The sequence below is a fragment of the Rhinolophus sinicus genome, chromosome 14, assembly GCF_057876585.1.
Source record: "Rhinolophus sinicus isolate RSI-liver-muscle chromosome 14, RSI-T2T, whole genome shotgun sequence".
NCBI lineage: Eukaryota > Metazoa > Chordata > Mammalia > Chiroptera > Rhinolophidae > Rhinolophus > Rhinolophus sinicus.
The window spans coordinates 77,610,155-77,754,333 of record NC_142514.1 but is presented as its reverse complement, the minus strand read 5'-3'; the positions used below and the strand labels follow the sequence as shown (position 1 = coordinate 77,754,333).

The 144,179-nt window shown below is 38.2% G+C and overlaps 1 protein-coding gene and 2 pseudogenes across 4 annotated transcripts; 2 read left to right on the top strand and 1 right to left on the bottom strand.

Annotated features, from left to right (window-relative positions):
• Positions 1 to 40,918: 40,918 nt before the first annotated feature.
• Positions 40,919 to 44,582, top strand: LOC148755734 (large ribosomal subunit protein eL28 pseudogene; annotated as a pseudogene).
• A 10,974-nt stretch (positions 44,583 to 55,556) lies between these two features.
• LOC148755733 (nuclear pore complex protein Nup153-like) lies at positions 55,557 to 141,329 on the bottom strand. Of its 4 annotated transcripts, XM_088791356.1 has the most exons (18): positions 141,162 to 141,329; positions 132,400 to 132,625; positions 121,396 to 121,638; positions 115,267 to 115,272; positions 100,579 to 100,712; positions 100,370 to 100,498; positions 90,985 to 91,131; positions 90,707 to 90,763; positions 88,548 to 88,701; positions 85,775 to 85,814; positions 85,382 to 85,508; positions 75,341 to 75,475; positions 74,628 to 74,708; positions 73,517 to 73,604; positions 62,617 to 63,228; positions 59,571 to 59,867; positions 58,620 to 58,886; positions 55,557 to 55,995 (listed from the first exon to the last, which is right to left on the bottom strand). In XM_088791356.1, the coding sequence occupies exons 1-18, from the start codon at positions 141,273 to 141,275 to the stop codon at positions 55,913 to 55,915; spliced, it is 2,940 nt and encodes a 979-aa protein (XP_088647482.1). In that variant the 5' UTR covers positions 141,276 to 141,329; the 3' UTR covers positions 55,557 to 55,912. The 4 variants fall into 4 exon arrangements, with proteins under 4 accessions (XP_088647482.1, XP_088647479.1, XP_088647480.1 ...); XM_088791353.1 differs by lacking the exons at positions 88,548 to 88,701; positions 115,267 to 115,272; positions 121,396 to 121,638; positions 132,400 to 132,625; positions 141,162 to 141,329 and adding an exon at positions 101,071 to 102,917 and having other exon boundaries at positions 85,775 to 85,821; positions 91,033 to 91,131; XM_088791354.1 differs by lacking the exons at positions 74,628 to 74,708; positions 88,548 to 88,701; positions 115,267 to 115,272; ... (1 more) ...; positions 132,400 to 132,625; positions 141,162 to 141,329 and adding an exon at positions 101,071 to 102,917 and having other exon boundaries at positions 85,775 to 85,821; positions 91,033 to 91,131.
• LOC109456747 (transcription factor BTF3 pseudogene) lies at positions 92,557 to 93,276 on the top strand (annotated as a pseudogene).
• Positions 141,330 to 144,179: the final 2,850 nt, after the last annotated feature.

Below are 144,179 nucleotides of genomic sequence, written 5' to 3'. Positions count from 1 at the left end.
GCCAGCGCCCCCTCCTGTTCCTCCGGCCCCCGAGGCCATGGCGGAGCCTCGGCTCCTTCCCGCTACGGGGCGGGGAAAGCAGAGGCGGCCTCTTTAAAGACCCTCATCCCCCGCCCACCCCAACCCAAAAGTCCGTCTGCGCTGCCCACACGGGGGCACAGACCCACAGGTACCGCGAAGTTGCGAGCACCGAGGTGACAAAACGCGTGCTGGCAGCAGAGAAGGAGGTGGGCGCTACAGGGGCCGAGGAGCGGGCTCCGCTCCCGCAGCCCCTCGCGCACCACCTCCCCTGCGTGTCGCACGGTATCTACGATAAGCTCCGCAGAGCACAGCGAGAGCGGATGCACACGCTCGCTGCCTAACTCGACCGCCGGTCACGGGGATTCTCCCGTCGCCCTAGTCGAGCTGCCGCAGTTAAAGCCGCCGCCGCTACCGCCTAACCCTCCACTATGCGCACAACGCCCACCCGGGCGACGTCACCATCCACGCAGTCACCGCCTTTGTTCGCGTCTATTGCCGCTGCTAAGGACGCTGCCGTGGTCGCCAGGCAGAACGCTGTCACTTCTTTTTAAGTCATATAACATCTTGACCTTACCTAACCCTAAACATTTTTATAAAGTTATTCTTCCCATAAAGTGATGCCCTAGAAAGAAAAGGCTATGTTATTGCTAGGAGAAAAAGTGTGTCCACATACCTGTAAACAGATGTAACAATACTGATAATAATGTACTTTGGAAATTAACTCTTAAACACAGTCCTATACTGAACTATCCTGTAAAAGATGCCCCAAACCACTTTACTCTCCCATAGTCACAATGACAAATGAAAATATGAATGACCAAATACTATTGATCTCACACTAGTAAAGTCAATGATAATTTGTTCATGTTGTCTTCAACTGTATTAGTAGCTGTCATAGTTAATTTAGATATTACACTGCTGCTATCCACGCCAACTCCCATTCTGTAAAATTCAAATAAGTTTTGGGCTCATTTCCCCTCTCGACTTTTCCCTGGCAGTCTATATAAGACACTCCTCTGTCCAGGAAAGGTTACACCTAATTCTTGATCACTTCAGAAAGGCTACTGTGATTTTTCTGAAAACACTTAAATACCATGTTTAGATACATCTTTCATATTAAGCTACCTTTAGCTACTATTTCATGGGTTGCAGTGCCGGCTCTGCTACTTGCTCTAAATACTCATTTAAGCATCGTTTCATGTATCACACACCTTGTTCTACATATCACAGATGCCGCCCCCCAGTATTGGTCAGTCTGGAACTTCTGACACTCACCACAGCCCTGCCGCTTTCTGCAGATGTCCAGTCCTCCCTTCCAGAGGCTTGCTGCTCTGTGACATGTCACCAGACACAACACGGAGGGGATGGACCGATGGAAGCACAAGTGGAACCCTGGCTCTGCCACTCTCTCCCAGTCACTAAGCTCTCTACTCCAGTTTTCCATTCACAGACACTTAATAACAATAGTATCTATGGCGTCTGTTGCAGAAAGGATGAAATGAGATAATAAATATCAAATGTTGGGAACAGTGCATATTACACAGTAAATCCTCAATGAATGTTGGCAGTTACTATTATTAAGCTGCAGGAACATGGGTTATACAGGTGTGGAAAATCAGAAGGCAAGCTAATGGCAAGTTAGTAAAGACAAACAACTGATGTTTTAAAATCCGAATTAGACGGTCTGTATTCTAACACACACACACACACACACACACACACACACACACACACACACGGTTTGTACCAAGTAAATACAATACAGTACACAGTGGACATAAATTACAGGTTTTCTGTTTTTAAACAGACAATGGTAACCTACTACAGTCAACTCACTACACACAAAATCATGAACAGCAGCTTCACATTAAAATCTCCTTATCCTACTCATTTACTGATGCTAACCATTAAGGAAAAAAGGTCCAGCAGGCTACATGCATGCTCTCACTCTCACAACACATTTATTGCTGTACATCCAGACCCACTGCACAGGCATCTCTGGATTAGGTACATAAAGTTCCTCTGTAGAAATTTCTGCACATGTGATCCCACAATGTCTCCATTACTGGGAGAACTTTACAAATGAAGAGACGGGCAGGAGGATCATCTGTATTCAATCAACTCCTGCAAATACAGTGAAGTGGGCACCTGTGAACAACTCTCTCCATCTCTTCAGCATTTTCCGGAATTCAGTCAGCTAGCAACAGTAAAACCACACCACTGTGAAACCTATCAATGCCAAACAAACCCACAAAGAGACAAAACTCCACACCCCCTCCACACCCTAAGCCAAGTCTTGGTATGTCTTGTGTTTTTACAGTAATACTGCTCTCCCCACTCTACCTGCCTCTTGGATTGAACCAAGGTGCCAGAAACACTAGAGGCAGAGCCCCAATCACTGTCAAGGGTTATAATACAATGTCAAGCCAGCAGGTGGCGGGCCAGGTGGAAAAAATCAAAGAACATAGTTGGGAGATTTTTCAGTGTGCTTAGGAAACAGGACAGAATGGCAGCACTGGCCTGGTGGCCAATGGGAGTGTGAAACCAAACTTGCAGTCAAAGTATATATACACATAAAACACGAGTGGACAGCAAAATCGTTCAGTCCTATGTAGGATCTCTGGTTACACAGAGCAGCATTCTATAACCTCTTCTGCAAAGAAGGATTTGCAACCTCATTCTCAGGCAATAAAAGCATTTGTGTTTGCTCCTGCAACATGCACATGAGATCGCCCAAGTTGCTCTGCAATAAAGTCTATTACCTTATGTTTCTCTACAAATCACTTTTCTCTACATTTTAGTGTGTAGTCTTACCTGTCTCCTAAGAGACATGTTATACACACATTTCATATACATAATATTCTTTTTTTCCCTTTTTTTAATTAAAGTTTATTGGGGTCACAATTGTTAGTAAACTTACATAGATTTCAGGTGTACAATTCTGTATTACATCATCTATTAAACACATTGTGAGTTCACCTCCCAGAGTCACTTCTCCTTGCATCACCATATATTTGATCCCCCTTACCCTCGTCTCCCACCCCCCACCCGCCTTACACTCTGGTAACCACTAAACTACTGTCTGTGTCTATGAGTTTTTGTTTCTCATTTGTTTGTCTTGTTCCTGTGTTGTTTTCAGTTTTCTTTTGTTTTGTTTTTATTTTTTAAATTTATTGGGGTGACAATTGCTAGTAAAATTACACAGATTTCAGGTGTACAATTGTGTATTACATCATCTATAAATCCCATTGTGTGTTCACCACCTAGAGTCAGTTCTCCTTCCATCACCATAAATTTGATCCCCCTTACCGTCATCTCCCACCCCCCACCCCCCTTACCCTCTGGTAACCACTAAACTATTGTCCGTGTCTATGAGTTTTTGTTTCTCATTTGTTTGTCTTGTTCTTTTGTTGTTTTGGTTTATATACCACATATCAGTGAAATCACATGGTTTTCTGCTTTTTCTGTCTGACTTATTTCGCTCAGCATTACTCTCTCAAGATGCATCCATGTTGTCACAAATGTTCCTATATCACCTTTTCTTACCGCCGAGTAGTATTCCATTGTGTATATATACCACAACTTCTTTATCCATTCATCTATCGAAGGACATTTTGGTTGTTTCATGTCTTGGCCACCGTAAACAAAGCTGCAATGAACATTGGAGCACATGTGTCTTTATGTATAAAAGTTTTCAGATTTTTTGGGTAGATACCCAGGAGAGGGATTGCTGGGTCATATGGCAATTCTATTCGTAATTTTTTGAGGAACCTCCACACTGCCTTTCATAATGGCTGCACCAATGTGCATTCCCACCAACAGTGTATGAGGGTTCCTTTTTCTCCACAGCCTCTCCAACACTTGTTATATTTGTCTTGTTGATGATACCCATTCTGACTGGGGTGAGGTGATATCTCATTGTGGTTTTGATTTGCATTTCTCTGATGATTAGTGATGTTGAGCATTTTTTCATATGTCTATTTGCCATTTGTATGTCCTCTTTGGAGAAATGTCTCTTCAAGTCCTCTGCCCATTTTTCAATTGGGTTGTTTGTTTTTTTGTTGTTGAGTTGCATGTGTTCCTTGTATATTCTGGATATTAGCCCCTTGTCGGAAGCACTATTTGCAAAAATCTTCTCCCATTCAGTTGGTGGCCTCTTTATTTTGTCGATGGTTTCTTTTGCTGTGTAGAAGCTTTTAAGTTTCATATAGTCCCATTCGTTTATTTTAGCTTTTACTTCCATTGCCTTTGGAGTCAAATTCGTAAGATACTATTTGAACCCAAGGTCCATAAATTTAGTACCTATGTTTTCTTCTATGCAGTTTATTGTGTCAGGTCTTATGCTTAAGTCTTTGATCAATTTTGAATTAACTTTGGTACATGGTGACAAATAGCAGTCCAGTTTCATTCTTTTGCACGTGGCTATCCAATTCTCCCAGCACCATTTATTGAAGAGGCTGTCTTTGCTCCATTGTATGTTTTTAGCTCCTTTGTCAAAAATTATGTGTCCATATTTATGTGGTTTTATTTCTGGGTTGTCAATTCTATTCCATTGGTCTATGTGTCTGTTTTTCTGCCAATACCATGCTGTTTTGATTATTGTAGCCCTGCAGTACAAGCCAAAGTCAGGAAGTGTGATACCTCCATTATTGTTCTTTTTTCTTAAGATTGCTTTGGCTATTCGGGGTCTTTTGTGGTTCCAAACAAATCTGATGATTTTTTGTTCTATTTCTTTAAAATATGCCATTGGGATTTTGATGGGGATTGCATTGAATCTGTATATTGCTTTGGGTAATATGGCCATTTTAACTATGTTGATTCTTCCAATCCATGAGCATGGAATGTCTTTCCATTTCTTTGTGTCTTCTTCAATTTCTTTCAAAAATGTCTTCTAGTTTTCAGCATATAGGTCTTTCACATCCTTGGTTAAGTTTATTCTTTATGCTGCAATTGCAAAAGGAATTGTTTTTTGTATTTCTTTTTCTGAGATTTCATTGTTAGTATATAGGAAAGCAATGGACTTTTGTACGTTGATTTTGTAGCCAGCAACTTTACTGTATTCGTTGATTGTTTCTAATAGCTTTTTGGTGGAGTCTTTAGGGTTTTCTATATATAGCATCATGTCATCTGCAAAGAGTGATAATTTAACTTCTTCATTCCCAATGTGGGTGCCTTTTACTTCTTTCTCTTGCCTGATTGCTCTGGCAAGGACTTCCAACACTATGTTGAAAAGCAGAGGCGATAGGGGACAGCCCTGTCGTGTTCCCGAACGTAGAGCAAAGGATGTCAGTTTTTCACCATTAATTATGAGATTAGCAGAGGGCTTGTCATATATGGCCTTTATTATGTTAAGGTATTTTCCTTCTATACCCATTTTATTAAGTGTTTTAATCATAAATGGATGTTGTATCTTGTCAAATGCTTTTTCTGCATCAATTGATATAATCATATGATTTTTGTCCTTTATTTTGTTTATGTGATGTATCACATTGATGGATTTGCATATGTTGAACCATCCTTGGGCCCCGGGGGTGAACCCCACTTGGTCGTGATGAATAATCTTTTTAATGCATTGTTGTATTCGATTTGCTAGAATTTTATTTCGGATTTTTGCATCTGTATTCATCAGAGATATTGGTCTGTAGTTTTCTTTTTTTGTGCTGTCCTTACCAGGTTTGGGTATCAGGGTAACGATGGCCTCATAAAATGAGTTAGGGAGTACTGTCTCTTCTTCAATTTTTTGGAAGAGTTTCAGCAGGATTGGTATTAGATCCTCTTTGAAGGGTTTGGTAGAATTCACTAGTGAAGCCATCTGGTTCCGGACTTTTGCTTTTGGGAAGGTTTTGGATGACTGATTCAATTTCATTACTGGTGATCGGTCTGTTTAGACTTTCCAGTTCTTCACGGTTCAGCCTTGGAAGGCTATATGTTTCTAAGAACGTGTCCATTTCTTCTAGGTTATTGAATTTGGTGGCATATCGTCCTTCATAGTATTCTTGGATGATCCTTTGTATTTCTGTAGTGTCCGTGATAACTTCCCCTTTTTCATTTCGGATTTTGTTAATCAGTGTCTTCTCTCTTTTTATCTTAGTGAGTCTAGCCAAGGGTTTGTCAATTTTCTTAAGCTTTTCAAAGAACCAGCTCTTTGTCACATTAATTTTTTCTATTGTCTTTTTGTTCTCTATTTCATTTTGTTCTGCTCTGATTTTTGTTATTTCCTTTCTTCTGCTGACCTTGGGTTTCACTTGTTCTTCTTTTTCTAGTTCTTTAAGGTGTAACATGAGGCTATTTATTTGGGAGTATTCTTGTTTCTTGAGGTAGGCCTGTAATGAGGTAAATTTCCCTCTTAAAACTGCTTTTGCTGTATCCCAAAAATTTTGTTAGGATGTATTTTCATTCTTATTTGTTTCTATGTATCTTTTGATCTCTCCTCTAACTTCTTCTTTGACCCAGTCATTCTTTAAAAGTATGTTGTTTAATCTCCATGTATTTGTGTTTTTTCCTGCTTTCTTTTTGCCGTTGATATCCAATTTCAAAGCCTTGTGACCAGAGAATATGCTTGGTATGATTTGAATCTTCTTAAATTTGCTGAGGCTGATTTTATGACCCAATATATGGTCTATCCTTGAGAATGTTCCATGTACACTAGAAAACAATGTATAGTCTGATGTTTTAGGATGAAATGCTCTATAAATGTCAATTATGTCCATTTCATCTAATGTGTCATTTAGGGCTGCTATTTCGTTATTTATTTTCTGTTTGGATGATCTATACATAGCTGTCAATAATGTATTTAAGTCCCCAAGCATAATTATGTTTTGGTCAATTTCTCCCTTTAGTTCTGTTAGTAGTTGCTTGGTATATTTCGGTGCTCCCTGATTGGGGGCATTAATATTGTTGACTGTTATGTTCTTGTTGTATAGTCCCCTTCACCATTATGAAATGTCCATCTTTGTCTCTTGTTATCTTTTTCACCTTGAAGTCTGTTTCATCTGATATCATTATGGCTACACCTGGTTTTCTCTGGGTACCACTTGCTTGAAATGTCAATTTCCACCCTTTCACTTTGAGTCTCTGCTTGTCCTTTTAGCTGAGATGTGTCTCTTGGAGACAACATATGGTTGGGTTTAATTTTTTGATGCAATCTGCTACTCTGTGCCTTTTTATTGGTGAGTTCAGTCCATTTACATTTAGGGTGATTATTGATATGTGAGTATATCCTGTCATTCTATCTTTAGTTTTCTGGTCAGTCTATGTCTCCATTATTTCTTTGCCTTTTTGTTGTTGTCTATTTTTTCTATGTGGTGGTATTCTATGATGGCTCCCTCTGTTTCTTCTTTTACTACAGTATATATTTCAGTTCTGGATTTTTTTTGAGTGCTTACCCTTAAGTTTATGTAAAAGAAAATTTGATATTTAGAGTATTCCATTTTCTTCAGCATGCTTACATTCTCCATTCCCGTATTCCGGTTCAGGCCTTTACTCTCTCCTTTTTTATGTTTTGGTTGCCACAAATTGTCCCTGTTGATGGTGGTCAAATAGCGTCTTTTAGTATTTCTTGTAGTGCAGGTCGTGTATTAGAGAATTCCCTCAGCTTCTGTATGTCTGGAAAGGTCTTTATTCCTCCTTCATATCTAAAGGATATCTCTGCTGGATATATTATTCTTGGCTCATAATTTCTCTCTTTCAATAGTTTGAATATTTGGTTCCACTCCCTCCTGGCTTGTAGAGTTTCTGCTGAAAAATCTGATGATAATCTAATGGGCTTTCCTTTTTAAGTTACCGTCTTCTTTTCTCTGGCTTCTTTAGGATTCTTTCTTTGTCGTTGATTTTAGACAGCTTCAATACAATGTGCCTTGGAGAAGGCCTGTTGGGATTGAGGTAATTAGGTGTTCTGTTTGCTTCTTGGATTCGAGGGTCCAATTCTGTCCACAAGTTTGGGAAGTTCTCATCAACGATTTGTTTGAATATATTCTCTGTTCCCTTCTCTCTTTCTTCTCCTTCTGGTATGCCCTTATTCTTATATTGCTCTTTCTGATGGAGTCAGAAAGTTCTTGTAGAGTTCTTTCATTTCTTTGAAGTCTCAAGTCTCTTTCTTCTTCCATCTGTGTAATTTCCAGGTTGCTATCTTCAATGTCACTGATTCTTTCCTCCATCTGATCAACTCTATTACCTAAGCTGGTTATGTCATTCTTAATTTCTTCTATTGAGTCCTTATTCTCCAGAAATTCTATTTGGTTCTCTTTTAAAATTTCAATCTCTTTCGTAAAATGCTCATGCTGTTCTTTGATTGTGTTTCTGAGTTCATTTAACTGCCTATTTGTGTTTTCTTGCATCTCATTGAGTTTTTTCAGAACTGCAATCTTGAATTCTCTGTCATTTAAGTCACATAATTCTGTATATTTAATGCCTTTTCTGGAGATTTTTCACTTTCTTTCTGAGCTATCTTGTGGCCTTGTTTTTTCATGGCAATTACTGATTTACTATTTCTTCCTAGACATCTATAGGAGTGGCTTCTGCAACAGGTTGATATGAAGCGGTCTTTCTTTTGTTTTCCAGTACTTCTTGGTAGAATGTTTTATTTTTTTCTCCAACTTCAGCTTATTTTTCTTCTCCCACATGGTAGTGCTATGTTTTCTCAGCACTATTCCAGCTTCTCACACAATGGGGGGGGGGGGGATTCCCTGGGAGACGGGCTTCTCCTCTGTTAATAGTTCATCTAGGTCACAGGGCGCAGTGTCCCAGTGGGTATGTGGAGAGCTTTTGATGTTCCAAAGCTCTTCCAGCTCCTGATTCAGAACCCGAATGTTTCTGCAGTTCTGTTTACTCCTGCAGGGATCCGCCCAGATAGGTGGGGTCAGGCACCAGGTGAGTTGTGAGAGGTGGCCCAGAGCAATGGCGGCAACCACCACCACAGCCGGTCTTGCTTCCACAGCTCCCTCCCCTGTGCCGGAACTAGTTCAGCTGCGAATCTGTGTCTGCGGTCCACAGTTCTCAGAGCAGGAAATATTCTGTTCTTTTGATCTGACACTGCTACTGTTCCGCTTCTAGCATGGGTAGGTGGGGGCGGGGCGAGCTCTGGGAGGGTAGGGAGGGGGCGGCTAGTCTCAGTGCCTAAGACTCCGTTCTCTGCTCGGCAGTGAGGGCTTAAACCGCCGTTTTCAGACTTTTTCCTTCAGTCTTTTCTCCGAGGTCTCTGCTGTGAGCGTTGGGTTCAGCCATATTATATGCTGCCCCCTCAGCCCTATAGGCCATAAGCGGAGCCCTAGCAGTCCGAGTTCTTCCCTCTCCCACAGCTGCGGTAGTTCCGGGAAGCAGCGAGCTCGGAATACTGAGCTAGGTCTGAGTCCTCTGCCCACGCGGGTCCGTGTCCGCACTTCTCCCTTTCCTGCTCCTCCGCTCGCGCGATTCTCCCACCTGTAGGTGATTTCAGTAGTGGGCCTCTTCGTCTTGCCTGTCTGCTGTGCAGAGAGTCCTTTGTGGAGTTTTTGTTGTTCGATTCGTTGTAAATTCCAGGGGAGCTTTACCGAGGTTCACCTCACGCCGCCATTTTTCCTCCACTTGTTTCCATAATATTCTTTATAAAATAACAAATTAGTGTATCACCTCGAGATTCTACAGTAAGAACATATTAAAATTGTACAAGGATAACTTTGTTTGAATCTGTGGTGATTTCTGCACAGTGGGGTGTGTAGTAAGTTCAAACAAAATGCCTCTTTCTTAATCCAGGATTTTCAGTTCTCTAGCATTCAGAAAAAAGCAGAAACTGTCGACTCACCCAGGTGACAATGCACTTTTCACTTTTCTACTAACTGCCCAGGAGGGGAAAGGAGGTGGCCCACTAAGCCCATGGCATCTCCACACTGGTCTGAGGTCCCGCTAGGCCACAGCATGCTTCAAAGATGAGTGTTATGTTTGTCTCAAAACAACCTGGCCCAAAGTGGCTGGGTGCTGGGGATGGAGTGCTGGCTGCCTTTCACAGAGGGGTTGAATTCCTGCTCCCCTGGAATGCAGAGGCCAGTGAGTTCAAGCTCCTATCCCCACAGCCCCTCCCCACCCATAGGGATCACCCTCAGAATGACTGTGGGGACCCCACCCTGGGGCTCTTCCTAAAGGGACTCACAAATTCTGCTTGAAGATCAGTGCAGAGGAAGGTAAAGCTTTTTAAACAAATGGGTGCTTGGTTTGTAAGAACAGTTATGAGTAAGGATGACCTTATCCTCCACCGAGCTGCTTCCTAGTTCAGTCAGCTCTTTGTTTTGCTAATGCTGGCACTCCCACCCCCTTCCACAGCTGTCCTTGGGGTGCTGGACCGAAATAGTGACCCTCAATTTAAGGGAAGAAATGGTGGCACTCAGGAGCAGAGGTCTCAGAAGTGGGTAATCTCTTCTTTATATATAGAATTCACTATTTTCCTTAGGGATATCAGCAAAATTCCACTTTGTTCCAATTTGAAAAAATAAACATGATAATGAAACAACCTGTATTCCTTCAACGTGAAGATGGTGAATGAGGCAAATGCTATGACTACCGTATTCCAGGATCACACTAAAATTAGAAATAAATTATGCAATAATCAACATCAAGTACAATCTGAAGATTACCTGAACAGAACCCCATAATTAAGGATACAAAGAAGAGGCCACATTGAGACCTATAGAAGGGGCAGAGACTTGAAACTGGTAGACCCTAAACTCATATATAGTGTCAGAAATCCAGTTAGAGACACCTCACTGGAGAAGGTCGCCCCAGAAGAGGAAGAGGTCCCACCTCACGACTGGTTCCCCAGCCAATGGGTGCTGTGGCAAGAAGAGTTCCCACAAAATCTGGAAGTGAAATCAACCAGGATTCTGTTGGCCCATCCCAATGAGATGGTAGCCAGCTAGAACCTAGATGTCATCTTAAAGGACTGGTGCACAGACTCACTCACTTGGTCTCCAGTGGAGGGGTGACAACTTGAGAGGCACCACAGATATATGGGGTAAGAGTAAGGTGAGTGGCTTCTGAGCGAGAGCTGGAGCTACAGCAATTATTATGATTGTGTGGTACCTGCCTCACGTGTAGCCTACTGGAGGCCATCATTTGTTCTACGCTGAAGTCTCCATCAAAGGACCAAATCTCAGACAGCAATGAAAGAATAGAATCTCTGCTCCACCTAATAAGTGTTGCATCATGGAGGACACTCTCAACACCGCCCCCACTCCCAACCTGGCCTGCACACGTAAGGAGACTCTCTCAAAGCATGAGCATTATGAGTAGCCAGCAGGTGTCAATGGGCCTTGGGGGCCTTGGGCCTTTTGCTTAGCTGTTCCAGGCCTTCTACTGGTGGCAGCCAGCCTCGGTTCATAGGGAAGCCACACCTACATATTCCAGTACAGGCCAACCACATATAGCTTTGTGAATCCTACTAGGAAACTGCAAGCCAGTAACAGGAAAGGCTGAAATTGCCCTACACAGGAACCCAACCGAGAGACACCACAAACAACATGCCCTGAGGCTAGCCTCAAACCACACCAGAACACTACCTGGTTAGCCCAACAGGTGGCACCCGATAAGGGGAGGTATCAACAGACACAGAGCCCATAGCAATGAATTCCCTTCTCAGGGATCAACTACCAAACAGCAGTTCATTCACTGTGGTCATAGGCAATTCTCATAGTCAGTCAGCCTCGGAGTCAATTCTACCTTGAACCACCAAACACAATCCAAGCTAACCTACAACAGGAGAACACACTCAACGGAAACTCCTAGAACACACACACACACACACACACACACACACACACACACACACACACTGGTAATCAGTGAGATTAAGCCATGGAACCACACAGGACACATACAACATAGGCCATCAAGAAAAGACTGAGAGAGAGTAGATCTACCTAATACACAAAAGCAAACACAGAGAGGCAGCCAGAATGAGGAAACAAAGAAACATGTCCCAAATAAAAGAACAGGAGAAACCTCCAGAGATAGAACTAAATGAAATGGGCGAAACCAACCAACCAGAGCAGAGTTTAAACCACTTGTCATAAAAAAATTAAGGAAGGTAGTGGAAATTTCAACAAAGCTGTAGTAAGCATAAAGACGACCACATAAAGCATAAAAAAAACCCGCTCAGAAATAAAATACAAAAAATACAAAAAGTGACTACACTAGGAGGAATCAAGAGCATATCAGATGAAGCAGAGGATTGAATCAGCAATGTAGAAGACAAGGAAGTAGAAAATACCCAATCGGAACAACAACATCAAAACAAAGATGTTTTAAGGGACCTGTGAGATAACATCAAGTGGAACAACATTCACATCTTAGGTGTACCAGGTAGGAAAAAAGGGGAACAAGGGACTGAGAACCTATTTGAAGAAATAATGTTTAAAACCTTACCTAACCTGGTAAAGGAAATTGACATACTAGCTCAGGAAGTGCAGAGAGCTCCAAAAAAGATGATCCCCAAATCCAGACACATTATAATGAAAAAGGCAAAGCTTAAAGACAAACAACAACTCAAAAAGCATTAAGAGAAAGACAACTACTTACTCACCAGGGAGCTACCAATTGTTATGAGCTGCTTTCTCAACAGAAAATTTGCAGGCCAGAAGAGAGCACAAGTAAATATTCAAAGTAATGGAAAACCAGGGCCTACAACAAGACTGCTCCACACAGCAAGACCACCATTTAAAATTTAAGAAGAGATAGAGAGCTTACCAGAGGAGAAAAAGGTAAAGGAATTCATTACCACCAAGCCAGTCTGTAAAAAATGTTAAAAGGACATCTTTAAGCAGAAGAAAGACGAAAAAACAAAAACAAATGAAGATTAAAAAGAAAAAAAATGATTCATAAAATGGCCGTAAAGATGTACCTACAATAATCACTTTGAATGTAAATGGATCAAATGCTCCAATGAAAAGAAGACATGAGTTAGCTGAATGCATAAGCAAATAGGACTCAGGAGACAACCAAGAAGACGCAGTACGTAAACACTGTGCTTACCCTCTCTCACAAGTGCATGAAAATTACAACTAATCTACAAAACAACTGTTACTGAAAATCACCTACAATCAACCTGAACTAAAGTTTTTCAACTCAGGACGCACAGAAGAAGCCACCTCCACACTGGCAGGCAGGGCACAGATGCGGAATGGGCTGGTCCCACACCAAAATGTGACTACTAAAAATCAGGAGGGATATTTCAGCTTTGGAGTACACCCCCACCTCCCAGAGGAGCAAGAGGTCTCGGCTGCATTCCGGTCCAGGGTTCCAGTGCCAGGGAGAGAAGTCTCCATAAATTCTGGTGATGAAAACCAGCGGCGATTGTGACTGAGATTAAGGGTGGCTGCACTGCAAGGAACTCCTCTTAAAGGGACTGTGCAGAGGTTTACCCACCAACAGAATCACTGGCTCTGAGCTCCAGTGCTGGGGCAGCAGCTGAAAAGGCAGCAGGGACATGTATTGGGGAACTGAGTTGTCTATCATGGTACAGGGGCTGGAGAGGCAGCTTTCTCCTGGACGGGCGAGCTAGCAGAGGCCATTGTTTCTTTGCTGAGCCCTCCTCCTTCCCCACATGCTTATGCAGGCAGCCACCATTTTTAGTGTCCCTTGTTCATTCACCCCACCTTTGCCATTTAAGACCTGGCCCCAACTAACTTTCGGAAATACCCAGGCCTCTTCCCGTGGCTTTCTCCTGTAGACCACCTGCTTTGGCTCAAGCTGCAGACTTTCCTAGGCTCTCTCAAAGGTTCGTGGAATCCAGACAAGCAGCATCTGGGTTAAGCATGTCCTCTACCTCTGGCTAAGCAGCCTTAAGCGTGGCACCAGCAGTAGCCAGCCTTGGTTCAAGGCTTGGCCTCTCCAGGTGCTTCCAACCATAGCACAGGTGTCAGCCATCTGTGGATATCCTTGTGGTTCGTGATGGGTTGCCCTAGGTGGGACACTGGTCGTGGCTGATTTGACCTACATCGGACCCCTCCAAAGTGGTCCTGGGGCTGTCGCCCCCAGTGGACAACTTCAAAACAAGCTGGAGAATCACCCCCCACGTCCTAGAATGACACACCCAAGGGGCGGATTGGGTAAACGCCACAGTCCTGCTGAGGCAGATCCTGCTTTGTGGGATCATCCCATGCACAACAACTCTTCCACTGTAGTCAAGGCCAGTCCTGACAAACAGTGAGCCAAAAGGTCAGTCCCTCCCATTGATATACAATTATCAACCAAGGCTCAACTACAAAAGGAGGGCACACACAACCCACACAAGGCACACACCTGGAATACATGGCTCAGTGACCAGAAACACTGTGCTACTGAAACCCATAGCACACCTACTACATAAGGCCACTCTACTAAGACCGGAAGACATAGCAGCCCGACCTAATACATAGAAACAAACACAGGGAGGCAGCCAAAGCAGGGAGACAAAGAAACATGTCCCAAATAAAATACAGAAGAAAGCTCCATAAAAAGAACTAAGCAAAATGGAGATAAGCGATCTATCAGATGCACAGTTCCAAACACTGGTTATAAGAATGTCCAGTGATCTCAGGGAGATCTTTAACAGAGTGATACGAAGCATAAGAATGGAGGTGGAAACCATGAAAAAGAATGAGTCAGACATAAAGGATACAATAACAGAAGTGAAGGATATATTACAGGGAAGCAACGGTAGATTAGATGAAACAGAGGATCCAAACAGTGTCATAGAACATAAGATAGCAGAAAACACCTAACCAGAAGACAAAAAGGAAAAAAGAATCGCCCCCCCCAAAAAAAAAATGAGAAGAATTTAAGGAAACTTGGGGACAATATCAAGTGTACCAACATTCGCATTATAGCAGTACCAGAAGGAGAAGACCGAGAGCAAGGAATTGAAAACCTATTTGAAGAAATAATGACAGAAAACTTCCCTAACCTTGTGAAGGAAATACACGTAACACCGCAGAAAGCACAGAGAGTGCCAAACAAGAGACCCAAAGAGGTCAACACTAAGACACATCATAATTAAAATGCCAAAGGTCAAATATCAAGAGAGAATCATAAAAGCAGCAAGAGAAAAGCAGTTAGTTACCTATACGGAAGCCACCATAAGACAGGCAGTTGATTTCTCAACAGAAAGTTTGCAGGCAAGAAGGGAATGGCAGGAAATATTGCAAGTGATGAAAAGCAACGACCTCCAACCAAGATTACTCTACCCAGCAAAGCTATCATTTAGAATTGAAGGACAGATAAGGAGCGTCCCAAACAAGGAAAAGCTGAAGGAGCTCATCACCACCAAACCAGTAATACAAGGACTCTTAGAGGGACTTCTTGAAGATGGGAGAGGGGTTAAGGATGGGTAAAAAGGGAAGGGATTAAGAAGTACAAATTGGTTGTTACACAGTAGTCATGGGGATGTGCGGTATAGCATAAGGAACATAGTAAATAATATTGTAATAACTATGTGCGGTGCCAGATAGCTACACCATCTATCAGGCTAATAGATGGAAATGGGGCTAGGGGCAGGGTGAAAAAGGGAAAGGTATTAAGAAATACAAATTGGTAGTTAATACAGTATGGGGAATATAATCACCAATGTTGTAAAGATCATGTAAGGTGCACTTCATAGACTGTGTCCAATACACTATACACCTGAAGCTGAAGTAGAATAATATTGAATGTCAACTATAATTAAATATATAGGTATATGCAGTCATGGGATGTGCAGTACAACACAGAGAAAATAGTCAATGCTATTGTAACAGTTATAGAAGATCTCAGAGGGGTAGTAGATTGGGAGGGTAGATTATCACTTTATGAGGGGTTTAAAATTAATCTAATATGCTGGTTTGTACACCTGAAACTAATAAAAATGATCAATTGTTTTTTGAAAAAAACAACCGGACCCGTACATATGCTGTCTGAAACAGACTCATATCAGATAGAAAGACACTAAGACTGAAAGCAAAGGGATGGAAAAAGATATTTCATGCAAATGAAAATGGAAGAAAAGCTGGGGTAAGGATATTTATATCCGACAAAATAAACTTTAAAACAAAGCTATAATGGGAGAAAAAGAAGGACATTATATAATAATAAAACAATCAAGCCAATAAGAGGACATCACCCTAGTAACATTCATGCACCACACACAGGAGCACCTAAAGAGATAAAACAAATATCGAATGAATAAAGGCAGAGACCCACAGTAACCCCATCAAAGTAGCACACGTTAACACCCCACTGACACTAATCGACAGATCTTCCAGACTGGAAATCGACCAGGAAACAATGGCTTTCAATGACACACTAGACCAGATGAATTTAATTGATATTTTTAGAGCATTTCCCCCAAAAGCACCATAATATACATTCCTTTCAGGTGCACATGGAACATTTACCAAAATAGTCCACATTAGGCCACAAAACAATTCTCAATAAATTTAAGAACACTGAACTCATATCAAGTGTATTATTCCCTAACCACAAAAGTATGACACTACCGCAGTTACAAGAAAAAAATGAAAAACACACAAACACATGGAGGCTACATAACATGCTACTAAACAACGAATGGGTCAACAATGATATCAACGAAGGAATCCAAAGACCTTGAGACAAACGAAAATGAAAACAATGACTCAGCAAAAGCAGCCCTAAGAGGAAAATTCATAGCAATGCAGGCCTGTCTCAAAAAATAAGAAAACTTTCAAATAAACAGTCTAACTTTACACCTAAGACAACTGGAAAAGGAAGAGCAAATAAAGTCCAAAGTGAGTAGAAGGAAGGAAATAATGAAGACCAGATAAGAAAAAACGAAATAGAGACTAAAAACCATGACAAAAAATCAATGAAACAAAGAACTGTGTTTTCTTTTGTGTGTGTTTTTGAGAGATAAACAAAATTAACAAGCTTTTAACCACATTAATCAAGAAAAAAGAGAGAGGATCTAAATATGAAATCAGAAATGAAAGAGGAGAAGTGACAACAGACAATACAGAAATACAAAAAAAAAAAAAAAAATCAGAAAATACTACGAGCAACTAAGGGCCAACAGAGCGGATAATCTGGAAAAGTGGATAAATTCCTACCAGCATACAATCTTCCAAGGCTGCATCAAGAAACAAAATATCTGAACAGGCAGATTACTACCAGTGAAATTCAATCAGTAATCAACGAGCTCCGAACAAACAAAGTCCTGGACCAAATGCCTTCACAGGTGAATTTTGCCAAACATTCAAAAAACAATTAACAACTATTGTCCTCCAACTATTTCAAAAATTCCAAGAGTTGAAAAGTCTCCCTGGCTCATGTTCTGAGGCTACCATTACCTGGAATCCAAAACCAGACACAGATATCACAAAAAAAAAAAAACAACAACAACCAGAAAAGTAAAGGCTGATATCCCTAATGAAGATAGATGCCAAAATCCTCAATAAGGTGTTAGCAAACCAAGTTCAGCTGTATGTTAAAAGGATCCCAAACCACGATCAAGTCAGTTTCATTCCAGCAATGCAAGTTTGGTTCAATATCCTCAAATCAATTAACATTATTCAGCACATACAGGGAGTCAAAAATAAAAATCATATGGTCATATCCACAGATGAACAAAAAACATTTGACAAAATTGAGCATCTATTTATGATAAAAACTCTCGGCAAACATGGAATAGAGGGACCATTTCTCAGTATCAGAAAGTCCAGATATGGCTAACCCACAGCTAACATCATACTCAATTGGGTAAAGGTCAAAGCATTCTCCTTAAGACCAGGAACAGGACAAGGAAGCCCATTTTCACCCTTTTATCCAACATGGTACTGAAAGTCCTAGCCAGAGCAGGCAGACAAGAGAAACAAATAAAGGGCATCTAAACAAGAAAGCATGAAGTAAAACTGTCATTATTTGCAGATGAAATGATACTATATAGAGAGAACACCAAAGATTCCACAAAACAATTATTAGAATGGATTAATGAATTCAGCACAGTAATAGGATACAAAATTAACCTTCAGAAATCGGTTATATTTTTATACACCAATAACAAATCACGAGAAAGAGGAATTTAGAAAAACATCCCATTTATAATAGCATTCTAAAAATATAAAATACTTAGGAATAAATTTAACCAAGGAAGTAAAAAACTGTACTAAGAAAATTATGAGATACTGAAGAGAGAAATTAAAGAGGATGCAAATAAATGGAAACAACTGCCATGCTCATGGATAGAAAGAAATAATATAGTTAATATGTCCATACTACCCAAAGCAATCTATAGATTTAATGCAATCCTATCAAAACACCAAAACTCCACATTTTTCACTTAACTAAAACAAATAATCCTAAAATGTATATGGAACCATAAAAAACCACAAATGGACTTGACAATCCTCAGAAAGAATAAAGCTGGAGGTATCATGCAACCGAATATCAAATAATACTACAAGGCCACAGTAATCAAAACAGAATGGTTCTGGCATTAAAATGGCATACGAGTAAGGATCAATGAAACAGAATAGAGAGTCCAGAAATAAACCCATGCTGATATGGTCATTTAATCTATGACGAAGGAAGCAAGAATTTACACTGGGGTAAAGACAGTCTATTTAATAAATGGTGCTGGGAAATCTGGACCGATACATGCAAAAAAATGCAAATGGATCACCATTGTAAACTGTATACAAACAATAAATTCAAAATGGATTAAAGACTTAAGGGTAAGACCCGAAACCATAAAACTCCTAGAAAGAAATATAGGAACTAAACTCCCACACATTACCCTTAGTAATATTTTTGCTAACATTATCTACTCAGGCAGAGGAAACAAAGGAAAGAAAATGGCACAACATCAAACTAAAAATGTTTTGTAAAGCACAGGAACCCATCAAAAAACAAAAAGACATATATATATATATGGTCTACAATTAAGTTTGTGAACTTGTTACAATGATGCTGCTAACCTTTTTTAATATCAGAGAGATTATTCATTATGAATTTGTACCAACTTGACAAACACTTATCCAAATTTACTATTTGGAAGTGCTGACAAGGCTTCATGCAAAAGACGACCTGAACTTTTGCCCACAATGCTTGCATCACGACAATGCACCAACTCACAGGGCATTGTCTGTGAGGCTGTTTTTAGCCAGTAAACAAACAACTGTATTGGAATACCCTCCCTACTCACCTGATCTGCCCCCCAGTGACTTCTTTCTTTACCTGAAGATAAAGGAAATATTGAAAGGAAGATATTTTGATGATGTTCAGGAAATCAAGGGTAATACGATGACAGCTCTGATGGCCATTCCAGATAAAGAGTTCCAAAATTGCTTTGAAGAGTGGACTAGGCGTTAGTGTCAGTACATAGCTTCCCAAAGAGAATACTTCGCAGGTGACCATAATGATATTCAGCAATGAGGTATGTATATCTTTCTATTGTATGATTTCGCGAATGCAATTGTTAGAATTCGTGTAGTCAGGGGATGTAAAGTACAGCATTGGGAATATAGTAAATGGTATTGTAACAGCTATATATGATGTTAGAAGGATAGTAAACTGGGGGGTGGGGAGTTCATCACTTTGTGAGTGCTGAAAATGTCTAACTATTACATCACTTTGAACATCTGAAGCTAATAAAAAATAGAAAGAAATACACTTTATATGTGAATAAGTGAAAAAGAAAGCCATCGTACAGAATGGGAGAAGATATTTGCCAATGGTACACGTGATAATGGGTTAATATCCAAAATTTACTAAGAAACTCATACAACTCAACATCAAAATACAAAGAATCTTATTAAAAAATTGGTGAAAGATGTGAGGAGACATTTCTACAAAGTGGGCATACAGGTGGCCAATAGACATATTAGAAGATGTTCAACGTCACTAATGATCAGTGAAATGCAAATAAAACTACAGTGAGATACTGCCAGACTCCTGTCAGAATCATTATCATCAATAAATGAACAAACAACAAGTATTGGCGAGGATATGGACAAAATGGAATCCTCGTGCACTGTGGGTGAAATAGCAATTTGGTGCAACCTTAAAGAAAACAGAATTCAGGTTCCTCAAAAAATTAAAATCAGAACTACCTTATGATCCAGCAATTCCATTCCTGGGTATTATCCAAAGAAACTCAAAATACTAATTTGAAAAAATATGTGCACCCCTATGTTTCCTGCAATGCTATTCACAGTAGCCAACATATGGAAACAACCAAAATGCCTATCAATAGACACCTGGATAGAGAAATTGTGTTACTTTTATACAATGGAGTATTACTCTACCATAAAAAATTATGAAATCTTACCATGTGAAACAACATGGATGGTCCTAGAGCATATTATGCTATGTGAAGTAAGTCAGACTGAGAAAGGTAAATACCATTTGATCTTGCTTATATGTGGACTCTAAAGAACAGTATAAACAAACCAAACAAAACAAAACAGAAACAGTCTCACAGATACAGAGAACAAACTGATGGTTGCTAGAGGAAAGGATGGGTGAGAAAGGTGAAGGGATTAGGAAATACAAATGGGTGGTCACAAAATAGTCATGAGGGTGTGAATTACAGTGTGGGGAATATAGTCCATACTGTAAAAACTACATATGGTGTCAGATAGGTACTAAACTTATCGGTGGGAAAACTTCTTAAATTAAATAAATGTCTAGCCACTGTGCTCTAGCCCTGAAACTGATAGAAAATAATATTGTGTGTGTGTGTGTGTGTGTGTGTATATATATATATATATATATATATATATATATATATATATACACATATATATATATATACGTACATGGGATGTAAAGCACAGTATAGGGAATATAGTCAATGGTATTGTCATAGCTATGTACGATGTCAGATGGCAGTAGACTAGTTGGGGTTATCACTTTTTGAGGTGTGTTAAGGTCTAATCGTTATGGTGTTTTACACACCTGAAACTAATAAAAAAAGAACTATAGCTATGGGTAAAAGCAGGCTAAAAAGTATAGAATGTTTTGAATGTTTACATATAAAGAGTAATGACTGCTGCTAAGGATGAGTGATTTTTACTTACTGCTTTTACTTTCCATATTTTCCAAACTTTCCAAAACCAATATATTCTTTCACTTGAAAGAAGAAATGGATATTTTGAGTATGATAGTGGTTTCGTAGTTATATTTTTAAAGGGGAAGTTTCTGTCTACAGATTTAAAAATGTATGGGGGCGCAGCCGGATGGCTCACTTGGTTAGAGTGCAAGCTCTGAACAACAGGGTTGCCTGTTCAATTCCCACATGGGCCAGTGAGCTGCACCCTCCACAACTAGATTGAAGACAATGAGCTGCCGCTGAGCTTCCAGTAAGGCAGCCGGGTGGCTCAGTTGGTTAGAGCGTGAGCTCTCAACGACAAGGCTGCTGGTTCAATTCCTGCTCAGGAAGGTGGGTTGTGCCCCCTGCAACTAAAGATTGAAAATGGCAACTGGACTTGAAGCCGAGCTGCACCCTCCACAACTAGATTGAAGGACAACAACTCGGAGCTGATGGGTCCTGGAGAAACGTACTATTCCCAATATTCCACAATAAAATGTATTTAAAAAATAAATAAAATAGAAAACGTATGGGATTGTTTCAAAATAACCTCATAGGAGTGTCTGTATGTGTGAAAACGGAAGAAGGAAGAAAGGGAGGGAGAGAAGGAGGGACAAGATTGGTCACAAAATGGTAAATGTTGAAGCCGAGTAAAGAGTATGGGGATTCAGTCTACCGTGAGACTTCTGAGAATGTTTGAAATTTTCTAAGTCACAGTTTTTCGTATTTTAGTATCTAAAATTGGGATGCTAATAAAGAATGGTGTGTCATGGCATAACAGCTGTGGTTTTAATTTCTTGGGTATTTTTTCTTTCAGTGCAGTCCATAATGTCCAATTCTGGGTTTCCAAGTGTCATTTGCTAGTAAAAAGTACGAGACTTTTTGGACAACAGATACATCTCAGGAATGCAGTACAGAAACCACAAAATGAATAGTGACAGAAAACAAGGAAATAGTGAAAATGAAAGGGCAGGATAGCAAATAGATAAACATGCCAGATAAAGGTGGGGCAAATTGGACATTGACTGAACTCATTCTTTTTGAAAATACTTATTTCTTAATTACAAAGGAATAAACACAAACATATGTTGATAAAAACACAATACTTTTCTAGGTTAAAGGCAATTCAAGAAAAACGTTAACTAACTGCTTTCGGATTTAATTGATTAGGTCCTAACTTAATTGGATCTGGGACCAAGAGAAACTTAACCGCAATTAAAGGACAGTCTGAGATGGATGGGGAAATCTGAATATGGACTGTATTATTACTATATCATGTTATTTTTGAGGGTATACTAACCGAGTTGTAGGTATACAAAGAAACTGTGTTACTACTTCAGGGTATATGGAAAAGTATTAGGGTATCAGGATGACTGCATCTTAACTTTCAAATGGTACGTGAAAAAATACGTGTGTGTGTATGTGTGTGTGTGTGTGTGTGTGTGTGTGTGTGTGTATGTATATAAAAGAAAATATATATCACTCATTCAAGTTTTCTATACACTGTAATTTTGTTGTTGTTAGAAGAAAAAAAGTGGTATTTGTTACCACCAACAGCATCTTGGATTTAAGAAAAATACATTATGCCTTTAAAATCCATACATATGAAATATTCCCTTGTTACTACTCACATCTGCATGAGTAGGCGGTACAATTGGAGATGAAAATCTAAGTATGGGATGGCCAGTGTTGTTCAAAGAGGTCATTTCTACCAGGTTTTCAGTATTATTAAAAATACATAAAAACAATCTTTTAGAAAAAAAAATTTACAATAAAAACGTTTGTAAGCAAATTAATTATTCTTAAGAAAGCAAAAGCAAACATTCTCCTTTTTAGATTTAAAACTCACTTTATAACTTCTGAAAAATTCTTAAGTTTCTTCTGCAACTTCTGCCTCTTCTTGGAATAGGAGATTACACTCTTTTAGAGATGGATATTTCTCTAAAGAAGAAAAGTAACATCTATATGTTCACAAAAAGTAAATGCAAACTCAAAAGGACAAATATGATGAGCGGATTGAAGATATTATTTCTTCTTGAGAAATAAAAACATGCATTTATTAGTACAAAAAGAAAAGTACCTTCATTGAAAACATTGTTTGGAAACAAATTTACAATCATTGCTTTCCCTAATGCTTTGCGTAAGACGTGACAAACACTCCCATTATAATGGATCCCATTATAATGTACACTAAAGAAAGGCAAATAGCATTTCCATTTTGTTCTCTTCTCTGAGTTGTTGGTTTGAATTAGCAAAAATTAATCACTGCTTCAAACTTAATATTAGATATTTTAAATAACAATAAGAAAAACACAAAAATCACCTCAAATTGTATTATGGTTTGAAACCTTGTTTGCTGATGACTGTGCAGGACTAATCAGTGATGGAGAAGAAGTCATCACAGAAAAACTAAAACTGATTGGAGGCTGTGAAACTGGTGATGGGTTGAGTGAGTCTCGGTAATACTGGTACTTCCATTTCCTAGAACACAGTATGTTTTATAATGTTATAGTTCATCTTTTCTGTCATTCTTTTATCTCTATATTTTTTCAGGTAGAATTTATATAGTTAGAGGTAAATTTAGAACATGAAGAACACGCCATGCCATGTTAATCAACAACGTGAGCTCTTGAACGATAAAAACTACGCAAGAATTGAATCCCAGCTCTGCCACCAGCTAGGCATCTGAATGTGAACCTAATTGGCCGAAGTACCAATCTCCTAATTGGAGAAAATGAGGAAAAAATAATACCCACAGTAGTGGTATTAACATGATTCACAAAGTTATATATGTCTTGGTATATTAAACGAGTATTTAGTAAAGATCATTTCTCATGAGTGTGGTGAACTACCTTGGTTCTTAACCCAATATAGCAAAGGCCACCCCAAGTCTCACATGACCCAGATTAAAAACAAACAAAAAGAGTTCTGCCTCTGTTCATGGAGGAATAGATCATATATGTCAATTCCCTGACATAACAATTACAAACTCTGGACAAAATATTAAAGCAACCATGTGAAAACATTAAAGAGCAAACAAAAGGAAGCAGAACCTGGCGGGGAGAAGAGACCTCAAAAAGAGAGAAGCACTGAGTGAGTTTCCTGATCTCTTTATGAGTTGGGGCAACTGAATACTTGAAATGCACTGAGAGAACTGCACATGTGTTGGTGAAGAATCAGAGGACATACTAGGTGACCACAGCAGCTAGAAAATGATGGGAGATGCACAACTAAAGAGCCACTGGAGGGGAGCCCCAAGTCTGCATATTAGCTGTCAAAATACCTGGCAGACCTGTAAACTGCATGAGTGGAAGATGGCAGACATCAAGAAGCCAACTCAGACTAAAGAGTTTCAGCTGCTGCCCACCACAGAGGAGACAGGGTTTGAGTTCAGGTAAGTTCACTGCCAGCTAAAACAATCTGAATAACTTCAAATGGATGCAGTTAATTATACATAAACTGCACCTCAGAAAAGTCAACCTCCCCCAAAAACAGGAAAAATAAAGACACTTTCAGATATATGAAACCTAAGAGAATCTGTTGTCATAAAACCTGCTGTATGAGGTCTTCAGGGTGAAGGGAAATGATACCAAATGGACACTCAGCATTTTGGAAAAAATGGAGAATATGTGATAAATCATTAAAAAAAGAAACACATAAAAAACCCCACTGTTTTTCACTAAATTACTTTAAAATACATATAACTGGATAAAACAAAAATTATATGCTATTGGTTTATATCCTCTCTATCTAAATGTAATAAACATATTAAGTACTGCATAAGATACAAGGAAAAAAGTGGTATATAAAAATATAAAGGTGCAAGATTCTTACATTTCGGCAGGAAGTAGCACAATATTAACAAAAAATAGAATGAAAAAAGTTAAGGACATATATGGTAATCCCATAATGAACCAATAAGTAACATGAAGAGATAGAGATAAAAATTCAACAAGTAATGAAAACAATTTAAAAATGGCAAGTCTTTATCCAACCATGTTAATAATTACTTTAAATCTAAATATTCAAATTAAAAGACAGAAATAGATAAAAGAAAAAGATTCAACTCTGTGCTGTCTATAAGAGAATTATTTTTAATATATATAAAGACACAGGTGGAAAGTAAATGGATGGAAAAGAAAGAACTGCAATTAGTAAGCAGGTTCTCTGTTACTCTACTAACAGAATAGCTGGTTATATGATTACCAGATAAAGTAGATTTCAAGGTAAAGAATATTTCCAAAGTTTTTTTTTAAAGGAAAATTACTAATATTAACATGGGTACATGATTGAAGAGCCATAATAGATGTAAGGTGCATGTTGTCATGAGGGCCTCAAAATACATAAAGTAAAAATTGATATAATAAAGGGGGAAAGACAAATTCACCAAAGGTAAGTAGACAACTTTAACTCCTATCTCTCAACAATTTTAATGCACTAATCATCCACCACCTCCTAAAAAAACATTCAGCAAGAACAAAGAAGATGTAAAGAAATACCACCAGTCATCTTATCTGACTTCTCTAGAACACTATAGCCAACAAATGCATAATATACCTTCTTCAAAATTCATCTAGTAAACCATACACTGGGCTATAAAGCAACTCTTGATGCATTTCAAAACATTGAAATCGTGCATAAAATCAGTTTTAATCCAGGAATCACATAAGAGATCAATCATGAAATTTTAAAAAACATAAAAGCACTATTGTAAAATCTAACAGATAATAGGACAATTTTCTTGCAGCCTAGGAAGAGGCAAACGTTTCTTAGGACACAAAGAACAGTAAAAATAATGGGGTAAAAAATCACATAAATTCAAACTTCATAAAATTTAGAACATCTGGTGTTCAAGAAATACTGTTCAGAAAACAAATGGAGAATCAACAGTAGATTACATGAAACAGGGATCAAATCAGTGATTCAGAGACAAGGGAGCAGAAAACGCTCAAGCAGAACAGCAGAAAAAAAAAGAAAAGAAAAGAAAAATCAAAAAAGGAATCAAAGAGGAGAGTTTAAGGGGCCTCTGGGACAACATCAAGTGTATCAGCATTCATATTATAGGTGTACCAGAAAAAGAAGAGATAGAGCAAGGAAGTGAAAACCTTTTTGGAGAAGTAATGACGGAAAACTTCCCTAAGCTGGCAAAGAAAGTACATATACAAGTCCAGGAAACACAGAGTCCCAAATAAGATGAACCCAAAGAGGCCCACACCAAGACACATCATAATTAAAATGACAAAGGTTAAAGACAAAGAGAGAATCCTAAAGGCAGCAAGAGAAAAAAATTAGTCACCTACAAGTGAGCTTCCATAATCTATCAGCTGGTTTTTCAACAGAAACTTTGCAGGGCAGAAGGATTGGCAGGAAATAAAGTGATAATAAGAAGAAAACAAAGAAAATCAAAACTATGAATAATAAAATGGAAATAACTACATATATATCAACAATTACTTTAAGTATAAATGGATTAAATGCTCCAATCAAAAGATAGAGCGGCTGAATCAACAACAACAACAACAAAAAAAAACCCTTAAATACACTGACTGCAAGAGACTCACTTCAGCTCAAAAGGCACAAAAAGGTTGAAAGTAAAGAAATGGAAAGAAAAAAAAAACATTTCATGAAAATTAAAACAGAAAAACCCAACAGACAGAATCTGGGTAGCAACACTTGTACCAGACAAATAGACTTTAAAACAAAGACTATGAAAAGGACAAATAACGATTCAGTAATCCCACTTCAGGGCATTTATTTGAAAACACCAAAACCTCACTTCAAGGGGTTGTGTACATTCATATATCCATTGCAGCATTGTTTACAATAGCTGAGGTGTAGAGGCAGCCTGGGTGTCTGTTGATGGATGCATGGATAAAGAGTAGGTACATATACACAAAGGAATATTGCTCAGCCACGGAAGGGAATGGGTTCTTGCCATCGACAGTGATATGGATGGAACAGGAGGGTACTGGGCTGGATGGAGTCTGTCAGAGAAGGACAGATGCAATGTGATTTTGCTTATTGGTGGAATCTAAGAACAACATAAACAAACAAATAAAACAGAAACAAACTCATACATACAGAGTATATATGAATGCTTGCCAGATGGGACAGGGGTGAGGATGAATGAGAAAAGGAAGAAATCAAGACGTACAAATTGGTTATTACACAGTTGTCATGGGAAAGTAGAGCATGGAATAAAAATGTACAGTTAATAATATTGTAATAACTATGTATGGTGTCAGATGGTTTATCATGGTGATACTTGGTATTAGGTTTACCATGGTGAAACTTGGGAGGGGGGTTGAGGGCAGGGTGAAAAAGGTGACAGGACTAAGAAGTACAAATGGGTCAAAATAGTCATGGGGATGTAAAGTACAGCACAGAGAATGTAGTCCAGAATATGGTAAAAACTGCATAGCGCCACGTAGTCATTACACTAGTCAGAGGGATCACTTTTTAATTTATATAAATGACTAACCACTATGGAGTACCCATAAAATTAGTATCAATTAATGTTGAAGGTGGAAAGAAACAAAGGAAGGAAAATAGAAACAAAACAGGGAGGAATGGAGGGACCAGTGGAAGGATGGAGCGGAAAAAAAATGAAAGCCAAAGTGGGCGAAAAATATTTGTAAGGCATGCTGCAAAGTATTTGCGTCCAGAATTCATAAAGAGCTCCTACAACTCAAGAATACGAAGACAACCCAATTTTTAAAAGGGCAAACGTTCTAAAGAGAGACCTCACAATGGAAGACACGCACGTGACCAAGAAGCACATAAACAAGAACACATTACTGGTCATGAGGGAAACGCACAGTAAAATTACAATGCCACAGCAGCATACACATAGCAGAATGGCTACAGTTTAAAAGAGGACAACCAACTACTGATAAGGATGTAGAGTGACAGAAAGGTTCACATACTGTTGGGGGGACTTTAAACTATTACTCGCACCTTCACTTGCAGGTATTTACCCAAGAGAAATAAACACATATCTACAAACAGATACAAGAATGTTCACAGCAGCTTTTCATAAGAGTCAGGCAGAAAACACGACACACTGAGTAACTGTACTGATATGAACGTTTAGAACAAGTGAACCCAATAGATGGTGAGAAAAATGAGAATACTGACTGCCCTGGGGCAGGAGGCAAGAAGTATTGACTGGGAAGGAACATGAATGAATTCTCTGCAGGACTGGAAATACTCCACAGCTCTGCAGGCTTTGGATTACACAGGTGTAAACACCTGTCCAAGTCATTCAATGGTACACCTAAGAGTTTTACAATTCACTAACGTAAATTCTTCCTTAATTAAAAAAAACAATACATATTTAACTCTACTTCCAGCAATCTATGCTGAAGTATTTGGGGATGAAGTGTATTCACACCTTAAACTTAGTTTGCAATGCACCCAAAACATATGTGTGTGTGTGTGTGTGTGTGTGTGTGTGTATGTTTTGGGTGCATTGCAAACTAAGTTTAAGGTGTGAATATATATATATGATAAAGCACATAAAGCAAAATATTAGAATCTAAGAGCTGAGAACATGTGTGTCCAGTGCACAATATTTTCAACATTTTTCTGTGTGAAAATTACAATCAAATCTTGGGGGGTGACCAAAAAAACAACAGACACATTTGGTTATTTCTGTAGGGATGTTTCTTCCCATCAACAACCACAAGTCTTATATTCTTCCCTTTAGAGCCTAATAACACGTGGACACATCAGCTGAATAACCTAGTTCTCACGCCAATACCTTAAGATTAGACATACTGCTTCTTTACATATTGACCTTGAACAAACTCTAAATTTGATTCCTTGTCACCCAGATTTTGACTTGGTGGATCAAAGGGGTGTCCCAAAAGTCTTGGAAAAACAAAGCTTACCACTGAAATCGTATGCTTACAGATACCTCAGCTGGAACACAACCATCATAAAATATTGGACATACTATATATTAACTTTATACCTGTACATGGGTTGTCTCACATGAGGTAGACACTATTGCTTGGATGAGAAAACTGAGGCACAGAGATATATGACCCGATACCATATAGCTCTTAAATAGCAGACATCTTGCAGACACAAGCTAAATATACTTAGCATTCATACCTTCATTTTAAAGAGAAGCAAGTTGCCTTTTCCATCTCCCACTGCTGCAAGGAGAGGCACTGTCGCAAATCTGCACATCTACAATGGATGGTTGTGCCCAATTGCTCCAGCTTCCTGATCAAAAAGAACTAGCCAAGGATTATGTCATACAAATGACGGCATGAGGTGAGACTGTTGCAATCTCCCCTAGAATTTAAAGCAAAGTGAACAACTATAATTCCAAAAAGGACTCCACGCACAGCCGACAGGCAAGAGTAAGAGACGCGCAATTGAAATCATTTAAAGGTAGGCAAATTGGGTGAGTCGGGGAAGAGGGAAGGGGGATGTTGGGAGACTCAGGCCTAAGAGATCAGAGCAGACCAATCTTGGAGCTCAGAGCTCCCTGCATTTTGGACATACCACAGCCACAGGAGAGGGAAGGATTCAGACTGCTAGCACTCCCCTTAGGGCCCACATCCCGCCTTAGGGATCAGCATATGACAGGCTGAACCCAACACTCACGGCAGAGACCTCAGAGCAAAGACTGAGGGAAGAAGGGAGAAAACGGTGGTTTAAACCTTAACTGCCAGGAGGAGGATAGAAGACATAGGCATGGAGCCTAGCCGACCCCACCTTACCCTTCCAGTGCTCATAGCCACCAATCCTCCCAGTGCTAGAAGCTGAAAGATATCATTGTCACATCAAAAGAACAGAATATTTGCAGTTCTGAAAACTGCGGACCCACAGCCAGGGAATGTTGGCCCAAGTAGTTTTGGCAAAAGGGAGGGAGCTTGGTTGCATCATTGGTTGCTCTAGTGGTCTCCACCATTGCTCAGAGGCACCTCTCACAACCCACTCTGCCCCAGCCCCCACCTATCTGGGCAGATCCCTGCAGGGGTAAACAGAGCCACTGAGAAACACAGGCTCTAAATCTGGTGCAGGAAGAGCTTTGGAACATGAGACGCTTTCCACATTCCCCTGCTGACAGAAGAGAAGCCCACCTTCCAGGGATCCACCTCTCACATTGTGTGAGAAGCCCAAACAGTGCAGAAAAAAATATATAACACTACAGCATGGGAAAGAATAAAAGGCTGCAGAGGGAGAGAGAATGAAACATTCCATCAACCCCTACTGGAAAGCAAAACAAAAGACCTCTTCCTATCAACCTGTTGCAGAATGCAATCCTGTAGATGCCTCAGAGGAGAAATAATTATTTATTAATTGCCATGAATAAACAAAGTAACAAGGCAGCTCAAAGAAAATGAAACGTCTCCAGAAAATGAACTTAAGACATGGAAATATGTGATTTATATGACAGAGAATTCAAGAGAGCAGTTCTTAAAAAACTCATTGAGATGCAAGAAAACACAGATAGGCAGTTAAATGAACTCAGAAACACAATTAAAGAATAAAATGAAGATTGTACCAAAGAGATTGAAATTTTAAAAAAGAACCAAATAGAATTTCTGGGGAACTCAATAAAAGAAATGAGGAATGAAACAGACAGCTTAGATAATAGAGCTGACCAGGTGGAGGAAAAAAATCAGTGACATCGAAGAAAGAAATCTGGAAATGACACTGATGGAAGCTAGAGACTTAAGAGTTAAAAGAAATGAAAGAACTCTACAAGAACTTTCTGATTCCATCAAAAAGAGCAATTATAAGAATCATGGGCATACCAAAAGGAGAAGAAAGGGAGAAGGGAACAGAGAGTATATTCAAACAAATAGTCAATGAGAACTTCCCAAACTATATCTTTGAATCCAAGAAGCAAATAGAAAACACCTAATTACCTCAACCCCAACAGGGCTTCTCCATTGCACATTATATTGGAGCTGTTCAAAATTAATGACAAACAAAGAATCCTCAAGGCAGCCAGGGGAAAGAAGATGGTAACCTACAAAGGAAAGCCCATTAGATTATCATCAGATTTTTCAGCAGAAACTCTGTAAGCCAGGATGGAGTAGAACCAAATATTCAAACTCTTGAAAGAGAGACCTTATGAGCCAAGAATAATATACCAAGCAAAGATATCCTTTAGATATGAAGGAGGAATAAAGACCTTTCCAGACATACAGAAGCTGAGGGAATTTTCTAACACGAAACACCAAAGGAGGCTACTACAAGAAATACTGAAGGAGGCTATTCAGCCTGAACCAAAAAATACCAAAAGAATACAAAACCATGAGTAGTATTACGAACAGACAGACAGAAGTAGGATATGCAACCCCTATATCAAAAGGACACTACACATGTAAACATAGCATACAGAGTAAAGAAGGGATAAAAAATACACTTTAAAAAAAAAAGAGGAAAAAGAAAACCTGCTATTGCAGCACAGAAATCAACTCACAGCATAAATAGGGATAATTTGTGACAACAAAAACATAAAATGGGAGAGAGTAAAGGTCTTAACTGGCAAAAGGGAATGGAGAAAGAAAGCATGCTGAAGAAAGTGGAATACTCTAAATATGAAACTTTTGTTTACCTAAATTTAATGACAACCATTAAAAAAAATCCAGAACTAAAAAATATAACATAAAAAAGAAGAAACAGAAATATCATAGAATACCACAATGAAATAATAGACAGAAACAAAAAGACAAAGAAACAATGGAGTCACTGTCCTAACAGAAAACCAAAGCTAGAATGATAGGAAATCTTATGTATCAATTATAACCCTACATGTAAATGGACTGAACTCGCCAATAAAAAGGCACAGAGTAGCAGATTGGATGAAAAAACTAAACCTAACAATATGCTGCCTCCAAGAGACACATCTCAGCTACAAGGACAAATATACACTCAAAGTGAAAGGGTGGACATTGACACTCCAAGCAAAAGGTATTCAGAAAAAAGCAGGTGTGGGCATACTGACATCAGGTGGAACAGACTACAGGATAAAAAAGGTAACAAGAGACAAAGATGGACATTTCATAATGATAAGGAGGACTATACAACAAGAAGACCTAACAGTCATCAGTATTTATGCTCCCAATCAGGGAGGACCAAAATATACCAAGCAGCCACTAACAGAACTAAGGGGAGAGACTGACCAAAAAAAAAAAAAAAAAGAAAAAACAATTAGAATAGGGGACCTAAATACAGCATTGACAGCTATGGATAGACTATCCAAACTGAAAGTAAAGAAACATCAGCCCTAAATGACACATTAGATGAAATAGACATAATGGACATTTATAGAGCACTTCATCCTAGCAGGTCAGACTATACATTATTTTCTAGTGTACATGGAACATTCTAGTGTACAAGGAGAGATCATGTATTGGGACATAAAACAAGCCTCAGCAAATTTAAGACAATTGAAATCATACCAACCATACTCTCTGATCACAAGGCTTTGAAAATGGGTATCAACTGCAAAAAAAAAAAAAAAAAAAGGAAGAAAAACCACAAATATGCGGAGATTAAACATATACTTTTAAAATATCACTGGGTCAAGGAAGAAATAAGAGGAGAGGTCAAAAGATACATAAAAACAAATGACAATGAAAATACATCCTACCCAAATTTGGGGGATGCAGTAACAGTAGTTTTAAGAGGGAAATTTATGTCATTATAGGCTGATCTCAAGAAACAAGAAAAATCCCACATAAATTGTCGCGTCACTTGACAAAAGTTGTGGGAAGCGAGAAGCATGGCGCAGGGATAAGAAATACAGTATTCACGAATAGAATGCAAGCGGGGTCAAGGGAACCCAGCCTCAGGGACTGAGAGCCCAGAATCGGGCCAACGCATAGCTTTTATTCATTAACGAATGAGAAAGTAAAGCTTGCTAATCTCAAGATTGAATCTCACACGTTATACTAGGAAACTGACTCAAACCAATTACCCTTGCCTGCAGACAGCTGGAACTCTAAGTCTCAGGATGTATGTACCTCCCAAGGGACAAAACCTTTATGCATATGGATAGATGGAGAGCTGATGTTATCACATCATTGCATCTCTTCCCAAGCAGGATGTGGGAAGGAATGTAGCCACAGAGGCAGAAGCTCTCCTTAGCCAGGGGAAGATGGGGGTCTGTGCCCACCTCTATCAACCCCGTGAGTTCTCCAGATGGCCCCTATGGGACTCTGCCTGGCTTAGGTTGTTCCTTCCTTGAGGAATCTTTCCTGTCATTGACTAACCAGCCATCCTTTGGGGACAAACAGGGAGACATAAGGTGTAAGCACAAAGGTGAAGCAAAGTCCATGAAAGGATCAGTCTCATAGACTCTCCTTTCTTTAGGGGCAGGTACGAGGGGACAGACGGGTGGGCTGCTGGGTGGCAACAATAAATAACCTCACATTACACCTTAAACAACTACAAAAAGAAGAACAAATGAAAACCAAAGTCAACAGAAGGGAGGAAATAATAAAAATCAGAGTAGAACTAAATGAAATAGAGAACAAAAAGACCATAGAATAAATTAAGGCAACAAAGAGCTGGCTCTTTGAAAAGATTAATGAAATTGACAAACCTTTGGCCAGACCCACTAAGATAAAAAGAGAAAACACAAATAAATAAAATCAGAAGTGAAAGAGGGGAACTTACCACAGATGCCACAGAAATATATAGTATCATCCATAATATTATGAAGGACTATATGCCAACAAATTCAATAATCTAGAAGAGATGGATATGTTGTTAGAAACATATAGCTTTCCACAAAGTACTGGAAAATCTAAACAGACCAATCGACAGTAAGGAAAGTGAATCAGTCATCCGAAATTTTCACAAAAGAAAAAGTCCAGGACCAGATGGCTTTACTAGTGAATGCTACCAAACATTCAAAGAGGATCTAATACCTGTCCTACTCGAACTCTTCCAAAAAATTGAAAAAGAGACAACATTCCCTAACTCATTTTATGAGGCCAACATTACCCTGATACCAAAACCTGGTAAGGAAAACACACAAAAAGAAAATTACAGACCAATATCTCTGATGAATAAGATGCAAAAATCTTAAACAAAATTCTAGTAAATCAAATGCAAAAATGCATTAAAAAGATTATACATCACCACCAAGTGGGGTTCATCCCAGGGGTATAAGAATGGTTCAACATATGCAAATCAATCAATGTGATACACCACATAAACAAAACAAAGGACAAAACTCATATGATTATACCACTAGATGCAGAAAAAGTGTTTGAAAAGATACAACATCCATTTATAATTAAAACCCTTAATACAATGCATATAGAAGGAAAATACCTGAACATAATAAAGGCCATATATGACAAACCCTCAGCTAATCTCATAATTAACAGTGAAAAACTGAAGCCCTGTGCTCTATGTTCAGGAACACGACAGGGCTGTCCCCTATGACGTCTGCTTTTCAACATAGTATTGGAAGTCCTAGCCAGAGCAATCAGGCAAGAGAAAGAAATAAATGGCATCGGAATTGGGAATTAAGATATTAAACTGTCACTTTTTGCAAATGACATGATGCTATATATAGAAAACTACAAAGACTACACCAAAAAGCTATCAGAAGCAATATACCAATACAGTAAAGTTGCTGGCTACAAAATCAACGTACAAAAGTCCATTGCATTCCTATATACTAACCATGAAGTCTCAGAAAAAGAAATTAAAAAAAAAAAATTCCTCTTGCAATTGCAAGAATGGAATGGAATACCTACGAATAAACTTAACCATGGATGAGAAAGACCTATAGAATGAAAACTATAAGACATTTTTAAAAGAAATTGAAGAGGACACAGAGAAATAGAAAGAGTCTGCATTCATAGATTGGAAGAATCAACATAGTTAAAATGGCATGTGACCCAAAGCAACATAGAGATTTAATGCAATCCCCATCAACATCCCAATGGCATTCTTTTAAGAAATAGAACAAAAAATCGTAAGATTTGTATAGAACCACAAAAGATTCCGAAGAGCCAAAGCAATCCTAAGAAAAAAGAACAATGCTGGAGGTATCACACTCCCCGACTTCAGCTTGTATCACGGCAAAACAACAATCAAAACAGTGTGGTTTTGGCAGCAAAGCAGACACAGAGACCAGTTGACAAGAATGGAAAACGCAGAAATAAACTCACATAAATATGGACAGATAATTTTTGACAAAGATGCCAAAAACATACAATGTTGAAAAGACAGCCGCTTCAATAAATAAACGGTGCTCGGAGAATTGGAAAGCCATAGGCAAAAGACTGAAACTAGACTGCTATCTGTCACAGTGTTCCAAAATTAACTCCGAATGGATCAAAGACCTAAACATGAGACGTGAAACATAAACTGCACAGAAGAAAACATAGGTACTAGATTTATGGACCTCGGGTTCAAAGAGTATTTTATGAATTTGACTCCAAAGGCAAGGGAAGTAAAAGCTGAAATAAATGAATGGGATTATATCAAACTACAAAGCTTCTGCGCAGCAAAAGAAACCATCCAAAAATTAAAGGGGCCACTAGCCTAATAGGAGAAGATTTTAGCAAACAATGTCTCTGATAAGCAGCTGATATCCAAAATATATAAGGAAATCATACAACTCAACAACAACAACAAAAAATCCAATTAAAAAATGGGCAGAGGACCTGAAGAGACATTTCTCCAAAGAGGACACACAAATGGCCAAAAAACATATGAAAAAATGCTCAACATCACTAATCATCAGAGAAATGCCAATAAAAGCCACAATCAGATATCACCTCACACCTGTTAGAATGGCTATCATCAATAAGACAATAATAACAAGTGTTGGAAAGGCTGTGGATAAAAAGGAAGGCTCATACACTGTTGGTGGGAATGCAGATTGGTGCAGCTGCTATGGAATGCAGTGCAGAGGTTCCTCAAAAATTAAGAATATAATTACCAAATAACCCAGCAATCCCTCTCCTGGGTATCTTCCCCAAAATTATGAAAATATTTATCCATAAAGATATATGTGCTCCTATGTTCACTGCAGCTTTATTCATGGTGGCCAAGACATGGAAACACCAAAGTGTCCTTCGACTGATGATTGGATAAAGAAGATGTGGTATGTATACACAATTGAATACCATTCTCCCATAAGAAAAGAGGAAATAATGTCATTTGAGACAACATGGATGGATCTTGAGATTATTATGCTAAGTAAAATAAGTCAGACAGAAAAAGTAGAGATCCAAATGATTTCACTGATATGTGGTATATAAAACTGAAAACGACAAAGGAGCAAGACAGACAAATGAAGAAACAAAAACTTATATAGACACAGACAACATTTTAGTCCTTACCAGAGCTAAGGAAGGTGGTACATGAGGGTAAAAGTGATTGAATATATGGTCATGGAAGGGGCATTGACTCTGGGAGGTAAACACACAATGTGACATACAGATGATGTATTACAGAATTGTACACATGAAACCTATGCAAATTTACTAACAACTGTCAACTCAAGAAAGTGTAATTTAAAAAGAAAAGGATCAATCCAACATACAGCACCGAGCCCAATATTCAATATTCTGATAGCCAGCAACTCCTTCCACTACAACGGGCTGATTCAATGCAAGACAGTGGGCCTGGAGCTAGGGGCCAACGGCAGAGGTGTGGTGGTCATCATGAAGCGGAGTTCAGGCCAGCAAAAGCTGGCCACCTCCTACATGCGGACCACCATCTACACGAATGCCTGGGCCCCCCTCAGCAGCATTTGGAACATGATCTGCAAGAAGTATGTCCAGACCTGTGCAAGGCCGCCATCGGAAGAGCCAACACCATCCTGCACAGCCAGGAGCCCATGACACTGAAGAGGAAGCGGGCTCACCACACCCACAGCTCCTGAGCAGCTCCCCGAACCCAAAGCAATAAAACATAAAGCATCAGCTGACTTTCTCCAAATAAATAAATAAATAAAATTAAGAGAAGGAAGCTGCTATACAAAGAGGTTACTTTTATAACCATCACTCACACCACTAAGTGACAGGACTGTACCTGACATGATGAAACAAGCACTTAAATCTCCTGAAACCCAGTCTTATCACATATTGCTTATCTATTCTCCATCAGTGAATATTTTCATTATAGAAACGAGGTTGATATAACAGGAGAGGAAAAATGACAATGTTTAGTGACTGACACTGAATCCCTCCAGAGGGAGAGTGGGGACCCAGATAAGAGAAGAGGGTTCTGGGGGTTAAAGGGTTTTAAAACTCCTAACAGTTACTATACCAGGTAGTAGGAGCAAAATCATCAAGAAATATTTAACCACCACCACCCCCAAAATGTCTCAATTCAGCAAAATCAGACTAAATACAAATTGGCGAAATGGCTAACACTGAGCTATAGGTATCAACCAGAGATTCACCTAAAGAATTATATCTCAGGAATTATAGCTCAAACATTAGAGTTGCAGGGAAATAGACAAAACTTACAAATCTGTCATCAGGCAAACACCAAACCAAGCTGATTTTTTCCATATGCAGAGATAAACTTTAAAAAGGCAAGGCCACACATTTTAGGGAAAAACATAAAAACTCGTCTGAAGTACAAACTCATGTTACGTTACTTGATACTAATTTCCTTATGTAAACAAGGTAAGACAAATAACCCATTTCACAAATGTAAATGTGTCTACATAAAGAGCTTTAATGACAAAAGAAATGTGATTTTAGAAGAAAACTACAAAATTTTATACAAGTTATGATCAATAGCATTCAAGACACCTTCTTTGAAGATATTACAATACATGGATACATTCCCTCCTTTTGCAACACTCCAGCCCAGCAACAAGTACAAACTAAGGGAAAAAAAGACCCTCAAGACCAGTAACTGAGCCAAGCCCTCCACATAAATATCACAAGAGGGCCCTATGGCAGAAAGTCCAACCCGCCAAACCAGTCATGACTCTGTCAGTCAGAGAGTCCCAATAACAAAGGTGCTAAATAGAGAAAGAGGAGATGAAGAAACTGAAAAACAAAGACCTCCAACTCTAAATAAGCCAGCAAAGGAAAATATCAATAGACATGAAGAAAATGAATACTAATGCATGCCACAATTTGAATCTAAACATGAGTTTACCTTCAACAGAAACTGTTACAAGATTTCCTACTTAAGGTCTAAAAATTTACTTCTAAAAACCTCACACGTTAATGAGGAAGTCACAAATGAAACTTAATTAGACACAAATGACACATAAAAGCACTATGAACCAAAACTTAAATGACCCAGCTAAGCTGAAATTCATTTATAAAAAGACTGAAACGAGACCTGGGTTCACCTGAAATTAGGGAGAAAACAAATAAAAACGTACAGAAAGAAAGGATAAATTAAACAATCTGCAGTCTACATCATTTCCAGACTTTTATGTTGAGAACATATAAAGGACTCGCCCTAACAAAAGAAACAACCCATGCAAAATAATGGATAAAGAAAGAGAAAACCCAAGTGGCAAAGAAACTCACAAAAAAAAAAGAAATCTTTCCCTTCCGTAGTAAACAACACAACGCAAAATGAAACTCCACTGGCGGCCGCTTCACTGACATCACAGCGGCAAAAGTTTAGAAATAAACAAAATCAGTACTTTATGGACAAGGAACAGCAGAGCTACGCACCGTCATGTGGAAGTGGGAAGCTGTAAAACTACCTTGAAGAGCAACGAGGCAACACATCACAGATCCGAAGGTGTGTATGACCCCCTATAATCCAACCCCATTCCTAGATAAAGAGCCTACAGAACAGACGGCACCTTGTCCAGGGAGCAGTGCATGTACATTCCCCTCAGCACGTATTAGGATGCACTCTGCAGAATGGATTGTGGGAAATCTTCCTACTGGATACATATATAACAGTGAAATTGAATAACCCGGAGTTACCTTTTATGACACTGACAGGTTGAATAAATCCTATGAAGAAAAAGGCAAGTGAGATGAATACACACAATATTAATCCATTTAAAGACATTTCAGAAATAAGCAAAACCTAATTATGTAATAATATTCTGAGGGTCAAATAGTTTCAGTTGCAATTCTGTTTGGACGAATTATGGCTTTTTGATGATACTCATAATTATAGGTGCTAGGTTAGGTTTTCTGTGTTGTCACAGTGAACATGACTTAAAATTTAAAAGCCTGGTAGTTTAAAACACACACACACACACACACACACACACACACACAATTTGAAGGGACTGTTTCAGTGGCAGGATAGTTTTGTGCTGGGTCACCCCAAAGCCCACCCCTCCACACCTCCCATCCCCACCACAGAGCACCAAGGCCTTTAATAAACATCAACAGTATTGACTATATAACCTACCTCCTCCTCTGGGGGTTTAGTTACCACAATGTGTATTCTCTCCCGTTTCATCTTGCCACCTCCACTATCTACTCCACAAGATAAACTATTGGTTGCAGATATACTGAAATTTGGGGGAGAAAAACCACTAAGCAAAAAGAAAAATTAAAAAAAAGAAAGGAAAGGAAATTGAGGCAACTGATATATTACTCTGCTCCATAATTTGTGAACTGATTACATAAAAATTAGAGAACTACTAACAAGAAAATAAAGGTACAGCTGAATGTGATTTTAAAAGCTCATAGATTTCTTTGTGTAAAAGGTTCTGTTTTTCAAATTTACTTAATCTTCAAAAAGGCTTATGTGAATCAAATGTAAACCTTACAAATTCAACATAATGTTTAGCTATAAAGATGACATTACCTTTCTTGTTCTCTGTTTTGTCCTGGTGTCATATATTTTTTCATTTCCAGTCTAGAAAAAAATGAACACACCATATTTAAATGCTTGCTTATTTGTTTTCTTTTCCTTCTGTCTGTGAGATTTAATATTTGGAATCAGGAATTTCATGGCGCTCACTTAATGAATCCTAAACTTGGTAACTTATACCCTACTTTCTTAATGGTACACACCTGTAAGGGTGAAATTACTTGCACATAAAACGTCACTGAGCACAACTGTGCTTTAAATAAAATGGTAGTATACAAACTTAATTCACTACCAACCATAAAAAGACTTTTACTTATGTCTTCTTATGGCATATTAAACATACAAGCAAATTGAGAAAGACAAATTGAGAATCCTTTTCAAATGATTCCCTGAAACTGAGGAGTCCCTCCATGACAAGGAAGCAGGATTCCCTGGAGAAATAACTGATTTAGACAGGGAGAAAGTAGCATCCTGCAGTATTAATTTACAATGTGACTCTTGAATCAAAAAACCAAGCAAGATTTGAATCCCAGCTGTGCCACCAGCCAGCCATGAGACTTGGACCCTAACAGCCCTAAGTACCAATCTCCTAGTTGATGAAAATGAGGGGAAAAATAATAGACCAAGTGGTGGTATTAACATGGAACATAAAGTGATATGGGGTCATGGCGTATAAATCAAACATTTAATAAATGTCTTTTTTCATGAGTTTGGTTAACTGCCTTGGTTTTTAACCCAATACAGCAAAGGCCACCCCAAGTCTCACATGACCCAGATTAAGAACAAACAAAACAAGTTCCAGTTCTGCTATTGGTAGAGTAGCTGGTATCTGCCCAACACTCTGACATAATAATTACAAACTCTGGCCAAAATATTGAAAACAAACATCTGAAAATGTTAAAGTATAATTCACAACAAGAAGAAACTGGAGGGGAACCATCTGGAAGAAAAGAAAAGCATTGAGTGAGCTTCCTATTCTCTTTATGAGTTGGGGCCACTGGACACTTGAAATGCACAGAAAAACAGCAAATGTGTTGAAGAATCAGAGGACACACTAAGTGACCACAGCAGCTAGAAAATGACAGGAGATTCATGACTGAAGAGCCACAGAAGGGGAGTCCCGATCTGCATGGCAGCTGCCCAAATACCTGGCAGACCTGTAACTACATGAGTGGAAGATGGACGGACACCCAACAGCCAACTCAGACTAAAGAGTCTCGGCTGCTGCCCACCACAGAGGAGACAGGGTTTGAGTTCAGGTAAGTTCACTGCCACCAAAGCAATCTGAATAACATCAAATGGATGCAGTTTATTATACATAAACCACACCTCAGTAAAGTCAACCTCCCCTCAAAAAAGGAAAATAAAGACAGTTTCAGATAAAAGAAATCTAAGAGAATCTGTTTCCATGAAACCTGCTCTACGAGGTCTTCAGGCTGAAGGGAAATGAGACCAAATAGAAATGCAGATTTCCAAAAAAAAAAAAAAAAAAAGGAGACTATGTGAGAAGACAATATAAAAACACACATTACTTTTCTCTAAATTTCTTTAAAATACATATAACTGTGTAAAGCAAAGATTATATGCTGTGGGATTATAGTCTATCTATCTAAATGAATTAGAAATGACAAGTACGGCACAACCAAGGAAAGGGGGTAGTACATCAAACTATAAAAGTGCAAGACTCTTAAATTTGTACAGGAAGTGGTACAAGATAAACACAAAGTAGAATGTAAAAGAGTTAAGGACATGTATAGCAATCCCAAGAGGAACCACAAAGATTGAGATAAGAAGTCAAAAAGTAACGTACAGAGGGATAGTGGATGGGGGGAGGGGGGTTCACACAGTGTGAGGGATATAAATGATAAATGTCTAAGTTTTGCTTTGTCTTGTGCACCTGAAACTAATTAAAAAAAAAAAAAAAAAAAAAAAAAAAAGTAATTAAAACAATTTTTAAAACGTAGGTTTTATCCAACCACATAAATAATTTCATTAATTACAAACATTCCAATGAACAGGCAGAAAGATAAGAAGGAAAGAAACACATATGTGCTGTCTCCAAGAGACTTATTTTAAATATAAAGACACAGATTGAAAGTAAATGGATGAAAAAGATAGAACCTGCCGTAAGAAGCGTTATTTTAGTAATAGAATGGCAGGCTATATGAATACCAGATGAAGTAGATTACAAGAAAAAGTATTATTTCAAAACACTTAAAAAAAATACAGTTAGTAACACTAACAGGGCCACATCACCGAGGAGCCATAATAAATGTAAGGTGCATGCTGTCATGAGGGTCTCAAAATACATGAAGAAAAATTGACATAATTAAGGGAAAAAGACAAATTCACCAAATGGAAAGCTGATAATATTAACTCCTATCACTCAATTTTAAAAGATTAACCAGTCACCACCCACAAAGAAAAAAAAAACAACATCAGCAAGAACAAAGACAGTGTAAGGGATACTATCAGTCATTTATCTGACTTCTAGAGGTCAAAATACCCAATAACTACACAATATAACTTCTTCAAAACTCATCAAGCACATCATACACTGGGCTATAAAAGGAGTCTCGAGGTGTTTTAAAATATTAAAGTCATGATTAAGTAGGAATCACAATAACACACAGATCACATGAGAAGTCAAAGGAATTTAGAGAAAACATAAAACCATCCCTAAAATCTTCTAGAAGATAACGCTGGAGAATTTCTTCGCAGCCTGGGAAGAGGCAAAGTTTTCATAGAATACAAACAACAGTAGAAATAATGCAGAAAATACATGAAATAGGGACTTCATAAAATGTACAACATCTGCTGATCAAGAGATAATATTAAGAAAATGAAAGTCAAGCCAGACTGGGAGAAAAATATTTGTAAAGCCTGTATCAGACAAAGTACTTGTGTCCAGAATGTATAAAGAGATCCTATAATTCTATAATAAAAAAACAATTCAAGTTATTAAATGGCAAATGTTCTGAAGCGAGACCTCACAAAGCAAGACATGCACGTGGCCAAGAAGCACATAAACAAGAACACATTACTAGTCATGAGGGAAATGCACAGTAAAATTACAACGACACAGCAGCATACACAAAGCAGAATGGCTACAATTTAAAAGAGTGCAACCAACTACTGGTAAGGATGTAGAGTGACGGAAAGGTTCACACACTGTCGGTGGGACTTCAAACTATTACTCGCAAGTCCACTTGTAGGTATTTACCCAAGAGAAATAAACATATGTCTATAAAGAGATACAAGAATGTTCACAGCAGCTTTTCATAAGAGCAGGGTAGAAAACACTACCCACTGAGTAACTGCTCTGATATGATTATTTAGAACAAGCAAAACTAATAGATGCAGGGAAAATGAGAACACTGATTGCCATGGGGCGGGAGACAATGAGTATTATTGACTGGGAAAAAGCATGAGTGAATTTTCCGCAGGACTGAAAATGTTCCACACCTCGGTAGGCTTTGAGTTACACAGGTGTAAACACCTGTCCAATTCATTCAGTGGTACACCTAAGAATTTTACAATTCGCTACATGTAAATTCTTGCTAAATTAAACACACAACACATATTTAATTCTAGTTCGAGCAATGCATGCTGAGTATTTGGGGGTGAAGTGTGTTCATACCTTAAGTTTAGTTTGTAATACACCCAAAATATAATGGGATGGATATCCATTTGGTAAAGCAAATACAACAAAATATCAGTATCAGGGTGCTGGTAATATGTTTGTCCACTGCACACTTCTTTCAACATTTCTTCTGTGTGAATTTTATAATCAAATCTGTGAGGGAAGAAAAACACCAAAAGACATATTTGGTTATTTCTGTAGGGATGTTTCTTCCCCTCTCCAATGACTAGTCTTAGTTTCTTCCCTTTAGAACCTTATAACACCTGGACACATCAACTGAATAACCTCGTTCTCACGCCTACTCCTTAAGCTTGGACATACTGTTTCCTTATATATTGACCTTGAAACAACCCTAAATTTGATTCCACCATGCTCACTCAAATTTTGACTTGGTTGATCAGAAGTGGGTCCCACTAAGCTGGCAAAAAGAAAGTCTATAATTGGGTGCTTACAGAAACCTCAACCACCAAAAATGTGGGACTTACTATATGTTAACTTTATAACACCTTTACTTGGGTTATCTCACATGAGGTAGACACCATTGCTGTGCAAGAGGAAACTGAGGCATGGAGATATATTGCCTAATATCCTGTAGCTTAAACAGCAGACATCCTACAGACACAAGCTAAATATACTTAGTACTCATATTTCCATGTTAAAGAGAAGGAAGTTGCCCTTTCTGTCTCCCGCTGCTGCAAGGAGAGGCGCTGTCACCTTGTTCACGCATCTGCAACGGAAGGCTGTGCGCAACTGCTCTAGCATCCTGATCAGAAGGAACAAGCCTACATACAGCACTGAGCCCAATAATGTGAAAGCCTGCAACTCCTTCCGCTGTAACGGGCTGATTCACCGCAAGAATATGGACCTGGAGGGAGGGGCCAACCGCAGAGGTGTGGTGGTCGTCATGAAGTGGAGATCTAGCCAGTGAAAGCCATCCACCTCCTACATGAGGACAAACATCAACACGAAGGCTCGGGCCCCCCTCAGCAGCATCCGGAACATGATCGCCGAGGTCTGCGCATGGCCGACACCCACAGCGCCAGTGCCATCCTGCGCAGCCAGGAGCCAGGGACACTGAAGAGGAAGCAGGCTCGCCCCACCCAGGGCTCCTGAGCACCTTCCTGACCACAAGCAATACAGCATAAAGCATCAGCTGACTTTCTCCAAATAAAGAAAGGAAGGAAGGAAGGGAGGGAGGGAGGGAGGGAGGGAGGGAGGGAGGGAGGGAGGGAGGGAGGGAGGGAAGGGAGGGAGGGAGGAAGGAAGGAAGGAAAGGAAGAAGTTGATGTATAAAAAGGTTACTTTTACCAAGGTCATCCACGCCACTAAGTGGCAGGGCTGTACCTGACCTGATAATATCAAGCATTTAAATCTCCCGAATACCAGTCTCATCATATACCACTCACTTATTCTCTATTGGTAAAAGCCAACGGGCCGTTTAAGGAAACTGACCAGGGCTTGGGAGGTCTATGGCTGGAGCTGGGCTTCCTGTTACTCTCTAGTCCCAACTTCCTGTAAAACTTTATGGTTCTAACTTCCTGTAGGAGGTGTTATAAGGGAACCTTCTTGAGAGAGCACTTTTTTTTTTTGCTTGTGGATGAATGGCCCGAAGGTGCGTATTCCCACACTGCTGTGCTGGTTTTGTTTTCTTATCCCCAGTACACTTTTTTTTTTCTTTTTTTTTTTTTTAAAGGCGGACGCAGCTCCCAGAGCCCATGTGGGGATCAAATTGGCAAATGGTGTTACTAGCACCATGCTCTAAACAACTGACCTAACTGGCCACCACCTGAATAAATCCTCTTCTTGATGAACTATCTAAAATGTTACTTTTGTCCAATTAACACTATCAGTGAACATTTTCATTATAGAAATGAGATTGATATCACAGTGGAGGCAAAATGACTATGTTTAGTGAGTAACGATCCCTACAGAGGAAGGGAGGTTATGCAGATCAGAGAGGAGATAAGACAGAGGTCTTAGGGGTTAGAGGGTCATAAAGCTCCTAACAGTTACTATACCAGGTATGAAGAGCAAAATAATCAAGAAACGTTTAACCAGTATCACCACACCCCAAATGTCTCAATTCAGCAAAATCAGACCAAAACCAGTGAATTGGCTAACATTAAGCTACAGGTGTCAACCTGAGATTCAGCTAAATAATGATATTTTTAAAAATTGCAACTGAAGGGTAATAGGCAAAATTTACAAATCTGTCATCAGGCAAACACCAAACCAAACTGATTTTTTCCATATGCAGAGATAAACTTTAAAAAGGCAGGCCACACATTTTAGGGAGAAGTATAAAAACTGGTCTAAAGTACAAACTCATGTTACATTACTTGATACTGATTTCCTTATGTAAACAAGGTAAGACAAATAACCCATTTCACAAATGTAAATATGTCTACAGAAAGAGTTTTAATGACAAAAGAAAAGTGATTTGCTAAGAAAACTATAACATTTTATACAAGTTATAATCAATAGCATTCAAGACAACTTCTTTGAAGATATTACAATACATGGATACATTCCCTCCTTTTGCAACACTCCAGCCCAGCAACAAGTAAAAACTAAGGGAAAAAAAGACCCTCACGACCAGTAACTGAGCCAAGGCCTCCAACATAAATATCACAAGAGGGCCCTATGGTAGAAAGTCCAAACTGCCAAACCAGTCATGACTCTGTTCAGTCAGAGTCCCAATAACCAAGGCGCTAAATAGAAAAAGAGATGAAGAAACTGAAAACAAAGACCCTCAACTCTATATAAGCCAGCAAGGGAAAATATCAATAGACATGAAGAAAATGAATACTAATACATGCCACAATTTGAATCTAAACATGAGTTTACCTTCAACAGAAACTGTTACAAGATCTCCTATGTAAGGGCAAAAAATATACTTCTAAAAAATTCACGGGTCAATGAGGAAGACACAAATGAAATTTAATTAGAAACAAATGACAAATAAAAGCACTATGAACCAACACTTAAATGACCCAGCTGAGCTGAAGTTGATTTATAAAAGGACTAAAAGGACACTTGTGTTCAGCTCAAAGTAGGGAGAAAACAAATACAGCTACTGCTAGAAAGAAACATTAAATTAACCAATCTTCCTTTAATCTGTATCTTTTGCTAAATTTTATTCAACATATATAAAGGACTCTTCCTAATAAAAGAAATAACCTATGAAAAAAAATGGATAAAGAGAAAAAACAAATGGCAAAGAAACTCATAAAAAAATGTCTCCCCTCCCTAGTAAACAACAAAATGCAAAATAAAACTCCAATGGCATGCCACTTCACAGACATCACATGGCAGAAGAGACATATCAGTAAAATATTACCGCAGGTAATGTCTGAGAGTTTACTGCCTATATTTTCTCTTAAGAGTTTTATGGTTTCAGGTTTTATATTTAGGTCTTTAATCCATTTTGAGTGCATTTTTGAAAATGGAGTAAGAAGGTGGTCCATTTTCACTTTTTTTTTTTGCTTGTATGAACATTGGACAATTAAGTTTGCAAACTCATCCTAGAAAAAGTGCTGCATACCTCATTGCTGAATATCACCACTGTCACCTCTGAAGTACTCCCCTTGAGAAGTTATGCTCGAACCAGTGCCTGCAGTCCACCCTTCAAACCAATTTTGGAACTTTTTTTCTGGAATGGCCATCAGAGCTGTCGTCTTATTACCCTTGATGTCCTGCATGTCGTGAAAATGTTTTCTTTTCAATATTTCCTTCATCTTTAGGTAAAGAAAGAAGTCATTTGGGGCAGATTAGGTGAGCAGGGAGGGTGTTCTAATACAGTTATTTGTTGACTTGCTAAAATCTCCCTCACAGGCAGTGCTGTGTGCGCTGGTGCATTGTTGTCGGCAAAAGCCATGAATTGTTGCAGAAAAATTCTGGTCGTCTAATCTTGTCATGCAGCTTTTTGTAGCACTTTGAATTAGTAAACTCAGGTAACCGTTTGTCCAGGTTGTACAAATTCACAGTGATAATCTTTCTGATAGCAAATAAGGTTAGCAACATCATTGCAACATTGTCTGCGGACTTAATTGTCAGACCTCGTATCTGTTCTATTTTTCAGCACTGTTTATTGAATTTACACTGTCTTTGCCCCAGTGTAAATTCCATTTGTCATAGATTAAATGACCATATTGGGATAGGTTTATTTCTGGGTTCTCTATTTTCTTCCATTGATATATGTGTCTCTGTTTATGCCGATACCATGCTGTTTTGATTACTATGGCCTTGTAGTATAATTTGATATTAGGTAGCATGATGCCTCCAGCTTTGTTCTTCTCTTTTCAAGATTGCCATGGCTATTTGGGGTCTCTTATGGTTCCATATAAATTTTAGGATTATTTGTTCTAGTTCTGTGAAAAATGCCATTGGTATTTTGATAGAGATTCCATTAAATCTATATATAGATTGCTTTGGGTAGTATGGACATTTTAACTATATAATTCGTCCTATCCATGAGCATGGTATGTGCTTTTATTTATTTGTATCTTCTTTAATTTATCTCTGTAATGTCTTATAATTTTTTGAGTACAGGTGTTTTGCTTCCTTGGTTGAATTTGTTTGTAGCTTTTTTTTTTTTTTGATGCAATTGTAAATAGGATTTTTTCTAAATTTCTCTGATAATTTGTTATTAGTATAGCAAGTGCAAATGATTTTGTATCCTGCTACTTTTTAAATTCATTTGTCAGTTCTAATATTTTTTGGTGAAATCTTTGGTGTTCTCTACATATAATATCATGTCATCCACAAGTAATGACAGTTTTACTTCTTTCCAATTCGGATGCCTTTTACTTCTTTTCCTTGTCTGATTGCTGTGGCTAGGACTTCCAGTATTATGTGGAATAAAACTGGTGAACGCAGATATCCTTGTCTTGTTCCTAATCTTAAGGGGAATACTTTAGGCTCTCCCCATTGAGCATGATGTTAGGTGTGGGTTTGTCTTATATGGCCTTTATTATGTCGAGGTATCCCTGTATTCTCCATTTCCTGAGAGTTTTATTATAAACGGGTGCTGAATTTTGTCAGACATTTTTTCTGCGTCTATTGATATGATCTGTGATTTTTTTTTTTGAGGTGTTTCATGTTAATTGATTTGCAAATATGGAACCAACCTTGTATCCCAAGAATAAATCCCACTTTATTGTGGTGTGTGATCTTTCTATGTACTGCTGAATTTTGTTTGCTAATATTTTGTTGAGGATTTTGGCATCTATATTCATCAGGGATATCCACCTATAATTTTCTTTTTCTGTAATGTCTTTGTCTGGTTTTGGAATCAGGGTAATGGCGACCTTGAAGAATGAGTTTGGGAGGCTTCCCTCCTCTTGAATTTTATGGAATAATATGAAAAGTATACATGTTAATTCTTTTTTGAATTTTTGGTAAAATTCACTTGTGAAGCCATCTGGTCCAGGACTTTCGTTTGTCAGAGCTTGTTGACAACTGATTCGATTTTCTTAGTAGTAATCCCTCAGTTCAGATTTTCTGTTTGTCCATGATTCAGCCTTGGAAAACGTTATGCTTCTAGGAATTTATCCATATCTTTCTTGTTGTCCAGTTAGTTAGAGTATAATTTCTTGTAGTGTATTTGGAAAATTGTTTGTATTTCTGTGCACTCAATTGTAACTTCCCCTCTTTCATTTGTGCTTTTACTTATTTGGGCCCTATTTTTCTTGATGAGTCTGGCTAAAGATCTATCAGTTTTGTTTATCTCTTCAACCAACCAGCTCTTGGTTTCATTGATCTTCTGTATAGTCTTTTAGCCTCTATTTTGTTTATTTCCTCTCTGATCTTTATTATTTCCTTGCTTCTACTCACTTTGACTTTGTTTGCTGTTCCTATTCCAGTTCCCATAGATGTAAAGTTAGACGATTTATTTGAGATTTTTCTTGTTTCTTGAGGTAAGCCTTCATGGCTACAATTGGCCCTCTTAGGTCTGCTTTTGCTGGGTCCCACAGATTTTGGGTCAATGTCCTTTCATTTTCATTTTTCTCAAGGTATACTTTGATTTCTTCCTTGCTCTCATTGTTAACGTCTTCATTGTTTAGCAGCATGTTATTCCTTGTGTTTGTGTGTTTTCAGTTTTTTATTTTTGGAATTAATTTCTAGTTTCATACCATTGTGGTCAAGAGAAGTCACTTGATATGATTTCAATTGTCTTGAAATATTGAAACTTGTTTTGTGGCCCAATATGTGATCTATCTTGCAAAATGTTCCGCGTGTACCTGAGAAGAATGTATGTTCCGCTGCTCTAAAAATATCAATTAAATCTATCTGGTCTAGAGTGTCAGAGCTGCTGTTTTCTTGTTGATGTTCTGTCTGGAATATCTGCCCATTGGTGACAATGGGGTGTTAAAGTCCCCTATTTTGATTGTGTTACCTGTATGCCAGTCATCATTTGTTTTATATATTTAGGTGCACTTATGTAGGGTGCATAGATGTTTACCAGGGTTATGTCCCCTTATTGGATTGATCCCTTTATCATTAGGTAATGTCCTTCATTGTATCTTATTACAGGCTTTTTTTAAAGTCTATTTTCTGAAATAAATATCACTAACCCAGCTGTTTTTCCATTTTCATTCATGTGAAGTATCTTTTCCCATTCCTTTACTTTCAGTCTATGTGTGTCTTTTGATCTGAGGTTGGTCTATTGCAGACATCCCATGTAAGGGTCTTGTTTTCTTATCCATTCACTACGCTCTATCTTTCGATTGATTTATTTACCATTTATAATCAAAGTGATCATTGGTAGGTACATAGTGATCGTCATTTTATGATACACATTTTTTATCTTCTTTCCTTTGTTTTCCTCCCTCTTTTTCTTCAAGAAGTCTCTTTAACATTTGTAATACTGGCATGGTGGTAATGAAATCCTTAGCTTTTTGTTGTCTGGGAAGGTCTATATCTCTAATTTTGAATCACAGCTTTTCTGTGTAGTCTTGGTTGTAGGCCCTTGCTTCTCATCACTTTGAATATGTCCTGCTATTCCCTTGAGAGCCCTGTCCTGTTGAACAAGATGAGTTTTCTTAATTTCTTTATGTGTTCTTTCCTTTATGGATTCACAGCAAAGCCTAGAGGTCATTTTGCTATAAGCCACAGTGTGGCTTATATGGCTCTATGATATAAAAGTGGTTCCTGTGAGATGGGAAGGGAAGGACAAGGGAGGAATCAGGAAAGGGGATGAGAGAAGAGACACAGAGATTCAGAGTTTCTTACCTGTGTTGAGGATGGTTCTGGTCCATAAGAGATGATCAGTCCCCCGTGTCTTGGTCTTGGCTGACGAACACGACATTGGTTTAAAAGCCAAGACAGCTTGAGAGAGAATCTGAGTCTGCCTAGGCTGATGCTCTGCTTCTCCCCATTGGCGCCCTACCAGGCTTGCTTTGGTAGGATCGGGGGACTAGAGATGGGCTCCAGGGAGCATTGAAAAGGTCCTTCTTGTGGCATGGAAGAGTTCCTGGAAGAACCCATGAATGATTTAGAAGAGCGCTCAGAATGAAGAGTCACTGTGACTGCCCAGGGTTCGCCATGTATGGGCGTGGTTACAGGAGTGTCATGGCAGGGGACAGCCCAGAGACGGGAGCCACAGGCAGGCCGAGCAGAGCCTCACAAGTACCAGTGGAGGGCCAGCAGTGAGACCCAGTCAGCAGAGGAAGTTTGCCAGGTTTCCTGGAGCAGTTGTCCTGCTAAAAGTTCTCAAGGGACACACCATTACTGACATCAGTGGTGGGTGAAGCCGGGACAGAAGTCTGTGCCCCAAAATTAGATGAGAAAAGCTACTTCTCAACCAGGGATCAACAGGAGACAGAAGAGTCTGAGAGATCACAGCTGCATACCTGGCTGGCAGGACAACTACAGGCTCCTTCCAGACCCATCCGGGGACGTGAGAGACTCAAGAGACAGACTGGGGGCATAGAATCCCAATGTTGACTTTGAGTTGACTGAATATTTACCTGAAAGACTCGAATTTTAAAATGGGAGAAATTACCGAAGAGTGCTTTTCTACATACCTGCACCCTTTTTGTCAGCCTAGTTTTAATTTTTGTTGTTAACCCGTTTTCCATTTTAAACTATTCTTTTCAAAATCCCTTTATTTTCTTTTTCCCGTTATCCTGTTTGGGATTTAAAGTTTCATTTTACAAGTTTCAGCAGACTTGAACATGCTGTGCTTATTTCCAAACAATTGTTTGGGTATCACAATTTAAGAAAATATTGTCAAGATCTTTAACAAAAAAAGAGAAATGCTTCATTCTTAAACTCTTGTTGACAGTTTTATTTCTAAAGACAATCTTTAATATTGGTTGGCTTAATAAGTAATGTGTTTGAATTTCCTGTTTTGAGCAAAGCTGTCAAATATACTCATGGATTTGTCTCTCTGATAAAGTAAATCTGGAATGGGTCAAATGTGAAAATATAACTACAAAGAGAGGCAGAATTAATTGCTTCTGATCATTTGCCTCCATCTGGAACATTAGTGCAGTTTGATTATTGGCTGTAACTCACACATTCTGATAATCCCAGTTTCACTTTATGATTATCTCCTTTTTCTCAGATGACATTGTGGCTTTCCTTTTGACCCTACTGTTTATAAATTGGATTCCTATATTCGCTCAGGTTCCACTTCATTTTGCTTTGGACCCTGGCCTCAGCTATGCAATTCTTAAGTAGTTATGATGCCTTTAAAATGTCTACAGAGTCTCAGACTTTCCTCTTTTCAAAGGAAAGGACCTCCTTCCCTCCCCTCCAGTGAGGGCTGGACCAGTGACTCCTCTCTAAGGAACAGCATGTAGTGGACAGGACGAAAGGTGACTTCTGAGATCAGGTCATAAAAGGCCTGTGGCTCCTGTTTGCTCTCTGGACCCCTCACCCTGGGGAAGACAACCAGCATGTCCTGTAAACACTCAGCAGGATGGAGATGCCTACAGGGTAGGGAAGCCCCAGCATCAAGAAGGGGTGCACCCACAAGGGGGTCCTCCCAGGTACAGTGAAGCCTTTGGATGCCTGCAGCTCCGCCTGACCTCTTGACTGTAGCCTCATGAGCCACTCAGTTCTTGTGGAGCCAGAATTAACCTAGAATTGCCCACACTTGATTCCTGGACCCACAGAAATTGTGTGAGATGATAACTGTTCATAGTTGTTTTAAGCTGCTAAGTTTAAGCATAATTCATTTTACAACAACAGATTCATAACTAGCTTTCTCACAAATATACACTACTACATATAAACGAACCAGAACAAAAATGTGGGTGAATTGGCTTTCTCATGTCATCATGAAGACAGCCTTAGGTACAAGTGGGACCAAGGTAAACCCTTGTAGCCTCATTGCTGGTCACTTGCTCTTTTGTGGGAGTTGCTGAAGCTAAGGATTTTAACTCTGGTGTTTGTCAAGAGCTTGGCTTCCTTGTGGTTGACCACACACTAGGTAAAGATTATGCTGATTCAACAAGGACGACTAATCAATTCATTACAGGAAGGTGTGGCTTTTGGCTCACATGTATTTTCCTAAAATTTTTAGTCTAAGAAAAATACATTTACTCTGATATTACCCCAAATTCATGGTAGACTATGAAAAGACATATAATAACCAAGAAACTGAGGAATATCTTTCAATTGTTTGGTTCAGGCAGATAATTAGGACATGATGGCCCCAAATCACTGTTTGAAGTTATAAATACCCAATCATATTTTCTCTTAATGATTTTTAATTCCACGAAGGGAAGCTTTGCTTTTTGAAAATAAAGCTTAATCATGCAGTTTGTTGTTCTTTTTCCCAATATATTTCTAAAGCTGGAACATTGTAATTTTATACATAAATATTGCTACAGCAGGATAATTTACTAGAAGATAGCATCTTGATTTAACTGATCCTAAAGGTATTTTTATAAAGTTAATCTTTCTATAAGGTGATATCCTAGAAACATAAGGCTATGTCTTTGCTAGGAGAAAAAGTGTGTCTAAATACCTATAAAGATGTGATGACACTGAATGATAATAATATACTTTGGAAATTAACTGTTAAACACAGGCCTATACGGAACTATCACATAAAAGATGTCCCAAACCAGTTTACTCTCCCATAGTCATAATGACAAATGACAATGTCAACAACCAAATACTATTGTTCTCACACTAGTAAAGGCAATAATAATTTGTTCATTTTGAAGTTGTCATAGTTAAATTAAATATTATCGATACATAGCTGCTGTACACATCAACCCCCATTCTATAAAATTCAAACAAGTTTTGGGCTCATTTCCCCTCCCTACTTTCCCCTGGCAGTCTACATAAGACACTCTTCTGTCCAGGAAAGCTTGCTTACACCTAATTCTCAATCACTTCAGAAAGGCAACTGTACACAACTGAGATTTTTCTGAAGACTCTGAAATACAATTTTTAGATACATCTTTCATGTTAAGCTATCTTTAGTTACTTTTTCATGGGTGGCAAGTCCATCCCTGCTACTTGCTCGAAATAATTGTGTAAGTATCGTGCCATGTATCACACCCTGTCCTACCTGCTGCTGATGCCGCCTCCCAGTATTGGTCAGTCTGGAACTTCTGACACTCACCATAGCCCTGCCGCTCTCTGCAGATGTCCAGTCCTCCCTTCCAGAGGCTTGCTGCTCTGTGACATTCACCAGACAGAAAAAGGAGAGGACGGAGCGATGGAAGTGCAAGTGGAACCCTGGCTCTGCCACCCTCTCCCAGTCACTAAGCTCTTTACTCCAATTTTCCATTCATCAGACATTTAATAATAATAGTATCTATGAAATGAGATAATAAATATCAAATGTTGGGAACAGTGCACAGTATACATTAAACCCTCAGTGAATGTTGGCTGTTACTATTATTAAGCTGCAGGGACATGGTACATACAGGTGTGGAAACTCAGATAGCAAACTAATGGCAGAGTCAGTAAAGCCAAATAACTGCTGTTTTAAAGTCTGACTTAGACGGTCTGTATTCTAACACCTACACACACACACACAATCTGTACCAAGTAAGTATAATAAAGTACAAGTGCATATAAATTACAGTTTTCTGTTTTAAAAACAGACAATAGTAACATACTATACAGTCAGCTCACTATACACAAAAATCATGAACAGCAGCTTCTCATTAAAATCTCCTTACCCTACTTACTGATGCTAACCATTAAGGAAAAAAGGTCCAGCAGGCTACACGCATGCTGCCACTCTCACAACACATTTATTGCTGTACATCCAGACCCACTGCACAGGCATCTCTAGATTAGGTACATAAAGTTCCTCTGTAGAAACTTCTGCACACGTGATTCCACAATGTCTCCATTACTGGGAGAATTTTACAAATGAAGAGACGGACAGCAGGGTCATCTGTATTCAATCATCTCCTGCAAATACCGTGATGTGGGCACCTGTGAACAGCTCTCTCCACCTCTTCAGCATTTTCCAGACTTCAGTCAGCTAGCAACAGCAAAACCACACCACAGCGAAACCTACCAATGCAAAACAAATCCACAGAAAGTCAGAAATCCACACCCCCTCCACATCCTAATGCAAGCCTTGGTATGTCTTGTGTTTTTACAGTAATACTGCTCTCCCCACTCTACCTGCATCCTGGGTTGAACCAAAGCGCCAGAAATGCTGGAGGCAGAGCCCCAGTCACTGTCAGGCGTAATAATCCAATGGCAAGCCAGCAGGTGGCGGGCCAAGTAGAAGACCAAAGAACACAGCTGTGAGATTTTTCAGTGTGCTTAGGAAACAGGACAGAATGGCAGCGCGTGGCCAGGTGGACAAGAGGAGTATGACACCAAACTTGCAGTCAAAGTACATGTACACATAAAACACGAGTGGACAGCAAAATCGTTCAGTCCTATGTAGGATCTCTGGTTACACAGAGCAGCATCTATAACCTCTTCTGCAAAGAGGGATTTGCAACCTCATTCTCAGGCAATACAATCCTTTTGCAGTGGTCACCCAAGCTACTTTGTAACAAAGTCTATTACCTTATGAATTTCTATGAAGCACTATTATCTGCATTTTAATGCGCAGTCTGGTCTGTCTCCGAACAGACATACTATAGACACACATTTCATATACATAATATATATTATTTATTAGAAACACAAATAGGGTATAGACTCCAGATTCTACAGTAAGAACTGATTAAAACTGCATAAGTTTGTTTGAAATTGTGGTGGTTTCTACACAATGGTCTATATTACAAGGGAAAAGAAAAATATCGCCACTTCATTAATCCAGGATTTTAGGTTCTGTGGCTTTCTGGAAGAAGTGAGAAGCTGTAGATTTACCGAGGTGACAATGCACCTTGCTAGTTCCTGCTCAGGAGGGGAAAGGAGCTGGCCCAGGAAGCACATGGCATCTGCACACTGGTCTGAGGTCCCGCTGGGCTGCAGCTTGTTTGAAAGATGAGGCTGGTGCTGTCTCAGGGCGACCTCGCAGAAAGGTGCTGAGTCCTGCGGACGAAGTGCTGGCTGCCTTTCACGGAAGGGTCGTGATCCTGCTCCCCTGGAATGCAGAGGCCAGTGAGTTCAAGCTCCTGTCCCCATGAACCCTCAGGGACCCCACCCTGGGGCTCTTCCTAAGGGACCCACAGGATCTGGTTTATTATGGAATCCAGTCCTGGGAATTATAGTGTACATGGGAGAAAGATGGCCCTAAGTGGAAAGTTCTAGGAAAAATCAAGCACAGCAAGACCCAAAGTTAAAGTAAAAACTTGTTATTTCTGGGCCCACATGCTAAGTCATGTCAGGTGAGAACAAAAGTCAAACTTTATTACTTAAAAAGTTTTCACACTGTAACAGTGTCAAAACAACTTATTAAAACCAAAATAACAAAAATACTACAACAATTTTAAAAAATCACCATAAGCCCACATTTCTGTAATACAAGAAATACTTTTGTAAATTTCACATTTTTTGAAAAGATGTCTTTGGGGTGCTGGACCAAAATAGTGACCCTCAATTTAAGGGAATAAATGGTGGCACTCAGGAGCAGAGCGGTCAGAAGTCGGTAATCTCTGATTTATATATAGAATGCACTAATTTCCTTAGGGATATTAGCAAAATTCTATTTTGTTCCATTATGAAAAATAAATAAATCTATTCTCCATAACACCACCAAGTGATTTATCAAAATACATCTCTCAGAGGACAACTTCAGAATTCATTAATACATGTATGAGCTAACCTTGCTCGTGTCTCACAATTCAATGACTGACTCAAAGTTTTATTCTCCCTTCAAGTCACAATTAATTTCGCTTTCCTGCATGCACCAGGGTTTCCTTATTATTTATTTATTTATTTATTTATTTATTTATTTATTTATTTATTTATTTATGGGAGGAGGGGTGTCAGGTGGGAAGAGAAACATAATTCAGAACGAAGATTCTGAAATCTCATTGTCATGGAGATGTCCTGTAGGAATTAGAAATATGGCTCAGCCAGGGGTCTAGGCTAATCACTCAAGAACTTCTGATTGAAGACAGAAAACTACACATAAAATTCCAGGGTGCTAGAATTTCTTTTAGCATCCATGTCACCATAATCTGTACCAAATAATTATATAACAGTATTACAAAAACAGCAGAACCATTTCCAGATGTGAATCTTTAGTAACTCTAGAATTTGAACAGAAACAGGAGAAAATCAAACTTAACTGCATTTTTCACTGCCTAATTTGCCTTTTTCATTGATGATTCAGTAATGGACTCTCAAGGCAGTTTCTGGCAGATAGCATACAGGTACAGGTATCATCAGTAATATGCAGCCACAGACTTTGCTAACGCAATGCTGTCTACCTCTTCATGAAACCTTCCCTGGAAATGACCATACACGTGCTGTATACATGAGACCCACCTCAGATTGAAAGACACAAGTGAAAAGGCGAGCACATCACATAGAAAGTGTCATGAGACAACATGGCTGGACTGTCCCAGCATGGGAACTAGAAATGGGGTATAAATTCCACAGATAAATCCAATCACAGAGAGGATCAGAAAACACTACAGCTGAAATCTAGGCTAGAGTGCCCCAAAGTCGGGTGGGGAGAAGTGGGATTGAATAAATCCAGAACCTAAATTATAGTTAAGAAATAACTGCATTTAATTAATTAATTAGCTAATTATTTAATTAATCAATTTTTCAATGTTTATACCAGCTTTATTTATAATTGCCCAAACTTGGATACAACCAAGATGTCCCTCAGGAGGTAAATGGATAATAAACAATAGTACCTCCAGATAACAGAATATTATTCAGTGCTAAAAAAAATGAGCTATCAAGTCATAAAAAGACATGGAGGAACCTTAAATGCACATTACCAAGTGAAAGAAGCCAATCTGAAAAGGCCAAATACTGTATAATTCCAACTGTATGAGATTCTGGAAAACGCAAGAAGATCAGTGATTGCCAGGAGTTAGGAGGTCGGGCAGGAGGGCTAGGTGGAGCACAAAGGATTTTTAGGGCAGTGAAACTACTCTATGAAATTATAGTGGTGGACACATGTCCATGTACATTCATCAAAACCCACAGAATGTGTAACACCAAGAATGAATCCTAATATACAATAGGGACTTTGGGTGATTACGATGTTTTGATATAAGTTCATGAACTGTAGCTAATGCACTGCTCTAGTCAGGAATGCTGCTAGTTGGGGACACTATGCCTGTGTGGGGACAATGGGAATATGGGACCTCTCCATACTTTCTGCTCACTTCTGCTGTGAACATAACTGCTCTAAAAATAAAAGTTTATTAAAAAAAGGATGTGAACTCAAGGGCCAAGATTTAATCAACTTAATGATTTTTCCACCACTTTATCCAGGACTTTCTTCAGTAAGACAGGAATGGTTGTGGAGAATGTGATTACTAGTACACATTGGTGTCACTAAGAAATAACTACATTTTAATCAAATGCTTCAATGCCTTAAAAATGCTTAAAGTTATGTCAAAGTTGGGAATGTGGTTCATAGGTAAGACTAAACACACACCTCTATATTCTGCCAAGTACAAGAGACAATGGAAAAAAAAAAGAAAAAGGACATGAATGGTTTCAAAGGTCAAAGGATAAAACTGTACATGAGGCATACAAACCTGAGTACGGATACAAACCACATCACTACTACACACTCACTAGAATTAGGAGCTGTTCCAGAGTAAAATGCAGACTGACCACGCTGTTGTCCTAACACAGCCTGGCCACTGCTTGATGTTCTCCAAATAGCAGGTGGTATGGCCTGAGAACCAGCAGAAAATAATGTTCCAGATGATACAAATCCAAAACCTGGGGTATTTGGCTGGCTGGCACCTTGACTTTGTCCAAATGTTGGGGTCTGGTTCACACCAAATGATGGACTGGCCGGTGGTGCTGAGGGTCCACGGTCCACGATAAACGAGTAACCTAGAGGCCCAAATAAACACTTAAATCACCACGGCAGCTAAAATGAGATAGATAATCCCCAAGAAATCTCCATTAACTCAAAAGCAAATTTCAATCTTCATTTCAAACTCTTACCACGTGAAACAAATGCTACCAAGCTTTGAGTGATGATTCTAAGAATTGCAGGAACACAATTCTCTCTACCACTATTTAATAAAACCGAGTCTATAGAAACAAAAACTTCTATAACAAGACCTCTGACCTTCGCAGTCAAATTTTTTAAATGAAAGGAATATATCTAAGACAACAGCTGATCTCGTATCAGAAATTTAGCACATGGCAGGAATCAGCTAATGCTGTAATCATGAATATACTGCATAATGAGGTCTAATGTCTAATAAAATAAACCCCAGTGTCTGGTTACTTATGACTAGCATTGCAAACAACACTCATGGAAAAACGAAAGATAACGCTGTTGCTGAGATTAGAAAAAACTGCTTCCAACAGTTAATTATATCAAATTTGAACCAAAATATACATTGTGTCACATGGCGAATAACTCCACCATCGTGGATATGCATGACCTAAGGGCACCCATGCTATTTTGTGATAACTTGCTGCATTATTTCTAAGAGTTGACATACTTATAACTAAAGACAATCCAAGCACAACATGCATGGGTATGTTTTTCTTTGGTAAAAGTACCTGCAGCGCTAGGCGTGGTTGCAGCTCCAAAGTTGAAACCAGACCTTGCAGTATTACTGCTGCCGCCTCCTGCACCAGAGTCACACGGGGTAACAGCTGTACCCTTCCTGGAGGTGGTTGCCGATTTGCTCTCTTTAGTGAACAGCAGAGATTGAGACATAATGGATCTGGCAGAGTTGCTGAAGACCGAGCTGCCCTCACTGCTGGCCTGTCCATACACAGAGGCAGCCACCGCCGCCCTGGAGGAGGATGTGGAACTGCCAAATATGCTGCCAGTAGCTGAAGTAGCTGGTGGACCTGAATTAGAGGAAATGTTCAAGAAACTAAAATCAGGCTTTGCAGAACCTTGTTCTGGACTAACAGAAATTAAGAAACAAACAAAAATCTTTAACAAGTAATCGGAGAAAGCATTTTTTCCTACCCTACAATCTAAGAATTCATTAGAAAACAACTCTTTTTTATACACATTCATCAAATGGGCATCTGCTCTATTAAATGTGGGTATAATCACAAACATCCATCTCTTCCTTTACGGCTTATGGATTTTCTGTCTTACACAGGAAAACCTTCATCCCTCAGATTAATAGAAATAAACATATGCCTTAGATGGAAACCTAACCTAATACTGTGTTTGGATAGCAAGTTCACATAGGGGCAGATGGTTTTACTTTAGTCAATTTGATTTTGCAATTTCTGTTGGCAGGCTTATGACTTCAACTGGTCAAAATGAGAGCCAATTTCCTCTGCAGCATTCATTGATAAATGCATTCTCTGTGCACTAATTTTTAACTCTACCTTCATGACATATTAAATTCTAAATATATGTGCATTTGTTTCCTGTACAGTTATTGTGACTAGACTGTTTTAATTAGTGTAGCTTTACAGTATGGTTTGCTACTTACTAAGTCAAATCTGTCTGTGTGCCTGCCCCTCTCCCCAAGATTTTTTGTGCATTTTCCCTTCCATATGAGTTTTAGAAGTAGCTCTGCTTGCCAAGTTCCATAAAAATCCCTCTACGAACCAAAATTATATTAGGGTGAAACTGGGAGGGAGAGGAATGTTCTCACTCAGGAACAAGTGTTAAATATGTCTTTATGTCAGCATGTGACAGGTTCTATAGCTATTACACAATATAAAAGAGAAGTGTTAGAAAATACAAATAAGATATGTTGTCTAACTATTTAGTGCTGATTTGGAGAAAGGCTACTGATTGTTATATGATGATCGTGAATCCATCTGCCTTCCTGAAGACTTTTGAAAAACTTCTTCTAATAATGTGTCAGTTCTAGTACTGTGTAGAGACAGGGCTGGTCACATTACAGGGTGGGTCACATGGCATGATTGACAGAAAACGGAGCACGTTGGCTCACTCTCAAGTCACTATATGGGAGCCATTCATTCTGGAACCCCCACTTATCTAAATTATCTCTAGCTGCTATCACTTCTTCCTGTTACCTGAGCTCTCAGTTTTATTGGTACGTTCTCTTCCATCTGGCCAATAAAATTGTTCCCTGAGGTTCCACCTTTGGTGCACTACTCATCTTACCAGCTCACATCCGCTCGGATGATTTTAATCACCAACAAAACAGTTTCCTGACTTGTGCCTACAATCCATACTTCTGAGCTTCAACCCCATGGTCTCTTTCCACTATTCACCTGATTAATTCATCTAGATGGGTTGTCTTCCCTGACATATTTCTGAAACTTTCTTCATTCTCTTTTCCTGATTAGCCATCTGCTGCTATTCTAGTTCAAGCTCCCCTTATTTCTTGAATAAGAGTCTTCTTATTGAGACGTCTGGTCTTGGTCCCTTAAATCCATCCATCCAAGAAGCAACCAGTGGCATGATATTCCTGTGTGGCTAGTCCTTTAAAAAATTAATTGTTCCAAAGTTTTATTGCTGCCACTTCCTGAAGGTAGCAGACCTCAGTTTCAGGCTGTCTTCTCCTATTCACTCTGCTCACTCACTTTCCGTCACTTTTATTCCCATGATGTATTCAAAAAGCATGGCTAATGACTCCCAGGTTTGTACCTCTAGACCCGAGGGTCCATTATCAGTATATCCAAAGGCCTCACGTGTATCTGAAAGTCAATGTCAGCAGCTTGAATCAACATGTCTTCCACTGCACCTTATTCTACATCCTCACCCTTATGTGATTTCCTTCGCGCACATCACCATTATCGTTGCCTGTATCATCCACACAACTTCCTAATCTGTGCACTGGTCTCCAAATTTTGTCACCTCCAGATCTGTGCTTCAAAAAGCTACCAAGTGACTTATCAAAATACAAGTTTGACCACATCACTCCTCTACTTAAAAAGATGGCTCATCTTTCACAGGATGAGTTCAAAGTCATTAATACATGTATGAGCTTCCTTTGCTTGTGTCTCACAATTCAATCAAAGTTTTATTCTCCCTTCAACTCACAATTAATTTCACTGTCCCACATGCATCAGGGCTTCCTTATTATTATTATTTTTTCTTTTTTAGGGGAGAAGGGTGTCAGGTGGGAAGAGAAAGATAATTCAGAATGAAGATTCTGAAATCTCATTGTCATGGAGATGTCAGGTAGGAATTAGAAATATGGCTCAGCCCTTGTGTTCAGACAGGGTTTTAAGGTAATAACTCAAGAGCTTGTTATTGTAGAGATTAAACTACACATAAATGCTAGGATGCTCATATCATGTTTTTTTTAGTGTCCATTTCATCATGTATCTGTACTAAATCACTATATCATTATATATAATTATACAAATATTATATGAAAATGATCATGAAGAATAAGAAACTTCAGATAAGAATGCATACAAAGAGGAAATATATGGTAGGCTGATTAACACACAGCCTGTCCTATCATAACTTGCAAATCTAGCCCCAAGAATATCATTTTAACCTCAGGATGGATTAGAAAACTTAAGATGCATGAGGAAATGCTCATCCAAAACATTTAAAATATTCAGGTGTTCTTAGTGGTTAGACAGAGAATAAAGTAAAATTTTCTACTGAAGTAATGAGCAAAATCCTTCCGAATGGTTAAAAACATACCTGGTTTTTCACACATACAGGACACACATTTCTCGTCTTCAGCATTATTATATAAACAGCACAGTGGACATTGCCAAGACCTCACAGGCCTTTTGAATTTCTTTCTTAAGGCACCAGTGGTCACAGTGCAGCCTGAAGATGAAGAGGCCACGGTTACAGCACTTTCTGAAGCCACTGGCAATGTAAGGACTCGCTTAATACCAGTTGCAGATTTCAGTGTTTCACTAGCTGCACATTTTATCACTTCCAGTTGATTTTGCACTAAGAAGGTATCACAATCCCGAGTTCCTACCACTGGTTTAAATTTGTCTCCCAAACCTGTCTCCAGTGCACAAAGAGTTGCTCTGCCACTTCCACTTGGTGTTCTAATTCCAATCTGCTGAGCAGAAGTGTTTGGTGGAAATTTCCTTGCTTGACAGGCGATGCACTTGTTGTCTGTAACTTTGTTCGGGAGTAGACAAATGTCACACTGCCACGGCGATCTAGCTTTTAAACTTTCTGAAAGCCTCATTCCACCAGGAGAAAAGCTACTTATTGCTGGTCTTGTGTATACAACAGCGTCTGTGGTGGTAGGCTGAGCCTCAAGAGAATCTGTCTTTGGTGATGTGAAACCTACCGTGGGGGGAAAGAGGAGTGAAAAGAATAAGGTAGGGAAGGCTTTCCTATCAAAACATTAACTGAAATGTTATTACTAGGAGAAAAACATATCGACCTTATTGCTGATTTATTACAATCCATTATGTACTACTCAAGAGGTGGTTTTCACCGAGTACTATTTATTCATCACATAATTAACAACTGACACTTAGACCTAATTAAAATCTATGACAGATGCTTTATTTATAAGATATCACCTTCTTCCTCTCAAAGTTTCTACTTATTATAATTCAACCAATACCTAAGTTTAGGCTTTAATTTGTAGTAATGTACTGACCTATGCTACTGTCATCTATTTTTCCTACACTATGTTTTGCCTTCCTGATGTCTGATCTACATACAGTATATTTATAGCTTTTTTCCCTCATCTGTCTCTCCTTTCAAGTGGCTATATAAAATAACTCCAGTATCTCTTATCTTTGAATTTTATCCAGTTATAATCCACTATTGTGGTATCCTCTACTTTTGGTCAAACCAGCTGAGTTGTGTAGATACGGTCAAGGTACAGATGTCCCTTAAAAATACAACAGAGTAGAAAGAATTATTTTTAATTCTATTAAACTCTATAGACCTTTACAATAGTAACAGTTCAGTGACAAATATGATAACCAATTCCAACAGCCATGTATCAAACCACCTGGTAAGTCCAAGTCCCAGCAATATGAAAATTATTAAGACCCGGTCAATCCTAATGAGCACAAGCTCATGTTACTCAAATCCATGCGTACACACCGTGACCAAACAGTGATTCCAACAGAATTGCCTCAAGTGACTCTACACTTATAATCTCAGAGCCTTTCACATTGTTACACATGGTATAACCAGAAAAGGTGTATTTAGACAACTAAGGTATTTATGTAGAACCATGGAATAACAGGAAGAAAAAAGTTTTTGTGCTACCAAAAACTGCTATCATTGAATGGATACACTGAAATTACACTTTATTTGTGGGAATGACACTTCAATCCTTTACTTTGAGCTAATTAACTTTTCTTTCACTCATACCAACAAATTCAGAGACCCGTTTCTTCAGCCTTTATCACCACAGGAAAAGAAAAGCGGAGGGGAAGAAGACATAGAAGGCTGTTAAGAGATCAGTGTAGTAGTTTGTTAACCATTAATTTGAGTCCCTAAGGTTGGCAAAATGTTAACCATGTCAAAGTATTATAGATTTCTATTCTTTCACTTTTTCAGATTTTCCCAATTTTTCCCCTCAAAAGAACATATGACTCAAAAATTTTAATATTTAAAAAAAGTTAAAAGGGGAGAGGAATGGGCATTATGAATGCAAAGTGGAACTTATATGTAGATAAACTATACGAATTTGATGCTTACCTACTACTTGGTTCATTCTACTATGGGCATTCAGGAGTTCTACTGTATCTGCATAAAATCACCTGAATTACTGAAACTTCTACAGGCAATATACTCACTTATAAAATGAGAGGACTAGACTGAAAAAATGTAATTCTTCTAAATCATGCTGTAGAAGTCAACCTTACTTTGAAATTCCTATTCAATTATATATGAACATATCTACTAGGCCTAAACTCCCTGAGCTACTAGATTCTCTTAGAAACACTACTACATTCTTACAGTACACATCACAATTGAACTTGTGACTATCCTCTTTCATTTTCATACTGAAAACATATTCCTATTTGAGGATTTCTAGTCATTGACTTCAAATTATTACCTACTATTTTTATTCTATGCTAGACTGTCTCTATTAATATGTAATTCATTGTCTTATTCTATACTTGCTTCATAGTCTCCTTTTATCTTTCCCCTCAGAGATTTCATTATCGTGCAAAGTCTTTGAATTCTAAAGAAATAGTTTCTAAGATATTTCCCTCAAAATGAGTACATCTGACTACATCTACATTCAGAGTCAATTGCCTAAGAAATTAGCCATAATTTTTAAAAAGTCTAATGTATACCAAAAATGACATTAAATAAGATCATGAGTTTATATTTAAAATTTCAAAGTATCTCAAAGGTAGCCATTATCTCACCAGGGTTTTTTAAAACATCTAGGACACTTCCTTCTTTCAAGATTATAGCAGGTCTAAAAGGGCTTCCACGATCTTCACCTAGCTGTTTCTTACAGCTTGAACTCTTCACTGAAATGTTATCTTGAGCTGTATTTGTTTTAATTATGAAAAATATTATGTCAAAAAGAGCACTGGACTCAAGTTAAGTGTATTAAAAAGAACTTTCAAAGATAATTTGGATGAAATTCTAAACCATTATGGAAAAAGTCACTGTAATTCAAAGAAAGTGAACAAATTTAAAAGAACAGGGTTAAGTTGCCATTACAAGGAAGTAAAAATACTATTTCCCACACTGTCCATCTCTCCTTCGACAGACAAAAAATAGAAGCTATAATTATTACACAAATAATTTTACTGGGAATCAAGAAAACCAAGCTGAAACACCGAAGAAGGAATGGCAACTAGCTAAAACGGATGATACATTGAATGAAATATATAACGAATACACAGAAATTTACAATATTGGTCAAAAACCTTAAAAAACACATTCAGCTAAGCAAGTTATTTCATTTCTAGAAATTCACCCTATGACTGAAAATATCCTTCAGTTATGTTGACAACCTGGATGATAAATGCTCAATGCGAGGCTAGTTATATACTTTACAGAACACTAACATGATGGAATGCTGTACAGCCACAAAAATCATTCTTAAAAACATTGTTATGAAGGGTCCAAGATGGCGAATTAGGTAAATGCTATACCTCCTGCATGACAGGATCACACTAAATAAATTATAGAACAACAAACTCCAACAATCATCTGAAGACTAACTGAACAGAAACACTATAGCTAAGGATATAAAGAAGAGGCCACGTTGAGACTGCTAGGAAGGGCAGAGACATGAAACCGGCTGACCCCAAGCTCACAGATAGAGGTAGAATACTGGGACAGACACCCCACTGGAGAAGGTCCCCTCCAGAAGAGGAAGGTGACCCAGCCCCATACTGGGCTTCCCCAGCCCAGGGTTCTTGTGCCAGGAATAGGACTTCCCACAGAGCCAGGACACTGTTGGCTCACTCTGTGAGACAGTAGGCAGGCAGAAACCCAGATGTCCTCTTAAAGGGCTTATGCACAGACACATTCACTTTGTATCCCAAAGAGGGGTGACAACTTGAGAGGTGCCAGAGATATACAGGAAAAGACTTAGATATATGGCTTCTGAGTGAGGGCTGGAGGCACAGCAGGTATTATCTCATTGTGGACACTGCCTCACGTGTTACCTACAGGAGGGATCCATCTTTTCTGGAAATCTCCATCAAAGAGCCAAATCTCAGACAGCATTGATCTGGTAGAATCTCCACCACACAGAGCTAGTGCTGCATCACCAACGGCACTCTCAACTTCTGCTACACTATCTAGCCTTCACACATAAGAAGGCTCTCTCAAAGGATGAGCCCTGTGGGTAGCTGGCAGATGGAAACAGGCCTATGGGACCCTGGGCCTTTTGCTAAGCTGTCCCAGACCACTACTCTTGGCAGCTCTCCTCGGTTCACAGCGAGCCATGCCCACACACCTCCAAGTCCAGTACTGGCAGGAGCCAAATACATATAGCTTTGGGAATCCTACCAGGGAACTGCGAGCCAGTACCAGGCAATGCTGAAATGGGCCTACACAGGAACCCCTGTAAAGAAACACCACACAAAACATACCAAGACCAGCCTCAGACCACACCAGAGCATTACCTGGTTAGCCCCACAAGTGGCACACTCTAAGAGGTGGTATCAACAGACACAGAGCCCACAGCATAGATTCCCCCTCTCAGTGGTCAGCCACCAGAAAGCAGTTCATTCACTATGGTCATAGCCAATCCTCACAATCAGTCAACCTGGGAGTCAGTTCCAACCACTGAAGCAACAAAAGCAATGCAGGTTAACCTACAACAGGAGAACACACTCAAGGGAAACCTTGGAACACACACACAGGTGATCGGGGACATTGTGCCATAAAACCACAGCACACATACTACATAGGTCATCGAGAAAAGACTGAGAGACATAGCAGATCTACCTAATACACAGAAGCAAACACAGAGAGGCAGCTAGAGTGAAGAAACAAAGAAACATGTCCCAAATAAAGAACAGGAGAAACCTCCAGAAACTGAACTAAATGAAATGGAAGAAACCAACCTTCCAGAGTAGAGTTTAAAACACTTGTTGTAAGAATGCTTAAGGAACACAGTGAGAATTTCAACAAAGATACAAGAAGCATAAAGACAGCCGTATAAAGCATAAGAAAGAACCACTCAGAAATAAAAAATACAATAAGTGAAGTGAACACTACACTAGCAGGAATCAAGCACAGATCAAATGAAGCAGACAACTGAATCAGCAATGTAGAAGACCATGAAGCAGAAAATACCCAATCAGAACAACCACAACAAAAAACAAAGATTTTTTATGGGACCAGTGAGATAACATCAAGTGTTAACAACATTTACATCATAAGAGCACCAGAGGGGAAAAAGGGGGAGCAAGGGGTCAAGAACCTATTTGAAGAAATAATGACTAAAACCTTTCCTAACCTGGTGAAGGAAATAGATATACAAGACCAGGAGGCACAGAGAACTCCAAAAAAGAGGAAACCCAAACCCAGACACAGCAGAATAAAAAAGGCAAAGGTTAAAGACAAGGAAAGATTCCAAAAGCCAAGAGAAAGATAACCCATTACTTACAAGGGAGTTACCATAGGCTGTCAGCTGATTTCTGAACAGAAGATATGCAGGCCAGAAGAGAGTTCAAGGAAATAATCAAAGTTAAGGGAAAACACAGGCCTACAACAAGACTACTGTACACAGGAAGGCCATCATTTAAAACTGAAGAAGAGACAGAGAGCTTCCCAGAGGAGAAAAAGGTAAAGAATTCATTATGACCCAGCCAATCTTAAAAAAAAAATGTGAAAAGGATGTCTCTAAGCAGAAGAAAGGAGGAAAAAAACAGATGAAGATAAAAAATATGACTCAAGATGGCAATACCTATGTACCTATCAATAATCACATTGAATGTAAAGGAATTAAATACTCCAATGAAAAGACATAAGGTAGCTGAATAGATACGAAAACAGAACCCATACATATGCTGTTTAAAAGAAACCCACCTCAGATTGAAATTCACTCACGGACTGAAAGTAAAGGGATGGAAAAAGACATTACATGCAAATGGAAATGGAAGAAAATGCTGGGGAAATGATATTTATATCAGACAAAGTAGACTTTAAAATGAAGAGTCTAATGAGAGACAAAGAAGGACATTACATAATAATAAAAATGATCAATCTAACAAAAGGACATCACCCTAGTATACGTTTATGCACCCTTCATAGGGGCAACTAAATAGATAAAACAAATACTGAATGACATAAAGGCAGACATTGACGGTGACACTATCAGAGTAGGAGACTTTAACGCTCGACTGACACAAATGGACAAATCTTCCAGACAGAAAATCAACAAGGGAACAGAGGCTTTCAATGACACACTTGACCAGATGGATTTAATTGACATTTTTTAGAGGATTTCCCCCCAAAGCACCATAATATACGTTCCTTTCAGGTGCACATGGAACATTTACCAAGATAGTCCATGTTAGGCCACAAAACAATTCTCAATAAATTTAAGAACACTGAATTCATATCAAGTGCTTCCCTAACCACAACGGTATGAAACTAGATATTAATTATAAGAAAAAATGAAAAACACACAAACACATGGAGCTAAATAATATGGTTCTAAGCAATGAATGGGCCAACAATTATATCAAGGAAGAAATGAAAAGATACCTTGAGACAAATGAAAACAAAAATACAACAACATAGATAAAGCAGTCCTAAAAGGAAAATTCATAGCTATGCAAGCCTGCCTCAAGAAATAAGAAAAATGTCAAATAAATAGTCTAACTTTACACGTAGGGGAACTAGAAAAGGAAGAGCAAACAAAGTCCAAAGTGAGTAGAAGGAAGGAAATAAAGATCAGAGCAGAAATAAATGAAATAGAGACTGAAAAACACAACAAAAGATCGATGAAAACAAAAGCTGGTTTCTCATGGAAAAAAAAAACCAGAGGGTTGCTAGAGGGGCGGGGGGGTGGGGATAAGGGGAAGGTGAGAGGTTTTGGGAACGTACAGAGGGATAGTGGATGGGGGGAGGGGGGTTCACACAGTGTGAGGGATATAAATGATAAATGTCTAAGTTTTGCTTTGTCTTGTGCACCTGAAACTAATTAATAAAAAAAAAAAAAAAAAAAAAAGCTGGTTTCTTTGAGAGATAAACAAAATTAACAAAACTTTAATTAAAACTTTAAATTAACAAGACTGACCAAGTAAAAAAGGGAGATGACCCAAATATAATTTCACAAATGTAAGAGAAGTGACCACAGACACCACAGAAACACACACACACACACACACACACACACAACACAACACAGAAAATACTACAAGCAACTAAACACCAAAAAAGCGGACAATCTGCAAGAAATGGATAAATTCCTATAAGCATGCAATCATCCAAGGCTGAAAAAGAAACAAAAAATCTGAATTAATGAAATCAACTCAGTAATCAACAAGCTCCCAACAAATAAAAGTCATGGACCAAATGCCTTCACCGGTGAAATTTATCAAACATTCAAAAAACAGTTAACACCTATTCTCCTCAAAATATTCTAAAAAATCCAAGAAGGTAAAAGCCTCCTGACTCATTTAATAATGCCAACATTACCTTGATTCCAAAACCAGACAAAGCATTAAAAACACAAAACAACAACAACAACCTAAAGCAGGTATCACTAATGAAGATAAGATTCCAAAATCCTCCAAAAAATATTAACAAATCAAATTCCACAATATATTAAAAGATCATAAACCACAATCAAGTGGGATTCATTCCTGCTATGCAAGGTTGGTTCAATATCCTCAAATCAGTTAACATTATGCAACACATACAGGGAATGAAAAATAAAAATCATATGGTCATATCAATAGATACAGAAAAAGCCTTTGACAAAATTGAGCATCCATTTATGATAAGAACTCTCAGCAAATGTGGAAGAGTAGGAACACATCTCAACACACGAAAAGCCACATATGTATGGCTAACCCACAACTAATATCATACTCAACAAGGAAAAAGTAAAAGCATTCTCCTTAAGATCAGGGACAAGACAAGGATGCCCACTTTCACCCTTTTATCCAACATAGCACTAGAAGTCCTAGCCAGAGCAAGCAGACAAGAAAAACAAATAAAAGGTCTCTAACCAACAAACAAAGTAAAACTGTCATTATTTGCAGATGAAATGGTACTATTTAAAGAGAACATCAAAGACTGAGTAATGAGTATTGGGGATTCAGTCGACCATTACACTTCTGAGAATGTTTGAAATGCTCTATCATAAAATATAAATACCCAGGTTTTTCTTCTTCAGTAACACCAATTAAAAAGCAGTTACCAAAAAATCCTGCCTACCCTTACACCTCACACCATGAACAAAAGTTAACTGAAAATGGATAAATGATCTAAATATAAGGACTAAACAGTAACACTCTTAGAAGAAAACTTAGGAGGTATGTCTTCATGATGGTGGAATTTTGGCAATGGATTCTTAGATATGACACCAAAAGAAAAAGCCAAACAAAATTTGAACTTCAATAAAATCATAAAACTCTGTGAATCTAGGGACATTACCAAGGAAGTATGAAGACAGTATCAAAATAATACGTTGCATTGGAGAAATTACTTACAAGTCATATGTCTGATAAGGACATAGTATCCACACTATCAAAAATGCTTGCATCTAGCAACAAAGAGACAAACTAATTTAAAAATGGGCAATAAACTTGAACACACTTTTCCCCAAGAAGATAGACAATAGGCTAACAGGCACATGGAAACAGGCTCAACACCACTGATCACTAGGGGAATGTGAATCAAAACCACAATAAAGCATTGCTTCACAACCACTAGGACAGTTATAATACAAAATAGAAAAATAATAAATGTGGTGAGAAGGTGAAGAAATTAGAACCAACATATATTCCAAATGGGAATGTAAATAAGCCAGCTGCTGAGAAAACCAGTTTTGTGGTGCCTCAGAAAATTATATATACAACTACCATCTGACCCTTTAACTCCATCCCTAGATATACACTGAAACTACTGGGCCCAGTATTCAAAAAAATACACGTACCTGCATATTCACAGCAGCGCTGTCCACAACAGCCCAAAGGTGGAAATAGCCCAAACGTCCATCAATGGATGCACAGAGGAGTTTTAGTATATCCATACAATGGAGTATTATTCAGCCATAATCGGAATGAAGGACTGATACATAATACAAAGTGGGTGAGCCACAAGCAACAAATGGCACGGTATGCCTCCAGAATAGGCAATACACAGAAACAAAACACAGATGGGTGGCTGACAGGATTTGTGGGGAAGGGGAAATGGAAAGCAACTGTTGAATGGATACAGGTTTCCTTTGGGAGTTATAAAAATGTTTGGAAGTAGACAGAGGTGGTGGCTGCACAACATTGAGAATATACTTAATCACACTGAATTAGTCTTTTAAAACAATTAATTGTATCTTATGTCTATTTCACCTCAATAACAAAAATATGCAAAACACCAGACTTACCTCTCATATCAATGTGAAAGGAAACATACGCTTTCATCACTTTATCATATTCTACCTTCCTTTATAATCAAAATTAAATTGCGTTTAGTAATTTAAGATTAATTGTAAGGATGCCCTGAAGTGTACTCAAAATGATGGATAAAGAACATATTGGAAAATTTTGCTGCTGTCACAAAGTAGTTAATCATGACTTCCACATTTTCAATCAGCTTCTTAATGACAGATGTGGTGAGAATCGGGTGTCAAAGCGAGAATACACAATTATCACCATTATATATATGTCACTCCTAATGCCTTAAAAATCTGGGAATTTCCCCAGATGTATTGAAACACAAAACTTGTTTGACAAATCGTTACTCATTCAACTAACATTAGTAAAGCATTAATAAAAATTGAGAAGGATTTTAAAGGCCTTTTCTCAAGAACAAGACATGGAAATAGTAATTGAATAGATTCATTCCTCTTGAATTTAAACTTACATTAAAGAAAAAAAAAAAAACTTTGTGCAAAGATTACACCTGAAATGTACTTGTTACATTTTCTTAAGCAGAGCTGTTGCCTTCAAAGAAAAATAGGATTGCAAACACACCTGTCAAATCTCACTTTGTGCCACTCTCAGAATCTATGTTCTATCTTGTACATCATCCAAAGACAAACACCCCCACCTCAGCACATAGTCAAATAAACACTTCTGGATGGGGCAAAAGAACATACCTGATGTCCCTCACTCAACACATTCTGTCACTGCAGCTACCTCACCCCCATAAAAATATCACTCAGCGTCTTCCTACTGCATTCACGGTAACTTCCAATTCTTTAGTATAGCATTCAAGAATTTTTAGAATTTAAAGCTACGTCTCAAACTCTTGACAAACTATTTGCAATTTTCAAACTATGTCATGCTTTTTCTCTTGTTTCTGTACCCTTGCATTTGCTGTTCATTTCTTTGGTAAAATGCTCAAAAATTCTCGACCTTAAGTAACTCAGTCAGGATGATTCTCCAGTTCCAAAACACCAAACACTTGAAAGGAAACTACTACTATCACAACAAAATCCTATTGATGAACTAATTATCTGATTATTTGTTTTATTTCCCTCAATTATGTCCATTTCTTGAGTTTACATATTCTGAACAGAGGCCTATTTGCAGAGGCAAGCATAACCTTGACACGTAAAAATGCTTGTGGACTGAACAGTAAATCTAAAGATGGAATGCACTGCAATTATCAGGTAGACAAACCTTGAATTTCTTAGAAGGAGAGTTCATTTATAATGATACACTGTCACCTTATTTTGACTAAACAAAGACAATGGTTGAATTTGCTGTTGTCACTATCCCCCTCACAACCAACCTGTAACACTGACATTTAGGGAGCTATGTATCTCTGAGGTTAATTACTAAAAAGCATTGTCAAAAAGTTGATATTAGCTACTGTTTGCTTTTCTGAGCTAATTCCATTCAAATGAAGGCATTTATAGGAATTCCCAAAGGTTAAAGAATTTGAAATACAAATCAAATATCTCTAACTATTTTTATGTAAAATTTTATGAGAAATTTTTACTCACCTGAACTACTTGTAATTGGTCCTGAATTACTACTAGAGCCAGAAAGTTCTGCTGTTTTTACAACAGGCACCGTAATTGTAAGTCCAATCTGTCAAGAGAAAAGTGATCCTTCAAGTGTCAAATTAGTTTTAAGCAAATCTCAAATATAGAGATTTGTCATTCCAAGCCAAAAATACATTTAGTTTTACTTGTTCTAAGATTCACAGTTTTTCATATTTTACAATCTCTAAAATTGGGATGCTTCTTATAAGGAGAGGTGTGTCATAGCATAATAGCCATGGTTTTAATTTTTTAGGTATGTTCTTAGGCAGTACATAATGCTCAATTCTGGGTTTTAAGTGTCACTTTTTAATAAAAAATATGAGACCTTTGGACAATGTATAGATGTCAGGCATGCAGCACGGAAACCACAAAATGAACGGTGACAGCAAACAAGGAAACAGAGAAAAACAAAGGGCGAGATATGAAATTGATAAACATGCCAAATAAGGGTGGGATAAACTGGACACTAACTGAACTCATTCTTTTTGAAAATATTTGTTTCTTAACTACAAAGAAACAAACACAAAATATGTTCCTAAAAACCCAAAACTTTTCTAGGTTAAAGTCAATTCAAGAAAAACATTAACTGCATTATAATTTAATTGACTAGGTCCTAATTTAATTGGATCTAGGACCAAGAAAAAAATATAAGCAATTAAAGGGCAGTCTGCGATGGATGGGGAAATCTGAATATGTACTATATCATTACTATATCATGTTAATTTTTGATGGTATAGTAACCATGTTGTGGGTATGGAAAGGAATGTCCTACTATGTCAGGGTACATGGAAAAGTACCAGGGTATTAAGATGTCTGCATCTTAATTTTCAAGTGGTATGTGAAAAACAATACATGCTTGTGTATGTGTGTATACGCATAGGTCTACATATATAAAAGAAAATATACAGGTGTTTACTCATTCGAGGTTTCAATACATTGTAATTTTTAGTGTTGCTATTGGAGGAAAAATAATGGTATTTTTTTATCACCAATGGCATCTTGGATTTAATAAAAATACATTATGCCTTTAAAATCCATACATATGAAATATTCCTCAGTTACTACTTACATCTCCCTGAACAGATTGCACAATCGGAGTTGAAATTCTAGATATAGAATGGCCAGTGTTGTTGGAAGACGATATTTGTACCTGTTTTTCAAAATTATTAAGACATACAAAAACAGCTTTTTAGAAAAAGAAATTTACAATGAAATGGGCCTTAAGCAAATTAATTATTCCTAAGAAGCCAAAGGCAAATATGTTCCCTTTTAGATTTGAAAATCACTTTTGAACTTTTGAAAAATACTGAAGCTACTGCTATGCAATCTGGCTTCCTTTATACACTATTTTAAAGATGGATATTTGTCTAATGGAGAAAAGTAACATCTATAACTATATGTTCACAAAAGTAAAAGTAAACTGAAAAGCATAAAATTTCACGAGCGAATTAAAGGTATTAATCCTACTTGAGAAATAAAAAGCATACATCTCTTCTAATGGAAAGAAAAGTATCTTCATTGAAAACATTGTTTGGAAACAAATTTACAATCATTGCTTTCTCTAATGCATTGCATAAGAAATGAAAACACTCCAAATGTAATGGATCCCATTATAAGTTACAGTAAAGAAAGGAAAATAGCATTTCCACTTTTGTCCTCTTACTCTGAGTTGTTGGTTTGATTAGCAAAAATTAACCCCTGCTTCCAACTGAATATTAGATATTTTAAAATAAACAATAAGAAAGAACAAAAATCACCCCTATTTGTACAATGGTTTGGTACCTTGTTTGTTAATGACTGTGCAGGGATAATCGGTGATGGAGAAGAAGTCATCACAGATGAACTAAATTTTACTGGAGGCTGTGAAGAACTGGTGATGGGTACAGTGATTCTCTGTAATACTGGTACTTCCACTTCCTAGAACACAGTATGTTTTATAATGATATACTTCATCTTTTCTGTCATTCTTATATCTTTACATTTTTTCAGGTAGAATTTATGTAGTTAGAGGAAAATTTAGAACATGGAGAAAGTAACACCATACAGTGTTAATTATAATAAGAACTCTTGAATCAAGAAAACTACACAAGATTTGAATACCACCTGTGCCACCAGCCAGCTATGTGACTGGGAACCTAACTGCCCTAAGTATCAATCTCCTAATCAGTGAAAATGAAGGAAACAAATAATAAACCCCAGTGGTAGTATTAACATGAAATGAAAAGTTGTATGTGGTTACAGCACATAAATCAAGAATTTAAGAAACGTCTTTTCTCATGAGTTTGGTGAACTGCCTTGGTTTTTAACCCAATATAGCAAAAGCCATCCCAAGTCTCACATGAACAGATTAAGAACAAATAAAAAGAGTTCCGCCTCTGTTCATGGAGGAATAGATCATATATGTCAATTCCCTGACATAACAATTACAAACGCCAGACAAAATATTAAAGCGACCATCTGAAAATACTAAAGAGCAAACAAAAACAAGCAGAAACTGGAGGGGAGAAGACACCTCAAGAAAAGAGAAGCACTGAGTGAGTTTCCTGTTCTTTTTATGAGTTAGGGCCACTGGATACTTGAAATTCAGAGAGAAAACAGCAAATGTGTTGGGTGAAGACTCTCAGGTAGAGAACGTGACCACGGCAGCTAGACAGGAGATGCACAATTGAAGAGCAACAGGAGGGGAGCCCCAAGTCTGCATGTAAGTGTCCAACTACCTGGCAGACCTGTAACTACATGAGTGGAAGATGGACAGACACCCAACAGCCAACTCAGACTAAAGAGTTTCTCGGCTGCTGCCCACAACAGAGGAGACAGGGTTTGAGTTCAGGTAACTTCACTCCCACTAAAACAATCTGAATCACTCCAAATGGACGCAGTTTATTATGCATAGACCACACCTCAGTAAAGTCAACCTCTCCCCAAAAAGTAAAAATAAAGACACTTTCAGGTAAAAGAAACCTAAGAGAATCTGTTGCCATAAAACCTGCTGTATGAGGTCTGCAGGGTAGGGAAATGATACCAAATGGAAATTCAGATTTCTGGAAAAAATAATTCTGGAAATAATATGTGACAAATCATTAGGGGGAAACATGAAAACAACAACACTAGTTTTCACTAAATTTCTTTAAAATATGAAGTTCTGAAAATTAAGTTTGCGAAGTAGTTGCAATGATGTTGCTAACCTTTTTTGATACCAGAGGGATTATTCATTATGAATTTGTACCAACTGGACAAAAAGTTAACCAAGTTTACTATTTGGAAGTGTTGAAAAGACTGTGTGAAAAAAGTTAGATGAAAATGACCTGACTTGTCACCAATTGATGGCTCTTGCATCATGACAATGCACCTGCTCACAAGGCACTGTCTGTGAGGGAGTGTTTAGCCAGTAAACAAATAACTGTATTGGAACACCCTCCCTACTCACCTAGTCTGGCCCCCAATGACTTCTTTCTTTACTCAAAGATAACAGAAATGTGGGAAGGAAGACATTTTGATGACATTCAGGATATCAAGGGTAATAGAATGACAGCTCTGATGGCCATTCCCAAAAAAGAGTTCCAAAATTGCTTTGAAGGGTAGACTAGGTGCTGGCATCAGTGCATACCTTCCCAAAATGAATACTTCGAAGGTGACAGTAGTGATATTCAGTAATGAGTTATGTGGCACTTTTTCTAGGATGAGTGGCACTTTTTCTAGGATGAGTTTGTGAACTTAACTGTCATAAACGTATATATAACGGGATAAAGCGAAAATTGTAGGCTGTGGGTTTATAGCCTATGTATCTAAATGTAATAAAAGTTACAAGTACGGTGGTAAATCGAACTATAAAGGTGCAAGATTTTTACATTCTGAAAGGAGTGGCACAATATTAACACAAAGTAGAATGGAAAAAATTAAGGACATAAACCGTAATCAAGAGGAACCACTAAGTAGCATCAAGAGAGAGAAATAAAAAGTGAACAAGTAATGAAAACAATTACAAAATGGTTGGCCTTTATCCAACTATGTTAATAATTACATTAAATATAAACATTCAAATTAAAAGGCAGAAATAGATAAAAAAAAAGACAAGAATCAACAATATGCTGTCTACAAGAGACTATTTCAAAAATAAACACTCAGTTTGAAAGTTTATGGATGGAAAAGATAGAACCTGTGTTTAGTAAGCAAAAGAAGGCTGATTCTAGTAATAGAATGACTGGCTAGATGACTACCAGATAAAGTAGGTTTCAAGACAAAAAATATCTCCAATGTTTTTGTTTTTTGGTTTTTTTTAAAGGACAGTTAGTAATATTCACAGGGACATATCACTGAGGAGCTATAATAGATGCAAGGTGCATGCTGCAATGAGGGCTTCAAAATATACATAGCAAAGATTGACCTAATAAAGGGTGAAAGACAAATTCACAAAACGTAAGTAGACAACTTTAACTCCTATCTCGCAACAATTTTAATAGACGAATCATACACCACCTCTTAAAAAAAATTCAGCAAAAACAAAGATGATGTAAGAAATACTATCAGTCATCTTATCTGACTTCTCTAGACCATTATAGCCAACAAATGCATAATATACCTTTCTCAAAATTCATCTAGTAAACCATACACTGGGCTATAAAACAAGTCTCGTTTAATTTCAAAATATGAAAATGATGATTAAAATCAGTTTTTTTTTTTTTTTTTTTTTTTTTTTTTTTTTTTTTAATTAAATTTATTGAGGTGACAGTTGTTAGTAAAATTACATAGATTTCAGGTGTACAATTCTGTATTACATCATCTATAAATCCCGTTGTGTGTTCATCACCCAGAGTCAGTTCTCCTTCCTTTTAATCCAAAGAATCACATAGGATATCAATAAGGAAATTAGAAAAAAACATGAAAGAACTACTGTAATGTTCTGACAGATAACAGGAGAATTTCCTTCCAGCCCAGAAACAGGCAAACATTTCTTAGGACAAAAAGAACAGTAAAAATAATGGGAAAAAATACATAAATTCAAACTTCATAAAATTTAGAACATCTAGTGATAAAAAATACTATTAAGAAAATAAATGGAGAATCAACAGTAGATTAGATGAAGCAGGGATTGAATCCACGATTTAGAAAGTAAGGTAGCAGAAAACACCCAAGCAGAACAACAAAAATATAAAAATAAAATAAAATAAAATAAAAATGAGGAGAGTTTAAGGGGCCTCTGGGACAACATCAAGGGTACCGACATTTGCATTATGCCTGTACCAGAAAAAGAACAGATAGAGCAAGGGATTGAAAACCTATTTGGAGAAATAATGACAGAAAACTTCCCTAGCATGATGAAGAAAGTAGCCCAAGAAGTGCAGAGTCCCAAACAAATGAACCCAAAGAGGCCCACACCAAGACACACTCATAACTAAAATGCCAAAGATTAAAGACAAAGACAGAATCCTAAAAGCAGCAAGGGAAAAACAATTAGTCACCTACAAATGAGCTCCTATAAGTCTATCAGCTGAATTCTCAGCAGAAACTTTGCAGGCCAGAAAGGATTGACAGAAAATACACAAAGTAATGAAAATCAAGGACCTACAACCTCAATTACTCTATGAAGCAAAGCTATGAGTTCTGACAATTGAGATCGAGAACTCATCCTAGAAAAAGTGCTACATACTTCCTTGCTGAATATCACTATGGTCACCTTTGAAGTACTCCCTTTGGGAAGCTATGCACAGATGACAGCGCCTATTCCACCCTTCAAAGCAATTTTGGAACTCTTTTTTGGGAATGCCCATCAGAGCTGTCGTCTTATTAACTTTGATATCCTGAATGTCATCAAAATGTCTTCCTTTCAATATTTCCTTTATCTTTGGGTAAAGAAAGAAGTCATTGGGGGCCAGATAAGGTGAGTAAGGAGGAGTTTTCAATACAGTTTTTGTTTATTGGCTAAAAATGCCCTCACGGACAGTGCCGTGTGAGCTGGTGCATTGTGATGCAAGAGCTGCTCTGGGACCATTTTTGCACACACATTTCTCATGCCAAGATTTTCAGCTAAGATTTTCCTAACTTTTTCTATCGATGTTACATGGTCTGTTATGCTTCTCACAGTTAGCCAATGATTTTGAGGCGCAATTTGATGAACTTTTGCAATGTTTTCCTCAATTCTGCTCATTGCTGCCTGCCCTGAGCACTCTTCATCAGTGACACAATCCCTCTCCTCAGAAAAACACTTAATCTATTTGCTCACTGCCATTTTCTTCATGGCATTATCGCTGCCATAAACTTGGACTAACATGTCCATGATTTCACTTCCACTCTTGACAAGTTTAACAAGAAATTTAATGTCTGTTCGTTGCTCTAATACAAGGTCAGGCATTCTCACGATGGCACACAAAAGCACGCAACAACAATAATGAACATCACTCAGCATGACACCACAACACGTAGACACAAACACCGCTGTGAGAGAGACACTGTTATACCAAGGTTATGAAACCTTACGGAGCTGTTTGTACAGTGCTGCCAATGTGAGTGCAACACAGTGAAAAGTTCGCAAACTTAATTGTCAGAACACATGCATTCGTGTGATTTAGCCTCAAAGGACAGATAAAGAGTTTCCTGGACAAGAAAAAAACTAAAGGAGTTCATCACCCCAAACTGGTATTACAAGAAATGTGACAGGGACTTCTTTAAGAATAACAAGGAGAAAACAAAGAAAATGAAAAAATATAAATAAAATGGAAATAACCACACAAACATCAACAATTACTTTCAGTGCAAATAGATTAAATGCTCCAATCAAAAGATAGATGGAATGGCTGAATGCACAGAAAAATAAGACCCTTACATATGCTGCCTATAACAGACTCACTTCAGATTGAAAGGCACTAACAGGTTGAAGTAAAGGAATTAAAAAAATATTTCGTGAAAATGGAAACAGAAAAACCAAACAGACAGAAGGTAGCAATACTGATACCAGAGAAAACAGACTTGAAAACAAAGGCTATAACAAGAGACAAACAAGGATCCAGTAATCCCACTTCACAGTATTTATCTGAAGAAACCGAAATACTATTTTGAGGGGACATGTGCATCCATATGTTCATTGCAGCGTTGTTTACAATGTTCAAGATGTGGAGGCAGCCTGGGTGTCTGTGGATGAATGCATGGATAAAGAGTAGGTAGTACATATATACAATGGGATATTGCTCGGCCATGGATGGGGATGGATTCTTGCCAACTGCAGCGACATGGATGGACTCGGAGAGTATTGTACTGGGTGGAACATGTCACAGAAGGGCAGATAAAATGTGACTTTGCTTATTTGTGGACTCTAAAAAATAAAATAAACAAATGAAACAGTAACAAACTCAAACATACAAAGTACATATTAATGGTTGCCAGATGGGAGGGGGTGGGAGTGAGTGAGAAAAGGGACGAATCAAGACGCATAAATTGATTGTTACACAGTAGTCATGGCAATTTAAAGTATTGCATAAAGAACATAGTCAATATTGTAGTAACAATGTAGGGTGTCATATGGGTATTAGATTTATTGGGGTGATACTTGGGAGGGGAATTAAGGGGCAGGATGAAAAAGGTGAAAGCATTAAGGAGTACAAATGGGTCAAAATAGTCTTGGGGATGTAAAGTACAGCACAGAGAATACAGTCCAGAATGTGGTAATAACTATACATACTGCTAGGTGGGCACTGGACTAGTTAGAGGGATCACTTCTTAATTTATATAAATGACTAACCACCATGGAATACACATGAAATTAACATAAAATAATATAGAAAGTTGAAAGGAAGGAAGGGAAGAACAAAGGCAGGAAGGCAGGAAGGCAGGAAGGCAGGAAGGCAGGAAGGCAGGAAGGCAGGAAGGCAGGAAGGCAGGAAGGCAGGAAGGCAGGAAGGCAGGAAGGCAGGAAGGCAGGAAGGCAGGAAGGAAGGAAGGAAGGAAGGAAGGAAGGAAGGAAGGAAGGAAGGAACAGACAGAGGGAATAAAAGGAAAGCCACAGTGCGAGAAAAATATTTGTAAGGCATGTCGCAGACAAAGTATTTGCATCCAGAATTTATAAGGCGCTCCTACAACTCAGTAATACTAAGACAACCCAATTTTTTAAAGGGCAAATGTTCTGAAGAGAGACCTCACAAAGGAAGACATACTTGCAGCCAAGAAGCACATAAACAAGAACACATTACTAGTCATGAGGGAAATGCACAGCAAAATTACAATGACACAGCAGCATACACAAAGCAGAATGGCTACAATTTAAAAAGTGCAACCAACTACTGGTAAGGATGTACAGTGATGGAAAGGTTCACACACTGTTGGGGGGACTTTAAACTATTACTCACACCTTCACTTGTAGGTATTTACCCAAGAGACATAAACATATGTCCACAAACAGATACAAGAATGTTCACAGCAGCTTTTCATAAGAGAAGGGCAGAACACAGTACACACCGAGTAGCTGCACTGATATGAATGTTTAGATCAAGCAAAACCAACAGATGGTGTGAAAAATGAGAACACTGAACTGATCGCCCTGGGGTAGGAGGCAATGATTATTGACTGGGAAGGAACAGGAGTGAATTTTCCTCATGACTGAAAATGTTCCATGCCTCGGTAGTCTTTGGGTTACACAGGTGTAAACACCTGTCCAATTCATTCAATGGTACACCTAAGAGTTGTACATTTCACTACATGTAAATCTTGCTAAACTAAAAAACAACAAATGTTTAACTATAGTTTAGCAATGTATGCCAAAGTATTTGGGGATGAAGTGTATTCATATCTTCAACTTCGTTGGCAATGCACCCAAATCATAATTAGATGGATATGTATTTCATGAAGCAAATAGAACAAAATATTAGAATCTTCATTCTGGGAATATGTATCCAATTGCACAATTCTTTCAACATTTCTTCTGTGTGACTCTTATAATCAAATATGGGAGTGCAGAAAAAAGAAAACATTTAGGTATTTCTGTAGGGACGTTTCTTCCCAACGCAACCCCTAGCCGTATTTTCTTCCCCTTAGACCCTTATAACACCTGCGTACATAAGTTGAACAACCTATTTCTCACACCAACTCCTTAAGCTTGGAAATACTGTTTCTTTATACTATGGACCTTGAACCAATTCTAAGTTGATTCCTAGTCACCAAAATTTTGACTTGGTTGATCAGACGTAGGTCCCACAAATCTGGGGAAAAGAAAGTCATGAACTGTTATCAGATGCTTATAGACACCTCAAGCTGAACACAACTGCCATCAAATATGGGACTTACTATGTGTTAACTTTATAATACCTTTACTTGGGTTTTCTCACATGAGGTACACACTATTGTTGTTGATGAGGAAACTGAGGCACGGAGATATATAGCCCAATACCATATAGCTATTAAATAGCAGGCACCCTACAGACACAAGGTAAATATACTCAGTATTTATATCTCCATTTTAAAGAGAAGGAAGTTGATGTGCAAAGAGGTTATGTTTGCCAATGTTACTCACACCACGAAGCAGCAGGACTGTACCTGACAGGATAATATCAAGCAATTAAGTCTCCCAAACTCTGTCTTATTATACACTACTTAACTATTCGGTATCAATGGACTTTTTCATTATAAAAATGAGACTGATATCACAATAGAGGCAAAATGACAATGTTTAATGACTAATACTCAATTCCTACAGAGGGAGGGAGTGGGCCCAGATAAGAGAGGAGGAAACAAAGAGCCATAAAACGCCTAACAGTGAGTGTACCAGGTAGTAAGAGCATGAAAAACAAACAAACATTTAGACACCACCACCCTCCATCTCTCAATACAGGATTATCAGACTATACACAAATCTGCGAAATGGCTAAAATTGAGCTACTGGCATCAACCTGAGATTCAGCTAAAATCTTAGCAATTATATCTTTAAAATTTGACAGTGAGGAAAATAAGCAAATTGACCAATCTGTCATCAGGCAAATAACAAACCAAGCTAATGTTTTCTCAAAGACATAGACTTTCCAAAGTTTGGACCACTCATTTTACTTTGAAATATATAAACTTGTCTAAAGAACAAGCTCATGTTATATTAATCGATATTACTTTCCTCATGTAAACAAGGCAAGACAAATAATGTATTTCTTAAATGTAATTACGTCTGCATAAAGAGCTTTAATAACAAAAGAAAATTGGTCTGCTAAGAAAACTACAAAATTCTACATACTGTATAATCAATAGCATTCAAGACTTTTCTGTCAAGATGTCAGATACACTGATACAGTCCCTCCCTTCACAACACTCCAGCCCAGCAACAAGTAGGAACCAAGGGAAAAATAGAGCCTCAGGACCAGTAACTACACTGAGGCCGCCAGCATAAATACCAACAGAGAGGTGTATGGTAGAAAGCCCAATCTGCCACACTAGTCATGATTCTGGTGAATCAGAGAGCCCCACAGAAAAAGTGCTAAACAGAGAAAAAGGAGATAAAGAAAAAATGGGGGGGGGGGGAAGGCCTCCCACTCTCAATAAGGCAGCAAAGCAAAACACCAAAAGACATGAACAAAATTAGTGCTAATACATACAGAACTTTCAATCAAAACATCATTTTATAGTCAAAAGAAACTGTTATCAGATCTCCTACTGAAAAGCCTAAAAATATACTCGTAAAAAACTCATAAATCAAGGAGGAAGTCACAAATGAAATTTTAACTAGAAATAAATGACAAAAAGAAGCATTAGGAATCAAAACTTAAATGATCCAGCTAGGCTCGGATTCATTTATAAAAAGACTGCAAGGACCTGGGTTCAGCTCAAAGTAGAGAGAAAACAAATACAACAACCTATAGAAAGAAAGGTTAAATTAAACAATCTTCAGTTAGTCTGAATCTTTTCAAAAGTTTCATATTTAGGACATATAAAGGACTCTCCTTAATACAAGAAATAATGGATAATGAAAAAGAGGAGAAAGAGAAAAAACAAATGGTGAAGAAACTCACAAAAAAAATATCTCCTCTTCCTAGTAAACAACAAAATGCAAAGTAAAACACCAAAGGCCTACCACCTCACAGATATCACAATGGAAAAACTTTAAAATAAACAAAATCAAGTACTAGTAAGGACACAGAAACAGCACACTACCCACCGTAATGTCGAAGTGGTAAGCTGTAAAACTACTTTGAAGAGCAATGAGGCAACACATCACACATCTGAAGGTGTGTATGATCCCCTATAATCCAACCCCATTCCTAGATAAAGAGCCTACAGAACAGCCGGCACCTGTGCCCAGGGAGACGTGTATGGACATTCCCCTCAGCACGTATGAGGAATGGACCCAAATGTACTCTGCAGAATGGATTGTGGGAAATCTTCCTACAGGATAAATATGTAACAGTGAAATTCAATAACCCAGAGTTATCTTTCACGACACTGATAAGTTTAATAAGTAATATGAAGAAAAAGGCAAGTGAGATGAATACATACAATATTAATCCACTTATAGACACTTCAGATATTCAAAATATGAGGGTCAAATAATTTCATGTGTCATATTCTCTTGGAACAATTACGGCTTTTTGATGCTACTCGTGAAATTATAGGTGCTAGGTTAGGTTTTCTGTGTTGTCACAGTGAACGTGATTTAAAATTTAAAAGCCTGGTAGTTTAAAACACACACACACACACACACACACACACACACACTCACACACACACTACTTGAAGGGACTGTTTCAGTGGCAGGTTAGTCTTGTGCTGGGTCACCCCAAAGCCCACCCTTTCACACCTCCCCTCACCAGCACACCCAGGCCTTTAATAAACATCAAAAGTATTAACTATATAACCTACCTCCTCCTCTGGGGGTTTAGTTGCCACAAAGTCCGATCTCTCCTGTGTCATGTTGTTACCTTCATTATCAACTCCAGGAGATAAACCATTGGCCGCAGACAGATTGAAATTTGGGTAAGATAAACCACTAGGCAAAAAAGAAACAAAAAAAAGGAAATAAAAAAATTAAAGGAAATTAAGGCAACAGATATATTACGCTTCTCCATAATTTGTGAAAGGATTACCTAAATAATAGAGAACTACTAACAGCTGAATATGATGTTAAAAGCTGATAGATTTCTTTGTGTAAAGAGTTCTATTTTCCAACCTTACTTAATCTTCAAAATGGCTTATGTGAATCAAATATAGACCTTACAAACTAAATATAATGTTTAGCTATAAGGATGACATTACCTTTGTTCTGTATTTTGTTCTGGCGTCACAGCTTTCTCGTCTACAGTCTAGAAAAAATGAACACACCGTATTTAAATGCTTGCTTATTTGTTCTCATTTTTGTAGTAGCATCCTTCTGTCTGTGAGTTTTCATATTTGGAATCAGGAATTTCATGCTGCTCAGTTAATGAAACCTAAAATTGGCAACTTATACCCTGCCTTCAGAATGGTACACAAGAGTAAGAGCATAATTACATACACATAAAATGTCATCGAGTACAACTGTGCCTTAAACAAAATGGTAATATACAAACTTAATCTACTACCAACCTTAAAAAGACTTTTACTTATCTCTTCTAATGGCTGATTAAACACACAAGCAAATTCATAAAGATATTCCTTTAGAAATTATTCTCTGAAACTGAGGAGTTCTTCCATGATAAGGAATCAGACTTTCTTACAGAAATAAGTGATTGATAAAAGGGCTAGGGCCAGGAATTTACAAGATGAGCCTGTATTACTTTATAATATCAAAAAGAAACTAAATGGTCAAGAAATAACATGGGAAAATCCAAAGCACACAAGAGCCAGGCCGAAGACCAATATGGGACAATATGAGCATTGAAACAAATTACGCTAATGAAGGATTTAGCCTATTAAATGTAAAAATTCATGTGACATGAAAAATAAACACAAAAATAGAAAAAAAAGAAGGAACAAAGAATTAGAAAATCACCTTTCGGCAATTAACAAATAATAGATTCAGGCAAAAATCCTCAACGATGCTAACACAACTGGGTGAAAAGGACATTTATGTGCTCAAAGTAGTCTTCTCCACAAGAAAGTTACTAATAATAAAAGGTAAAATATAGTCACTTTACAGTGCACAAATCCCACCGACACTACCTTCGGTAATGATCACACAGCCAGGAATGGGATGAACTGACAGCATGTGCCTCCTACATGATACACTGAGAAGAGCTCAGCATCCATTCTGGGGTATTACTACCAAAAGTACACAACTGGAATCTAATCAGGAGGAACATCACACATCCCAAAATCGCAGGGCATGCTACACTGTAACTTACACTCTTCAGAATTATCTATGATGTGAAATACCAAAAAAAAAAAAAAAAAAAAAAAACCCCACAAAATCTTTAAGGAACTGTTATAGACTAAAACATGATTTTGGATTCTTTGTCTTTTGGATAACTGGCAATATCTAAAGAAAACCTGTACATTACATTAGATAATAGTATTGTACCAACATTAACTTTCCGGGTTTGATAATTATTAGCCATTTATGTAAGGATTTCCTTGTTGGTAAAAAATATGCAGATAAAGATAAAGCAAATGTAGTAAAATGTGGAGTTCTTCAAATTTGTCTTGCAACTCTGCAGGTCCAAAATTAAATTCAAAATACTATTTAAATATTGATCAAGCAAATCATGACAGTTGAATCCAGATAAAAGAGTAATACGTCAACATTTTATTATTCTTTCAACTTCACTTTGAAACATTTCAAGAAATGGAGTTGTTATGAAGATCAAATCCGATTAACTATATATAAGTAAAAGCACAAATGGTAAGATGTTATGTAAATAAAAAAAAATCACTTTAATTAAATGACACAAGAAAACAGACAAACCCAGATTGTGGGACATTGTATAAGACAACTGGTCTGGTCTCTTCAAAAAGCAATGTGTTCAGGAATTCCACTCTTAGATTACAAACCCCAAGAGAAATGAAAATATATGTTCACCAAAACAACAAGAACAACACCAAAATCAACTTTTACAGAAAAGTTCATAGCAGGACTATTCAATAGTACAAAAGTGAAAATAACACCAATGTCTATCTCCTCCTGAATGGATGAGCAAAATCTGGCACATCCAAATAAATATTATTCAGCCATAAAAAGGAATGAAGTTCACATACTTGCTATGACATGGATGAACCTTGAAATCATTATGCAAAGTCAAATGAGCCTGTCACAATTAAGCCCATATTTTGAGAATTCATTTATATGAAATGTCCAGAATAAGCACATCTACAGAGACAGGTCAGTGGTTGCCTAGGGCTGGAGGGGTAGGCGTGAGGGATCACTACTAACAGGTACATGTTTTTGGGGGTCAGGAAAATGGAGATGGAAATGTTCTAAAACTGACTATGGTGATGGCTGAACAACTCTGTGAATACACTAAAACCACAGAATAGGTAAATAGGTAAATATTTTGGAATCTGAATTATATCCCAATAAAGAGGTGAGTTAAAAATAAAAATAATGTGGTGAGAGGGACAATTTCAGGTCTAGAAAGACAAAAGTGAAAGCAATGTGTAAAACTTGTATTCTGGTTAAAAAATACAGCTATAAACACCATCTGAACATAGACAAGATATTAGAGAATATTAGGAAGGAACTGGCATTAGTTTCTTATGTGTGATAATACAGAAGAAATGACTTAGAAAATGAATGCCAAAGCACTCAGAGTTGAAAGATGTGATATCTGAAATTTATATGTGGTAGTCCACCAACGCAAAGTACATACATAAATAAACCTAGAAAAATTATTTAGTCTAAACCATGAGTACATACTAGTGCTTACCAGTAAACGATAATTTGCGATTTGATTGAGGTGCCAGCCATTATAAACCCATACTAATTCATAATTATCACTAATTCACAAAGTGTATGCATTATCTACTTGGTAGACTGAGATGGTACAGTGCTTGTGTTTTACATTATTTATTCTTGTTCATTTTCATCTATACTCGAAGACAAGTGAAAATAAACACATAGTCACACTGTGGTTTTTATGTTCTTTGATTAGTGCTCTTAATTCACTCGATGTGGTCAGATCTGGCTGAAAATAATCAGTTGGATTTTCTGCTATGGAGACTGGCTTTGGGGTCATGAGTCTCTGAACAGGAGGATACTGAGAGTTCACCTTATAGGTAAAATGAAATCAAACATGAAATTTAATTTTCATATATAACAATGGTGCAAATTTAATAATTATTTGGCAATACCTAATGTGAACTACAGACTGTGAGTACTTCCTATAGAAATACCCAGGGAATGCAAACAAATACCAATAAGAAAACTGATAGTAATAAAACCAAAGGGTGTGGGTACGTGTGTTTAGATTTGTGTGTGTGTGTGTGTGTGTGTGTAGTTCAAAAATGGTTTTCACAGACTATTTTATTCTAGACTTAATGACCTTGACACACGTGCACACACGCAACATCGGAACTCTATTCAAAACTGTTCCACATATCTAAGCTTTTACAGGATGAATTTCAAATATAAAAACTAACTATATAAATTGCAATTGATTTTGCAACATTTTCCTTCAAAGTACAATCTAAATTTTCTCAGCTGCAAATAAGATACCTTTACACTAACTAGGAAAATATTTTAATACCTTAAAATGTGAGCAAATTACTCTCCAATTTAATGTTTTTCTGCTGTGATTTAAAAACCAAACCAAAAGTCTTACATTTGAAATCTCTTTAGTAAAGTAGTGTTTAGAATTCCAAAGCTTAGCATGAACCGTCTTTATTATCAGGTTCACAAGTGTTTTGTTAATGGTCTCTGGCTATATAGAATCAGAGTAGAATCCTGTGGGTTTAAGATGAGTCTGAAACCAAGAGATTCTTCTCCTCTGTCCACAGACTGTAATACTAGGAATACAGGCTGTTCACTCAGCACCAGCTGTGAACAGCACTGGTTTCAGGGCAAAGACTCAGAGGTTTTTCCCTCAGTCTCACCACAAGTGTGATCCTACAACTCAGTGACACGGTCTGTTTTGCAGACTCTTCTGATTACATCATGAACCATGAGCTTTAATATCATGTTTTGGCCCTTATACTTCCTAACACCCATTAATAAAATGTTTTTGGTACTGCACACAAACAGTAAGAAAAAATTTTTTTCATGAGAACATGTATTCTGGCACAATTTTTAAAATTTACTACTTTTTAAGAAATCTGATATAAAATAGGAGTCTGAGAAAAGCAGCTAATAAGGCTATACTAATCCCCTAACAGAAACTAATAATGGATTGATTCCCTCTTGCCAGAATGCAAGCGTCTAGGTCATTCCGAAAATTGAGAAGCAACACTATCCCAAGAAAAAGTAAATGTTAACTTTCTCCTATGCATCAAAAATTTGGTAAAAATTTCATAAGTTTTCATATTTTGAATAAGGTCCCCAAAATAATTCAGAGATTTATGATAATTTTAATCAATTACTTCTTGGGGGAACTTGGTGTTGTAATAAATGCTTCCACAAGTAAGGATCTGGTTATCTGCTTCCCGAGAGGGACACTTAACCAGTCACAGTAATAACTAAAAAAATTTAGTCTTTTTAACCCTGGCTAGTGAACACTTAATTCTTCCCACAATAACCACTAAAGCTAATTTTAACAAAATAAAATGCCCTAAAAAGGGTTAGCAAGATATAAGCTATATTCTATTTTTATTAGCTCTACTTTTTTTGAATAGTATTTTGGATGACTGATTGAGATTTGCCCATTTGTAATTATATCACACACAACAGATTAATATATGTTTGTTAATGAGGAAAGTTTACAAAGATAACTACATTCAGTGAGCACGTCAGTTCACTGAACGTCTGGTGACTAAACACTTCAAGCTCTGTTAAAGCCTGTCTTTAGCTATCCAAAGGTAGCAGTTACTCATAAAAACTGTTGAGATCCTGAAGACGGGAATGCCAAATATCCAAAAAATACTGCATGAGCATCTACTACATATACAGCATTATGCTAAGTAAGGTGCTCACAAGAGGAACAAAGTCAAAGAAAAAAATCATTTTTCATACATGTTCCCTAATGACTATCAACTAAATTCAGTTTATGTATTTGATGACTTAAACATAAATAATACATAAGTCTTCACACTTTATAGAAATAAATGCTAAAGAAGTCTTACCTTTTGCATTTGGGCCTGAAAATATGTGTTGATATCCATCCCATTCCTATCAAGAGGCTGAAAAAAGTATATATATTAGAATAGATGGCAAAGTTTGAAAAATATGACTTTTATCACCAATATATAAAAATATATCTTTAAGTGAGAGATAAAAAGTTTGAAAATCCACTTAGAGAACTCAGTGGACAAAAACAACAAATGGAATTCTTTTTGCATCCAGTTAATGTTGGAGCAATAATAAAATTAAGATTTTCCACTAAACTCAAATTGTAAAACACTGTTGCATTTAATTGTGATTTTAAATATTTTACCAGGAGGGGGCTTACCATCTCTAAAGATTGCAATATTCGCCGAGCTGTTAAACTCATCCTACCACAGGATTGTGTATTGAGTTGCTTAGTTTTCATCAGTCTTCTGACTGGTACCTAGAAAGTGAACCTTGTATTATCTGTTGGAACTGTGAACTCTACAGCACATATTTCAGACAATGAAAATATTTACAACACAGAATGGAGGTCGAAAGGGAAATAGGAATATTGTGTTAACAACTTATCTCTGGGTGGTGTCATTAATCATATATTCAACCTTTCTCCTTTATTTATTGAAAATGCAATTCTCCGCCAGCGAAATTACTTTTACAATCAGAAAAACATGGTAAGACAGCTTGCACCACTTTAAAGATCTGTCAGCTATGTAAAATGGGAAATATGAGACAACTGATGGAACATTCTAGCATTACCTTGATCTGCTTATCAAGGTAATGATATTTAAATCAAAGAACACTTAATTAAGTGAACTGTGTTAAAATATTAGTTATTCTGGGTATTAAAATGTATTAATTACAGTAAATTCCAAGATAAATAAATAAAGAGACTGTAGACTCTACTGCAATGGAAATTAAAAATTGTGAACGATTTGTGTCTCAACTTTTAATAGAAGAAAACTTTTAAAGGAACAGGCTGTTTTTCAATAAATGGATTTTTAACTTTCTTAAAATGGAAGTTAAAGAAATAACCTTATAAAGAAGAGACAAGTACTCTTTCACACATAATGTTTACAAATTCCAATAGAAACACTTCCTTTTCTCAAGATTGCATTACATTTCAAGTGACTACCACAAATGAAAGTAGTTTGATAATGCTCAATATAAAATAGAAAAAGTATTATAACAAATTATAACCCAGTTTCTATAAATAGCAGATAATATCTGAAAAACTGAATCACAATAACTAGTTGAAATAAAGTTTGTCTATCTGGTACCAAACATTCATTATATTTTCAGAGGAGCTGCAATATTCTACATTAATTTTATTTAAAATTTGGTGCCCAAGAAGGATTGCCATTCAGGACAGAGGCAAAGATGAGGTGACATTAAAAAACTTTTGGAAAAAATGACAGTCTGTGCTGTCACTGGATTCCATTGGCCAGTGGCCTCTCAGGGCCTCACTTCACTAATCCATAAAATAGAAATTAATTAGAGAATCTTTAATATACCTTCCAACTCTAAGGCTCCAGCAAATGAAGAAAGAACTAATAGATTCATCGCAAATGTCAACGATATACTTCTGGAAGCCTGTGTTGAGAATGATTCTTGTGCTATCTCAGGATTAAGCATTCAAAAGTACAGGACTCTTGGGGAGGGGTTATCACTTTAGAAGGGGTGTAAATGCCTAAACATTATTCTGTTTTGTAAACCTCAAACTAATATGAAGAAATAAAAGTTAAAAAACACAAGTACTCTAGCTGCCATCTTGTGTCCCCACGTGTGAGTTTATTCTCAGCTGGTCTTCCCAAGACCCACTGAGCGCCAACCCCAGTCCCCTGCGCAGCCCCATGTCCTCTCCAATAAGATGAAAGAAACTATCATGAACCAGGAGAAACTCGCCAAACTGCAGGCACAAGTGCGCATTGGTGGAAAAGGAACTGCGCGCAGAAAGAAGAAGGTGGTTCACAGAACAGCTACAGCAGATGATAAAAAACTTCAGTTCTCTTTAAAGAAGTTAGGGGTAAACAATGTCTCTGGTACTGAAGAGGTGAATATGTTCACAAACCAAGGAACAGGGATCCACTTTAACAACCCTAAAGTTCAAATCTCTTTGGCAGAGAATACTTTCACCATCACAGGCCACACTGAGACCAAGCAGCTGACAGAAATGCTACCCAGCATCTTAAACAAGCTCGGTGCAGATAGTCTGACTAGTTTAAGGAGACTGGCTGAAGCTCTGCCCAAACAATCTGTGGGTGGAAAAGCACCACTTGCTACCGGAGAGGAGGATGATGATGAAGTTCCAGATCTTGTGGAGAATTTTCATGAGGCTTCCAAGAGTGAAGCAAACTGAACTGAGTCAACTTCTGAAGAAAACCTGAAGAAATTACTGGGAGCTGATATTTTATATTATGACTGCTTTTTAAATTTTGTTCATGGATCTGATAAAATCTCAATCTCTAATATTTTTAAGCCCAAGCCCCTTGGACACTGCAGCTCTTTTCAGTTTTTGCTTATACACAAATCATTCTTTGCAGCTAATTAAGGTGAAGAAGCTTGGGAATAAAGTTTGAAGCAAAGGTTAATAAAGTTTAAAAAAAAAAAAAAAGTATAGGATTCGAAATAGATCCACGATGGCAAAGTAGATAAACGTTGGGCCTGCTTCCTTCTGGGAACACAATAAAATTAAAACTAAAGTATAGAAAATCAACCTGGAGAACAATCTGAGGTCTGGCTGAAGTATTACAACTGAAAATATAAAGAAGCCACGTGGAGACTGGTAAAGGTGGAGGAGAAGCTAAACAGACTGTTCCCAAACCTCAGTTAGGTGGTTGAGAATCAGGAGGGATATCTCAGCCACAGAGATTCCCCCAAAGGTGTGCAGGATCCCTGGTCCAACCAGGTTCTCAAGCCTGGAGCCCAGGTGCCGGGAAGAGTAGACCCTACATCATCAGGCTGTGAAAAAACAATGATGATTCTGACATTCTGCTTGGGACTAAAACACTATGCACACAGACTCTCTCACTCCCAGGCTCTCACCTTGGGCTCTAGTGGAGGTAGGGTGACTTAAGGGGCATTAGAGGCATATGGGGGGCAGTCGGAGGGTTGTGGCTTTGGAACAAGGGCTAGAGCACATTCTTCATTTTCCCTGTACAAGCACCAGGCAGGCACCATCTGGGCTTTCTTCAACTCTACCCCCACACAGCTAAATGTGAATCTGAATTGGTCTGAGGACCTCTGCTGGAAACCTGACCATTCAACTCCTCCAACACCAGAGTCACTTTTTCAGTGAACAGCCAGACCTGCCCACATTGCACTCTTTCTTAGAAAACTATCAGAGTCCGTAGGACCCAATGGGTGTCCACTGGGCTTGGTGTGCTCTGAATCTTTTGCTGAGTAGCTCTAGGCTCAGCCTTGGCACCAAACCAGAATCTACATTCACCTGGTAACCACAAGTCCTCCCACTCTAGTGACTCCCTGAGGCCCTGCCTCACCCAACTTGCTTACTGCACAAAGCTTTATCATTGTCTGAAACAAGAGAGCTGGCAGGTGGCAGCAGGCCTCAGGCTGTCCTGGCTCTCTGAGGAACTACTCCAGACCTGGATATGGGGGTAGACGTCCCCGGTCCACAGTGTGGCATCTACCACGCATGCAAGTTCCAGAGCAGAGAGTGACCCAACACAGATGTCTTTGCGGCTCCTACGTGATAGTCCCCAGTGGGACACAGGCAGGGACTGCCCTGAGGCTGCACCGCAGCCCCCTGCCAAGGGGCCACAGAACCAATATACTTGGAGGTTGGCTCAGACCACAGCAGAGCACAACCCAATTAGACCTACAAGAGGCACAAACAAATGGCGGTCACAATAGGCACGAGAGCTCACTGGGGAAAATCCCAATCAGTGAGTTGAGCCCCTCCACACAGCGCCCATAAGCTGTGCATGTGCCCAAACCCCACAGCCAATCAGCCTGAGGATCAAACCCATCCACTGACATGCCAATAGCAATCAAGGTGCCACTATAACAGGAGGGTATACCCAACCCACACAAGGGACACTCCTGAAGCAGGTGGAGCAGATGGCCAAGGAGACTGTGCGAGGGCCCCATAGGGGACCTACTACATAAGGCCACTCGACCAAAACTGGGAGACATAGCAGACCTACCTAACACATAGAAACAAATACAAAGAGGCAGCCAACATGAAAAAACAAAGAACTGTATCCCAAATAAAAGAACAGGAGAAAACTCCAGAAAAAGAACTAAACGAAATGGATGCAAGCACCTACCAGATAGAGTTCAAAACAATGGTTAATAAGGATGTTCAAGGAAATTAGGGAGAACGTCAACAGAGAGATAGCAAGCATAAAAGAGGACACAAAAACCATAATGAAGACCCAGTGAGAAATAACAAATTCAATAAATAAAATGAAAAATGCACTGGAAGGAATCACCAGCAGACTAGATGAAGGAGAGGATCAAATAAGCGATTTGGAAGACAAGGTAGCAGAAAACACCCTAGGGGAATAGCAAAAACAAAAATGGATCCAAAAACATAAGGATGGTTTAAGAGACCTCTGGGATAACATCAAGCATAACAACAGTCACATCATAAGGGTATCAGACGAAGAGAGAAAGCAAGGGATTGAGAACTTATTTGAAGACATAACGACAGAAAAGTTTCTTAACCTGGTGAAGGAAATACACATACAAGGCCAGGAAATGCAGAGAGTTCCAAACAAGATGAACCCAAACAGGCCCACACCAAGACACATTAAAATTAAAATGGTAAATGGTAAAGACAGAGACTCCTAAAAGCAGCAAGAGAAAGGCAACTACTATCTTAAAAGGGAGCTCACGGGGTGGCCAGTTGGCTCAGTTGGTTGGAGTGTGATGCTGGTAACACCAGGGCTGGCGGATGGACACCCACCTGGGCCAGAGTGAGCTGTGTCCTCCACAACTAACTTGAAACAACTACTTGACATGGAGCTGATGGGTCCTGGAAAAACACACTTAAAATAAATAAAAAGAAAAAACAACAAAAAAGGGGAGCTCACATTAGATCATCAGCTGATTTCTCAATAGAAACTTTGCAGGCCAGAAGGGATTGGCACAAAATAGTCAACGTGATAAAAACAAGAACCTACAACCAAGGGTACTCTACTCAGCAAGACTGTCATTTAAAATTGAAAGACAGATAAAGAGTTTCACAGACAAGAAAAAGCTAAAGGAGTTCATCACCATCAAACTAGTATACAAAGGAATTTATAGGAATTTCTTTAAGATAGAAAAAAATAAAAATTATGAATAATAAAATAACAATAGCAACATAACCTATCAAAAATTACTTTCAATGTAAACAAATTAAATGCTTCAATCAAAAGACATGGGAAGGCTGAATAGATAAGAAAACAAAACCCTTACATATGCTGCCTAGAAGAGACTCACTTCAGATGGAAAGACACACACAGATGGAAAGTAAAGGGATGGAAAAAGTTATTTCATGAAAGTGGACACCAAAAACCCAAAAAAAGCTGGGTAGCAATAGTTACACAAGATAAAATAGACCTTACAACAAACATTAACAAGAGACAAACAAGGATCCAGTAATCCCACTTCTGGGTGTTTATCTGAAGAAATCCAAAATGCTACTGTAAGGGGACATGTGAGTCCATATGTTTCCTGCAGCATTGTTTACAATGGCCACAATGTGGAGGCAGCCTGGATGCTCCTCAATGGATGAATGGATGAAGAGGAGGTGGTACATGTATACAATGGACTATTGTTCAGTTAGGGAAGCAAGGGTTCCTGCCATCTTCCCGGAATGGATGGACTGGAAGGTATTGTGCTGAGTGGAATATGTCAGACAGAGAAGGATAGATGCAATGTGATTTCGCTTATGTGTGGAATACAAAGAACAAAATAAAACATAAAGACACTCATAGATACAGAAAACATTTTGATGGTTGCCAGATGGGAGGGGGCTTGGGGATGAGCGAGAAAAGGCAAGAGATGAAGAAGTACAAACTGGTTGTTATAAAGCAGTTATGGGGAGATAGGGTATAGCATAAGGAATAGGGTCAGTAATATTTTAACACCTATGAATGGTGTTAGATGGATACCAGATTTGCTGGTGTGATAGATGGGAGAGGTGTGGGGAGCAGGGAGAAAAAGGTGAATGGATTAAGAAGTACAAATTGGCAGTTACAAAATAGTCATGGAGATGTGGGGTAAAGCATAGAGAGTACAAATATAGTCAGTGACGTGGTGATGACTACGTACATATGCCAGCTAGGTACTAGACTAGTTAGGGGAGCACTTCTTAAATTGTATGGATTTCTAATCACTATGCTGTACACTTAAAATTAATGTAAAATAATACTGAATATCAACTGTAATAAAAAATGAAAAATGGTGAAAAGGTGAAGGGGAATATGAAGTCCAAATTTCCAGGTATAAAACAAATAAGTCATGGGGATGTAATGTACAGCATAGGGAATATAGTCAACAATAATGTGATAGCATGCTATGGTGTCAGCTGGTGGCAGGACTTAGGGTGATCACTTCTTTAGGCATGTAAATCTGGAATAAATACAATATTGTATGTTATCTCTATATATAATTTTTTAAATTAACGTTTACTGGGATGACAATTGTTAGTAAAATTACATAGATTTCAGGTATACAATTCTGTAATACATCATCTATATCTCACATTGTGTGTTCACAACCCAGAGTCAGTTCTCCTTCCATCACCTTATATTAGACCCTGTTTACCTTCTTCTAAAATCCCCCTCCCCACTTACCGTCTGGTAACCACTAAACTATTGTCTATATCTATGAGTTTTTGTTTCTTCATTTGTTTGTCTTGTTCCTTTGCTGTTTTCAGTTTTATATAACACATATCAGTGAAATCATATGGTTCTCTAGTTTTTCTGTCTGACTTATTTCGCTTAGCATTATAATCTCAAGATGCATCCATGTTGTCGCAAATGGTACTATTTCATCTTTTCTTACCGCCGAATAGTATTCCATTGTGTATATATACCACAACTTCTTTACCCATTCATCTATTGAAGGACACTTTGATTGTTTCCATGTCTTGGCCACCGTAAATAAAGGTGCAATGAACACTGGAGCACATATGTCTTTATGGATAAATCTTTTCAGGTTTTTTGGGTAGATACCCAGGAGGGGTATTGCTGGGTCATATGGTAATTCTATTCTTAAGTTTTTGAGGAACCTCCACACTGCCTTCCAGAGAAGTTGTACCACTCTGCATTCCTACCAACAGTGTATGAGGGTTCCTTTTTCTCCACAGCCTCCCCAACACTTTTTAATAATAATATTATTTAAAATTAAAAATGTAATGGAGATATGTAGGGAATCTCCTCAGGCTTCATAATTAAGAAAAAAAATTGTTTTTCTAAGACTAAGATTTAAGTTTAATGCAATTATTAATGAAAATGGAGGAGGAAGTCATGGGTATACACTGTGACTTGGGACTAATCTATTAATCGTGGGCTGGCATCATCTCCTACTAACATGCTGAACTATTTTCAGTTTAAAAAAATGTTTGAATGGCATTATAATCCACTTTAAGCTTTAGAAAAAGTTCCCTGTGACTCCAAGATCCACTTAACACTTTTTGATATAAAATATTGCCCTTCATGAGCACATTCAGAAATAAAACTCATAATTACTATCAACTATTTATGAAAGCATCTTCTATTCAGGAAAACAAGAAACTACTCTAAGGACAAATCTTCAAATACAAGTTTTTCTATGAAATTTCTGCATCTGTCATAAATTGTCATCTTTATACAATTGCCCTCTCCAAAAGCCCACAGACTTGGAAATATAATTACTCTTCCATCTTTAAAATGTCAAAATCTGGAACGTAACCACCATAGCAACATATACACAAAACAGAATTTTTATGATGTTCAAGAAACTCTTAGGACAAGACAGAATGCTGCAATATACCTTAAACGGGTATTAGTTTTAAAACTAGCAATCTCTAAATGCTCTCTGTTAATGTATACATGTAAATATAACTCTTTTCTTATATTGACCTTGTATTCAGTAACCTTCCTAAACCAACTTACACATTCTTCTTGTAATTTCTTGGAAATATCTATGTAGACCAGCACATTGTCTATGACTAGGAAGCATTTCATTCCTTCCTTCCCAATATGTACACCTGTGTTTCTTTTGTCTGGCATTAGCTAGGACCTGCAGTACATGTAACAGCAGCAGTGATAGCAGACATCTTTGTTTTCTTCCTAATCTTAGGGGGAAAGATTTCAGTCTTTTAACAATAGTATGATGCTAGCTGAAGATTTTCTGTAGACACAATTTACCACATCCAGGAGGTTCCATCTGTTCCTAGTTCTGCTGAAAATTTTTCTCATGAATGGACTTTGGATTTTTGTTAAATGTGTTTTATGCATCTGTGGTGATGTTCATGTAGTTTTTATTCTTTATTTACTGGGTAGATAACATTAATTTTCAATGCTGAACCAACCTTACATTCCCAGGACATATGCCACACGATCATGATATACTTTTTATATGTGCTGGGATAGATCTGCTAATATTTGTTGAGAAGTTTTGTGTCTATAACTCATGAGAAATACTGGTCTGTAGCTTTATTATAATGCCTTTGGTTTTTGTTATGAGAGTAATGTTGGTTCCTGAATGATCAGGGAAATGTACAAGAAAGGTTGCGGAGAATTGGTATTATTTCTGTCCTAAATATTTGGTAGAATTCTCCAGGGAAGTTATATGGGCCTGAAGTTTTCTTTGCTAAAAGGTATTTTACCTATGAATTCAATTTATTGAATAGGCTACTGATAGGTATAAAACTAATAAGGCCTGTGTGATGACTATTACAAAACAGTGGTAGAAATGTAAAAAGACAGAAATAAATCGAGAGGTATATTGACTTTATGGATCAGAAGACTCTTTTTTGTTAAGACTTTTATTCTCCATAAGTTGGTCTTTAGACTCAATGCAAACCCAATCAAAATTCCTGTAGACTTTGTAGAAAACTGATAGGGTGATTCAAATTATTAAAAAGGAAAGGAACTAGGAAAGCCAAAACAAGCTTGAACAAGAAGAAAGTTGGAGGATTCACAGGACCTATTTCAAGACTTACTCTAAAGGTATAATAATCAAGACAGTTCAATGTCAGCAAAGTGATCAATACATAGATCAATGGAAAATAATTGGAAGTCCAGAAATAGAGCCACAATATGGTCGACGGATGTTTTAAAGATTCAATTCAATGGAGAAAGTATAGTCTTCTCAACAAATGGTACTAGAGAAAGTGAACATTCATATGTTTAAAAAATCAATCTGGATTCATGCCTCATACCACATACAAAACTATCTCAAATTCAAATCTTCTCATGAGGGTAATTTTACTACATGTAACTTATATCTCAATTATTTTTTTCAAAAAGGAATTAATCATCACACATCCTAAACATACACAAATCTAATGTATAAAATGTTCACTGACATCTAAAATTATGTTCCTATTGTCCCTAAATGAAAAGAATTTTCTAATACCTTTTGCATTTTACAAAAGATTAACTAAACCAAAATTCTATTTGAGTGCCAACAGTTACCTAACAACTATTTTTAAATAAAACATTATCAATCCTATTCAAACCAACCTGATATGGTGTGTTTCGTACTTTAGGCTGTCTGACAACCGCAGCTGCCCCACCATACCTTGTTTTGCCAAGGTAAAAAGGAGAATCTCCAAGCTCACTTCTTATAAGGATCGAAGATTCCCCATTTGACTGCATGGAAACACACGGTAAATTATCAGCCATAAGCACTCAATACCAATGTGATTGAATCAACTCCAATTAATACTTACCAGGGAAACATTTCCAAAAGCTGCCAAGTTAAATGCTGGCTTTTTGGAGCTGGTGGCAGTGTGCTTGGAGAGTGTATGATAACGATCAGTCTCTGCAGACGACAGAGCTGGCACTGCAGTGTTTTTTGAAACAGCTACATACGAAACAAAAATATGTAATGCTCAGTAATACCACTACGGGGAATGAGATTTCATTTTAATAATACACTGTCATCTAATTATGACTAAATAAAGACAATGGATGAATCTGCTGTTGTCACTATTCTCCTCATGACCAACCTGTAACACTGACATTTAGGGAGCTAAGTATCTCTGAGGTTAATTACTAAAAAGCATTGTCAAAATGTTGATATTACATCCTGTTTATTTTTCTGAGCTCATTTCATTCAAATGAAGGCATTTATAGGAAATGCCAAAACTTAAAGCTTTTGAAATACTAATCTAATATATGCAAGTATTTTCATGTAAAGATTATGAGAAATTTTTACTTACCTGAACCACTTGTAACTGGTTCTGAAACACTACTAGATCCAGAAAGTTCTGCTCTTTTTGCAACAGACATACTAACTGTATATCCAATCTGTCACGAGAAAAGTGAACCTTGAAGTGTCAAATTACTTTTAAACAAATCTCGTTAGAGAGCTTTTTCACTCAAGTCAAAAAAATATATTTAATTTCATTTGTTCTAAGATGGAGGAGAAGTCAAAACAGAGAAACTGAAATTGAAGGAAGGCCATGAAGAACTACTCATGGGTAGAGTGATTCTCAGGAATACTGGTCCTTCTATTTCCTAGAATACAGTATGTTTTATAATAATATACTTCATCTTTTCTGTCATTCTTTTATCTCTACATTTTTTCAGGTAGAATTTATATACTTAGAGGTAAATTGAGAATATGTCAAGGTAGCACCATGCAGTGTTAATTGACAATGTGAGTTCCTGAATCAAAAAAACTGAAATAGATTTGAATCCCAGCTGTACCACCAGCCAGCCATGTGCCTGTGAACCTAACTGTTCTAAGTACCAAACTCCTAATCTGTGAAAATGAGGGGGAAAATTATAGGCCACAGTGGTGGTAGTACTATGAAATGCAAAGTTATATATGGTCACACCATATAAAACAAGCATTTAAAAAACTTTATTTCTCATGAGTTTGGGGAACTGCCTTGGTTTTACCCTAATAAAGCAAAGACCACCCCAAGTCTCATGGACACAGATTAAAAACAAACAAAAGACGTTCTGCTTCAGCTATTGGTAGAGTAGCTCATATCTGCCCAATCTCTGACATAACAATTAGAATCTAAGGCCTAAATATTAAAATAATCATCTGAAAACATTAAAGAGCAAACAAAAACAAGCAGGAATTGGAGGGGAGATGACACCTGGAAGAAGAGAAAAGCACTGAGTGAGCTTCTTGTTCTCTTTATGAGTTCTCTTTATGAGGGCCACTGGATACTTGAAATGCAGAGAGAAAACAGCAATGTGTTGGTTGAAGAATCAGTGGACAAACTAGGTGACCACAGTGTCTAGAAAATAACGGGAGATACATGACTGAAGAGCCACAGGAGAGGAGCCTCCGGTCTGCATGTTAGCTGTTCAAATACCTGGCAGACCTGTAAACTACATGAGTGGAAGATGGACGGACAGCAAGCAGCCAACTCCGACTAAAGAGTCTCGGCTGCTGCCCACCACAGAGCAGACAGGGTTTGAGTTCAGGTAACTTCACTGCAACTAAAACAATCTGCATAACTTCAAATGGACGCAGTATATTATACACGAAGCACACCTCAGTAAGTCTACCTCTTCCCAAAAGAGGAAAAATAAAGACACGTTCAGATAAAAGAAAACTGAGAGAATCTGTTGCCATAAAACTTGCTTTATGAGTTCTTCAGGCTGAAGGGAAATGAGACCAAACAGAGACACAGATTTCCAGAAAAAATAAAGGATACCTGAGGATACATAACAACATCATCAACAACAAAAAACACACGTTGTTTTTCTATGAATTTCTTTAAATACATATAACTAAATAAAGCAAAAATTATATGCTGTGGGTTTATAGGCTATGTATCTAAATATAATAAAAATAAGAAGTAAGCATAATATACCAAGGAAAAGGACTAATAAATCAGCCTATAAAGGGGCAAGATTCTTAAGTTTGTACAAGAAGTGGCACAATGTTAACACAAAGTAGATTGTAAAAGAGTTAAGGAAATACATTGTAATCACAAAAGGAACCACAAAGTAAAACAAAGAGATAGAACATAAGAAGTAAACAAGTAACTGAAATAATCACAAAAGGTAGACTTTTACCCAAACATGCCAATAATTTCATTAATTATAAACATTCATATTAAAAGATAGAAAGAGGGCCGGCCCGGTGGCTCAGGGGGTTGGAGCTCCGTGCTCCTAACTCCGAAGGCTGCCGGTTCGATTCCCACATGGGCCAGTGGGCTCTCATCCACAAGGTTGCCGGTTCAACTCCTCGAATCCCACAAGGGATGGTGGGCTCGGCCCCCTGCAACGAAGATTGAACACGGCACTTGAGCTGAGCTGATGCTGAGCTCCCAGATGGCTCAGTTGGTTGAAGTGCGTCCTCTCAACCACAAGGTTGTCGGTTCGACTCCCGCAAGGGATGGGGGGCTGCGACTCCTGCAACTAGCAATGGCAACTGGACCTGGAGCTGAGTTGTGCCCTCCACAACTAAGACTGACAGGACAACAACTTGAAGCTGAACAGCACCCTCCACAACTAAGACTGAAAGGACAACTTGACTTGGAAAAAAAAAAGTCCTGGAATTACACACTGTACCCCAATAAAGTCCTGTTCCCCTTCCCCAATAAAATCTTTTAAAAAAAAAAGATAGAAAGAACCAAAAAGGGAAGACTCACATATATGCTGCCAATGAGAGGTTTACTATAATTATAAAGACACAGGCTAAAAGTAAATGGATGGAGAAGATACAAACCATGATTAGTAAGCAAAAGAAATCATATTCTAGTAATGGAATGGCTGTCTATATGAATACCATATGAAGTAACTTTGAAGACAAAAAGTTATTTCAAAAGATTGTTTTAAAAAACACATGTAGTCATATTAACATGGGGACATCACCGAGGAGCCATAATAATGTAAGGTGCAGGCTGTCATGAGGGCCTCAAAAGACATGAAGCCAAAATTGACATAATTAATGGGAAAAGACAAATTCACCAAATGGAAAACAGACAATATTAACTCCTATATCTCAACAATTTTAAAAGACTAACCAGATACTACCCACTGGAAAAAAAAAGAAAAGAAAAGAAACTTCCAGCAAGAAGAAAGATGTAAGAAATATTATCAGTCATCTTATCTGATATCTAGAGGCCACTGTATATAACAACTACAGAATATACCTTCACCAAAATTCATCAAGCACACTGTACGCTGGGCTAAAAAACAAGTCTCAATGTGTTTTAAAACATTAAAGTCATGATTAAACAGGGATCACAATAATCTACGATCACATGAGAAATCAAAATGGAAATTAGAGAAAACATAAAACCACTACTAAAATCTTCTAAAAGATAACAGGAGTATTTCTTTGCAGCCTGGAAAGAGGCAATGGTTTCTTAGAACACATAGAACAGTAAAAATAATGGGAAAAATACACAAAATTCAGAGTTCATAAAATATAAAACATCTGATCAAGAGATAATGTCAAGAAAATGAAAGGCAAGCCAGACTGGGAGAAAAATATTTGTAAGGCCTGTATCAAACAAAGTACTTGTGTCTAGAATTTACAAACAGCTGCTATAACTCTAAACTAAAAGCCACACAAATTTTTAAAGGGCAAACGTTCTGAAGAGAGACCTCACAAAGGAAGACAGGCACGTGGCCAAGAAGCACATAAACAAGAACACATTACTAGTCATGAGGGAAATGCACAGTAAAATTACAATGACACAGCAGCAAATACAAAGCAGAATGGCTACAATTTAAAAGAAGACAACCAACTACTAGTAAGGATGCAGAGTGATGGAAAGGTTCACATACTGTTGGGGGGACTTTAAACTATTACTCGCACCTCCACTTGTAGGTATTTACCCAAGAGAAATAAACATGTGTCCACAAAATGGTACAAGAATCTTCACAGCAGCTTTTCAAAAGAGCCTGGCAGAAAACACTACATACTGAATAATTGTACTGATATGAACGTTTAGAATACGAAAAAAATATATAGTGGGGAAAAATGAGAATACTGGTTGCCCTGGGTCAAGAGGCAATGAATATTGATTGGGAAGGAGCATGAGTGAATTTTCTGCAGGACTGGAAATGTTCCACATCTCAGTAGGCTTCGAGTTACACAGGTGTAAACATCTGTCCAAGTCATTCAATGGTACACGAACTTAAAATAAACAAACGATTAACTACCACTACTCACAAAATTTCACATTATAGCAAAATCAGACGAAACACAAATCTGTGAAATGGCTAAAATTGAGCTACAGGTATCAGACTGAGATTCAGATAAAGATCTTAGCAATTATATCTTTCAAAACTTAAACCAAAGAGAAATAGGCAAAATTTACAAACCTGTTATCAGGCAAACACCAAACCAAGCTGATGGTTTTCTACTACTGAGATAGACTTCAAAAAGGGAGGCCCACACATTTTACAGAGTATTTAAAAACTTCTCTAAAGAACAAGCTCATGCTGTGTTAATCACAATTCCTTACCTAAACAATGTAAGACAAATAACCCATTTCTTAAATGTTAATATGTCTACATAAAGAGCTTTAATGACAAAATAAAAGCAATTTGCTAAGAAAACTAGAAAAGTTTATACAATGTATAATAAATAGCATTCAAGACATTTTCTTTCAACGGGTTAGATACATTGATCTAGTCCTTCCCTTTGCAATACTCCAACCCACCAACAAGTAGAAACAAAGGGTTAAATAGACCCTCAAGACCAGTAACTGAGCCAAGGCCCCCAGCATAAAATATCACAAAACAGGCCTTAAGGTAGAAAGTCCAAATTACCAAACCAGTCATGATTCTGATGAGTCTGAGTCCCAAGGACAAAGGTGCTAAATAGGAAAAGAGGAGATAAAGAAAAAATAAAAAACAAACACCTCCCCCTATAAATAAGCCAGCAAAGTAAAATGTCAACAGACATGAAGAAAATATATACTAATACACACCACAATTTCAATCAAATCTTATGTCACATTCAACAGAAAATGTTACAAGATCTCCTACTTAACGGCAAAAATATACTCCTCCAAAACTCAAGGGTCAATAAAGAAGTCACAAATGAAATTTGTCTGCTTCTCCAGAACAAAACTTAAACAGCTACAAATATAAATGACAAAAAATACACCTTTATAACCCTGGCTATAGAGTATTTTATTTTTCCCACAGTAAACTCCAAAGATAATTTGAACAAAATACATTAATAAAAATGTTATCATGATATAATCTATATTCTATTGTGTATTAGCTCTGCTACCTTCAAACAGTATTTTGGGCTGACCGATGGAAGACATGTCAATTTGAAATCAATTACACACAGCAGATTGACATATGATTATTAATGAGGAAAGTTTACAAAGATAACTATGTTCAGTAAGCACTTTAATTCATTGAACGTCTGGAGACTAAGCACTTCAAGCTCTGTTCACTCTTCTCTTTATTTATCCAAAGATAACAACAGTTACTCAAAAAGACTGCCAAGATGATGTAGACAGGAATGCCAAATATCCACAAAATACTGCATGAGCATCTACTACATATACAGCAATATGCTAAGTAACGTGTGCACAAGAGGAACAAAGTCAGGGAAAACATCTTATGTTTCATACATGTTCCCTAATGACGATCAACTAAATTCAGTTTGTGCATTTGATGACTTAAAAATAAATAATGCAAAAGTCCTCACACTTTACAAAAATAAATGCAAAAGAAGTCTTCCCTTTTGCCTTTTGGCTCAATAATCTGTGGTGGTAACTATCAACAGGCTGAAAAACAAAATATATTAGAATAGATGGCAAACTGTGAAAAATAGGACTTTCATTACCAAGATATAAAAAACAAATCACGTAAAAAGTTTAAAAACAACTTACAGAATTCAGTGGAGCAACAACAACTTGTGGAATTCTTTTTGCATCCTGTTAATTTTGAAATGATAACAAAGCTAAGATTCTTCATTAAACTCAAATTTTAGAACACCGTTGCATTTAATTGTGAATTTAAAAATTTACCGCTACTGGACTTGACATCTTCTCTAAAGTCTGGAATATTCGCCAAGCTATTGAACTAGTCACACCATAAGATTGTGCATTGAGTTACTTAGTTTTCATCTGTTTTGTTACTGGTGCCCAAAAATTAAACCTTGTATTATCTGTTGGAACTGTGAACTTCAAAACACATTTTCAGAAAAGGAAAATATTTACTAAACAGAATGGATGTCCTAAGTGAAACAGGATTAATGTGTTATCAGCAACTTCAACCTTTTTTCCTTATGTGTTTATTGAAATTCTAACTGTCTAGCTGACACATCACCTTTACAATAAGAAAAACATGGTAAGACAGCACGTACCCCTCTACAGATTTGCCAGCTACAAGTATGTTAAATGGGAAAAATTGAGATAACTGGTAGAACATTCTAGCATTACCTTCATCTGTTTATCCCTGATATTTAAATCAAAGACCACTGGATTAAGTAGAACGGTATTAAAATATTAGTTATTCCAGGTATTAAATAGTATTTATTAAAGTACATTCCAAGATAACTAAACAAAGATACGGTAGACTCTACTGCAATCAAAATTAAAAATTTTAAGTGGACTTGTTTCACAAATTTTAATAGAAAAACATTAAGTACACAGGCTCTTTCCTAATAGATAGCATTTCAGATTTCTTAAAATTGGAGTTAAAGATACAACCTTGTAAAGAATAGACAAGTACCCTTTAATACACAAACAATGTTTAGAAATTGCAATAGAAACACTTCCTTTTCTCAAGAATGCACTATAATATTTCAACAACCAAGTGACCTCCACGAGTCAAAGTAGTTTGGGAATGCTCGCAATCAAAATGATACATTATGATAATCAAATTACAACCCAGTTTCTATAACTAGCTGATAACATCTGAAAAATTGAACCATAACAACTACTTTAAATACTGTTTCTCCATCTGATCCCAAACATTCATTATATTTTCAGGGTCGCTGCAATATTCTACGTAAGTCTTACTAAGAATTTGGTGCCCATCTAGGATTGCTGTTCAGACCAGAGGCTTTGGCTAACATGAGGTATCAAAATCCTCTAGGAATATGTGACAGTGTGCACTGTCACTGCATTGTAAAGGCCATGGACCTCTCAGGGCCTTACCTCACTAATTCATAAAATGGAAATGAGAACATTTAATATACCTTCCCACTCTACACCGCAGTAAAGAGAGGAAAAGCACAGTTTCATCCCAAATGTCAATGATAAACATCTGGGAGCCAGTGTTGAGGATGATTCATACGGTATCTCAGAACTCAGAAATAAAAAGTAAAGAGTTTCGTATACAAAATAAAGGAGGAAGCAGCAGGAATAGGATCTTTACTTGGGACAAGCCGATGAATCACTGACTGGCATCATCTTATCTTCTACTAACACACTGAACTATTTTAACTGTAAATAATTTTTTAAAAAAAGTATTATAATCCACTTTAAGCTTTAGAAAAAGCTTCATGTGACTACAAGATCCAGTTAGCACTTTGTGAAATAAAATATTGCCCTTCATGAACACACTCAGAAATAAGACTCAAATTACTGTTAACTATTTATAAAAGCATCCTCTATTCAGGAAAACAAGAAACTACTCTGAATAGAAGGCAAATCATCATATATACTTTTTTCTATGCAATTTCAACGTCTGTCATAGATTGTCATCTTTATATGATTTCCTAATCAAAAACTTACAGGCTTAAAAATATCATTACTCCTTCATCTTTAAAATGTCAAAATCTGGAACATAAGCACCATAACAACACATTACACAAAACAGAAGTTTTATGAGCTTCAGGAAAATCTTAGGACAAAAAAGAATGCTGCATTTTACCTAAAATTGGTATTATTTTTAAAACTAACAATTTTTAAATGTTCTCTGCTAATATTATATGTAAACATAACTCATTTTGTTATATTGACCTTGTATTCTGTGACTTTGCTAAACCCACTTATAAGTTCTTCTTGTAGTTACTTGAGATTTTCTATTCAGATTAGCACGTTGTCTATGACTAATAACCATTTCATTCCTTCCTTCTCAATAAGTACACCCTGTGTTTGTTTTTTCTGGCATTAGCTAGGATCTGCAGTACATGTCACAGCAGCAGTGATAGCAGACATCCTTGTTCTTTCCTAATCTTAGGGTGAAAGTATTCAGTCTTTCAACATTAGTATGATTCTAGCTGAACATTTTCCATTGACACCATTTATCACATCCAAGAGGTTCCACCTGTTCCTAGTTCTGCTGAAAATTTTCATTATGAATGAATGCTAGATTTTGTCAAATGTGTTTTAAGGCATCTGGGGAGATGTTCATGCACTTTTTATTATTTATTTACATGGTAGATAATATTTATTTTCTAATGCTAAATGAAATTACATTCCAATGACATACTCCCATGTGACCATGATGTAAGTTTTTACATATTTTTATGCTGGGTCAATTTGCAAATATTTCTTGAGAAGGTTTGTGTCTGTAATTCATGAGAAATACTGGTCTGTAGCTTTCTTATAATGTTTTTGGATTTAGTTATCAGGGTAATGTCGGTTCCTGAATATGCTGGGAGTTATACAAGAAAGGTTGTGGAGAATTGGTATTATTTCTGTCCTAAATGTTTGGTAGAATTCTCCAGGGACATTATATGGATCTCAAGTTTTCTTTGCTAAAAGCTATTTTAACTACAAATTTAATTTATTTAATAGGCTACTTACAGGTATAAAACAAACAAAATACATGCAAGGCCTGTGTAATGACTATTACAAAACACTGGTAGAAATATAGAAAGAACTAAATAAATGGAGAGACATATTGACTTTAAGGATCAGAAGACTCATTTTTTTTTTTAAGATGCTTATTTTCCCCAAATTGATCTTTAGACTCAATGCAACCCCAATCATAATCGCTGTAGACTTTGTAAAAAACTGATAGGGTGATTCTAAAATTATGAAAAAGCAAAAAACTAGGAGAGCCAAAACAAGCTTAAATAAGAACAAAGCTGGAGACCTCACAGGACCTGATTTCAAGACTTACTGTAAAGCTATAGCAAGCAAGAAATTTCAGAGTTGGTGAAAAGATCAATATATACCGTATTTCCCCTAAAATAAGACCAGGTCTTATATTAATTTTTTCTCCAAAAGATGAATTAGGGCTTATTTTCAGGGGATGTCTTATTTTTTACCTGTGCAATAGTCTACATTTCTTCATGTACAACAATCTACATTTATTCATTTATTCATGTACAAAAATCTACATTTATTAAAATACAGTCATGTCATCTTCGTCTGGAACATCGTCATAACTCTCCAAACCCAAATTCCGACTCGAATTTCTTGCGACTCCATTTCATGTAGAACCATTGGCCCCAATCTCTCATGTCCAGCAATGGAGTTCTCCTTAAATGAGCATTTCTTGTCCATGTAGCCTGCTCGTAGTACATTGGCAACACAACTGTAAGTGATATGATCCCATGAATTCTTCACCCAAGTCATGACCTCTTGCAGGATAGGCTTCACAAAGTTTCTACGCTGATTTCTTTCCATTCTATTTTCAATGTAGTCATTTATTTCCATGTGCAAATGGTCTTTGAATGGCTTGCTTATTACAATATCAAGAGTCTGGAGATGCGCAGTCATTCTTGCGGGAATCATTATTTGATCTCTTCTTCTTTCTGCAAGGAAGTTCTTCATGTCTTTAGCGCCGTGAGTGCTGGCTGAATCCCAGACTAGCAGACGTCTTTGGCCACCTCGCAAAACAAGTAGCAGCATTAAATTGACCCACTTCCTTATAAATGCTTGTGTGCACAAGGCTTTTTTGGTTTCAAGAACACAAATGCCCGAAACACGTTCAATCTTATCTTTCTTGCCCTTAGTGATGATTAGAGGTGGGACTTTCTTTCCATCCAGACGAATTGCCAAAATACAGGTAACACGTGCACTTTTGTAACCAGTGGAGGGAATGTAGATTGACGAGGCACCCCTCTGATCAACTGTAGTTTGAGATCATTGGCCCCCAAACACTGCAGTTTCATCCATAGCAATCATGTTGGAGAGTTGGTATGTAGAAAAGTCGATGCCATCAACAAAGGACTTGAAGACAAGTCCATGTTTAATAACTTCAGTATCTTCCAGCTTGAAGAGTGTTGTCAATCTTAGAGACAGTTCATATCGCTGAAGGAAGCCATCCAGCCAGTGTTGTGATGCTTTGAATTCTTCTGGGGACATTTCTAACTGTGGTGCCATTGCAAGGGCAAATGCTTGAATATAAGCCCTACACACGACGAAAGCCTTTGCTCTCCTGTCAGCAATCCATTCACAGATGATGTATTCCAGCTCGGGAAATAACGGTTGCCGACCTGATCCACACTTGCGCTTCAAAGTATTTCCCTCGTCTACCTGTTGATTGAGGTTATCATACTCTGCTCGCCATTTTCGGACCATTCGGAGATCCAACTTCTCTTTGCAGAAAGCCGTAGATTCTTTCTCCAGGAGTCCTCCATGATTCCTTTCTTGTACTTGATGGAATAGCTCTTTCTTTTTGCACTCATCTTGTCTGTGGGTCAAAATATTATTCCCTTTAAACCTACCATTAAATCAATTGTGAACTGAAGACTTAAAAGACAGGAGTGGCAACAAAAATGATGACAGTTAAGAATGATGGTCCGAAAGCCACGAAAAATATCAGGCACCAAAATTCACATTGCTTTATTTCACATCAGTGCATTAAGTACATCCGTTACAACACAGGACGTATTGAATTATGAAGATTCATATTCAACACAGGCATGTCCATTCATTGTCAAGTGTGCACATTATTCGCACGTTGTATCTGTACTCCGATTGGTCATTTGGCAATAAGTCTCAAGTTCATCTGTTTACCTCTCATCCAAAGTCACCCGCTTAGGTATTTACAAATATTTAATTATAATTTACATTATCCCTTATTTCAAGTATTACTATCAATAATATTATTTATTTATATTTAATTATATATTAATATTATTATTTTACAATTCAATACTTCCATCCTGTGTTGCAACGGAAGTACTAAATGCATCGTTAGGCTGATGATCTTAACTGGGGCTTATTTTGGGGGTAGGCCTTATATGACGAGCATTCTGAAAAATCATGCTAGGGCTTATTTTCTGGTTAGGTCTGATTTTCAGGGAAATACAGTAGATCAATTGAAAAGAATAGGAAGTCCAGAAATAGAGCTATGATATGGTCAACTGATGTTTGAAACATGCAAAGGCAATTCAACTGAGAAATCACATTAGAAAAACAAATCATACTAGAAAAATAGGACATTCATATGTTGAAAAAATAAATCTGGACCCATGCCTCATACTACATACAAAAATTATCTCAAAGGAATCATAGGACTAAATTAAAACCTAAAGTTAAAAAGTTTCTACAAGAGGACGAAGTCATAGGAATGGCGTCAGCGGGGTGCACTTTTGGAGTTCTCCTCCGGATCTTATCACAAAAGGGACATCTATAACCGATCAAAGGACTCTGCTCATCACGCAGAACAGCTAAGAGACTTGTGCAAGGATTACTTGAAGGTGGGCAAATTGGGTGAGCAGGGGAAGAGGGAAGGGAGCGGAGTGGGGATACGGCCTGCATTTGCGGTTGTGAGGACGCAGTCCTCATCTGCGGCTGTGGAAACGCGATCCACACCTGTGGCTGTGGAAACGTGGTCCGCATCTGTGGCTGTGGGGACGCGGCCCACATGTGCGGCGGTGGAAACTCGGCCCGCATCTGCAACGGTGGAAACGCTGCCGGCATCCGCTGCTGCAGAGACACAGGGGATACCAGGACGGAACAGAGAACACGAAAGCCAGGAGGTAGGCTCTTTCCCTGTGTCCCACAGCTGATCTCTTCCGCCCAGGGGGCAGCATATCCAGCATTTGAGGCAATAACCTCAGTGAGACCTCCAGTTGGGCCCTAGGCAGCACAAAGGACACAAACTCCATACCTAAGCCCCTCCCCCCGCTCTTCCAATCCTACCTCCGCCCTTCCAGAGACTTAAACTGGCCCCTGAACTGAGGAGTAGTGTCAGATTACAGAGGAGCCTTAGTGCTCAGGCTCTGGGAAGACTGGTGTGCAGCTCTGACCCAGAGAAGAGGCTGGGAAGAGTGTGATTTTTGCTGGGCTAGGGGAGAAGAGACTCCTCCACGCCCGGCCACCACCTTTTCTGGCCTGCGGGAAGAGTGTGACATTGCTGGGCTGGGAGAGAGACCACCGCTCCATCTCCAGCCCCACCCATTCTAGCCTGACTAGGGCAGGGTAATTACAACTGCAGAGGCACTCCCAGGGATCAGCAGTAAGCGGCAGATGCAGCTCTGGGTTTTCAGCAGCTCAGAAATCTCCCGCCCGCCACACACACACACACACACACACACACACACACACACACGGAAGAAGTGCCCTAAGACTCAGTAGAACTGGACACAGGGCTGGTGGGGCTACTCTCAGTGCGCATATGTGCAGGCAAGGGCAGAAACTGCACTGACTTTGTAGAAACTACCATTCACACCCCTCAGTCCCACGCATCAAAATCTGCAGTCCCAATGTCACTCTGGTCACCAGGTGACCGGCTCTGCCTGCACAATACACACAGGACTCTTTGGTACAGCAGAGGACAACCTGGAGATTACTTGGTGGGCTTAAGCCAAGACTGGCACTGCTTTTTGTTTTGTTTTGTTTTGACTTTATATCTTTGATATCTTTGCCTGTGTTGAGTGGGGGTTATCGGTTGTTTTTACATGGGAAGGTATTTGAGTTTTTCTTTTTTGTTGTTGTTGTTGCTGTGCCTGGTGATTTGCTTTGTTCTGAAATTGCCCTACCAGGGCCCAGCTTAAGAGGCACAAGGTTCAACACACCCAGAGGCCAACACCAGACCAAATCAGAGTACTACCGGGTTTGAACTACAAGTGACACACCCAGAGGGAATTCTCTACAGGCACAAGAGCCCATAGAGGCCAAATCACATTTAAGTGGTCAGCTCTCATGCAGCAGAACACCCTCACGCAGCAGAACACCCTGCAGTGGGCAGAGCCAAGTCTCACAACTAGTCAGACTAGGAGTTAACCCCACCTACTCACAAGCGAAAAGCAATTAAAGATCTTCTTTAACAGGACAATATACATAACACAAGAGTCACCTTTGGAGCACATGCAGAGGAGAAGAACCAAGTAGTGCAAGTCAAATATAAAGGACACATACTACATAAGATAACCCAGCAAGAACTAAGAACTCTAGGGGATCTACCTAATACATCGAAGCAAACATAGAGAGTCAGCCAGAATGGGGAAACAAAGAAACATGTCCCAAATAAAAGAACAGAAGAAACCTCCAGAAATGGAACCAAATGAAACAGAGGTAACCAACCTATCAGAGACAGAGTTCAGAACACTGATGATAAGAATGTTTAAGGAGCTTAGAGACGACATAAAGAAGGATGTAGAAATCATAATGAACAACCAGTTAGAACTAAAGAACACAATTACCGAAATAAAGAAATCACTTGAAGGAATTAACAGCAGGTTAGATGAAGCAGAGGATTGAATCAGCGACTTAGAAGACAAGTTAGCAGAGATCACCCAAACAGAATAACAGAAAGAAAAAAGAATAAAAAACAATGCAGATGGTTTAAGAGACCTCTGGGAGAACATAAAGCGCAGCAACATACGCATCATAGGAATACCAGAAGGTGAAGAGAGGAAGCAAAGGATTGAGAACATATTCGAAGTAATAATATCCGAAAACTTCCCTAGCCTGATGAAGGAAACCAACATACAAGCCCAGGAAGTGCATAGCGTTCCAACCAGGATAAACCAAACAGGCCCACGCCAAGACACATTATAGTTAAAATGGCAAAGGTTAAAGACAAAGAGAGAATACTAAAAGCAGCAAGAAAAAGACAGAGGGTTACATACAAGGGAACTCCCATTAGACTATCAAATGACTTTTCTACTGAAATATTGAAGGCCAGGAGGGAGTGATGGAAAACAAAGGCCTACAACCTAGATTGCTTTATCCAGCAAGACTATCGTTTAAAGTTGATGGAGAGATAAAGAGCTTCCCAGAAAGGAATAAGCTAAAGGAATTTATTACCACCAAGCCAGCATTGCAAGAAATACTAAAAGGACTTCTGTAAGTAGAAGAAAGATGAAAACAATCTAACTACAAATTTAAAAATGGCAATAACTATGTACCTATCATTAATCACTTTAAATGTAAATGGATTAAATGCTCCAATCAAGAGACATAGGGTGGCTGAGTGGATAAGAAAGCAAGACCCTTGTATATGCTCTATACAAGAGACTCACCTCAGATCAAAAGACACACACAGGCTGAAAGTGAAGGGTTGGACTAAGATATTTCATGCAAATGGAAATGAGAAAAAAGCTGGAGTTGCAATACTTATATCTGACAAAACAGACTTTAAAATGAAGAACATATTAAAAGACAAAGATGGGCACTATATAATAATAAAGGGATCGATCCGACAAGAGGACATACCCTAGTAAACATCTATGCACCCAACATAGGAGCACCTAAATATATAAAACAGATATTGACTGACATAAAGACAGAGATCAACAGTAATACTATCATTGTAGGGGACTTCAACACACCTCTGACAAGGGACAGGTCTTCCAGACAGAATATCAATATGGAAACAACAGCCTTAAATGGCACATTGGACCACTTGGATTTAATCGATATTTTCAGAGCATTTTACCCCAAAGCTGCAGAATACACGTTCTTCTCAAGAGCACATGGAACATTTTCCAAGACAGACCATATGTTAGGCCACAAAACAAGTCTTGATAAACTTAAGAAAATTGAAATCATACCAATTGTCTTCTCTGACCACAGTACTATGATATTAGAAATGAACTACAAGAATAAAACTGGAAGACACACCAATTCATGGAGGCTGAATAACATGCTACTAAATAATGAATGGGTCAACCAGGATATCAAGGAAGAAATCAAAAGATATCTCGAGACAAACGAAAATGAAAACACGACGACCCAAAATCTATGGGATGCCGCGAAAGCAGTCCTAAGAAGGAAATTCATAGCATTGCAGCCCTACCGAAAGAAACAAGAAACATCACTAATCAACAGTTTATCTTCACACTTAAGGGATCTGGAAAAAGAACAGCAAAATAAGCCCAAAGGAAGTATAAGGAAGGTGATAATAAAGATCAGAGCGGAAATAAATGAAATAGAAACCAGAAAAACAATACAAAAGATCCATGCATCTAAGAGTTGGTTCTTAGAGAAGATAAATAAAACTGACAGACCTTTAGCCAGACTCATTTAAAAAAAGAGAGAGGACCCAAATTAATAAAATCAGAAATGAAAGAGGAGAAGTGACAACAGACACCGCAGAAATACAAAAAATTTAAGAAATTACTATGAGCAACTATATGCCAACAAATTTGACAAACTGGAAGAAATGGACAATTTTCTAGGGCCGTACAACCTTCCAAGGCTAACTCAAGAAGAAACAGAAAACCTGAATAGACTGATTACCACCAGAGAAATTGAAACAGTAATCAACAATCTCCCAACATACAAAAGCCCTGGACCAGATGGCTTTACAGGTGAATTTTACAAAACGTTCAAAAAAGAATTATCACCTATTCTCCTCAAGCTCTGCCAAAAAATCCAGAAGGAGGGAAGGCTCCCAAACACTTTTTATGAAGCCACTATCACCCTGATCCCAAAATCAGACAAAGACACCACAAAAAAAGAAAACTACAGGCGGATATCTCTAATGAATATAGATGCAAGAATCCTCAACAAAATATTAGCGAACAGAATTCAGCAATATATTAAAAAGATTATACACCATGATCAAGTGGGATTCATCCCTGGTATGCAAGGGTGGTTCAACATCTGCAAATCAATTAATGTGATACACCACATTAACAAAATGAAAAATAAAAATCACATGTTCATATCAATAGATGCTGAAAAAGCATTTGATAAAATCCAGCAGCCATTTATGTAAAAACCCTTAAGAAAGTGGGAATAGAGGGATATCTCAACATAATAAAGGCCATATATGATAACACACAGCTAACATCATACTCAATGGGGAAAAGCTAAAACAATTCCGCTTAAGATCAGGAACAAGGCAAGGTTGCCCACTTTCTCCACTTCTAGTCAACATAGTGCTGGAAGTTCTAGCCACAGCACTCAGGCAAGAAAAATAAATAAAAGGCATCCAAATCGGTAAGGAGGAAGTCAAATTGTCATTATATGCAGATGACATGAAACTATATATAGAGAACGCTAAAGACTCCACCAAGAAACTACTAGAGCTGATAGATGAATTTAGTAAAGTAGCATGATACAAAATTAATATTCAGAAATCAGTTGCATTTGTATATACCAATAATAAAACATCAGAAGGAGAAATTTAAAAAAAAAAAAAATCCCATTTACAATTGCTCCAAAGACTATAAAATACCTGGAAATAAATTTAACCAAAGAAGTAAAAGATCTGTACTCAGAAAATTATAAGACACTGAAGAAAGAAATGAAAGAAGATACAAAGAGATGGAAACACATACCATGTTAATGGATAGGAAGAATTAATATAGTTAAAATGTCCACACTGCCTAAGGCAATATACATATTCAACGCAATTCCTATCAAACTACCAACGATGTTTTTCACAGAAATAGAACATATAATCCTACAATTTATATGGGACCATAAAAGACCCCAGATAGCCTCAGCAATCTTGAGAAATAAGAACAAAGTGGGAGCTATAACGATACCTGACATCAAATTATACTACAAGGCTACAGTAATCAAAACAGCATGGCACTGGCATAAAAACAGACACATCGATCAATGGAACAGAATAGAGAGTCCAGAAATAAATCCATGCCTATATGGCCATTTAATCTACGACAATGGAAGCAAGAATGTACGGTGGAGCAAAGACAGTCTATTCAATAAATGGTGCTGGGAAACCTGGACAGACACATGCAAAAAAATGAAACTGGACCACCTCCTTACACCATATACAAAAATAAATTCAAAATGGCTTGAAGACTTAAATGTAAGATCTGAAACCATAAAATTCCTAGAAGAAAATATAGGAAGAATCTTCACAGACATAACTCGGAATAAGATTTTTACTGATATATCCCTTCACGTGAGGGAAGTAAGAGAAAAAATAAACATGTGGGATTACATCAAACTAAAAAGTTTTCTTCACAGCAAAGGAAACCATCAATAAAACAAAAAGGGATCCTACTGAATTGGAAAAGATATTTGCCAATGATATATCTGATAAGGGGTTAATATCACAAATTTATAAAAAACTCACTCAACTCAACTCCAAAAAAACAAACAACCCAATTAAAAAATGGGCAGAGGACATGAAGAGACATTTTTCTAAAAAGGACATACAGATGGCAAACAGACATATGAAGAAATGCTCAACCTCACTAACCATCAGAGAAATGCAAATAAAAACCACAGTGAGATACCACCTCACCCCAGTCAACATGGCTATCATCAATAAATCAACAAACAACAAGTGCTGGCGTGGATGTGGAGAAAAGGGAACGCTTGTGCACTGTTGGTGGGATTGCAGATTGGTGCAGCCACTATGGAAAACAGTATGGAGGTATCTCAAAAATCTGAAAATAGAACTACCTTATGATCCAGCAATTCCACTCCTAGGTATCTATCCGGAGAAATCCAAAACTCCAATTCAAAAATCTTTATGCACTCCTATGTTTATTGAGGCACTATACACAATAGCCAAGACATGGAAACAACTGAAATGCCCATCGGTAGATGACTAGATTAAGAAAGTGTGGTACATTTATACAATGGAGTATTACGCAGCCATAAAGAAGAACGGAATCTTACCATTTGCAACAACATGGACGGACCTAGAGAACATTATGCAAAGTGAACTAAGTCAGACAGAGAAAGACAAACACCATATGATCTCACGTATATGTGGAATCTAATGAAAAGAATAAGGTGAATGAACTAATCAGAAACAGTTTTGGAGACATAGAGGAAAAACTGAGGGTTGCTAGATGGGCAGGGGTTGGGGATAAGGGGGAAGGTGAGGGGATTAGAAAACAGTCGGTAACCACAAGATTGCCACGGAGTTTTGAAAATTAATTTGGGGAATGTAATCAATAATATTGTAAAGATTTTGTAGGGTATCCGATGGACACTTGTCCCTTTTGGGAGACCACCTCAGGCATGATGTAGATGCCTGATCACTGCACTGTACTCCTGAAGCTGAACAATAATGAATGCCAACTATAATTATATATGTCATATATATATATATATATATATATATATATATATATATATATATATATGTAAAATTATATATAGAAGAAGCAGAGTACAGCATTAGGAATAGAGACAGTGGAAATGTAATGGCCCTGTGCGATGTCAGAGGGATAGTGGATGGGGGGAGGGGGGTTCACACAGTGTGAGGGAAATAAATGATTAACGTCTAAGTATTACTTTGTCTTGCATACCTGAAACTAATAAAAAATAAATAAATATAAAAGTTTCTACAAGAAAACACAAGAGAAAATCTCTGTGACCTTGGTTCAGGTTAAAATGTCCTTGATACTATACCAAAAGCTAAAGGGAAAAATAACAATTTACCGAATGTCATGAAATGAACACTTCTCTTCAAAAGACACTGCTAAGATAAGCCAAAGAAATGGAGAAAAATATTCCCAAAACGCATGTCTAGAAAAGGGCTTACACCCTGAATAATGAACTCTCAACTCAGTAAGAGAAGAACCGTATTTAAAAAATTGGCAAAAGATCTGAAGAGGTTATTTTACCAGTAAACATCTATGATGACAAATAAGCCCATGAAAAGATTCTCAATGTCATTAGGGAAATGCATATAAAAGCCAGAGCAAGTTGGAATGGCTACTCCATACCTATGACAATGGCTAAAATTGAAAACAGAAAAGAAAAAACTGACAACCACTAAATGCTGGTCAGAACAGTTACATTACTGATGAGAATGCAAAGAGACACGAGAAACTTGGGAAAACAGTTTGGCAGTTTGTTATAAAGTTTAATGTATACTTACCACATGACCTTGCAGTCTGACTTCTAGGTATTTATCAAAATAAAATGAACATAAAAGTTGACACCAAATGTCAATAGCAGATTTATTCACAATTGCCAAAAATTAGAAACAGCCCGAGTATCCCTTCACTGGTGAATGGACAGAAAAACAGTATAATAGCTCAGCTAAGAAAAGGAACTAACTATTAATATATGCATTATGCTGTGTGGAGTAAGTCAGATTAAAAAGACTACATATTGTATTATTAAATTTATATGACATTCTGGAAAATCGAAAACTACACTGAAATAAAACATATCAATGCTTACCACAGGGTGAAAGTAGGTAGACTGTCTGCAGACAGAGATGCACAAGTTAAAATTTTTGGATGATGAAAACGTTTATTTATTGTGATTGCAAAGTGGTTACACAACTGCATGTGTTTTGCTAAAATTGAAATACTTTAATAAGGGTAGATTTTACTGCATGTAATTTGTACCTCAATTTCTTTTTTAGAGGGCAAGGGAAGAGGGTTTGACTACAAAGTGTACCCGAGAATATTAACAGTAATAGAACAATTTTGTATCATGATTATAGTGGTGGTTTCATGAGGTTATAGTTTCCCAAATCTCTTACAACTGTACACAAAAAAAGTGAATTTTTCTGTATGTAAAAAAAATAAAAAGTTAATAAAGAGGCAAAATAAACAACAAAATATTTTTAGAAAGAGATTAATAATCACGTGTCCTGAACATACACACACACAACTCTAATGTATAAAATATTCACTAGATCTAAAATCATATTCATAGCGTCCCTAACTGAAAAGAATGTTTGTAATACCCACTTCTCTCATTTTCCAGAAAATACCTAAACAAAATTCGATTTGAGTGGCATTACTTACTTATCAACTATTGTTTTTAAGAAAAGGTTACCGATCCTTTTCAAACCAACCTGATATGGTGTGTTTCGTACTTTAGGCTCTCTGAGGAAAGCGGTCGCCCCACCATATCTTGTTTTCACAGGATGAAAACAAGAAATTCCAAGCTGGCTTGTTTGAAGGATCGAAGATCTCCCACTTGACTGTACAGAAACACAGTTGATAAATTATAAGCAATAAACACTCAAAACTAATGTGATTCAATCAACTCCAATTAGTACTCACCTGGGAAAGTCTTCTAAAGAATGCTGGGTTTTTGGAACTGGTGGCAGTATGCCTAGAGAATGAATTACTTTTCGTCTCCATGGACCACAGACGTGGCACTGAAGTGTTCTCCGAAGCAGCTGTATCAGAAACAAAAATATGTAACACATAGTAAAAGCACTAATGACGAGGCCCTAGATGTTCATGAATAGAAAATGAAAATTACAAGTGAGTGAAGAAAAATATTATCCCATGAAAGTTAATTTTACTACCAAAATTATTTACAACCAAATGCCAAGAACACCTTTAGCAGAAGCTCTTGAAGAAACACCACTGGTAGTTGAGATGTTACCACTGTCATGCTGAGAGGCAGAATCTTTCATTTCCTTCACAAGGGAAATTCGAGAACTGCCCGTTGGAAACGAGGAAGTTAAGGGATCAGAGTGTAATGCAGGAGAGTCTGACATGGAGAAATTCAGATGGCTCCGATGAAGAGAAGGCCTCGTTACTACATGTGGACAATTTGAAGTAGTAGTTGTTGCGGTATCTTTAAACAAACAAACAAATAAAACATTATTATTATGAATATATAACTTAGGAAAAGCAATAACTCATCATGACAAAATGCAGTTTGTACTTTAAGAAAACATACTACACAGTGCATATAGCTTCAATTCCAGTCACTGAGGCCTCCTATAAGCCCAATTGAGCCAAAAAAGATTTCAACTAACTGCAATTAATTTACCTAACTTAGTGTCAAAATATATTTTCGTGATCACATACCAACTTGTAAAAGTTCAGTGTTCCTGATTTTCTTTGAATTGGTCTCAGGATAAAACCCATTAATCAAAGATAAAATTAAAGCTATCTAATTCATAAAACAAAGTCTAACCCTTTAGAAACAACCACGATTAAATTTTATATCCTCCCAAAGAATTTACATTAGTTCCCCTTTTTCTGTGAGACATATATTCCACGACCCCCTAGTGGATCCCTGCACCTGCAGATAGTATCAAATGCTATATACTATGTTTTTACTTATACAGACATAGTTATGATAAAGTTTATTATATTAGGCACAGGACAGATAAACAATAGCTAACAAAATAGAACAATTATAGCAATATACTGTTATAAAAGCTATGTGAATGGGGACCCCTCGCTGAACTCTTCCTATAGGCTCAGGTCTTTCTGGCACAACACGCTGCCGGCACTTGGAACACGGTTTCTGACCATGTCTTCCACCCACAAACTGAATGATTTTCCATCTTAACTGAGCACTTATCATGTACTGTGGCTGTAACTTTTGCAGTCTGAGGTGCAATAGCACAACTAGCACAAATTTATTTTTCTTTCTTCACAATTTCATGGGTAGAAATTCCCTCTTATTGTAGAACGTTGTACGATCTTTTCTTTCCCTAACAAGTTGAGAACTTTTACCTTCTCACTTAAAAAAACAGAACAAACACTTTCCAGCTCTCTGGCATATCCAAATTGCCAGCATCTCTGCTGTTGTGTTTTGGAACCATTATACGTAAAGTAAGTGTTATGTGAGCACTACCATTGGAATACCAAGACAGTCGATCTGATAACCAACCTGACACTTAGTGACTAAAGGGCAGGGAGGATCTACAGCGTGCAGACATTGGACAAAGGGATGATTCAGCTCCCGTCAGGACAGAGCAGCACTGCACGATATTTCATCATGCTATGCAGAACAGTGAGTAATTGAAAACTTAAAGATTGTTTCTTTCTGGAATTTTCCACTTAATATTTTCACACCACAACTGACTGTGGGTAACTGAAGCTGCAGAAGGGAAAAATGCTGATAAGGGGGAAGTATAGTACATATGCATACAAAAATATATGTATTCCCCAATCCAATAATCATGCTTTTACATCCTGTTCTGTAATGTGTTTTTCCATTTACCAATATAATTTTGTCTTTACATACAGAGCATTCATTCCCTTTAAATACCACATTGTATTTTATCATACTGACTTACTCTACATATTTCATTATTTTCCCAATACTCCATCCAACTTTTATGGTTATACCTATATACTTATGAGAGCATACTTATCAACAAATCCACGATTCTTTAAGTTTGAAAGAGTAACATGAGGAGAAATTATGAAACAAATATTCCTAAAAAAGATTTTAAAAAGTCTGATTTGAAGGAAATCCAAGACAGGAGAGTGGATAAACCCTGTGTCTGCATCCTTCTGTGAAAATATTAAAATTACAACTAAATTATAAAATAATCAACTTGGGGAACCATCTGAGATATAGCTGAACACAAGTTTTATAACCAAGGATATAAAGAAAAAGCCACATTAAGACTGGGAGGAAGGGTGGAAAGACTGAACAGACTGGCACCAAACCTCCAGTGACAGTTGAGAATCAGGAGAGATTTCTTGGTCGAGGAGGTTCCCCCAAAGGAATGAGGTATCCCAGATCCACAGCAGGCTATCAAGCGGGAAGAGGATCCCCCACAACACCCAGCTGGGAAAAAAAGTGGGCATTCTGACTATCCTGGTACGAAAAAGGCTGTGAGAAACCCAGTCATTCTCTTAAGTGGCGCATGCACAGATTCTCTCACTTCAAGGCTCTCGAGCTGGGATCCAGTGAAGGGACAGTGACTCAGGGGGCATCAAAGTCATACGGGAGGCAGACTGAGGTTTGTGCTTCAGGGCAAGGGTTAGAGAGGACAATCAACATTTTCCCTGTGTAGAATCTTCTTCCCATGCAGCCAGCTGTCAGACACCATCTTTCCTTTCTTTAGCACTCCCCCAAGAGGGTGAAATTTGAATCTGAATTGGTCTGGTGGGCTCTACTGGGACCCTACCCACTAAATCCCCCCACACCAGAGGCACTTCCTCAGAGAGCCCTGTTAACACTGCACTCTTTTTTGAAAAGCTATCAGAGTCTGAGTACACCAGGCGGTCTACAACTGGCCTTGGTGTGCTCTAAGACTTTTGCTGAGTAGCTCTAGGCTCAGCCCTGGCACCAAGTCAGAATCTACATTAACCTGGTGACAACAACTCCGCCCACTCTAGTGACTCCCTGAGATCCTGCATCACCCAACTTGTGTACCACACAAGGCTTCATCATTTTCTGAACCTTAAGACAGTTGGCAGGTAGCAGCAGGCCTCACAGCATCCTGGCTTTTGAAAAGAGCTACCCCAGGCCCAGTACTTGTGGCAGCTATCCTCAGATCACAGTGTGGCCTCTCACACATGCCTCCAAATTCAGCACAGAAAGCAAACATCCACAGGTCACTTTGTAGCTCCTATAAGGTAGTCCCTGGCTAATCACAGGCACTGGGTGTAATTAGCCTGCACCAGAGCCCTTCCTAAGAGCCCCCAGACCAACATACATGGAGGTTGGCTTCAGAACACAGCAGCGCAATACCCAGTTAGTCCCATAAGCAGCACACAAAAAAGCAGTCTCAAAGGGCGCCAGAGCCCACAGGGCTGAATCCCTCAGTGGGATTCCCACTCAGGGAGGTAAGCCCCCTGAACAACAGCACATAAGCTGTGTACTTGACCAAACCCCACAACAAATCGCCAGGGGGAAAATTGCACCCACTAGCATGCCAAGAGCAACCAAGGATCAACTATAACAAAAGGTCACACACAACTCACACAAGGGACACTCCTGGAGCACCTGGAGCAGGTGACCAGGGAGACTGTTCCAAGGCCCTACAGAGCACCTACTACATAAGGCCACCTGACCAAGACAGGGTGACATAGCAGATCTACCTAATAGAAAAAACAAAGGCAGCCACAATGAGGAAACGAAGAAAGAAGTTCCAAATGAAAGAACTGGAGAAAACTCCAGAAAGAGAACTAAATGGAGTGGATACAAGAACCTACCAGATAGAGAGTTCAAAACAATGGTTATAACAATGCTCAAGGAACATAGTGAGAACTTCAACAGACAGATAGCAGGCATAAAAAAGGACATAAAAACCATAAAAAATAACCAGTCAGGAGTGAAGAATACAATACCTGAAATGAAGACTACACAAGAGGGACTCACCAGCAGATGAGATGTAACAGAAGATTGAATCATTGATTTGGAAGACAAGGTAGCAGAAAACACCCAGTCAGAACAGTAAAAAGAAAATGGAGTCCAAAAAATTGTGGATAGTTTAAGAGACCTCTGGGAGAACATGAAGCATAACAACATTTGCATCATAGGGGTACCAGAAGTAGAAGTGACAAAGAAAGGGATTGAGAACCTACTTGAAGATCTAATGACTGAAAAACTCCCTAACCTAGTGAAGGAAAAAGATATACATGTCCAGGAAACACAGAGAGACCCAAACAAGATGAACCCAAACAGGACCACACCAAGACACAATATAATTATAATGGCAAAGTTTAAAAACAAACAGAGAATTCTAAAAGCAGCAACAGAAAGGCAATTCATCACCTGCAAGGGAGCCCCCATAATCCTGTCAGCTGATTTCTCAACTGAAATGTTGCAGGTCAGAGAGGACTGGCACAAAGCATCAATGTGATGAAAAGAAAAACCTACAACGAAGGCTACTTTACCCAGCAAGGATGTCATTTAAAATCTAAGGAGAGATAAAGAGATTCCCAGACAAGAAAAAGCGAAAGGAATTCATCATCAACAAACTGGTACTATAAGGAATTTTAAGGGACTTCTTTAAGACAGAAGAAAAAAAAAGTCAAAATTATGAATAACAACAACAAATTATGAATAACAAAATGGCAATAGCTACATATCTATCAACAATTACTTTCAGGGGCATCCCAGTTTCGGGTACCCCTTCCAATAAGGGAGCTGTACTTTTGCTTCAATAAAAGTCTTTGTTCCTCTAAAAAAATGAAACAAAACAAAACAGAAAAAACAATTACTTTCAATGTAAACAGAGTAAATGCTCCAGTCAAAAGACACAGGAGGGCTGAATGCATAAGAAAACAAAACTCTTACATATGCTGCCTACAAGAGACTCACTTCAGATTGAAAGAAACACAGACATAAGGTGAAGGGATGGAAAAACTCATTTCATGAAAATGGAAACAAAGAAACAAAAAAGAAATAAAAATGAAATAAGCTGGGGTAGCAACACTATACTAAACAAAATAAACCTTAAAACAAACTGTATAACAAAAGATAAAGAAGGACCCAGCAATCCCAATTCTGAGTATTTATCTAAAGAAACCCAAAACGTTACTTTTATGGGACATGTACATCCACATGTTTACTGCAGCATTGTTTACAATGGCCACGATGTGGAGGCAGCCTGGGTGCTCCTTGATGGAAGAATGGATGAAGAGGAGGTGGTACATGTATACAATGGACTATTGCTCAGCCAGGGAAGGGAATGGATTCTTGCCATCTTTGGCGGAATGGGTGGACCTAGAAGGTATTTTGCTGAATGGAATGTCAGATAGAGAAAGACCGGTGTAATGTGTTTTGCTTATGTATGTAACCTAAAGAAAAAAATAAAGGAAAAAGAAACAGAAATAAACTCATACATACAGAAAACATTTTGATGGTTGCCATGTGGGAGGGTGGTTGGGGTGTAGGTAGAAAATGGGGATGAAATTGAGAAGTACAAATTGGTTGTTAAAAAATAATTATGGGGAGGTAGGGTATAACACAAGGAATATAGTCAATAATATTGTAATAACTACGCATGGTGTCAGAGAGGAACTAAATTTATTGGGGTCACCTATGGGAGGGGGTTTCGGGGCAGGGTGAGAAAGGTGAAGGGATTAATAAGTATAAATTGGTGTTTACAACATACTCATGGGGATATAAAGTAAAGCATAAGGAATAAAGTCAATAATATGGTAATAAATATGTACAGTGCCAGGTGGATATTAGACTAGTCAGGGGGATCACTTCCTAAATTATATAAATGTCAAACCACTATGCTGTACATCTGAAATTAATATAAACTAATATCGAATGTCAATTGTAATTCAAAAATTTAAAAGAGAAGAAAATTTTGGGGAAATAAGAATTTCAAATCTCCAGGTATAAAACAAATAAGTCATGGGGATGTAATGTACAACATAAGTAATACGGTCATTAATATTGTGATAGCGTGGTATGGTGTCAGATGGTTCCTGGACTTACCATGGTGATCAATTTTTAGGTATATAAATGTTGAAAAACTATGGTGTATCCCTGAAACTAATATAACAATGTATGTTAGCCATATTTTTAATAAAAATCATAAAGGAAAGGTCTGATTCGGTAGTCTAAATTTGGGCCCATAAAACAGCCTAAGTAGTCAGAGGTATCCCGAGAATCAGTGAGAAAACAATACTATGTGGAATTGCTCTGACACACTGGATCAGAGCACATGCTCATTTTTGCCTATGAGAGATACTGTGATCCAAAGATTTCCTGTCATTATACGCCCACAAAGAGCAAATGACAATGTACACTGCCCCCATGTTCTCACTGCATATGAACCCTTTCTGATTTCTGTCAATATAATATGACAAATGGCATCACTATATGATTTGCACTTACTTTAACGACAGGGATATTGAGTATCCTTCCCTAAATTCATTGGTCATTTATATTTCTTCTCCTGTTAGTTGTTTATTGATGTAATCTCTCTTAAGATTACTGAGATCTAATTTCTTTTTCAGTAAATCAGTGTGAGATGATCTAAAGTATCGAAACTTTCACTATCAGTCGTATCCCTTCATTTCTTTTGATGGTGTCTTTTGTAATCAGAAAATAACTTCTATCTTGTTTACAGAGACTTGATAGTATTCAAAGACTCTAAAAAATGAAAAATTTTACTCCCTTTACATAGGGATGCTGCTGGACATACAATGGATGGGTTTACTCACAGAAAATACCATTAGGTCGAAAATACATTTAATACACCTGACCTACCAAACATTGTACCTTTACCCAGCCTATTTTACACCTACTCAGAACACAATATCCAAAAACGGTGGCGACACAGTACACTGCAGAGTATCAGCTGTTTCGTGACCTCATACCTGACTGGGAGCTGTGGCTCATGGCCATGGCCCAGCATCCCAAGAGTATCTTACCACAGGTCACTAGCTTGGGGAAAGATCAAAATTCAAAATTCAAACTACAATTTCTATGTACTGTGCATCACTTTCACACTATAGCAAGGTCAAAAAATCATAAGTTGAATGAATGTTAGTTATGTCGGGGTCCTTCTATGCTAAATTCCAAGAGGCTTCCCCCCCTTCCCACTTTATATATCTGTATATTTCTGTACCAGTTCCATAATGGTTTAAATACTGTAGCTTTAGGACACATTGAATAACTCTAAAAGAGCCTCCAACCTACCCCACACCCCCCTTATTCTTTTTCAGAATTTTTCTATTCATCTTCAGTTGTATTTTCAAGAACTTTAGAATCATTTGACAACTTTCCAAAAGACTCTTCCAGTTAGGGTAAAACAACTGGGCCCCAGATTAGCTTGCTTATGTAAATAATTATAAAAATGGACAAACTATGTGAAGGACAGCTTTCAGGCAATAAAACACAGCACACAAAAACCTGACACAGTGAGCCCTAGCTCTCTGTCTAGGGCATTTCACACCTGTTGCAGAGCTGGAGTCTAAGCAAAGCACAACAGGCAGAAATCAGAATTAAGGGCATTGGACTAGAAAATTGTGCCAGAAGGGGCCTCCAGGTGGCCCCACGGGAGTATCCAGAGTCTATTTACTGCAGACTCATCCCCAAAACGCACAGGGGGGACAGGGCTTGGAAGCTAAGTCCCACCACTTTACGGGACTTAAGAAACACCCTGGAATTTCCGTAGATACAACTACCAAAGTGTGAAACTAAGTCTATAAAGCTAAAAATGATCATTCAGTAACAACTGCCTGCTAAAATGAGAATCAATTCTCGTCAGAGGGAGATAACAGAATCTAGAAACTCTACATATCCATCCAAATTGACAATATTTTGTAAAAGCAATCCCTTGATATACCTAAAAAAACTGTGATCCGCAGTGGGAAAAAATTATTCAACAGAAACTGAAACCAAGCTAGCCAAGGTGCTATACTTAACACAGTCTTTAAAAAGGTATTAAACTATGACCAAAGTTCCTAACAGACCTGTTAAAATTACCTGACTGGGATCACGCTCACCGGGGAATTCATTGAGGGATGCAAGGAATCATTCATCATCAGGGAATTGTTAATGTAGCTGAGCATGTTAATAGATTAAATGGAATAGAAAACACAGCCCAGAAATAAACCCTCTCATCAATGGTCAAATGATCTTCGACATGGGTACCAAGACCACCACTCGACAGGCAAAGGACAATGTCCTCAAAAAACGGTTTTTGGAAACATGGATCTCCACATGAAAATGAATGAAAGGGGACCGTTACCTTACACAATATACAAACATTAACTCAAAATGGATTAAAGACCTAAACATAAGACCCAAAACTATAAAACTCCAAGAAGAAAACAAAAGGGAGAAGCTTCACGACACTGGACTGGACATGACAGGCAACCAAAAAACAGCAGACATAAGGGATTATATCAAACTTAAGTTTTGTGCACTAAAACACACAATCAACAGAGTGGAAAGCAAATTACAGAATGGTAGAAAATATTTGCAAACCACATGTCTGACAAGGGGTTAATATCAGAAAATATAAAGAACTCCTACTACTCACAAAACAGAAAACTCAAATAGCCTGATTAAATACTGGGCAAAGGACTTGAACAGACATCTCTCGAAAGCTTATACACAAATGGCCAACAAGCATATAAAAAAATGCTCAACATCACTAATCACGAGAGAAATGCAAATCGAAACCACAGTGAGATACCACTTCATACCCATTAGGACAGCTATTATCAGAAAAGCAGAAAATAAATGTTGGCAGGATGTGGAGAACCGGGAACCTGTATGCACTCTTGGTAGAAAAAGATGTTCAACATCATGAGTCGTGTAAAATGGCACTGCCTCTGTGCAAAACAGTATGTCAGTTCCTCACAAAATTAAAAACAAAATTACCATATGAACCAGCTATTCCATTTTTGGATATACACCCAAAAGAACTAAAAGTAGATTCTCAAAGATTTTTGTACAACCATGTTCCTAACAGCATTATTCACAATAGCCAAAAAAGTAGAAGCAACTTAATTGTCCACTGACAAATGAATAAATGTGGTATATACATACAGTGCAATATTACACAGCCTTCAAAAAGAAGTAAATTCTGGTACATGCTACAGCATAGATGAGTCTTAAAGATATTAGGCTAAGTGAGAGAAGCCAGTCACAAAAGGACAAATACTGTATGACTTCTCCTCATCGATCCAGTCCACTGCTCCTGCAGAACACACTAGACACTCCATGGCTCCCGCTCACTAAGACAGGCAGCACACAGAGGTACATCAGCGGAAAGCTGCAGACAACAGGTTTGAAATGGGCCACAGATTCTGTAACTGTTCTTCCTGCACTATTTGTGCTATTTGAAGACAGTACAGTGCCCTCCAGCTCCAGGTACTGTTAATGGAAAAGCCACACTGGTAAAATTAACCTTCACTAAACAACATTCAGGACTGTTATATCTGAATTACTTTAAGCTTCCAACGATGTGACACTACTTTAAGAGCAGACATGTCTAAGTTGTTTTGAGAACGCACTGACAAATTCAAGTGTAATGTTTCGCAGAGGAAACACAAACTGTGATGTGTTGTATCTAGTGAGATCTACATTCCACATATCGAGGAGTTATAAGAGGTACTTTAATTCCCATGTTATGTGATTATATGTATAGAATAAACACTGTGAGAGAGGTCGACGCAGACTGTGAAGAGAGAACTCTCTGGAATTTACAAAGTTTAACATAGGAGTAGAATTCAGATCTAAGACAAAGGGGAAACACTACCAGTCTTTGAAATTAATTATCAAAAAACTGCTCACAATTTATTTCCAAATAACCAAGGGAATCAGAGTGGGAAGGTGGATGAATAGGCGTGGGATCAGAGCCAAGGAGATCAACGGCAAGTCGGCTGTCTTTGAAGCTGGGGGATGGGGACAATGGGGTTCACTGCACCATCCTCCTTACTGTTGTGAGAACTTTTTCTAGTTTGACATTTCCCTAATATTTTAAGTTTAGAAGTTACTCACCAAGGTGTGTATCATATACATGCAACAGAAATTGCCTTATAACCTCAGTAATATAATAAATAAAATCCGAGTTGGAATTGACTGTGGTGACCACTGAATTAATTCCATTATTTCAAGGAAAATACAAGCACACCTAAATGGAATTTACAGATGTGAAATGACAAACTCTCCATTCACCTGACACCTACACTAAATTCTTCAAGTTAGTAAATCCTCACAAGCAAGTACATGAGGATGGAAAAGAAGGTGTCAGTCCCTGGGGATACACGCTGTTTGCATACGAGAAGTCTCTAATCCAGAGAAAGAGAGAGGCTGGGGGCCCATTTGAGGCCCAGGGAAGAAAATGACAAGGAAGCAGTCAGCTTAGAGGTCTACCAGAGAAAGGCTCAATATATTTCAAAAAAATGGTAATATATTTCAAAAAAATGTCAAAAAGTACCGAGCTGTACACCTTAAATGCCTTGCTTCAAGCCTATGTGACATGGATCTCAACAGAGCTGTAAAAAATATTTGACGTGAAATGACAAAGTAGCATTTCTAAATATGCCACATCCATGGGTTACACTGAAGCTATTTACTATTTGTAAAACCCCCACCGCCACCACACACACACAGATGCTGTAAAGTGGATCCAAAACCGGCCAAGCCTTAACATGCATGGTCACTCAATGACATGATGAATGAAATGCCCCATTGGCGCGCTGCAGAAAAGACAGAAGCCAACTGCAGTTCCGCCATACCCAAATTCCTGTGCTGTGGGAGGCAGTACCACAGTGTCCGTGTAATAGTTGACGTCTACACAGCGCTCCCTTAGTGCCAGGACCTACTCTGAGGGCTTCACATATACTACTGTTTTCAAAAGTATTTATGAGGCTACACAAGAGAAAGCAGACTGTCTTCCCCAAACCACATGTCTAACGATTGCTGCTGTGAAAACCAAACCCAAAGTCTAACATCAGAGCTTGCCCTCTTAACTGATATAGTGTATCTGACTCCCTTAACTATAATCAGAAAGCCGATAAATGAGAAAGTTATCTAATTGGAATCTGATCACTATTCTCCTCCTTCTTCCCAGTTAGATTTACCACATCAGACAATATAAAAATATTTAAAATTCAGGCACGAAACCCAGCATTCAAAACACAATACCCACGCCCTATTTACCTTCCGTGTTACTGACTGTTGGCTCAGGAGTGATTCTGCCATCACGAATATTAGCGCTCTCCTCATCAGCACATATCAGATGGTCATCTTCTCTATTTTCCAGCCCCTGTGGTTCCTCTCTTCTAACTGCTGAGCAGGTGCATACATGTTCATTCCTGCTGAAGTAGTTCTGTAGCCATTGTGGCACAATATTCTTAATAGATTCTGTCAACTTGCTAAAGATACTCTGTTGGGGGGAAACACACATAAGGCAGTTTGAGAAATGTATTTTTATATAGGTACCAACTTACAGAAAGCCACACCAAGAAAAACACAACTGTTTCCAACAAAGTTTCCTAAATATCAGTTTCTTGAGTTAATGCTGACATACCAGTATTTCACAAATTGTAGAGACATTATGAAATTCCTGCTTTTTTCTTTCTTCCATAGCATGTATTCATGAGCCAATAATTACCCCCAAATGGCCATATTATTCGAATCCTTAAAAATCTCCAATAGTCCTTCCCATGAGACATAAACTTTAAATTTAGTAATGAAGCATGCACTAAAATGTCATAATCCCAGAGAAAAGGCATCCATTTTGATCTCAGCATATTAAAGAAGCAATATAAACAATACCTTCAATAGCTGCCTCAAGCAATTATTTTATTGCAAAGTCTTTTAAAAGAACAAAAATCCAGACAAAACTAGGAGACTCCTTTTCAAAAATGACAGACAATAGACAACTAATCCAACATAAGAAACTCAAGAAATAATCTCATGTTTTTTAATGGTAAAATTTCATTATACAGAATGTTGCCTGAAAATCCGAGGAAATAGTTTTATTATAGTAACTTCTAAAAGGAGAAAAATGTGGTGTAACAACTATCAGTATTAACATTTACAGTAGCTTTGCTACAGGCCAGGCACTATTCTAAACGGTTTATAAATCTTATTCAATTTAGTCCTCACAATAATTTTATTAAGTTGGTATTAACTGGGTCACTTTACAGATGGAGACTTAAAATGAACGCCATACTTAACCAAAGGTCACTTCTGGAGCAGCGTTAGATTTCTGTGGAGAATAATCAGCAAACAAATCCAAACAGTCAAAATGGACATAATAAAGCTCATTACCTAAAGCTCATGAACTTTGCTTGCAGACCTTCCCTTTACTTAACTAAAATCTAACCAACAAATCTATCTCAGCCCACAGCAGCTCAGCACAAGGAAATTACCATGTGAGAGAGAGGAGTTACTAGTGGCACAATGAATGACAGCATCAAGAGCTCCACAGTACAAAGTAATACGGATGATAAAACTGACCCGGAACCATTGGAAGAAAACAACATCCCTCTGCTTCAGTGTACCTCTGTGGGGTAAGCGACCCTAAGTCATAAGAAAAGGTCATACGCTCAGAATCCCCGAGCCTAGTGGTTCCCAAAGTGTGCCCCCCTCACAGTAACATCAGCCTCACCTCAGGCCCTATCCCAGCCCTACCACACTCAGCAGGTAGGCTCACCTGATTTAACAAAAGCCCCCAAGGGATTCTGATGGGTGCTCAAGTTTCAGAACCACCATTCTCCTTAAAGAGATGAGGAAATTAGATACATTTAATGAAATTACAATACATTTATTTCAGGGAAAAAGTCCCTCTACAAGAGGTGAATAAAATTATGTGTACTTACAAGTCTTATTACGAATCAGTTACCCGGAAAACGTATAATGTGGAATACTGGTCACACAATCATTAAAATATATCATAAAATATTCTAAAATGAATGAGAAAAACAAATTGTCCAGTGGACTGTAATGCAGAGTCTCTGGTTCCGCTACCCGCACAAGAATGCAGGATATGGTGAGGCCAAAAACGAACACCAATGGAGCCATAGATAGCGGAGTCATACCACTATATTCTCGCAGGCAGCTGGGTTGAAGATACAGGAAGCAGGCTCCAAACGATGTGCAATCCGCAATCCGCTTCTCTGCGAACCAACCAACCCCCACTAACTAGCTGCAATCCGAGCCTGCTATCCTACCACAGCCGTTATATCGTGGCTAACTGGCTCACTGGTTACAGCTGATGGCCAATCAGTCACAGCTGATGGCCATCTACTACCCGAGACAGCACCTTTCCATGTGAGGCGAAGAGCCTGGAAACTGATTTCTGGGACTCTGTCCCCACAGGACTGTACAGAACACAGTGCGGCTTACAGAACAGTCTCCCCAGTGTTTCTCAAACTTTAGCCATGATTTTCACCTGTACTATTACTTACTGATTTTTCTTTCTATCCACTCACTTCTCTTCATAAATTTAGCTTTTCCTACACAATAAAATCTACCAAATCACAGATTGATGTTGTATTGGGCTTCACGTGCCCATCATCATTCTATTCTTGAGAAGTTGTCCCACCAAACTGGCTTCTAAAAGGGTTGGCCTATGACAGACACCAGATATTTGAGGATGGGAGGAAAGAGGTCTTTCTTCCTGTGCTCCCTCTGATTAAGTGCCCGCCCCATCTCTAAATCCACAGCTCTAGACAGGTGGTCCCTCCTCCGCTCCTGACACCATTTCTTCCCTTTATCCTTCCAGTCTGAGGGATGATGGCAGCTTCTGCTATTGCTAGTCTCTGGGCCTCCTGCCACACCGTATTTATTCCTTAACCACCAGCATATCTCTAAGTAGACTCTCTTAAAAGACATCTCCATTCAATCATCCAGAGTGTCTGTTTCTTAATGGGCCCCTAAGGTATTGATATAGCAGTGCTACTTGTCAGAGTTTTTTGTATGATTAAAATGAAAATTAAACAGTCAGTCCATGTATCAGTTTGACTCATCTACTTTATCAACAATGGGACAAATGTACCACGCTTAGGGCAGCACTCATAGTACCCAAAAGTTACATCCAACCTTTATCTCTTAAAGAAGTCCATAAATAGGCCACAGAGAAGCTTTATTTAGGGACTATTTTGGAATCTTATTTAACTCATAGATGTAACAGCAGACATTGCTTTCCTTCACTCAGCTCATTCAGTCAGTACTTACTGGTCGCATGCTACATGTCAGACACAGAACACTGGGAGACGGCAGGGAACGAGTTCCTGCCTTCTTGGAGCTTATATTCTAAGTTAGGGGGACAAATAAATATAATATGTAACATATAACATCATCATTCGGTGATACGGGCAAGAATAAGGCAGGGAAGCCAAATGGGGTAGCTATTTTATATAAGCAAAAACCTGAAAAAGGTGAGGCATGAGCCATGCAAATTTCTAGTGAAGTTTTCTAAACTGAGGGAACAAAAAGTGCCAAGACTCAAATACAGCAGTGTCCTTGGTACATGCTGACGAAGCTTATGGTAACCATTTATGACTGCAAAATCTAATAAACATTAAATAACTATTGAAGTTCTTCAAAATTCCCCTTTAATCACGTGCATGTGTATGTGTGAGAACCTATGTGTAATCTTTTATTCTATAGCATATATACATATGTACATACATATACAGAGAGACAGTAACTGTAAAAGGACTAACACAGTGGTCCTCATACTGGAGTCTTTAGATCAGCAGCTTTGGTGTCACCCTGACCATGTTAGAAATGGAAATCTGTCTGTTTTAAAAAACTCTTGATATGATTCTTATGCAAATTAAAGTTGGAGAACCAGTGTACTAAAATCCTCTACAAACTCAGTGACTATTATCTCAAGGCCAGAGTAAACATAACCCTGAGTATAAGCTTAACTACAACAAAGTTTTACCTAAATGATCACCCTATTTCCATGAGAATCAAATACATCAGACCATTACACCAACTTTTATAAACAGCTACTTCATAATATCAACTTTGAAATTCACACCACAAGTAAATATAAAAGATTATCTTTGAAACATTTTATTTCTAATTGTAAAGACTTAGCATACTTATGGTAAATAACCAACTACTGAGTATTCAATTGTAAAAAATTGTTGTGAAAAAGAAATCTGATTATGCACAGATTTGCGTGGAGACCATAAAGTTGTCTGTATATCAACTAAATTTGGAGAAGTACTTCCCTGCCTGACAAAGGGGAAAAACCGTTTCCTTATAGAAGTAAAGGTTCCTTTGACTGTATAACCAAAGAACATCTCATCTTTGTCTCCTAAGCAGTGCACACTCATGTCCTGCTTTACCAGATCAGCTTCCTTCCTGCTGTCAGAGGCTTCAGAGGGAAGCATAATGGCCACCATGTAACTCCATGGAAGGTTTCCTACAGAAAACCTTCTCTGATCCTCCAAGTCTGGGCAGTCCCCCCCTTATATGCTCCAACAGTGCCCCGTACTTTTTACAGGACGGCAATTTGTCAAACAGGATGTAATCAGTCTGTCCATCACCTGCACTAACATTGGCTCTGTGAGCGCAGACACCAGGTCTGTTCACGCACAGATTAGCTGGTGCGTGGTTTGAATTTTCCTACGACTGCACTGCTCAACCAACCTCTTATTCCTACACATGAATATTCCATGACACGTTTCGAAAAAGAACATCAGTGATTCTAGAACTTAAAAATAAATAATAAATTTGCTCAGTGTAATAGTTGTACCTCAACCAAATAATATTTCTGTCACTACACTAATAATCCTTTCTTCAAAAAACCAATGTGTGAAGCTATCCAAGACCATGGGAAAATTGAAACCATCCTCTGGAATGATAAATAATACAAAACCAACTAAATGAAAAGAAGCAGAAAGTCAGGCCCCCAAAAAGCTAAATTAATGAAGGGCTTAGAAAAATCAACAAAGAAACGGAGCATTAAAATCTTAAAAATACTGCTTGTAAGCCTAACAACATAATCACAACAAATGAGCTAAATTCAAGGATTAAAGGGGTGAATCTTCAAACTCAGACTGGTTAAATTCATCGAGTCCATTCTTTCCAAGGTTCTGCACTTAGCAAAACACGTTAAAAAATGCCATTGAGATTAGAGTACTCAGTTTAGGGGCCAGAAGTAAAATCAAGTAAATGACTCACATATCAAGCACAATCTATGTCTAAGGTGCGGTGAGTACACTAGCTTTACAAATTCCATTTTACCTGATTTCAAGGACTAAAGAAAGAAGGCTGAGGTGGGGAAAGGCTCTTCTACAATACAAACTCACAACTCGTTTCTAATAAAAAAGGTCATTTTTTCCTATGTATCTTTTTGCCAATTGGAAATCTCAGAACAACCAGAGACATCTCTTCAACATGACTAATTCCTTCCTTACCACTACTATACAGCCTTCCTTCTTCTTACATAGAACTCTATTCCTACTAGTTTTCTTGACTTCAGTTCTATGCATCTCTCTTCTTCACATCATACTCTATTAAACAGTAGTACTCAGACTATAAAATCTCTTTTGTCAAATAACTTCACTGCCTCTCTAAGTATAAATATCAAATATATTCCATCATCAGCTTTCAGGTTCTGGAGCCCCATTCCCCCAGAATACACCGCTGTTTTGATTTTTATCTGCTCTTTCAGTGGCCGTTATTTCCTTGGGGACCGTCACTAACCCTTAGTTCTCTTCCACAGTTCTGTGAACATTCTCCTTACCCACTGAATTCCCATGCCACCAGACTCTCCTTCCCAAACTTTTTGAAACTCTTATTTCATATAGTCCGTTTAATCAGTGTTTCCCCTTGCTGCCTCCAAGCCCAAGTAAAGAACAAGAACTAAGAACACAAGACTTCACATGAGACTTAAAAAATATCTATTATAAAAACACTAAATTAGAGCGAAAACCTAGATGCCATTGTAATCTACCAGGTATTGCCAGTTTTTCAATATATCCATTCTAACATTACTTGTTTAAAAATGTGTCTCTATTCTGACTTTAACACTCAGTTTTGTTTTTTGTTTGTTTGGTTTTTTTTAATGGCAGCTGAGATTGTGAACTCAGCATGTATGCAAACACAGGAGGTGGATTAAAATTATTGTGCTTTCCTCGAAGCTGTTCCTATGAATATGTTTGTTTTGCTTGATTGGCTAAGCCTGCTCCAAGTACTGCAATTGTTACTGCTCCAGTGTCTGTGTGCCTGATGCACACTCAGTTATTTCCATGAGGGAAAAAGGTAATGAAGTATTCAAATTCTAATGCAGTTATATTGAATCTAGTTTTAAATAATCTCAATCTAACCTACAAATCTAAGCTACTAGTTGTCATATTTTACAACCTCCAGTGTGACAGTCAGCAGCCAAGTTTTCCCAATATACCCAGTCCAAAACCTTCTAGCCACTAAAAATCCGCTTTTCATTTCCCTTCTCAACTTCAACAGATCAAGCCAAACAACCTGGGCATAAAAATTACTCTGGCTAAAAAATTAAAAACTACAATGGGACACACATTTCCCCTTCCTTCAATACTCTGTCACTAACTCATGAAGGAGAAACATGGCCTGGCTTAGTCTCTTATTTTCAGTTATCCATATCACAGAGGTGGTGAATGGATAATTAACAGGAATCAAACAACAAGGACAAGAAAAGGAGTCCCTAAAAGACCTGTAAGCTAGCCACAGGAGACCCACTAAAAGGCCAAAACAGTGTAACCCAAAGTTCCCTATAAGATATTGCCACTTTTTGTCCACAATCTGTTTGACACAGGATGTAAGAATTTATTTCTGAACTCATACTATGGAAAAGATCAGTGAAATCAAGCAAACTGACACACACACTGGAATATCTCCTCGCACAGACAGAAAAGGCACTGTCCTGTCCTGTTCTGACAGTAAACACAGTAAATTGTACCTGGTGGCGAGACTTTAAACTGGGCTTCCCAACACAGAAGACCCTTCTCAAACTCTGCTACCGCCATGACCATTAACTAAGTAGCTACAAAGAAAACATTTCTGAGAATAAAAGATCAACATATTTTTCCAATAATACACTGTGCCCAATGAAAATGGTTTAAATTAGGGTCATCAGACCAAAGTCTTCATTTTACTTAAAACTAACAGATACCTGCCTTATCAGGGAACTTTCCAGGAAATGGAAACAACACCTGGGCCCTTTTGTCACTCATGAGAAAATGTGGTAAAATCATAAACTACACAAGGGCCTCTCATCATGAACCAAAATATGACGTTTCTTCAAACAACTCAATACTTGGATTTATTTCCCTATATATCTAAATGACTGGCATTTCTACAAAGAAAATATGTTAAAAGTAAGCACTTAGGAGAGTAGCAATAATTTAAGGTTTGGCCTCATCACTCAGCAAACAAGTCCTTAAATCCAATATGAGCCTATAAAAGATTGAGCGTGGGTATATAAAGGAAAAACCACTAGAAAGAGGCAGCAGAATTCATAGGCAGTTAAAACATTTAAATCAAAAGTTTCTAGTTAATCACAGTAATTACAAATGAGTCCTTACTTTATATGCCAGGCCCTGATTTAAGAGCTTTACTTCTGTTATCTCATTTAACTCTCAGAACAATTTCTGCTCTACAAATGTGTAAATTAAGCACAGAGTACTTAAATAACTTGTATTTATTTACAAGTTGATTACAAGTCCTGGCAGACAGGCATTCAAACCCAAGTGCTTGACTTGATTAGAGCACATTTCCTATCAACTCTTTCCATTCCTATGTCCATGGATAGAATTAAACATCTAGGAGAAAGCAAATAAGGATAAAAATCAAAACTACTTAGTGACTTCTGGATTGAGATCAGTATTCAACCTCTAAATATCCCTCCTTTTCAAAACTGAGAACACTCTTTAGTCATCAGATACCAAGCAGGGCATACTTATTTGGAACAAAGTATTTTATAGATGGTACCAATACAACAAAACTCCACCACCACCAAAAACCCACACTGTCATATAATGGAGTGTTATTTAGGCAACTCATGGTCTGTGGACTAAATACAGACCTTGGATGCCTTTTACACGGGCCACAAGCTAAGAATGACTTTTATACTTTTTAAAGAATGTGAAAACAGAGGAAAGAACTTTCAGCTACAAACCTATCTGGCCTTTACAGAAAACGTTTGCAGACTCCTGGTCTAAGTTACTGAATAAAGGTGTTTCCTTCCCCTCTTTTTCAAATAGCCTAATGCAGGAACTGACTGGTAAGACAAATTACAACCTAGGAAGATAAAATGAATGGATTCCCTTAGCTCCAAACCAGAAGATAAAACCTCTGAAGCACCCACCCACTCCACACCCCACCCCCCAAAAAAGGGCAAAATTAAGTAGTTCCCTAGCACCAGTAGGTGCGGTAGATTCTTGCAGAGCCAAGGTTCTGGTAAGAGTAGAAGACAGAAAGGAGGCAGTCAGCCTATAAATCCACAAAAGTCCCAGAAAGGAGTAAAGAAAGTCCTTATTTTAAGATTTAAAAATCGATAATATTAAATTGAGTAGTATTTTATATATTCCTGGATACTTTTATGTGCTATTTTCTGCCAATACTAAGTAACACCTAGTGTTGATGTAAAAATCCCCAAACATCTTTAAACCTGAATCCAAAGCGAGAAATATGTTTTCTTTTCCAATTAAACGGCTGAGGCAAGAAGCTGAAAGTATTTTGGATGAGGGAAATGATAAATTATGAAGCTGTAAAACACAACTGCACAACCTAAAATCATAGCAGCTCTAAGAGAGTTTGGATCGTAGTGTTATCTTGTTAAGGCATCACCCCCCAAATTTAGATGTTTTACCTAAGAGCATTAAAAAGAAACTGTGATTATAACTTTTGGCACCTAGAATATATTAACTCGTTTCCAGACCATCCCCGCTGCACCACAGGGAGTCGCTGTCTAGTACCTGGCGTCTCTGCCCGCCCAGCTCGTAAGGTTGAAATGACCGCAGGTGGCAACGCCTCGTCGGGATCTTGCCGCCGCCAGCGCCCCCTCCTGTTCCTCCGGCCCCCGAGGCCATGGCGGAGCCTCGGCTCCTTCCCGCTACGGGGCGGGGAAAGCAGAGGCGGCCTCTTTAAAGCCCTCCACCCCCGCCCACCCCAACCCAAAAGTCCTTCTGCGCTGCCCACACGGGGGCACAGACCCACAGGTACCGCGAAGTTGCGAGCACCGAGGTGACAAAACGCGTGCTGGCAGCAGAGAAGGAGGTGGGCGCTACTGGAGCCGAGGAGCGGGCTCCGCTCCCGCAGCCCCTCGCGCACCACCTCCCCTGCGTGTCGCACGGTATCTACGATAAGCTCCGCAGAGCACAGCGAGAGCGGATGCACACGCTCGCTGCCTAACTCGACCGCCGGTCACGGGGATTCTCCCGTCGCCCTAGTCGAGCTGCCGCAGTTAAAGCCGCCGCCGCTACCGCCTAACCCTCCACTATGCGCACAACGCCCACCCGGGCGACGTCACCATCCACGCAGTCACCGCCTTTGTTCCCGTCTATTGCCGCTGCTAAGGACGCTGCCGTGGTCGCCAGGCAGAACGCTGTCACTTCTTTTTAAGTCATATAACATCTTGACCTTACCTAACCCTAAACATTTTTATAAAGTTATTCTTCCCATAAAGTGATGCCCTAGAAAGAAAAGGCTATGTTATTGCTAGGAGAAAAAGTGTGTCCACATACCTGTAAACAGATGTAACAATACTGATAATAATGTACTTTGGAAATTAACTCTTAAACACAGGCCTCTACTGAACTATCCCATAAAAGATGCCCCAAACCACTTTACTCTCCCATAGTCACAATGACAAATGAAAATATCAATGACCAAATACTATTGATCTCACACTAGTAAAGTCAATGATAATTTGTTCATGTTGTCTTCAACTGTATTAGTAGCTGTCATAGTTAATTTAGATATTACACTGCTGCTATCCACGCCAACTCCCATTCTGTAAAATTCAAATAAGTTTTGGGCTCATTTCCCCTCTCGACTTTTCCCTGGCAGTCTATATAAGACACTCTTCTGTCCAGGAAAGGTTACACCTAATTCTTGATCACTTCAGAAAGGATACTGTGATTTTTCTGAAAACAATGAAATACCATTTTTAGATACATCTTTCATATTAAGCTACCTTTAGCTACTATTTCATGGGTGGCAGTGCCGGCTCTGCTACTTGCTCTAAATACTCATTTAAGCATCGTTTCATGTATCACACGCCCTGTTCTACATATCACAGATGCCGGCCCTCAGTATTGGTCAGTCTGGAATTTCTGATAGTCACCACAGCCCTGCTGCACTCTGCAGACGTCCGGTCTTCCCTTTCATTGGCTTGCCACTCTGTGACATTTACCAGACAGAACAAGGAGAGGACGGACCGATGGAAGCGCACGTGGAACCCTGGCTCTGCCACCCTCTCCGTCACTAAGCTCTCTACCCCAGTTTTCCATTCAAAGACACTTAATAACAATAGTATCTATGGCATCTGTTGCAGAAAGGATGAAATGAGATAATAAATATCAAATGTTGGGAACAGTGCCTAATATTCAGTAAACCCTCAATGAATGTTGGCAGTTACTATTATTAAGCTGCAGGGACATGGGTTATACAGGTGTGGAAAATCAGAAGGCAAACTAATGGCAGAGTTAGTAAAGACAAACACCTGATGTTTTAAAATCCAAATTAGATGGTCTGTATTCTAACACACACACACACACACACACACACACACACACACGGTTTGTACCAAGTAAATACACTACAGTACAAAGTGGACATAAATTACAGTTTTTCTATTTTTAAACAGACAATGATAACATACTACAGTCAGCTCACTATACACGAAAATCATGAACAGCAGCTTCGCATTAAAATCTCCTTACCCTACTCACTTACTAATGCTAACCACTAAAGGAAAAAGGTCCAGCAGGCTACACGCATGCTCTCACTCTCACAACACATTTATTGCTGTACATCCAGAAAAACTGCACAGGCATCTCTGGATTAGGTACATAAAGTTCCTCTGTAGAGATTTCTGCACATGTGATCCCACAATGTCTCCATTACTGGGAGAATTTTACAAATGAAGAGATGGACAGCAGGGTCATCTGTATTCTATCATCTCCTGCAAATACAGTGAAGTGGGCACCCGTGAACAGTATAGCTCTCTCCATCTCTTCAGCATTTTCCAGAATTCAGTAAGCTAGCAACAGCAAAACCAGACCACAGTGAAACCTACTGTGGGGGCAGAGCCCCAGAAAGTAGTTTCCAGGCTCTCGGCCTCACATAGACAGGTGCTGGCTCAGGTAGTAAATGGCCATCAACTGTGATTGCATGGCCATCAGCTGTGGCTAGTTGGCCGTCAGCTGTAACCAGTGAGCCATTGGCCACTAATATAACTGCTGTGGCTATGCTAGCAAAAAAATGGGGGCTAGCAGGAAGATGGTGGCTGAGCTAGCAAGAGCGGATAGCAGACAGGCAGATGCCGCCAGCAAGAATATAGTGGTATGACTCCCCCATCTATGGCTCCATGGGTGTTCCTTTTTGGCCTCACCATGTCCTGCGTTCTTATGTGGGGAGTGGGACCAGAGACCCCGATGGACGCCCCGCGTGACACCTACCAATGCCAAACAACCTACACAGAAACAAAAATCCACACTCCCTCCACACCCCAAGCCAAGTTTTGGTATGTCTTGTGTTTTTACAGTAATACTGCTTTCCCCACTCTACATGCTTCCTGGGCTGAACCAAAGCGCCAAAAATGCTAGAAGGCAGAGCCCCAGTCACTGTCAGGGGTTATAATACAATGTCAAGCCAGCAGGTGGCGGGCCAGGTGGAAAAATCAAAGAACAAAGTTGCGAGATTTTTCAGTGTACTTAGGAAACAGGACAGAATGGCAGCACGTGGCCTGGTGGCCAACGGGAGTGTGAAAC

Coding starts and splice junctions, on each gene's coding strand:
- LOC148755733 (XM_088791356.1), bottom strand. CDS start 141,275: ATGGCCTCGGGGGCCGGAGGAACAGGAGGGGGCGCTGGCGGCGGCAAG. Junction 121,639..132,399: donor AACAGTCAGTAACACGGAAG/GTAAATAGGGCG, acceptor GTTTGTTTAAAG/ATACCGCAACAACTACTACT. Junction 100,499..100,578: donor CTTTTGGAAATGTTTCCCTG/GTAAGTATTAAT, acceptor GTTTCCATGCAG/TCAAATGGGGAATCTTCGAT.